General features: G+C 36.7%; 1 protein-coding gene across 9 annotated transcripts; it reads left to right on the top strand.

Moving 5' to 3' along the window:
• Positions 1–72,115: 72,115 nt before the first annotated feature.
• LOC100855173 (probable disease resistance protein At4g27220) lies at positions 72,116–121,760 on the top strand. Of its 9 annotated transcripts, XR_787703.3 has the most exons (9): positions 72,116–75,508; positions 76,694–77,155; positions 78,190–78,633; positions 80,394–80,837; positions 82,619–83,062; positions 84,013–84,532; positions 86,964–87,098; positions 96,276–96,380; positions 121,159–121,760. XR_787703.3 is itself a non-coding variant. In XM_010662948.3 (7 exons), the coding sequence occupies exons 1-6, from the start codon at positions 72,749–72,751 to the stop codon at positions 84,493–84,495; spliced, it is 5,037 nt and encodes a 1,678-aa protein (XP_010661250.1). In that variant the 5' UTR covers positions 72,116–72,748; the 3' UTR covers positions 84,496–84,532; positions 86,964–87,311. The 9 variants fall into 9 exon arrangements, 5 of the variants coding, with proteins under 5 accessions (XP_010661250.1, XP_059599283.1, XP_010661252.1 ...); XR_009467904.1 differs by lacking the exon at positions 96,276–96,380 and having other exon boundaries at positions 121,181–121,760; XR_009467905.1 differs by lacking the exon at positions 96,276–96,380.
• The last annotated feature ends 22,419 nt before the right edge of the window (positions 121,761–144,179 follow it).

The following is a 144,179-nucleotide window of genomic DNA, read 5'->3' as shown; positions in this document are numbered from 1 at the left end:
ATGATCTATAAGTTATTTGCATATTAACCGGATAAAAAGGATGTACAACATTTTAATATTTTCATATTCATAACATGTACATTTGTACAAACCTTATACAACTAGTATAAATGTCTTATATATTTAGTATAAGTAACTTGTACATGTGTGACAAATTTAAAAAATTGTATTTGACATTCATGCATCTATGAAAATAATGTTTCCAATACTATAAAAAAAATAGTCAAAGAAAATGAAAAAAATGCATAAATATATAAACTTATACATGTATTCTATTAATAGTACAAATGTCGTGTACATTGAATACAAGTGTTTATATATATAAGATAAAAATAAAAATTATATTTGATATTTATGCATGCGTGTAAATAATATTTTCAATAATTTAATATAAAAAGTAAATAATGAAAATGAGGAAAAAGGTGTAAATACATGTGTGAATACTAAAAGATGTTATTGTACATAAATTTTCATGAAGTTAGCATCAATTATACATCTTTTAAGGTACACCTAGTCATAAAAAGTTTGTTTTCAAATGGCCTTTTGAAACTTTAATTTCTTTGAAGTATCGGTTTTCGCCCCACTTTTTCCAAAGGATAGGTTTACAGATAGATTTTTAATTTTCCAGACACATATCAATGGGTTTTCAAACAACTTTTTAATTTTTTTCAAAAGCAAATGATCAAAACTATTATCACCCAAACTTTTTTTAAATTGTGAGTTTTCAAACAGCTTTTTTTAAACTTTAATATTTCAAATGTCATGTGGGTAGTGGGCAGCCCCATTTTAGGGCTCTTCTTTATGTAAAAGGGGAAAGGTGTTTGATTACTACTCAAAAAGTGCTATTTCATAGCTTGTAATTAACTCTTATAAACACTTTTGAGTAGTAGTTATCACCTTTTAACCCAATTAACATATTAAGGACCCTTGCAATCAATTCTAATCAAATTGTGTTAAGTTTTGGTGTTTTGATAGCTTTTGATCACCAAAGCAATCAGAGATTGAGGAGAGTTCTTTGGAATCCATGGCAAAGCAATGGAAAGCTCAAAAACATGAAGAACCGAAGCTTTAAAGTCCTTTGCCATAAGCAGATCCAGAATGCAAAGAGTAAAAGATGTCCGGACAGGGCGTTCGGACAGGATGGCGGCGGAACATGGTCTATGGCAGGCTGTCCGAATGACGTAGCAAGACTTGCTCACTTTTAGTCAATGATCCAGACAACATATTCGGATAGGATATGCTATCGTCCGGGTGTGATGTTCACGAGTGTCGTGTGCCTCTCCCTGAGGGAGTTCGGATAGGGGGAGCGCGCCACATGTCCTCTTGGGGAATCCGGATGGAGTTGATCCGGATAGCCTTGCGCGCTCTGTGTCATCCAGGAGAGGGGTCCCTACACCTTGCACACGCGGACGGTCCCCCTTGCGTAGCATAGCTCATTCCACCCGGGGAAGAATTCTATCCGGCCGACTTTTCACCTTCTCCGGATATTTCATATCCGGAATTCCATGCGCCGACATTTCATATCCGGAATTCCGTGCGCCGACATTTTACATCCGGATATCTCACAGTCGGATGGGAGAGGAAGATGTTTCAACTTCTCCGGTCAGACATATCCGGATCCTCTGATAGCGCTTACCCGGAGAGTTTTTCTGTCAGTATACAGTGTCATGGTGTTCTCCTGAAGCTTCCTAGTATTTCTGACCGACATCTTGAGATATTTTCGACCGACATCTTGAGAAATTTTCTACCAACATCGTGAGATATTTTGCTTCAGATATTTGTTGTGTAAATCCCCAAAGTCTCCTTGTAACCCACCTATCATAGGATTCCTTAGTCTTTAAGTAAGAACAAAGGGGTGAATAACCTCTTATATATATAGATCTCGGGAGCTTGTTCTTAGAACGGATCCTTTGTACAGTTTTGGAAGGAAGTAAAATACAGAGCACTTGCTCTGCTTTTCATATATATTTGTTTTCTCGTTAGTTTTCTTTCTAGCCAACCAAACTCTGAGGATTTTTCCTCAGAGGATGAGAGGCTAGGCTCTTTGTCTCTTGGAGTGAAGAAAGCCGGGTAAGTTTTCACATGCATAAATTGGAAGTTTTGTTGTTTTAGTTTTTAATGAAGAGAAAGTGTGACCCGTTAATGGTTTCTATCTTTTTAGTTAACTTAAAACGCCTTTAAATCACCTGGGCCAACACTTGGTAAGGCAAGTGATCTCCATCCATTGAGATACACTTGTTTATCTCTTGCGAGCCTTTGGGAGGTGGTTTAGAGGTAGGATTTTCTAGAATAGCCAACACTTGGTAAGCTTTTGGACTCCAAGGAGACATCCATTAGTTATCTCTTGCGAGCTTTTGACGGGTAATCCAAGGTTAAAGATCACCTTAAATGGCAAATGCTAGGTGAGAGGCACGAGCCATTGCAAGTTGCATCAGTGAGAGGGATTTAGTGTTTGAACCCATTAAAGGGAAGCATCTGTACCACACCGGTTAGAGAATTAACTATATGTTAATTCTCTAATGCGAGGAAAATAAACAAGCAACCAGAACTCTCCTTTTTGTATGAGGAACCTGAGCTTAGTGATCTAAACTCCAAGAAACACTTTTCTTTGTAAGTAAAATCAGTTACTATTTTTGGTTAGTTTAAAACCAAACCTTTTTCATTTAAATATCTTTATGTTTTCTTTTAAAGCTAACCTTGAAATGAAAAGACACCAATTCATCTTTGAATTAATATCAATTGTGAAGTGAAAACCCATCCCAATGAACGACCCTAGAGCCACTATGCTACGCTAGCTAAGGCTATCCTAGTACATGGTGTAATAGGTTATAAATTTTGTTGATTACTCCCTGAGGACCACAATCAAGGGACACCAGTTGGACACGTATCAAATGGCACCACTGTCAGGTACCATTGAGAGGACATGAATCAACTGAGACACCAATTGGGAACGAATCAGTGTTAACCAAAGACCAAATTCCTTCTGTTTATAATTACCATTATAATAATATATAATGATTATTCACCATTTATAGAAAATCAAATAATAACATCATAAAATTAATAAAATATAAATAGCAATGAAAAAATTTAAAATTAGTGAAATGTGAATAAAATGTAGATATATGAATATCTTTAATTTTATTAAATAAAAAAATTAATTTTATAATTTAATTTTATTCTCGTTTTATTAGTTTTATAATTTTATATTAGTGTTTTTTATTTTAAGTTATCATTTGAAAATTTAAAAATAAAAATAAAAATAAAAATACTCCAATCGGGATGGGGTGATTGTAAACATGATATATAGAGGATGTGTTGTGACCATTAGTTACTGGGAGTTGCAAGTAGACTTGGTACTCATGACTATGCAAGACTTTGATGTTATTCTCATGATAGATTGGTTAGCCACATATCATGCTTTTATCAATTATTTTTCAAATTACCAGGTGCCCTTGAGGTTGGAGTTAAGTGTTCAAGGGTCTTAGCACCACTATATTTGATCTCACCGATGTAAGCAGTGATTTGATAAGAGAGGGTTGTTGGGGTTTCCTTGCTCATGTTGTGGATAGTCATGCTATAGAGCCATGACTTGAGGACATACCAGTGGCATGTGAGTTTCTAGAGGCTTTTCTAAAAGACTTGCCTAGTGATTCGACTCATGGTAGCTTAGCTTTAAAGGCGTATCAACAAAATTTATACCTTGAATACTATTACTAAAGTAGCCAAGCTACTATAGCATAGTGGTTCTAGGATCGTTCACTGGGAAGGGTTTTCGCAAACACAAGTGATATTCAAATTAGGAAAATAGGTGATTTTCTTATGAATGTTAGCTTTAAAAGAAGATGTAAATGTTTTTAGAAAGATTTAAACTAATCTAAGCTAACATTAAAGACTAAAATGAAAGGGTGTAAAAACAAGTTTCTCAAAGATAGGATAGCTATCCTCTGGCTCTTATGCAAATTGGAAATCTCAGGATAGGCTCCTCGCGTTGGGGTTGCAACTATGGTGATGCTTGCTTCCCGAACCGGTATGGATTTAGCAAATCAAGTTTTAATCCTTTAAAATGACAAAACAGATGGTAGTCAATTTCATCAATGGTTATTCACCTTAGACTTCCTTTGAATGGCTCGTAAGAGATAACTAATGGTCTAAAGCCAAAAGCTTACCAAATATTGGCAACTCAAAGTCATTCCAGGTGATAAACTCACCTTTCAATGGCCATTGAAATTGGTTCTAACGGATTAATGCAAAACTTGGAATTGAAAACCTCACCTTCCAATATCTCGTAGGAGATAACTAATGGATAGAAATCCAAAAGCTTATCAAGTATTGGCCGTTGGAAGTTGTCAAAAGGAAATAAAAACCAAACTTTGCATTAATGAACCATTAATGAAAAACGACTACCTTACCTTCCGAGTGCGAGAAATTTCCATGGGATTGCATCCAAGTCATCACATAACATCCATACTTTGAGAAACTAAAAGTTTTAGCCAATCATCCTTTGAGGAAAAACCCTCAAAGGCTGTTTGGCTACTAAGAAAATAGAAACGGGAGAGCTCTGTAAATATTCTAAGTCTATATATCAATATATCAATATATCAATCTCCCCCTATTTGTCACAACGGATGCAAGGGGATATAAATAGAGAAGTTTTTCCAACCTTCCTAGTTAAGAAATCTTATGATTGGTGGATTACAAGGAGAAGAATGGAAATTTATACAAAAATATCCAAAAGAAAAAGAGTCGGCAAAAATATCCAATTTTCGCACGTTGTAGTTCCAATTTCGCACTTTGGTTTCAGGTGTGCGAAATTCCCACACTTTGGACTGAGGAATTCGCACCTTGATTTCCATCGTGCGAAATTGTCCCTCAGCTTGATGCAGTTGTCTTCCGGAGGCCATATCTTCCTCATTTCAGCTCCAAATTGTACACGGTTTGAAGCGTTGGATTCTTGACTTCCTGAGATTTTAAATGGTATATAGCATGTATAAAATGGACTTCAGAAAGTGCTCCAAAAGTGCCAAAGAAGACTGCAGCTGCTGTCCTCTGTTTTCCTCTTTGCTTCTTTTTGCTTCTCTTTGCTTCTCTTTGCTTTTCTCCTTTTGTTGGCTTGCTTTGGTGTAGCTAAAAGCTTGCTTTAACTTGTCCAAGTAGCTCCTCCATCATTTGGCATGCTTGAATTGATTCATAAGCTGATAAAAACATGTAAACTTGCCACAAAATGGTTAAAACCAATTACTAAGGACCTTAATGAATTAATTGGGTTAAATGAATATGATTACTACCCAAAGGTGCTTAAAACCATTATAATTAGGTCTACAAAATAGCACTTTTTGGTAGTAATCACCTAGATTACCACCAGCGAGAGAGATGGACTTTGCCATAAACTTGGTGCCAAGAACTACACCAACATCCAAGGTGCCATACCATACCGTATGGCTCCAACAGAGCTTAGGGAGTTGAAGGTCCAATTATAGGAGTTATTGGATATGTGACTCATACGATCAAGTGTGTCACCATGGGGAGCCCATGTCCTCTTTGTACACAAGGACGGTAATACGAGGTTTTGCATAGATTATTGAGATTCTAATAAGGTTACCATTCTTAATCGATGTTCATTACCATGTATTGATGATTTATTCAATCAATTTCAAGAGGCGTGTGTCTTTTTGTTGATAGACTTGTAGCATATGGTTTAATGTTCTAACTGGCTTGTCTTAAAAGATAACTTCTTGATTTATCATATTATACCATAAGTTTAAGAATAATTTTTTACTTATCATATTTTAAGAAATATTTTTAAAAATTGATATTTTTTTTTCAATACCATGAACAATTTTTTAAATTTGCCAATATAATAATATATATAATGACGAAAATAAATAATGAAAAAGTTTAAGGCACCAAATCAAGATCTAGTTGTTAAATTTTTTACCTTGAGGATTGAAATAATGGGATGAAGGCACAAAAGAAAATAGGATTAATTACAAAGTAATAAGGCAAAGGTGCAAAAAAATAGGAACAAAATATAAAGCAATAAATACTTATCATATTATAAAACTTCCTTGCTTATGTCCACTCTGCTTAAGCTCCTAACCAAGTGAGGGTTCCATTAACTTGAAGCTTCAACCAAGTTTCTAATCACTTTTACACTTGTATTCTGACTCCAATGGGTTCTTACACAATCTCTGCAAGTTTCAACTCACTTGAAGGCTTTAACACTCAATTAACAAGAATGAATCTCTCAACTTAGCTCAACAATAACTCAAATACAACTTAAGGCTAGGATGATCACAAAGGTGCACCAAAGGATATACAAATGGGGGTTTAATGCATCAAGAAAAGAATGAGAGCTTTTAAGGTAAGAACAAGTGGGTAGGCAAATAAATGCAAGTATTCTCTTACTCATAAATGAAGTGGAGCTCTCTATTTATAGGTTTCTAACCTCGGGAACCAAGAAAACCAAAAAGCAGCCTCAACCAGTGGAGTTGGGGGTCAACCGGTTCACTAGTCATTAGAGCATTTAATGCTTGGCAGGTGATTGTTACCCTCAACCGGAGGTTGACCAAGAAGGCAAATACCTCGAACTGGAAGGAAAGGCTATTGGAAAAGAGAAAGTGTTTTTTGCTTCTCTCGATCAAACCTCGATCGAGAAAAGGGAATCAATCGACCGATACCCCTAGTCAGTTGAGCCGGTTGGCCAGTGCCTCGACTAGTTCACCATATTTGGCCCGAAAACCTATCTTTTTTTGTTCTTTTCTCTTCTAACACTTAGGCAAGGTCTTTAGGTAAATCAATATGCCAATTTTGAAGAGATTTGCCTAAGGTTCATTTGATAAAACTCGGGTTTTGATGAAACTGTAACTTTAAAGAATAAATCGAGTTTTTCAAAGATGCATGAAATGATATGTAAAACCTAAGTGCACCCATGCATTCATCTTACATATGTTTCCTATGATTAAAGGTCTTTCAAAGGTCTTGATCTTGCATTCATTAGGTCCTTTGATGAATTTTCATATTAACACCTGAAATTCTTTAAAAATCAAACCAATTAGTAACTTAACAATGGTTTGTTATCATCAAAACCTGATTAGGAGAACCCTTAGGCTAACAATCTCTCATTTTTCGATGATGACAAACCTTGGTTATCTAGGAGAAGAAGAATCTCCCCCTCAAACCAATCATGGGTCAACAATCAAAATTTACGAAGTTAAAACCAAGAAAATCAAGGCATGCTAGATAGAATGAATTTGCAATAAGAAACAATATAAGTCATGAAATATATAAGCATATCATATATAAGTCAAATGGACATGAAACAAATAAACATATCATATATAAGTCAAATGTATCACTATCCAATATGTACGATCCAAACATATGATATGACAATGAGATGCATGTAAGTCTCCTATAGACTAAATATCTCCCCCTTTTGGCAACATAAAAAGGAACAAAAGGGGTCTCTACGAAATCAAGGTTAAGGAGGTGGAGGTGGAAACATAGAACGCATGTAAGCCATCATCTCCTCATGCTAACTTTCCAAGCGATCCTCAATCCTCTATTGGAGATGCTCAAACTGTGAAGTGAAGCCAGCCTGATGCTGATCCATTCGATCCTCAATACGTTCAAACCTCTATTGGAGATGCTCAAACTGTGAAGTGAAACTAGCCTGATATTGATCATGCGATCTTCCATGGAATAGAACTGAGTATCACTTACTACAACAAGCTCCTCCATGCGACTACCTAGAGAGCTAATCTAAGCAGATATATTCATCCAAGGAGTATGGTCAGAAACGAGAGGTTCCTGAGGAGGTGGTACTCAGTGTGAAGAGGCTCAGTGAATCCAGGTCTAGAGGAACAATCAATGAATGACGGCTGAGTAGATGGTTCTGTTGTATAAGTCGGCTCAAACATCATCGGCTTAGAGAAGGTAGCCTTAAACTGAACAACCTCTGACTGAAGTGGAAGAATGTCAAGCTCGAGCTCTCTCTACCGATAGCCACTCTAAGGGTCTACTCTTCCCTCCATCTCTCGTATCTCGGCCTCCTTTTCTACTCCGAGATGTGCCTATCCCTATCCTAAGGCCTATGTTGGTGCTCCCTCTGCTTTCTTTACCCAAGAACCATCGGGAACCTTCTCAAATTTCATCCTCGCCATCGATTGATCATCACACATGTCATAAGTACTAGGAACCTCAAAATCTGTCTCTCTACTTAAGTCAATGTTGACATCCTTGAACACTTTGGTGAGGAAACGACCATAAAGGAGTACGCAAGTCATGCTCTTGCAACATGAGATCATGTGTATCATCATCAAGTACCCCAAGTACATCATTCCAAACCGTTGGTTGGTTCTTCCTGAAAAGACGAAATATGGGCTCTTATATGTTTGTCAATCTGGCTATGAAACGATTGATGTACTATAATCTGCTCAGAAAACTCCTAATCTCTTTCTCATGTCCTCGGCACAGGCATGTCGAGTATGGCTCTGATCTTATCTGGGTCAACCTCTAGACCCCGCTCATTGACCATATGCCCCAACAATTTCCTAGAAGTCACTTCAAAGGTGCATTTCTTGGGGTTTAGCCTCAACCTGAATTTTCGAATCCTCTAAAAGAATCTCTCTAGAGCCGTTAGGTGATCCACTCTGCTTCGGGATTTCATAATCATATCATCTACATAAACTTCCACATTCCTATGCATCATGTCATGAAACAAAGTGGTAGCAACTCTCTGATAAGTAACTCCTGCATTCTTCAACCCAAATGGCATAACTCTATAACAGTAGGTACCCCACTCGGTAATGAAGGTTGTCTTCTCCATATCCTCTAAAGCCATCAGAATCTGATTATGCCCGAAAAATCCATCCATGAAGGACAACATCAAATGACCTATAATGCTATCAACTAACAAATCAATGTGTGGGAGAGGAAAATCATCCTTAGGACTAGCTTTATTAAGGTCTCTGAAATCAACACAAACTCTAACTTTGCCATTCTTTTTGGGAACAGGGACGACATTATCCAACCACTCTAGATACTCAACCACTGATATAAATCCAATACTGAGTTGTTTCTAAATTTCTTATTTCACCTGTAGACTCCAACATGGGTGCAATTGCCTCAGTTTCTGCTTAACGGGTCTGATATGTGGCAAGATAGGCAGATGGTGTTGGACTATAGAGGGATCCAGACCCGGCATGTCCTCATAAGACCATGCAAAAACATCCAAGTATGACTTGAGTAAATGAATAAGTATATCCCTCTCGTCTATAGACAGGGGTGGACCAATCTTTAGCTTTCTAGGCTGATCCTCTATACCAAAATCAATAGTCTCAACATCCTCTGTAGCAGGTGAAACTCTCTCATTTATGGAATCTGAGTCATGATCAGAAGAGTCTCTATTTGAATCAGGTTGTGCGATCTCATCATCTATATCAAGTATATGTGGAATGAGGAAGTAGGGTGCAGATATATAAATACTATCACAAGATACAAGCAAATACTCGAAAATCCATAGATATGAAATCATAAACATCGTCAGAGCAGGAAATGAATCCCAATAAAATGTCAAATAAAAGAGGTGGGTCCACAAAGTCGAACACTCCCTTAATAAAGCCAAAAGTGTCCTCAAACTCATCATCACCAACTGTAACATCCTCCATAAGCTCTAGAGTAAGAACTGTCTAGATCTCCTCGACAACCTCGATAGTAGACACCCCAAACAGATCGAACGGTGAAGCAGACTCAGGTTGAATCATCTCAATAATCTAACTCATACTCATCTTATCCATCTCAATCCTATACTCATCACAAGGAACAACTCCATCAGTCACCCTAGTAGGCTCAACGTCTACTCCACAATTAGTAGTCTCCTTTGGAAAACACAGAGATAAGAAGCTGGCTCGATCTGGTAATGAATGAACAATCATCACTAACACTAGTACGCCAAAAGTCTCATCTCCTAACTGTAAATGGTGAAATTGATGCTGAAGGTCATCCACTCCCTTTATATCAGTCACAACGTCAAAATCCCTCATATGAGGATGGGTCTCTAATCCTCTAACAAAATAGTCTGCCAAGCTCATCCTATAAGGATGAATAGGATAATCGAATGGTGTGCAAATTAGACGGGCTCTCACTCTCTCCTGGTGTAGATGCACCATATTCCTATAGTTAGCCTCTGTATGAACAAACCCAAGCCCAAATGGTGTAGCATGATCGATAGTAGCCACAAACTCCATGGGTCCATGCTGACGTCATCCTTACCCCAAACCAGGCATAAAAGACATACCCCTCATCATGTTGAGTACCACCGTACTGCTATCCTGATCAAATGACATAGCTACGAGATCTTTGCAGAAGTCCCCAACCTCGAGAGTTTGCACCTCATCAAATGTAAACCCAATAAAAAATAGGTCATCCTCACTATGATTGATCTGAAGCACCGGCTCGGAGGAGGCAAACATATCTCTAGGAGACTATATTATGATGACCTGTCTGTCATGTATAAACTTCATCTTCTAATGAAGGGAAGATGGAATATAGCCTTGGCCCTATGAATCCAAGGTCGGCTCAGAAGTAGGTTAAAGGATGTGGGAATCTTCAAAACTTGGAATAGTATAGGGAATGTAGCCGGACCAATTAGCAACTCTATCATCAAAGTACCCATGACCTTCCTCTTAGTGCTGTCATATGCTCTGACCGTCTGTGTAAAGGGACCAAAGTCTAAAGGTGCATAACCAAGAGCAATAGTAGTAGACAATAGGCAGACGTTTAAGGCCCAGCCATTGTCCAACAGGACGGATGGAACTTTGTGACCTGAACAACCAACTGTAATATATAGAGGCGTGTATGGTCTGAACCCTTTGGTGACAAGTCATCATCTGAAAACATAATACATGTGGCCCTGTCGGCCGTCATAATATGAATCAACCCCTCTAAGGTAGTGGTGGTCTCCACACGGATCTGGGTTAAAGCCTGAATCAATGAATTTCTATGAGTACTAGAAGATGCTAGCAAACTCCAAATAGATATGCGGGTCTGTGTACTCAGTAACTGCCAAAGTATCTTATCATCCTTTCTCCTAACCTCCTCATGAGAAACTACGCCATCAAATGGCCTAGCTACTAGAGGTGGGGGTTGAGCTACTCTCCCACTATGGTTCACAATCTGTACATCTCTCTCCTCCAAATCATCATCATTTGGTTATAGGGTAAATGGGATGGACGAGCCCTGACGTGCCGTAGCTGACGGTGTAGTAGGAGTCACCTCAAAAGGTACCCAATTTGAAATCAAACTAGACGATGTAAAAGTTTGAGAACCCACTGTGTCAACCTCATAACCATCATCCAAAACAATCGACTCTAGCAATCCATCATCCCAACTCAGCATGTGTATACTGTCATCCTCTACAAAATCTATGTGATGGATACTGCCCGAGGATGGTGGCACTGCATGCCTAGAGTGACCCGGTAGAGGGTTCATGGTTACACTTGGCTGCCCTAAGTTAACCAAACCCTGGTCTATCAAGTCCTATATAGCATGTCTTAGAGCAGAGCAACGATCAGTGTCATGTCTTAAACCTTGATGATAAGCACAGTGAAGGTCCATCTTGAACTGAGGTGGCACGGGTTGGGGTATAAGCCTAGAAGCTAACTGAGTCAACAAACCACCCTCTATGAGCTTTTGGAAAGCTCGACTCAAGGGCATACCTAGCTAAGAGAATTGTCGTATCGACCTCTGTGCACGAGGAATAGCAGTCTATGGGACTCAGGGCCAAGGGTATAAGGTAGGAGGTCTCTTTGAGACCTATGTAGCAAAAACAGGCTCTAGGGTCAGATGTAGGTATGTAGGAGTCATGGGCCTGGGCGATCTATACTAAACATAAAGCTATGGGTAATAGGCTCTTGAAGTCTGCCCAAATGTCTGATAGCGCCTGGGAGATCTCGATCTTTCTAAATTGATAGTACCCACATCTTCAGGTCTCTGTCCTCCTGAGGGCTTCTTCTCCTTTGAGTCAGTAAGGGAAGACTCGGGCCACAATCCTTTAGCAATGCCCTCATCTATATCGTACAGAGCCTATACCAAGGATCCAAAATCTGTGTGGGGAAATCCCATCAAATGTCTGACAAATCTGGGTTGTAAGCTCCTCAAAATCATACTAATCTAGTCTTTCTCCGAAGGACGATCAATAGTCTGGGCGATTTTTTCCCTCCATCAGGAGATAAATGAAGTCACTGACTCCTCTAGTCTCTATCTCAAGGCTTCGAGCTCTCTCCTCAAGACATCAATGACAGTATTAAAAGCAAACTGTCTCAAAAACTCTTGGGTCAAATTATCCCAAGTCCTACGACGTGAAGCATCTAAAGAAGCAAACCAACGTTGTGTTGTACCACTCAAGGACATGGGAAAAAGCATAATAAAGTGGGCCTCATCCAACCATTGGGCTCTCATCATACTACTGTATCACCTCAAATGAATCTTAAGGCAACCCATGCATGTATACCTCTCAATCTCTAGCATCCTAAACTGGGCTGGTAAACTGGCCACTAGTGCCCCATCAAAGTCATTCCAATTGATAGCTCCATCTGAAACCCTCATCTGTTTCATCCTCTGCTCAAGTCTATCCATATGAGCATGTGCATCATCTAATTCCTGAATGGGTGCTACAACAGGAAGTGGTGTAGCATCAGTTTGACTATGTAAAACATACGGTGTAGGGTGTGGAACCGACTAACTGAGTGGAGGGGGTGGTGGTGCCGCAGAGTCATACTGTGCACTATCCTGAGGCAGGGCCTGTAGGGCCTGCTGCCCATCTATTCTCTAGCCGAGGCCGGTTATAGCTTCCTAAATCGAAGTCATGGTTACGGCAAACTGGTCAACAGTGACTACCTGGGAGTCCATATCTCTCTAATCTACTCTCTGGTCTGGTTGATCTGATACTCTGGTCAACCTGCCTCTAACTCTGGTTCAAGAAGGCGAATCTAGACTGGGCACTAAAAATACTCCTATAAACATGGAAACACTAGATGAGACGTTATACAAGGGTAGCTTTGTAGGAACCGACTAAAAGGTAATCAAGCATATAACCCATGTATACTCAAACTGATCCTCGTATCCGATCATACCAAAATGAGACTATGGAGATGGTAACCGAACCCAATTCTAACCAAGGCAGCTTTAAAGGTCCATAGATGCACCCACATGTAGGAATGAAATCCTAATTGGGTCTAGGCTAACCTACAAGGTTGAAGTGGATCTATAAGATAAATCCCTAGTAGAAGCGATTGTACCCTCTGACAATACGTGATTACTACCAAAAAGTGCTATTTTGTAGACCTAATTATAATGGTTTTAAGCACCTTTGAGTAGTAATCATATTCATTTAACCCAATTAATTCATTAAGGTCCTTAGTAATTGGTTTTAACCATTTTGTGGCAAGTTTACATGTTTATATCAGCTTGTGAATCAATTCAAGCATGCCAAATGATAGAGGAGCTACTTGGACAAGTTATGGCAAAGCTTTTGGAAGCTCAAATTCATGAAGAACCAAGCTTTGGAGCTCCATATCCCTTTGCCAAATTCGTTCAAAGTATGCAAGGAAAGAACAATGGAGAAGAGGAAAGCAAAGTAAAGAGAAGCAAGGAGGAAAACAGAGGACAGCATCTGCAGTCTTCTTTGGCACTTTTGGAGTACTTCCCGAAGTCCATTTTTTACATGCTATATACCGTTTCAAAGCTCAGGAAGTCAAAAATCCAACGCTTCAAACTGTGTACGATTTGGAGCTGAAATGAGGAAGATATGGCCTTCGGAAGACAACTGCTCCAGGGGTGTGCGAAATTTTCGCACAACACCTTCCAAATTCGCACACCCCCTTGCATGGTGCGAATTTTCCCCTGTTTCTGCCGACTCCACACGAGATCTTTTCTTTTGGATATTTTTGTATAAATTTCCATTCTTCTCCTTGTAATCCACCACTCATGTAATTTCTTAGCTAGGAAGGTTGGAAAACCTTCTCTATATATATTCCCTTGCATCCATTGTAATAGATATCGATCAATATATAGAATATACAGAGCCTTGCTCTGTTTTTCTCTCTTCTCCTGTTCTTCCCCATTTCTATTTTCTTAGTAGCCAAACAGCCTCTGAGGGCTTTTCCTCAAAGGATGATTGGCTAAAACTTTTAGTTTCTCAAAGTATGAATGTTATGTGATAGCTTGGATGCAATCCCATGGAAATTTCTCGCACCCGGAAGGTAAGGTAGACGTTTTTTCATTAATGGTTCATTAATGCAAAGTTTGGTTTTTATTTCCTTTGGACAACTTCCAACGGCCAATACTTGATAAGCTTTTGGATTTCTATCCATTAGTTATCTCCTACGAGCTATTGGAAGGTGAGGTTTTCAATTCCAAGTTTTGCATTAATCCGTTAGAACCAATTTCAATGGCCATTGAAAGGTGAGTTTATCACTTGGAATGACTTTGAGTTGTCAATATTTGGTAAGCTTTTGGCTTTAGACCATTAGTTATCTCTTACGAGCCATTCAAAGGAAGTCTAAGGTGAATAACCATTGATGAAATTCACTACCATCTGTTTTGCCATTTTAAAGGATTAAAACTTGATTTGCTAAATCCATACCGGTTCGAGAAGCAAGCATCACCATAGTTGCAACCCCAACGCGAGGAGCCTATCCTGAGATTTCCAATTTGCATAAGAGCCAGAGCATAGCTATCCTATCTTTGAGAAACTTGTTTTTACACCCTTTCATTTTAGTCTTTAATGTTAGCTTAGATTAGTTTAAATCTTTCTAAAACATTTACATCTTCTTTTAAAGCTAACATCCATAAGAAAATCACCTATTTTCCTAATTTGAATATCACTTGTGTTTGCGAAAACCCTTCCCAGTGAACGATCCTAGAACCACTATGCTATAGTAGTTTGGCTACTTTAGTAATAGTATTCAAGGTATAAATTTTGTTGATACGCCTTTAAAGCTAAGCTACCATGAGTCGAATCAATACGCAACCCTCTACACTCTCCAAGAAAACGGGGTGCTTCCATGCAAGGTGGTCATCACCTTCACACATGCACTTCCTAGCATTCCCAAGGGGTTTCCTAACGGTGAAGGCTCTCACATCTCTTAACACTCAGGGATAATCTAAAGTGCATAGTGAAGGATATAGGTGCATCCGAAAAAACCAAAGATCTAAAGTGAGATAGTGAACAGAGATAAGCAATCATACAATCATGCAAGGGAGAGGATTGTCATGCAACAAGCAGTCATGCGAAGCAGATAAGCGTCATACAAAAAAATTCCTATCTAGCATATGTGAGAGTGAATCATGTTGAAGTGAACGAAATAGTTAAGTGATCATTCAAGGCAATCAAACATGTTAAGATAGCGAGCCAATCAAGCAAGCAAACTGAATCATCTTGCCTAAAAAAAACAGAGGTACTCTCTAATCGACCAATTAAACGCCACATTTTCCTCAACTAGTGTTCAAGCTTGATTCTCAAAATCCCCAACGGAGTTTTCAATTTGTGGACCAACATTTTTCACATGTGCCCCCACTCGATCTACGAGACTCGCTTTTTATTTGTGAAAAAATTGTTTTTGGAAAAATCGGAGTTGCCACTTATTTTATTTTATTTTAAAGGGAAAATAAAACAAGAAAGAAAACCCTAAAGAAGTGACTCCATAGTTTTTAGAAAACCGTGTCTTTAAAAAACTTGAGTCTAGGTCCGAGGATTAGGTTACTTATTGGGAAGGTACCTCTAAGAGATAGCACCCCTCTAAGCCCTACAAAGGTCTCTATTGACGAAGTTGAGGGAAATGTGGTAATTAACTAGTTGATCATGGATACCTAGGTAGGCTAAGGTGATTTCAAACTAGCATGCCAAACAAGAAAAACCAATCATACTCATAAAGGAAATTTAGGGTGCGTACCTGGACTGCTTCTTAAGCGTTATTACAACACATCAAAATTAGTTTGGAAGTATAACACACAACATTTTTTTTAATAAGGGCAAATCAAACAATCAAACATATATTAAGGCAATCAAGCATACATCTAAGCACCTAAGGATCACATCAAGAATAAATAAAATTCACAACAACATGCATATTCATAAAATTTCAAAACATAAGTGATAGAGAGCGTACCTGGATAGCATGCATAGTTTATATGATTCCTCAAAAAATGCTTGCTTGAAGAACAGTACAATTGGATGAAGATCCTTCTTCCTCTCAATGGTGCGGCTCTTCCGGAAAATCTCTCAAGGGTGCGGCCTCTCCAGATCACCTTTCTCTTTCCTTCACTTGGTGTCGCTTCTCCATATCACCTCTTCTCTTCCTTCACTTCGTGCGATTGTTCTCGAAAAAAATCTCTCAAGGTGTGGCCTCTCCAAATTACCCTTGTTTTTTTTTTTTTTTTTCTTTCAGTCCTCTCTCCCTCTAGAAATCTCCCTCTTCCTCCACTTTTCCGACTGAATCTTCTCTATCCCAAAACTCTCATTTCTTTCTAAATAAAACTCTGAATATCACACCTCAAAATCCGCATAATGCCTTTCAAAACCTCTTTGTATCTTTCCCGAAAGTCAGATTCATTCAGCTCACCATAAAATGTTTTGTCAATTCTCCCCATATCTGCTCCTCCTTGCCCAAAAAATCATATTTTTTCCTTCAATCATGCGGCTACACTTTCCCCATCTTCTTTAAACGTGGACTCACTCTCTGTCTACCTCATGGCCTAAAAAAGCATCTTCCTATCTTTCCATCCCGGGTCTCTCTTTCCTTTCTTTATTATTATTATTATTATTATTTTCAAACGTGGACTAAATATCTCTCAATCACAGCCTCCAAGTTTCCTTTCCTAAAGAATCCAAACTCTCCAATGATAAATCTCTCATGCAAAAACGTGAGCCATGAAGCCATGCAACCATGCATTCATGTCTAAGGTGCCTAAATGGGCTAAGGGTGCCTAAATGGGCCTAGGGTGCCTAAGTGGGCCTAGGATGGTGCCTAATGGGCCTAAAGTGACTAAATGGACCTAGTGTGGTGTCTAATGGGCCTTCCTTTAGTTGCTTGATTTGAAGCCCAAGGAAGAAATTGAGTTCTCCCATCATGCTCATTTCAAACTCGCTATGCATGAACTTAGAAAATTCTTCACAAAGAGAGACATTAGTAGCACCAAAAATGATATCATCAACATCTATTTGAACTAAGAGCATATCATTTTCTTTAGTTTTTATGAAAAGAGTTGTGTCAATTTTTCCCATTTTAAAACCTGTTTTCAAAAGAAATTTACTCAATCTTTCATACCATGCTCTAGGTGCTTGTTTCAAACTATAAAGTGCCTTTTTAGGCTTAAAAACATGGTTAGGAAAATTGAAACTTTGAGAGCCGGGTGGTTGTTCAACATATACTTCTTCATTTATAAAACCATTTAAAAAAGCATTTTTCACATCTATTTGATATAAAACAAAGTCTTTAAAACATGCAAAGGCAAGTAGCATCCTAATGGCTTCCAACCTAGCTACAGGGGCAAAGGTTTCTTCATAATCTATTTTTTCTTCTTGATTAAAACCTTGGGCTACCAATCTTGCTTTATTTCTAACAATTATGCCATTTTCATCCATTTTATTTCCAAAGACCCATCTAGTTCCAATAACACTTTGATTTGAAGGTCTTGGTACTAATTCCCATACTTCACTTTTTTCAAATTGATTTAACTCTTGTTGCATAGCAATCATCCAATTTTCATCATCTAAAGCATCATTTATATTTTTAGGCTCAATTTAAGAGATAAAAGCTAGATTTTTGCAAATATTTCTAAGAGAGAATCTAGTTTTTACCCCACTAGATGGATTACCTATAATTTGATCTTGTGGGTGATTGATGACAAACTTTCATTCTTTAGAAAGGTCTTGGCTTGATTCACCTTGCACTTGTTGAGGAGGGGGTAGTGCCAATGGTGATCCTTCTTTCTTAGGATCCTCTCCATTTTCTTCTTGTTGTATTCTATCTTCAATTTGCAATCTTCCCATGGAGGTCTCCAAACCTAAATCATCATCAAAACTCTCTCTTTCTTGGAGAAATTTGTTAGATTTATAAAAAATAACATGGATAGACTCCTCTACAATCATGGTTCTTTTGTTAAACACCCTAAAAGCTTTACTTAAAGTTGAGTAACCAAGGAAAATTCCAACATCCAATTTTGCATCAAATTTTCAAAGATTGTCTTTGGTGTTTAATATAAAACATTTGCATCCAAAGACTTTGAAATAGCTAATGTTGGGCTTCTTGTTTGTCCAAAGCTCATAGGGAGTTTTCTTAAGAATGGGCCTCAATAATATTCTATTTAAAACATAACAAGAAGTGTTAACCGCTTCATCCCAAAAATATTTTGGTAAGTTATTTTCATTTAGCATGGTTCTTGCCATCTCTTGAAGAGTTTTATTTTTCCTTCCAATTACCCCATTTAATTGAGGAGTTCTAGGAGCTGAAAAATTATGGTCAATTCCATGCTCATTGCAATATTCTTCAAAATCAATATTTTCAAATTCTCTCATATGATCACTTCTTATACTAGTAATTGAAAAACCTTTTTCATTTTGAACCTTATTGCAAAACTTTGACAACTCATAAAAGGCTTCATTCTTTTGACTTAAAAACAAGACCCATGTGTATCTAGAGAAGTCGTCTACAATAACATATGCATAAGACTTTTCTCCAAGACTTGGTATTCTAGAGGGACCAAATAAATCCATATGCAACAACTCAAGTGGCCTAGATGTGGAAATGAAGTTTTTGTTTATGAAAGAGTTTTTTATTTGCTTTCTTACTTGACAAGCTTCACAAACTTCATCTTTTTGAAAATTTATTTTGGGAAAGCCTCTAACAAGTTCATCTTCGTTGAGTTGAGAAATGAGGTCCATGTTAGCATGTCCCAACCTCCTATGCCATAACCAACTTTGATCATGCATGCTTGAAAAGCATCTATCATGGCCATCATATTTTGAAATATTTATAGTGTAAACATTATCACATTTATGGCCCATGAAGATGGTTTTATCATTTTGAATATCTTTGATGATGCAATGAGATACTTCAAAAGTTAATTTAAAACCTTTGTCACGAAGTTGACTAATGCTTTAAAGGTTATGTTTTAAACCATCTATTAATAAAACACTTTCAATGAGAGAGGATGTGTCATTACCAATGTTGCCTTGACCAATGATCCTTCCTTTTGCATTGTCTCCAACGATAACATATCCTCCATTTTTCTTTGTAAGAAAAGCAAATTTGGATTCATCCTTGATCATGTGTCTTGAGCATCCACTATCCAAGAACCACTTATCCTTCTTTGAACCCTACAACATAAAACTCAAGTTGATTTAGGTATCATATCTTTTTGAGTCCTTGAGGGTTAGTGACCTTGGATTTTTCAATCCAAATCTTTTTAACTTTTGCATTTGAATTCTTTTGAGAACCATTCCTTAAAGGACGTGTATTACTAATGTGCCCTTCTCTTCCACAAAAGTTGCCAATAGTGGAAAGATTTGTACTTGTGGATTCCTTTACAAAATAGTTTTTAAAATACTTTGATTTTTTGAAGATTTGAATCCTAGCCCTTGTTTGTCAAAAACGTATTTTTGGCTAGCTAGAATCATTTCAAAAGATTTTTGTCCACAAGAAAATATTGAAAGAAAGGAGGTCAACCATTCATTTTTCTTTATTAGAATCTCATTTTCTTTTTCGAGATGAGTTTTAGAAATTTCGACATTTGAAAATTTTTCTTTTACTTCTCCAAGTTCTTTTTCAAGTTGTTGAACTTTCTTTTTAAGAGAAATATTTTTCAACTAAGTTTTTCAAAATCCTCATACAATTCTTCAAATGCATCATGTATATTTTCATCACTAAGGTTAGAGTTTACCTCATCAAGTTCATCTATTGTCATGAAGCATATGTTTGCCACTCCTTTCTCATTTTCTTCTTCGGAGGATTCTTCACTTTCACTCTAAGTGGTCATCATTGCCTTCTTTTTTTCTCCTCTTGGCTTCACTTTTGTAGAGAGGATAATCATATTTAATGTGTCTCGGTTTCTTGCATTTGAAACACACCAAGTCTCTTTTCTCTTCGCATCTCTCCTTGTCACCATGAGATGAAGATTCCTTTTTAGAAAAGCCTCTTCTAAAAGTGAACCTTATTCTTCTAAACCTTTCATCCCTCATGAATTTGTTGAACTTTCTTATGATGAGGGCTAAATCTTCATATTCTTCACTTTGTTTTTCTTCTTCAACTTCTTCTTCTTCCTTAGTTGTAGCTTTGAGAGTTATGCTCTTCTTCTTTTTGTCTTCATCTTCTTGTTGCTTATTTTCCAAATTGATCTCATATGTCATCAATGACCCTATGAGCTCCTCTAAAGGTAGCTTGATCAAGTCTTTGGCTTCTTGAATTGCGGTGACCTTTTGTATGCCACATTGATGGAAGTGACCTCAAGATCTTCATTATCTTTTTAGATTCATTATAGGTCTTTCCCTAGGCTTTAAGACCATTGACAATGTCGATGAACCTAGTGATCATCTCAACAATAGTCTCATTATCTTTAAAAAAAAAAACAATTCATAGCTATGAACAAGTAAATTGATTTTTTACTATTTCACTTGATTTGTTCCTTCATGAGTTATTTCAAGCAATCTCCAAATTTCTTTAGCCGATTTGCATTGACATATTCTACTATATTCATTTCTATCCATACAACATTGCAAAGCATAAACGACCTTAGCATTTAATTGAAAATTTCTTCTATCACACTCATCCCATTCTTGCTTGGGTTTTGGAACCATGACTCCGTCAACTAGTTTTGAAGGAAAAGTTGGGCCATCTTCAATGACATCTCATATGTCTAAATTGGTTGATTGTAAAAACCAAGTCATTTTAGTTTTCTAATAGAGATAATCGGTTCCTGTAAAAAATGGAGGTTTATTTTTTGCAAAAATTTCAATGTGAAATGAGCTCAAGATTAGCCATTTCTTCTTAGATGATTAAGTCTTAAACAAGAGGTCTAGCTCTGATACCAATTGAGAAAATAAAGGCTAATCTTAAATGAGAAAAACACCCAAGAAGGGGGTGAATTGGGTTTTTTTTTTTTTAGAAAAAAAAATTAAACACAACAAATTTAAGCACAAGAAAAGCAAATATAAAGAGATAGAGTTAGAGAAATCAAACTCAGATTTTATAGTGGTTTAGCACTTCATTACCTATGTCCACTCTCCTCAAGCTCCTAACCAAGTGAGGGTTCCATTACCTTGAAGCTTCTAATCACCTTTACACTTGGATTCCGACTCCAGTGGGCTTTTACACAATCTCTTCAAGTTTCAACTCACTTGAAGGCTTTAACACTCAATTAACAAGAATGAATCTCTCAACCTAGCTCAACAATATCTCAAATACAACTTAAGGCTGGGATGAATCACAAAGGTGCACTAAAGAATATGCAAATGGGGATTTAATGCACCAAGAAAAGAATGAGAGCTTTTAAGGCAAGAACAAGTGGGTAGATGAATAAATGCAGGTGTTCTCTTACTCATAAATGAAGCGAAGCTCTCTATTTATAGGTTTCTAACCTCGGGAGTCAAGAAAACCAAAAAGTAGTCTCAACCGGTCGAGCTAGGGGTTGACCGGTTCACTAGCCATTGGAGCATTTAATGCTTGGTAAATGACCATTACCCTCGACCGGCCCTCAACTTGGAAGAAAAGTCTACTGGAAGAGAGAAAGTGTTTTTTGCTCATCTTGACCGGACCTCGATCGGGAAAAGGGAATTGGCCGATCGACACCCCTAATCGATTGAGCCGGTTGGCCAGTGCCTCAACTGGTTCACCATTTTTTGCCCGAAAACCTATTTTTTTTCTATTCTTTTCTCTTCTAATACTTAGGCAAGGTCTTTAGGTAAATTAACATGCTAATTTTGAAAAAGATTTGCCTAAGGTTCATTTGATAAAACTCGGGTTTTGATGAAACTGTAACTTTAAATAATAAACCGAGTTTTTGAAATATGCATGAAATGATATGTAAAACCTAAGTACACCCATTCATTCATCTTCCATATGTTTCCTATGATTAAAGGTCTTCCAAAGGTCTTGATCTTGCATTCATTAGGTCATTTGATGAATTTTCAAATTAACACCTGAAATTCTTTATAAATCAAACCATTTAGTAACTTAACAATGGTTTGTTATCATCAAAACCTGATTAGGAGAATCCTTGGACTAACAATATATATATATATATATATATATATATATATATATATATATATATATATATATATATGTATATTGTCCTTAATTTTATTGCATTCATATACCTTTTAGCTACCAATTGGCGTGGAGATCACAGGAGCACTTTTTGGCCACTCCAAACTTTTACCGCCTCAAGTGTTAACTGCCACTTGTTGGAGTTGAGAATTTCTTGAGCAATTATCCTCTTCTTGTTGCACGCTTCCTTGTACCTGCCACACAAGGCTAGTCTGGTTTTTCCCTAGGATCACTCTAATGATTAAGTTATCTAGGGTTTTTCTTTTAGAAAATGTCATATTTTTTTCGTGTCCCTATTTTTCTTGCATTCATATAATTTTTAGCTATTGATTGGTATGGAGATCACAAAAGCACCTTTTGGCCACTCCAAATAGTTACCGCCTTAAGTGTTAACTGCCTCCACTCCTCGTGGATTGTTCTCTCACATTTTATTCCCCATTTTACCTGTTGGGCTATTTAAGCTAGCTGAGCCATTAGGCTAGTTAGGCTTTTAATCTTGGCCCAAACCAACCCGACTTAGCGGATGGTTTTTGGGTAGGCCCAGGCCACAACTATTATGTTAGTTTATTTTTCATTAATTTAATTATTATTATTATTATTATTAGGCTAGTTGGGCTTTTAATCCTGGCCCAAACCGACCCGACTTAGCGGATGGTTTTTGGGTAGGCCCAAGCCACAACTATTATGTTAGTTTTTATTTATTTATTTAAATTATGAGTGATAATATGGCTTACTAGGATATTTCAAATTATAAATAATAACAATCAGATTTTAGTTAATTACTTATATTATTTATTTGAGATTTTAGTGATTATTATATCAATTCCTTTGCTTCACTTTTAGAGAATTATTATTATTATTATTATTTTTATTTTTATTTAATCTTGATAAGACTTAATATTACTTAATTGTTCAAATTAAGAAATATATTGTAGACCCTCAATTTTGTCCCTCGACACTGGCATTTATCCTTCGGGTGTCACATCCACCCATCGTTCGCATATGGCACCACTAGGGCCCCTTTTGGGCTTAGTCGGTGTCCGAGCCTCGTGTGGGTTTGTCTGTGGTCCATTGTGGTGCATATGTGGTTCATTTTGGAGGGTCACCATGGCCATTTTCCTAGTCGTTCACATCACGCTATAGGAAGGAAGTGGGGTCATCCCGATGTCTTAGCTTAGTTGGAGTTTATAAGGGCATGTTGAGGTTCGGAGCACTCGGGCTTGTTTTGAACGTATCTCCCTCATCCAAACTCGGAATCAAGAACCGTTTCTTTTTATGGATTCCTTATTCTTCCAGGAACATTCTGTAAAATTTTCAAAATTTTTTGCATCCGGTCGGCTGGTTGGCAGCACGTTCAGCCGGTTCATCGAGTCAGCCGGTGTAGAACACTGATTTTTGGTAATTTTTTTTATCATATCTCCCTCTTCCGAACTTGGAATCATGCACCTTTTTTTTTAAGTGGATTCCTTACTCTACTAGGAACATTCTGTCAAATTTTCAGAATTTTTTTCCATTGGTTCGACCAGTTGGCATCCGGTTCAGCCGGTTCAGCCGGTTCATTGAGTCAGCTGAGGTAAAACACTAATTCTAGTAATTTTGAGGCCCAAATCCTACATGGCTCAGGCCCGTAAGCTCTAGATCAGTTTTGGGTAATGTTGTGGGTCCATTTTGGGCCTTGGTTTGGGTTCCTTGCAGCCCACCACGAATCCATATGGATTCTTGGTGGTGAAGCAAGCTGAAAACTGAAGGAGTGAGCTGGCCTTGTAAGTTTAAGAGAAGTAATGAGGGGTGTGGTTCCCATGTTGATGAAGGGGATTTTGGTGCTGAAGGGGAAGGAATCCAGGAGGCTCAAATGCTAAGAGGGGTATGAGTATAAAAGGTGAGAGGATAGGAGAGCAAAGGAGGAGGGGACATTTTGGAGAGGGGAAATTTTGCTGGTGAGAAAAACAAAAGGTCAGTAGCATCTTCTAAGTTGAGAGCGTGGGGGAAAGCTTCAGCACTGTGGTTTTTTGAAGAGGAGAGTGACAGCATCTCAGTTTTGGAAGTCTTCATCTGTATACACAGATCATATTTGGTGGAGATTCTGAGGTAAGCATGCTGAATTTTCTTTACTTACAGTTTATCTTCCTCGTCTTCATATGCTTTTTCTCCTTCCTCATCATCTTTTCTTCCCTTTGATATGAAGATTGTATTGCTTGGGTGTGGATCATAAAGGCCACACATGATTGTTGTTGTTTGCTTCCTTAATCACTTAGGAACTTTCTGACCGAATTTGGGATTTTTTACCAACCGGCTGAACCTGTTTGGAACCGGTTCAGCACCATAGCTGGCAGCCTCTGTCAGCCATGAGGAACACTTGCCTTTCTTTGTCTGGTTCTCACTCATCCGGGCTCGGAATTGAGAACCGTTTCTTTTTTTTGCTTCCTTAATCACTTAGGAATTTTCTGACTGAATTTGGGATTTTTTACCAACCGGCTGAACTGGCTTGGAACCGGTTCAGCACCATAGCTGGCAGCCTCTATCAGCCATGAGGAACACTTGCCTTTCTTTGTCTGGTTCTCACTCATCCGGGCTTGGAATTGAGAACCGTTTCTTTTGTTTGCTTCCTTAATCACTTAGAAACTTTCTGACCAAATTTGGGATTTTTTACCAACCGGATGAACCAGCTTGGAACCGGTTCAACCGGTTCAGCACCATAGCTGGCAGCCTCTGTCAGCCATGAGGAACACTTGCCTTTCTTTGTCTGGTTCTCACTCATCCGGGCTCGAAATTGAGAACCGTTTCTTTTTTTTTTTGCTTCCTTAATCACTTAGGAATTTTCTGATCGAATTTGGAATTTTTTACCAACCGACTGAACTGGCTTGGAACCGGTTCAGCACCATAGCTGGCAGCCTCTATCAGCCATGAGGAACACTTGCCTTTCTTTGTCTGGTGCTCACTCATCCAGGATCGGAATTGAGAACCGTTTCTTTTGTTTGCTTTCTTAATCACTTAGGAATTTTATGACCGAATTTGGGATTTTTTACCAACTGGCTGAACCGGTTTGGAACCGGTTCAACCAGTTCAGCACCATAGCTGGCAGCCTCTGTCAGCCATGAGGAACACCTGCCTTTCTTTGTCTGGTTCTCACTCATCTGGGCTCGGGATTGAGTGTCGTTTCTTTTGTTTGAATCCTCACTCATTTAGGAGTTTTCTAGAAAAATTTGGGAGTTCTTCTCAATAGGTTGTACCAGTTGAGAACTAGTTCAACCTGTTCTGCTGGAGGACTTTAGGTAGCCCTCGATTTTAGCATTTTTGGAGCCCTTATCCATGGGGGGCTCAAACCCATTTGCTATAGGGTACTTGTGAGCCATCTTGAAGGTTTAAGTCAGTGTTTGATTTCAGTTAGTATGGGCAATTTTGAAGTTATGGGTGGTGTGGTCTAGATGAGTCTAGTTCGATTTGTATGACATTTGGTGAGTCCCTTACCTCATTTCAACCAACTATCTTCCTTTTTGGCACAAGCTTTGATGATTGATTTTGAATACATGTTGCGTGACTAACTCACCCTCTGCTGCAGCACTTGGCTAGGGACCACAGGTACGCATCGTTGGCTTTGGTTGTTGAATTCATATGCATGCATGGTGCTTAATCTTGAATGTTTGTTATGTGTTTATATGTGTTTGGCTGACCTTTTATGCAGCGTTTGGCTAGGGACCACAGGTACGCACCCATTGTTTTGTTTGGTTGAATTCATATGCATTCCAAATACCAATTAGGATTGTGTGATTCATGACATCTATTTAGCCTAGGGTTTCATTTGACCTTTGACCCATATGCTCCCACATACCCAATTCATTAGTAGAGACCGAGTTTCGGGCCTAGAAGGGTGCTACCTCGCATGAGGTACCTTCCCAACAGGTAACCTGATCCCCGGACCCAGAATCTAGTTTTCGCAGACCGTTTTTTCCATACTAGGGTCATTAGGGGTTTTTGTTCTTACTTAATTTTCCCCATTTTAAAAAACAAAAATAAAAAGTAAGTGGTGACTCCAAACAACACCGTTCCTCACTGGGGGCAGGTTTTTCAAAATTGGAAGACACCAACTTTTTCATTTCTTTCTTTTCTTTTAAAAGCGAGTCGCATCGGTCCGGTGGATCGGGTGAGGGTCCACAAATTGGCGACTCCACTGGGGATCGAACCCAGAATCTCTGGTTTCATAAGAGGATCAAGCTTGAACTTGAGTTGGGTATATCGGAGCACATGGTTCATTGATAAGTAGACTCTTAGGCTACATAGATGACTGATGATCACGTAGTTGGCTGGTATTTGGATTGCACCTATGATGTGTTGTTGCTTGTGTGTTCACCTGTTGGATTCTAGCATGCTTGCTCATTGTTGTTTGGTATCTAGCTATGACATTTGGGATTAGACTTAGATGATTAGATTGTGTGTAGATGTGTGGTAGGCTATCTCTTTGTGCATGACTATTTGCTGTATGACTGCTCATTCCCTTGCATGACTGCTTGCTGCTTGTGTTTGTGGGGCACATGTGTATCCCCTTACTTCCGAATCACTAGTCTTGGTCAACTATTCCTCATGGATTGCTTGTGTTTCTTGGGAGTCATTCCCAATTGTTCGCCTTCGACCAAGCTAGGGGTTTGGAATAGGGTCTAGCATAAAGGCTATATCGATGTTTGGGAGCACTATGGAAAAGATGGATATCTGAGCAATGAAGACCTGTATAGCCCTGAGCTGGATTTCATGGATACATGCGTGGCCAGCATGTCACTTTGATTGTTGATTGATTGTTAGTTAGGACCTTAGGTTGCGTATCCTTGTGGGTACAGTCATCTAGTCTTTTAGGACTTGCCTTTTCTCTTTTTTTTTTTTTACTTTTGAGCCATATTACCCCTGAGGTATCACCATGTCAGAATCTCGTTCCTGCCTGTGGAACTGTATATCAGTTTAGCTATTGACATCACATGTCAGTTCATTCTCTCGGAAGATTTTAGTTATACGTTCCTAGTTTGATTTCAGGATTGATAGTCACGGGGACTGACGTACCCCTTTCCTTTTATAGGATTATTGATTGAGATCGACCTGGGTTCCCGAGCTTGGATCCGGATTGGAGATAGACTGGTTAGAGGATCGGATTCACCCAGCCAGTTAGAGTAGATACCAGATCATAGAGATATAGACCCTCAGTACGCTACCGTTGACTAGTTGGCTGAGATTACCGATACCATGGCGTCACTTAGGGACACTATCTTAGGATTGGGTCAGAGGATTGATGGGCACCAGGCCCAACCATTGCCGATTCCGGGGAGCACCCTGCATGACTCTACCACACCACCACCACCACCACCATCTGGGCCATCTGAACCTACTATACAGTAGGACTACATAGTTCCACTACCACCACCACCACCACCACTGGTTCAGTCAGCTCCCCAGGCTAGAGCATTTGTGTTGCATGGTCAGACTGAGACTACGCCGCATTTTGTTGTGGCACCGACACAGATTGTTGATGATACCCAGGCTCGTATTGATAGGATTGAGCAGAGAATGAGATCACTACATGTTTCTGATGGGATTATGGGTTGGGATGGATATGATGATATGCCAGTAGCAGCTTTGCCTGTTGAGTTCCGCATGCCGGACATTGAGAGATACATGGGGATAGGGTGCCCCCGTATTCACTTGTAGTTATACAACACTGTTATGCGCGGGCATAGACTGGATGAGGCATAAATGATTATGTTATTCCCTCTGTCATTGAGTGGTGCTGCTCAACGTTGGTTTGCCTCATTGGACCCTTCGAGACGTAGGACATGGGCTGATTTGGGACAGGAGTTTATTAGACAGTATTCTTTCAATACTATAGTGGATATATCCCGGAGGGAGTTAGAGGCCCTTAGGCAGGGGCCGGATGAGACAGTCACTTCATTCATCTTCTGTTGGAGGGAGAAGATAGCACATATTATTGATAGACCTTCAGAGCACGATCAGATCAGTATGATTATGCGCAGCCTTCAACCCCGCTTTGCTAGGCATCTCATGGGCTTCCCTCAGACAGACTTTGGCTCATTAGTGCAAGCCCTCTATGCATTGAGGATGGTATATCTAGAGGTTTATGGGCAGATTCTTCCCCTTCAGACTCAAAGGGGAAGAAGTAGGGATCAAGCCCCAGGCCTGATTCGTGCCCAATTGGTGTCTCAGCTGATTTGTGTCCAGCTGGTGCTCCTTGATTGAGGGAGTAATCAACAAAATTTATAACCTATAACACCATATACTAGGGTAGCAAAGAAAAAGCTACTATAGTATAGTGGCTCTAGGATCGTCCACTGGGAAAGATTAACAAGCTCTCAATGATACCAATTCCAAGTGAATTGGTTTTGTTTCATTTCATGGTTAGCTTAAGAAGTAAAACACAAACTTTGATTGGTAAAGGTTTAGACTTAAACTAACTAACATAACAGAAGTTTGGAATAATTTAGGAAGAAAAGCATTCCCTGGAGAGTTAGGTTCACTGGGGTGGTTCTTCATGCAAAAGACATAGCTCCGGTCAGATGGTTCATTTCCTCGTGTTAGAGATTCAACATATAGTCAATTCTCTAACCGGTGTTGTACAGAGACTCCTTCAATTAGATTTCACTTTAATTCTCTCACTGATGCAACTTGCAATGGTTTAAGTCTCTCACTAAGCCTTAACCATTCAAGGTGATCTTTAACCTTGGATTACCCGTCAAAAGCTCGTAAGAGATAACTAATGGATGTCTCCTTGGAGTCCAAAAGCTTACCAAGTGTTGGCTATTCTAGAAAATCCTACCTTGAAGTCACCTCCCAGAGGCTCGCAAGGGGTAAACTAGTGCATTTCCATGGTTGGAAATCACTTGCCTTACCAAGTGTTGGCCCAGGTGACTCTAAGGTGTTTTAAGTTAACTAAAAACATAGAAATCACTAAAGGATTTCACTTCCTCTTCATTAATAGCTAAAACCACAAAGCTTTGCATTCTTGCACTTGGAACCTTCCCCGGCAACCTTAGCTCCAAGGAATTAGAGGTTTAGTTACTCATTCTCTGGGGAAAACTCCTCAGAGAATTCATAACTTAGAAATAAAATAAAAATACAAAGTGAGAAGGTAAGGCAGTAGAAAGAAAATAAACTTTACTTGCTTACCAAAACTTTTACAAAAGGATCTCCTCTTCGAGAACAGGCTCCCGAGAGGTATATATATGAACATAATATAAAACTAATTATTACATAGATATTTAGTCTTTTTACTAACTTAAAAGCTAAGGAATCTTGTAATTGGTGGTTTACAAGGAGTATTTTGGGATTTAGACAACAAAAATCTAATGGAAAATATCTCCCAATGTCGGTAGCAAATATCGGGAGGCTTCAGGAACCATTTCGCAAGAGAAAATGGTGTCTGCGAGATTTCGCAGACACTCAAGAGGGCTGCGAAATAATTTCGCAACACCAAGCTAAACTCGCAGGGCTGCGAAGTTGGCTTCCACCTTGAGGTTCCAAGCTTCCTTCTCGCGGCATAAATCGGGCATCGTCAGAAGGAGAAACATTACACTGTTCAAAAAGGCTGCGAAATCACTTCGCAACAAAAGGGTGATTTCGCAACACTTTGCAAAATGCTTCCTTCAGCTCGGAGTGATTGGCTTGTAATGGCTGCAACTTCTTCGTTTCAACTCCGAATTGCACACCGTTTGAAGCATTGGATTTTTGACTTCCTGAGATTTGAAATGGTATATAGCATGCATCATTTGGACTTCACAAAGTGCTCCAAAAGTGGCTGCTACGACTGTCATCAAGAATATGCTTTATGGCAGATTCTCTTTACTTTTTCTCCTTGCAATCCGGATTTACTCTTGGAAAATGACTTCTAAGCTTTGCCCAAGATTCCTCATAGCTCTCCTCAGTCTTGACTTGCTTTGGTGATCAAAATACTAACAAAAACACCAAAACTTACACAAAGTGATCAAAATTGCTTTCAAGGGTCCTTAACATGCCAATTGAGTTAAAAGGCCAAAACTACTACTCAAAAGTGTTTAAAAGGATTAATTATAGGCTATCAAATAGCACTTTTTGAGTAGTAATCAAGGTCCTCAGATGTTGGTACTATTGGCATGACAGGACACCGGTCTTCACGTCGTCCTTTGTTTCAAAGTCAGTTTTTAGGCACTCCTTATCAGATGATACAGCATGGTCAATACAGACCAGTTGCTCCCATTAGGCCAGTAGGGCCTACTTATCTACATCCGCCACCACAGCCGGTATATGCTACACAGGCACCCCAGAGGCCGCCTATGCAGTTCCATCATCAGTATAGAGCACCGCCTCCACCAAGGCCAGTTAGAAAATTCACACAGCTTGGGATGCCACTGAGCCGAGCTTTTTAGAGATTGGTTGAGAGGGGACTGATTGCCCCACTACCGCCTAGACCACCACTACAGCCTACCCCCCCAGGATTCAGGACAGATCTTCACTGTGCCTACCATCAGAGAGCAGGCTATGATACAGACAGTTGTTCAGCACTGAGACATGCCATTCAGGATTTGATTGATCAGGGCTTGGTTGATTTGGGGCGCCCGGGTGTAGCCACAGACCCGCTACCTACTCATGACACTAGAGCGGTACCTCCACCCCCGGAAGGGGTACATTTGATTGAGTTTGCAGGGGATGAGATATTTATGATGGGTTGGGATGGAGAGGCTCCTCAGCCGATCAGTCTATATGAGGAGTCAGATTTTGTTGGATATATACCTAGACAGCAGATCCCCAGGCCATTCAATTTGACCTCGGACAAGATTTATGGGCCGCCTCCAGTATCACTAGTATACTTACAGCATGTGCCACCTATGACACCCTTCATTCTGTTCCCAGAGGAATATAGGCCCCCTCATAGAGATGTTCAGATAGTTACATGGAGTGGAAGGGTAGCACAACCTCCACCCGTTGACAGGCCATTTGCTGGTATAGCTGCTAGAGAGGAGGTTCAGAGAGAAGATGATGAGATATTACGCCAGTTACGCACTACTCAGGCTCGCATATCCATTTGGAGCCTTTTGGCCTCATCTAGTACACACAGAGATGCATTAGTCAGAGCCCTTGGCTAGATTAGGGTTGACACTGCTACTACCCCAGAGGGGCTTATTCACATGTTGACAGCTAATAGAGCTACATGTATAATGTTTTCTGATGATGACTTGCCACCAGAGGGATCAAATCATGTTCGACCCTTATTCATTGATGTTGCTTGTTTAGGCCGTTGGGTGTCGTCTGTTCTATTGGACAATGGCTCTGCCCTGAACGTCTGTCCATTGGTTACTGCCATTGCGCTTGGGTTTTCACCAGATGATTTTGGGCCTTCTACACAGACTGTTAGAGCTTATGATGGGACTCCGAGGACAATTATGGGTACACTCAGTACACATGTCATGATTAGGCCAGTTAGTTACTCCATAGTATTTCAGGTTTTGAGGATTCAGTCATCCTTTAACCTGCTTCTTGGCCGCCCGTGGATTCATGAGGCCGGTGCTATACCATCTTCCCTTCATCAGAAGGTGAAGTTCATACACGAGGGGCGCATTATCACGATATAGTCTGATAGAGATATTATCACTTCGTCTGAGCCAGTATTACATATCAGCCATAGTGAGAATGACTTACATTTGACCGGGTTTACGTTCGATGAGGTTCTGGTTGTCAGCTTAGAGGATGGCAGCAGAGATATGGTACTTATGTCATTTGACCAGCACAGCAGCACTTTGGTGCTCAACATGATGAGAGGCATGTCTTATTTGCCTGGTATGGGATTGGGTCGCTGCCAGCAGGGGCCCCACGAGTTTACTTTCACTGTTGATCACGACACGCCCTACGGATTAGGTTACATCCCCATAGAGGCTGATGCACGTTATATGTCACAGCTGCGCAGGGATAGGGTGAGGGCTCGCATGTCTGGCATTCCATTTGATTATCCCCTCCGCCCATACACTTTCCAGTTGGCCGACTACTTCATTAGGGGTTCAGAGCATACACCTCGCACAGAGGGGACTGTTCATATTCCAAAGACAGTTGAGATTTAGGACATCCAGCAGGCCCTGGGTCAGATTCATTTGGACACCAGGACTACTGAGGCACCTGGTGCCATGATAGTCACACCCCCATCACCGGACCGAGCTAGTATGTTCTCTATGTGTTTCCCCGAGGAGGTCCCTGACTATGACCTACCTATGGATTTGGGATATGGCACTGACGAGATGGACATGATCGGCATAGGCCGTATCTTCGATGCAGCGCCACATGGGCCCCATACTGTTTTCGACATGTTCAGAGTTTTTGTACTCAAGACTGATGAGGATGACTCTATTCCTGATGCCTACATTGATGATATGGATTTTATAGGCATTGGTCATATCCTTGATGCAGCCCCACGCGGGTCCCTTTCTACTTTTGACATATCTGGAGTTTCCGTACTTGATGATGAGTCAATCCTTGATGTCGTTACTTCTGATTTTGCTTCTGTTGAGGGAGCGTCCGACTCTGTGGACCCACCTCTTTCTTTTGACACTATGTCCAGGTTTGTCACCCGCTTTGATGATATTTCTGATGGTAATAATGATATGAGTATTTTCGAGTACTTGAATGTGTCACAACATTTTCCTTTGATTGCACCACCAGCACCCACGACACATATATATGATGTTGATGATGTGGGAGATACAGATGACCCACTGGGTGGTCAGTCAGAGTGTGATTCTGATACAGAGGATAGGAAAGTCACACCCATTTCTAGTAGCACAGAGTTGATAGATTTTGGGGCACCAGATCAGCTCAGGGAGATTAGGATTGGCTCTTCTCTATCTCCTGATGAGAGGAGTAGATTGATTAACCTGCTTAGATCATACTTGGATGTATTTGCATGGTCATATGAGGACATGCCGGACCTTGACCCCACCATAGTGCAGCATCACCTGCCCATTTTACCACATGCTAGGCCCGTTAAGCAGAAATTGAGGAGACTACACCCTCGATGGAGTTTGCAAGTTAAGGAAGAAATTCAGAAGCAACTTAGTGTTGGCTTCTTGTCAGTGGTTAAGTATCCTGAGTGGCTGGCTAATGTCGTCCCTGTTCCCAAAAAGGACGGCAAGGTTAGAGTTTGTGTTGACTTTCGAGATCTGAATAAGGCCAGCCCTAAGGATGATTTTCCCCTTCCACACATTGATATGCTGGTTGATAGCACTACAGGGCATCCGATGTTATCCTTCATGGATGGTTTTTCTAGGTATAATCAGATTTTGATGGCTCCAGAGGATATGGTGAAGACTTCTTTCATTACTGAGTGGGGTACTTACTGCTACCGAGTTATGCCATTTGGGTTGAAGAATGCGGGAGCCACTTATCAGAGAGCTGCTACTACTCTGTTCCATGATATGATGCATAGAGATGTCGAGGTCTATGTGGATGACATGATAGTAAAGTCCCGAGACAGGGCAGATCACTTAGCAGCCTTACAAAGGTTTTTTGAGAGGATCAGACAGTTCAGGCTAAGATTGAATCCCAAGAAGTGCACCTTTGGGGTGACTTCTGGAAAATTGCTGGGACACATTGTTAGTGAGCGAGGTATAGAGGTTGATCCAGAGAAAATCAGAGCCATACTTGACATGCCTACCCCGAGGACTGAGAAAGAGATAAGGGGATTCCTAGGTAGATTGCAATACATCAGTCGTTTCATTGCTAGACTGACAGACATTTGTGAGCCTATCTTCTGCCTTCTGAGGAAGAATCAGCCTACAGTTTGGAATGATGATTGTCAGCGCGCTTTTGAGAGGATTAAGGAGTGTCTCCTTTCTCCTCCAGTTTTAGTGCCTCCCACACCGGGGTGTCCTTTGCTTCTGTACTTATCAGTTTCAGACATGGCCTTAGGATACATGTTAGCTCAGCTTGATGATTTGAGGAAGGAGCGAGCCATCTATTATTTGAGTAAAAGGATGCTTGAGTATGAGTGCAAGTACATTATGATTGAGCGCCTTTGCTTAGCAGTGGTTTGGGCCACTAGGAGACTTAGACATTACATGACAGAGTATTTTGTGCTCTTGGTCTCACGATTGGACTCGTTGAGGTATCTATTTGACAGGCCTGTTCTGACCGGTAGGCTCATGAGATAGCTGGTATTGTTGACAGAGTTTGATATTCATTATGTCACGCAGAAGTCAGTAAAGGGAAGCATTGTTGCAGATCATCTAGCTTCTTTGCCGATATCCGATGACCGATCAGTTGATGATGATTTCCCTGATGAGCAGATTGTTTCAATGACTAGTATTACGGGGTGGCGGTTGTACTTTGATGGTGCCGCCAATCAGTCGGGTTTGGCATTGGTATCTTATTGATATCATCACAGGGTGATCATATCCCCAGATCAGTTCGATTAGCATTTTCTGATCATCACCGGTTGACGAATAATATTGTAGAGTATGAGGCTTGCATTACAGGTTTGGAGACTGCACTTGATCTTGGCATTAGACAATTGGAGATCCACGGGGATTCCAACTTGGTTATAAAGCAGACTCAAGGTATCTGGAGGACACGGGATGAGAAGCTGAAACCCTACCATGCTTACTTGGACTTGTTGATTGATAGATTCGATGTGTTAAGGTATATACATTTGCCCAGGACGGAGAATCAGTTTGCATATGCATTAGCCACCTTGGCTTCTCTGATTGTGATTCCTGCGGGGGTGAATGTTAAGCCATTGTTAATTGAGACTAGGTCTGCACCAACTTACTGTTGTCTAATTGGAGAGATAGAGGATCAGATTGAGTTGCCATGGTATCATGATATTTATCAGTTTCAATCATGCGGCGCTTACCCAGAGTTAGCCTCGGCTAAGGATAGGAGAGCATTGAGACAGTTGGCCACCAGATTTGTTGTTTGCGGGGATGCGCTGTATAGGAGATCACCTGATGGCTTGTTATTATTATGTTTAGACCGTGCATCTGCAGATCGAGTGATAAGAGAGGTTCATGCAGGGGTTTGTGGCCCACACATGGGAAGTCATATGCTAGCACGTAAGATCATGAGGACTGGCTACTTTTGGTTGACCATGGAGACAGATTGTTGCCAGTTTGTATAGAGATGTTAGGAGTGTCAGATGCATGGAGACTTGATACACGTGCCACCTTCTGAGTTGCATGCACTTGCATCCCCTTGGCCATTTTCAGTATGGGGTATTGATATTATTGGGAAGATCTCGCCCAAGTCTTCCAGTGGGCATGAGTACATTTTGGTTGCCATTGACTATTTCACCAAGTGGGTGGAAGCTGCTTCTTATGCTAGGTTGACAGCGGCCAGAGTGGCCAAGTTCATCAGATCGCATATTATCTGCCGATACGAGGTCCCTCATGAGCTGATCTCAGACAGAGGGGTGCATTTCAAGGGCGAGGTGGACACGTTGATTCAAGAGTATGGCATTCAGCATCACAGACCGTCTGCATACAGGCCGCAGACTAATGGAGCAGTTGAGGACGCAAATAAGAATATCAAGAGGATTTTGAGAAAGATGGTCGAGACCTCTCGGGATTGGTCAGAGAAGCTCCCTTTCGCATTGTGGGCTTATCGTACATCTTTTCGTACCTCTATTGGAGCTACCCCGTATTCTTTGGTGTATGGTATGGAGGCAGTGCTACCTGTTGAGATTAAGATGAGATCTTTGAGAGTAGCACTAGAGCAGCATATATCCGAGGCCGAGTGGGCCCAGTCTCGTTATGATCAGCTTAGCCTGTTGGATGAGAAGAGATTGAGGGCGGCAGATCATGTTTAGGCCTATCAGATGAAGATGACCCGTGCATTCAGAAAGAGGGTCAAGCCTAGGAAATTCCAGAGAGGTGACCTAGTCTTGAAAGTCCTCAGGGGATTGATTAACGACCCTAGAGGTAAGTTTAGACCGAGTTGGAGCGGGCCTTATGTCATCCGAGATCTGACTCGAGAGGGAGCTGGTTGGTTGACAGACCTAAACGGAAATCAGTTCATAGAGCCAGTTAATGTGGATCAGCTGAAGAAGTTTTATGCGTGAGATCATGGTCAGAGGATGGGTGGTCGTCACTTTGAGTAGTCATATTCCCTATTGCACACCCATACATTGATATATACTATTGCTAGCCCTTTGAGCCTCACGTGGTTTATTATGACATTTTCTTTCATTCAGCCTTGCATACCTTTTTTGACCTGGTTTGGGGGCCTACCCTTGTGTGCTTTGTATTTATTGATTGGATCTATGAGCATTGTGGGCATGGTGTCATTCTTTGTTTGTTCTTTCTTGCATCATTGCCTGTTTCTTTTCGTCTCCATTTTGCATCTTCACACCGTCTACCTGTTAGTCCAGTTTCTATCATCTCTATTCACTTCGCTTCTGTTTTCCCTTGTGTGATGATGATGCGCTCTCGTCCCAGAGCTACCAGTCAGGTTTGTCACACCCTTCGTTCCGCCTGTAGGCTTTGATCCAAGATTCTTAGGTTGAAGGGGTCGGTCAAGATTGGAGGTTTGGGGTTCTTTTTGTTGGATTGTGATAGTATGGAATTCGGCCCCAAAAAAAAAAAAAAGGAAAAAGGAAAAAATAAAATAAAATAAAAATGAAAAAAAGGAAAAATTGTGCTTGTTTGGTATTCGTTGATATACTTGGGATCATCAGAGGTGGTTTTGGGTTTGAGAGATTTCTTTTTCTTTTAAGAGTCGGATGAGAGCATTGTACGATCCTTCTCACCATGGATTTGGGTGACACATTGGGAGTGAGGTTTGGGTTTCCTTGGCACTAGGCCCTTGGATCATTGTCTACATCACCATTCCCATCATATAGTGACTTGCTTTGATTTGGCGTTCTTAGGATGAGTTATTCGTCGTTGTCACATATTGTTATATTTGTATCCCAGTTGGTTTCTCCATTTTCTTCTACACCCATTCATCATTCATCTTGTCCCTTTTCGTCTGCTTCTATCCTCGTCGATCGTCGTTTCACTTCATGAACAATGAGTTCTTTGGTGTGTATCACCTATTGTTTGTTTTTTATTTGGATGCAGGGTTGAGTCACCTTGCTCACATGGTCCTGCGATATTTGACATTGCGCACACAAGGGTTTGGCATTATCTATTAGGAGATTTGGGCATTTGTTTCCCATCGTTTCATTCACCTTTTACCCCTGGCCTACATTACGGTCCGAGTCGTAAGACCACCCTGAGGCCATGAGATCTCGTGTTTGCTTCGATGCGGTTCATTCGGACAGGCTTCGTCTACTGATTGAGTATGGGATGTTGACAGGTCTCCATTACTTCGGGGGATATCGAGGGTCACATATTGTCTTTCCATTCAGTTTACTTGCCTCAGGTCCATGATCAGAGATAGATGATACAGAGAGTTGGGATCGTTGAGGGCACCTTTGCCTAATGTTTTGACACATTTATACTAGGGCATGCTCCCATCCTTGCATGCTGGCTTTGGCTCTTTATACATGTACGCAGGCATTCTGTTTCGCCTAACAATGTTATGGACATCAAAGTTTGAGTAAGACCCGCATTCAGCTCAGTTTTTTCATATAGCAGAGTGCTTCTGGGGTCTGACCCGAGATCAGATTCACGGTATTCATTGACCCAGTAGGGGTGCATACCCCATCCATTGTCTTGTTCGTTAGTTCAAATGCATGGGTCTTCAGCAATGTATTCCAGAGTTTTCATTAAGATATTTGAGTTTCAGATGTACACACTGGGGCATATCCCCTATCAGTTTTTGTGGATATTGGATGTTGTGGATTAGAGTGAAGGGTTTTTTTTCCTTAGAAATGGATGATTGTGATATTTTCAGCTCTCTGGCTTTAACCATATGTGCGGTTATGGGATTCTGACATGATATTGATATCTTAGACTGGGGCATAACTCCTTCCTTTCACCCTTGGTCACATTTGTGAGTTTGTCCTATAGGGGCATACCCCCTTCTTTCCATTTGTTAGTGGTGATTGTGATTTCTCGCTTGTCATTTATCGGCATTTTCTGGTGTTACACCGAGGCATACCCCTTTCTTTTGTCATGATGAAGGTGTTTGATTCTGGCTTCTTCGAGTCATTTGTTGGCAGTCCCTGGACGTCATACTGGGGCATACCCCTTTGTTATCATGGTTAGTATATCAACAGTTGCATCTTGAGTCCCCCTATTTTACTCTGAGTTTTGTTTTAAGGCATCCTCTGTCTGTTTAGGTGTTTTGAGCCTTAGTAATGGCATCCCTACCCCCTTTTAGTTCGGTGGTTCCTCGGCATCATGCTCGAGTTCGATCGCCTGGATTCCACCATTTTCCGGTACTCACCCGGACCCTTCTCCGGTACTTGCCCGGAGCTTTTCCGGTACTCGCCCCGGACCCTTCTCCGGTACTTGCTCGGAACCTTCTCCGGTACTCGCCTGGAACCTTCTCTGGTACTCGCCCGGAGCTTTTTCGGTACTTGCCCGAACCTTTCTCCGGTACTTGCCCGAATTTTACCTGTTTTCGGTACTTGCCCGAATTTTACCCGTTTTCGGTACTTGCCCGAATTTTACCCGTTTTCGGTACTCGCCCGAATTTTACCCTTCTCCGGTACTCGCCCGGAGCTTTTTCGGTACTTGCCCGAACCCTTCTCCGGTACTTGCCCGGAACCTTCTCCGGTACTCGCCCGGACCCTTCTCCGGTACTCGCCCGGACCCTTCTCCGGTACTCGCCCGAATTTTACCCGTTTTCGGTACTCGCCCGGATTCCACCATTTGTCGGTACTTGCCCTAACCCTTTTCCGGTACTCACCCGGATTCCACCATTTTTCAGTACTTGCCCGAACCCTTCTCCAGTAATTGCCCGGATCAAATCCCTAATCTTTCCTGGCATCATGATCGGGTCTCCTTTTATCTTTCTCCGGCATCGTGCCTAGATCCCATAGTCCATTCGGTCAGCATGACTTATTTCCCTTAGCCTTCTTTATTGTTGGGTGGGGACAAAATTGTTGGTCATTTGGGTTCTTCACTAGAGTTCATTTCACTCTTGCATTACATGCACTTCGCACTCACAATTCACTCGTTCATTCACTCTACTGAAGAGGGTCATATTTGTAGACCCTCAATTTTGTCCCTCGACACTGGCATTTATCCTTCGGGTGTCACATCTACCCATCGTTCGCATATGGCACCACTAGGGCCCCTTTTGGGCTTAGTCGGTGTCCGAGCCTCATGTGGGTTTGTTTGTGGTCCATTGTGGTGCATATGTGGTTCATTTTGGAGGGTCACCATGGCCATTTTCCTAGTCATTCATATCATGCTATAGGAAGGAAGTGGGGTCATCCCGATGTCTTAGCTTAGTTGGAGTTTATAGGGGCATGTTGAGGTTCGGAGCACTCAGGCTTGTTTTGATCGTATATCCCTTATCCAAACTCAGAATCAAGAACCGTTTCTTTTTATGGATTCCTTATTCTTCCAGGAACATTCTGTAAAATTTTCAAAATTTTTTGCATCCGGTCGACTGGTTGGCAGCCAGTTCAGCCGGTTCATCGAGTTAGCCGGTGTAGAACACTGATTTTTGGTAATTGTTTTGATCATATCTCCCTCTTCCGAACTTGGAATCATGCACCGTTTTTTTTAATGGATTCCTTGCTCTACTAGGAACATTCTTTAAAATTTTCAGAATTTTTTTCCATCAGTTCGACCAGTTGGTATCCAGTTCAGCCGGTTCAGCCGGTTCCTTGAGTTAGCTGAGGTAAAACACTAATTCTAGTAATTTTGAGGCCCAAATCCTACATGGCTCAGGCCCGTAAGCTCCAGATCAGTTTTGGGCAATGTTGTGGGTCCATTTTGGGCCTTGGTTTGGGTTCCTTGCAGCCCACCACGAATCCATATGGATTCTTGGTGGTGAAGCAAGCTGAAAACTGAAGGAGTGAGCTGGCCTTGTAAGTTTAAGAGAAGTAATGAGGGGTGTGGTTCCCATGCTGATGAAGGGGATTTTGGTGCTGAAGGGGAAGGAATCCAGGAGGCTCAAATGCTAAGAGGGGTATGAGTATAAAAGGTGAGAGGATAGGAGAGCAAAGGAGGAGGAGACATTTTGGAGAGGGGAAATTTTGCTGGTGAGAAAAACAAAAGGTCAGTAGCATCTTCTAAGTTGAGAGCGTGGGGGAAAGCTTCAGCACTGTGGTTTTTTGAAGAGGAGAGTGACATCATCTCAGTTTTAGAAGTCATCATCTGCATACACAGATCATATTTGGTGGAGATTCTGAGGTAAGCATGCTGAATTTTCTTTACTTACACTTTATCTTCCTTGTCTTCATATGCTTTTTCTCCTTCCTCATCATCTTTTCTTCCCTTTGATATGAAGATTGTATTGCTTGGGTGTGGATAATAAAGGCCACACATGATTGTTGTTGTTTTCTTCCTTAATCACTTAGGAACTTTCTGACCAAATTTGGGATTTTTTACCAACCGACTGAACCGGCTTGGAACCGGTTCAACCGGTTCAGCACCATAGCTGGCAGCCTCTATCAGCCATAAGGAACACTTGCCTTTCTTTGTCTGGTTCTCACTCATCCGGGCTCGGAATTGAGAACCGTTTGTTTTTTTTTGCTTCCTTAATCACTTAGGAATTTTTGGACCGAATTTGGGATTTTTTACCAACCGGTTGAACTGGTTTGGAACCGGTTCAACCGGTTCAGCACCATAGCTGGCAGCCTCTGTCAGCCATGAGGAACACTTGCCTTTCTTTGTCTGGTTCTCACTCATCCGGGCTAGGAATTGAGAACCGTTTCTTTTGTTTGCTTCCTTAATCACATAGAAACTTTCTGACAAAATTTGGGATTTTTTACCAACAGGCTGAACCGGCTTGGAACCAGTTCAACTGGTTCAGCACCATAGCTGGCAGCCTCTGTCAGCCATGAGGAACACTTGCCTTTCTTTGTCTGGTTCTCACTCATCCGGGCTCGGAATTGAGAACCGTTTCTTTTTTTTTGCTTCCTTAATCACTTACGAACTTTCTGACCGAATTTGGGATTTTTTACCAACCGGTTGAATCGGCTTGGAACCGGTTCAACCGGTTCAGCACCATAGCTGGCAGCCTCTGTCAGCCATGAGGAACACTTGCCTTTCTTTGTCTAGTTCTCACTCACCCGGGATCGGAATTGAGAACCGTTTCTTTTTTTTGCTTTCTTAATCACTTAGGAATTTTATGACCGAATTTGGGATTTTTTACCAACCGGTTCAGCACCATAGCTGGCAGCCTCTGTCAGCCATGAGGAACACTTGCCTTTCTTTGTCTGGTTCTCACTCATCCGGGCTCGGAATTGAGAACCGTTTCTTTTGTTTTCTTCCTTAATCACTTAGAAACTTTTTGACTGAATTTTGGATTTTTTACCAACCAGCTGAACCAGTTTGGAACCGGTTCAACCGGTTCAGCACCATAGCTGGCAACCTCTGTCAGCCATGAGGAACACTTGCCTTTCTTTGTCTGGTTCTCACTCATCCGGGCTCGGAATTGAGAACCGTTTCTTTTGTTTGCTTCCTTAATCACTTAGGAACTTTCTTACCAAATTTGGGATTTTTTATCAACCGGATGTACTGGTTGGGAACCGGTTCAGCACCATAGCTGGCAGCCTCTGTCAGCCATGAGGAACACCTGCCTTTCTTTGTCTGGTTCTCACTCATCCGGGCTCGGGATTGAGTGTCATTTCTTTGGTTTGAATCCTCACTCATTTAGGAGTTTTCTAGAAAAATTTGGGAATTCTTCTCAATAGGTTGTACCAGTTGAGAACTAGTTCAACCTGTTCTACTGGAGGACTTTAGGTAGCCCTCGATTTTAGCATTTTTCGAGCCCTTATCCATGGGGGGCTCAAACCCATTTGTTATAGGGCACTTGTGAGCCATCTTGAAGGTTTAAGTCAGTGTTTGATTTCAGTTAGTATGAGCAATTTTGAAGTTATGGGTGGTGTGGTCTAGATGAGTCTAGTTCGATTTGTATGACATTTGGGAAGTCTCTTACCTCATTTCAACCAGCTATCTTCCTTTTTGGCACAAGCTTTGATGCTTGATTTTGAATACATGTTGCGTGACTGACTCACCCTCTCCTGCAGCGCTTGGCTAGGGACCACAGGTACTCATCGTTGGCTTTGGTTGTTGAATTCATATGCATGCATGGTGCTTAATCTTGAATGTTTGTTATGTGTTTATATGTGTTTGGCTGACCTTTTGTGCAGCGCTTGGCTAAGGACCACAGGTACGCACCCATTGTTTTGTTTGGTTGAATTCATATGCATGCCAAATACCAATTAGGATTGTGTGATTCATGACATCTATTTAGCCTAGGATTTCATTTGACCTTTGACCCATATGCTCCCACATACCCAATTCATTAGTAGAGACCGAGTTTCGGGCCTAGAGAGGTGCTACCTCGCATGAGGTACCTTCCCAACGGGTAACCTGATCCTCAGACCTAGAATCTAGTTTTCATAGACCGTTTTTTCCATACTGGGGTCATTAGGGGTTTTTGTTCTTACTTAATTTTCCCCATTTTAAAAAACAAAAATAAAAAGTAAGTGGAGACTCCAAACAACACCGTTCCTCACCGGGGGCGGGTTTTTCAAAATTGGAAGACACCAACTTTTTCATTTCTTTCTTTTCTTTTAAAAGCGAGTCGCGTCGGTCCGGTGGATCGGGTGAGGGTCCACATATATCTTTAATTTAAATTATGAGTGATAATATGGCTTACTAGGATATTTCAAATGATAAATAATAACAATCAAATTTTAGTTAATTACTTATATTATTTATTTGAGATTTTAGTGATTATTATATCAATTCCTTTGCTTCACTTTTAGAGATGATATCTAAGGTAAATGCACATTAACTGAACAAGAAAGATACAAGATATATTATTTTCAATTTCTTAAAATATTTTCTTGATTTTGTTTTTTATACATCATATTAAACCGCAAGAAAACAATGTTCGACATAAATATGTCAAATTCATTTTCTTTATATTTGCATGCATATAAATTGTGTAAGACATGTGCAAACTTGTATATCAAGAATTTATTACATGTTGTTCTTCATTTTCTTTTTCTTTTTTGCATGCCAAATTATTAGAAAATTTATTTATGCACATGTATAAATGTTAATTTTTTTTTTTTTGGATTTTTCACACAAACAACATAGTTATACTAAATGTACAACACATTTTTACATTTTTACAAATATTCATAAAAACACATAAATATATTTACAATAATATGTTTGTACAAACCTTGTACAATTAGTACAAATGCCTTATACATTTAATACAAGCACCTTGTACATGTGTGATAATTTAATTAAAAAAATTATATTTGACATTCACGTTTATGTGTAAACAATGTTCCTAGTAGTATAAAAAATAGTAAAAAAACCATAAATATATTCATAATAGACAAACTTATACATGTCTTGTACAGTTAATACAAATGAAGTGTATATGTAGTATAGATACCTTGTATATATATGAAAATATCAAAAATAAAAATAAAAATTATATTTGACATTTATAGATGTATGTAAAAAAATATTTCCAATAATTTAATATAAAAAAGAAATAAAACGTGTAAATACATAAAAATATGAGGAAGAACAAGAGATACCTAATAGAGCGAGAGGGCTCATTAGGATATGGATACAAGGAGGCTTTGTAGTATTCTTTTATAGTAGAATAATTCCCTCTCATCCATAAATAGAAGCATGATTGGTTGATTTGTGTATTTTGATTTCGTTTTTCTTATTCTTTTATTCTATTATTATTCTTTTTCATGATTTGCATAATAGTTGTACATAACAAATTATTAGATACATATGCATAAATGTCAAATATAATTTTTTTTTTTTGGCATTTTCATAGATATACAACATAGTTATACTAAATGTATAACACATTTTCAAAATTTACGAACATTCATAAAAACATGTAAATATATTTATAATAAGTACATTTGTACAAACTTTTTGCAATTAATATGAATGTCTTATATATTTAATACAAGTACCTTGTACATGTGTGATAATTTTAAAAAATAAAATTGCATGTGACATTCATGTATATTTGTCAATGATGTTTCTAATGGTATGAAAAATAGTAAAAAAAATGCGTAAATATATTCATAATAGACAAACTTATACATGTCTTCTACAATTAGTACAAATATCATATATATTTAGTACATGTACCTTGTATATATATGAAAATATAAAAAATAAAAATAAAAATTATATTTGATTTTTATAGATGCATGTAAACAATATTTCCAATAATTTAATATAAAAATAAATAAAATGTGTAAATGTACATAAAAGATGTTTTTGTTCATAAATTTTCAAGAACTTCACATCAATTATACATCTTTAGGAGTGTTTGCCTAATCATCGAATGTGAACACCAATACCCATAATTGTCCAATTTCAAAAAGTTGGTTTTCAAACAGCTTTTTAAAAACCTTATCTTCTTTATGGCGTCGAGTTTCACCCTCTTTTCCCAAAGCATAGGTTTACAAATAGATTTTTAATTTTTCAAATAGTTTTTTAACTTTTCCAAAAGCAAATGATCAAAAGCATTATCAACCCACTTCTTTTAAAATGTGGGTTTTTTAACAACTTTTTTCAAATGTCATGTGGGCGGCCCCATTTCAAGGCTCCTCCCAATTAAAAAGAGAAAGGTGTTAACCAAAGACAAAATTCTTTTTGTTTATAATTACCATTATAATAATATGTAATGATTATTCACTATTTACATAAATCAAATATAACATCATAAAATTAATAAATATAAAGAAAAATGATAAAATATAAAATTGGTGAAATGTGAATAAAATAAATACTAGTAGCCTAAAGTTAATGATATTTTTATGTCATTATTGGTTTTTATTTACTCTACTTTTTACTATAAATAAATAAATTCTAAGAAAAAAAAAGTAACTGTGGACCCCGTATTTCGGCTCATGCGCTTCCACTCAACGGCGAGCTTGCTTTTTATTTTGAAAATGATTTTATTTATTAAGAAAATGACTTTGATCCGTCACTTATTTTTGTTTTATTTTTAAAGGGTAAACAAAATAAGAAAGAAAACTCTAAGTATGACATCCTTATTTTGGAAAAGGTGGTCTGTGAAAAACCGGATCGAGTTTGGAGGTCAAGTTACTTATCAGGAAGGTATAGTAAAGACCATAGCACCCCTCTAAGTTCCTAAAAACGGGTATCTATTAATAAAATGAAGCAATCATGGCAATTGGTAAGGAAATTAATGGATACCCAAAACGATCATGCACATGTGAGAATCAAAACACTCAATAAAGAATGGCCAGAGTGAGAGCGGGTGTGCACCTAATCAGCAAACGGCAACGCGCTATCATGAAATAGGGTTAGTGCATAAATAATTGACATAAAACATAGCTCATATGCCATTAAATCGAGTACGAAATCATCACATATCACAATTCAATCAAATTGATTTTCAAAGGAAACATCCAATAATATTGGGCCCCCACCAAAGCCCAATTTATTTTTGAGTGAATCAATCTTGTAAATTCCATCACTAATAATTACAAAAATAAATTCACACTTATTTTAAAATATTTTAAAAATCAAAGAAAATTCAAAAATGGCTTGCCAGAAAGAAAATGGTGGCCAAATTTCATAGAAAATGGGATTTTTAGGACCTAAAAAAAATCTAAGGATGAAAAATTTGAAAAGCAAAAATTGTTTGAAGGATTTGGAAATTGGAAAATTATTTAAGAAAACAATAATTTTAAAAAATTATTTGAAAACTAGGAATGTGAGAAATCATTTAAGAAAACAGAACAAGGATGAAGAATTTGGAGATTTGACATTATCTAAAAAACAAAAACAATTGGAGGAATTATTAATAAAATGATGTTCAGGAAAATTATTTTGAAAATCATGGGACGAGGAAGTGGGCGATGACACGTGGCCTCAAATTCATTGCCACTTCCACTATACCCACCATAATCACCAAGCCTACTGTCAATACCTCCAAGTGCCCGGTAGGAATCAGGCCCATAGCCACCACTGCCCAGACCACTATAAGGATCGCTGTCGTATCCACTAAAATCATCATTGTACATTTGCGTCCTAGAATCACCACCAAATGAAAAGGTGCGACCTAGCTTTGAGGAGGATTTCTTTGGTTCTGCCTTCTTGATCTCAACTTGAGTACCCTCCATATCAATCATATTTTCGTTTGTCAGTAGATCATCAACAACCTGTTCATTGTCAAATACAATGAACCCAAATCCTTGGGAGCGTTTGGTCACATGGTCATGTATAATCTCGTGTTCTACCACCTTTCCATGCTTGAGGAGAACCAAACATGCTCTAGCAAGATATTTTCTTAAACTTGTACTGAGATTCGCACATTATAGATGATACAAGTGAATTAGGAGTGAGAATCTTCTTCTCTGGCCAGGTTGCAGATCCCTTGGGCAAAGACTAAGATCAATTGTTCTTTGCTTGAGAATACACCAGTACGTGGCATAGAAGCTTTCAAGTGTCTTCATGCATTTCTGTACGTGCTAAAAAAAATGTCATGCGTGCCATGCAGATAATACAACTTTAGCCAACTGCAATGCTTCAGGAAGAGGGTCTTTCACCAGAGCTCGCAACTCCAAAGAACTGGGTTTAAGCGCTTCTTGCACTTTATCAACCTTGTGAGTTGGTAGGCGATCATATTTTCTACCTGATGTTGAGGCTTCCGTGTCTTCAGTGTAATTAATCTTAACTCCTCTTCCTGTAGTGCATACCATGTCTAACCACACGCTTATGTTTGGGCAATATACTAACCTTCTGTGTTTCTTCATCCTTATCAGGGACGATCAAGCCTGCAGCCACATTGAATGAACACATAGCAGCTTGATTACATGTTGAACCATTGTCTGACTCGGCAATCCTTCCATCAACTTGATTGTTCAAGAAGTCCACTCCAAAAAGGAAGATCCATGATGACCCAAGCTTCGACTACCTAGGTCCGAACCCACCTCTAAGCATCATTTCAAGTATATTTTATTTTTATCTCCACTTTATTCACTAGATACGCTGAGGACGAGCTTCTGGACCCTCATCAGATATGAGAGTTTGTTCTTTGAAATCAATAAAAAGGTACGTTATGGGGATACAACCACGGGATAGCATGTGGGTCATATAAGTGGGAAATGGACAGTGGGTATGAAGGGTGGTTTAAGCTAAGAGGGGCGAATTACGGCGTGGGCATGAGGGTATAGAGAAAGAAGGCATTTTAATGGTGTGGTTAGATGGGTATGCATGGGGGTATGAGATACGGGTATGGAGGTTAACATGGCCATGCAAAGGTGAAGGGAATGAGTTTGAAGGGCATTTGAAGAAAAAATGGGTATGTGGTGTGGTGTAGAGAGAGAAAATGTGGTGATAGGTATGTGAAGACTTAGAGAGAGAAGTGGGTTTATGTGGGGTGGCTCGACGAGTATATGCATGGGGGGCATGAGATTTAGGTATGGAAAGGTAGTGGGCATGAAGATAGGAGTATAAAAACAAGTGGTGTTAAAAAAGAAATGTGACATGCATGGGGTGGGATGAATGGTGCATGGCATTGGATATGTCGGGGTGGTAACGGTGTGGGTATTAGTGGTGGATGATGGGTATGGTATTGGAGATGAACGAAAAATGGTGTGTATGGAAGAGAAGAAATGGGTATCAAGATGTGGAGGCGTGGTGGTGGAAACTGTGCAAGGCGAATTATGGGTAGCGGATATGGAGAGTGATGTGGTGATTAGTGAGGTGTTTGCATGGGAATGGAGGTAAAGGCTATGAAGCATAAACACGGGCAGTGAGAAAATGGGCGACTATGTGGAATGGGTATGGGGATGTAGAGAATGGGTATGAAAGCAATGGGTTTCATGGGGGAGTGGTTAACGAGAACGTGGGTATGGGAATTGAAGCATGATTATCGTATGCATGGGTAAGAAATGGGTGTGACGGGCATGAATGGTGGAAACAAGGTGAAATAGAATGGGTTCGGTGGGCCTTGAAAAATGAAGGTATGAATGGGGATGGGTGTGTTGATGGAGCCAATCATTAACAGTGAGTATCAGATGGCTCTAGAGAGGTATTTCCACACGTTACCACCTTAGGAACTTCAACAGATTAGACACCTTTGGCAATTTTGAGCTCAGCATATGGATAAGGGGTAATGAAACCAGTGACAGTTGTCCTTCCTCAGTGAACATCCCAAAAGAATGTATCACTTCCAACCCTCATCCTGTGAGTTGATGAGACCTACTTTAAACCCTCAACACTCCATCTGATTGACTTAGTAACATTGATCAGACCTTCATCTGCCATAGCTTCAACATGATTTTAATCATCAACCATAGCAAATGAGGCATTTTCCATCCACGAAATTACAGCAAGCAAGTCAAATACGCTCTTTTGGTCCTCCTTACTAACATGAATAATACCCAAAACTTCCACCATAAACTATCAACCTAGTAAGTAGTCGGACCAACTGTGATACTCAATTCTTCAAACGCACCAAAAGTAGAGGAATAAATATCGAAAAATCCTATACCCAAAATGACAAACTCCTCTTTCGTTCAACTTGAAATGATTCCTCTTCGAAGACTCTGGCACCGCTTTCCCTTAGGAACATTCCAATCCAAACGACCGACCCAAACAAGATATCCAACACTCCAGAAGATTGTCAGAAATAGAGGATAAAGTGAAGAAAAAAACAGAGTGCATACAAGAGAAGATAACTCCATTAAACACAGCTTCACTTCATGGAAATCAGAGAGCTAAAAAAAACTGGTGGGACAGTTTGAGTGGTTTCAACATATAAACAGACAACGTAATCATCATGTAACTCATACGGGAAGAAACAGAGATCAAGCAAACAGAGATGAAAAGCAAGCTTAACGTCTTAGACAGTTAAAAGTAAACATCCCAAACATTAGAAATGAGTGAAGTATGACTGTAAAAGTGAAGAACCTAAAGTGAGAGATGATCAAACTTGAATGACTCCTTTGGAGCAAAGTCACTTGGTTCCTAGTGAGCTGCAAACTCCCTCCTCTTTAAAATATCTCTCAAAAACCTTCACTCAAGACATCTCCTAGCCTTCCCTCTGTTTTTCTTCTCAAACTAACCCAGAAAAACCGATCTGCTTTCTCCTCCAGCCCAAAAAAAAAAAAAAAAAACTCTCCTCGAAATCCCCATACTCTCCTCCCCTGTTTATGTCTTCTCTCGCAAGCCACTATCCACTCCCCTGTTCACCTCTCGGCAAGTCCCCATCTTCAACCACCACCATGGGCGAGCTGCTGATGTTCACCACAGGTCCATGCATCTGGTTCCCGGCAGAAAGGGGTCCTCCACTCCTTTAAGGTGTGGCCAGCTCTTCCCAAGTGTGAGAGCAAAAAAAACCTCCAAATGCTATAAAGGCAATAAATAAAACTAATAGCATTTGGTTTTTAAAAGGGGTCTATAGTAACCTTCAAAATTTCTACTTGCAGATAAAAATAATCATATGCATTTTAGGGATAAAACAAGAAGAAGATAAAGATGGATTAATGAGCATATAATATCAATTATCTAAACTTAAATAACATGAGACAGTCACGTTATCTACTCAATTTGAGGAAATAAAAATTATATTGGATAATGTATAAACGAAAAATAATAAAACTAAAGTATGATATGATGAGAACTCTAGTACAACAAAAGGTTTGTTGAAGAAAATGAAGAAAAAGAAAAAAAAAACAAATTTTTTTTAAAAAAATAAAGAAATAAAACTTCACATTTTTTATAGGTTGTAATTAGATGAAGAAAAATATTTATATTAATAGCTTTTTTTTTCTAATTTTATTAAAGGTAAAAAAAATTGAATCATTCTTAGATGGCTTCAAAACAAATAAATAAATGACTATTTTGACTACTTTATATCCATTATCCAAAATAAATTAGCAAAAAGAGAAAAAAAAAATCAAAATATAGAAGGTCTTTTTAAGTTTCATTTGATTTTCAAAATATGACGGTTGTATTTTTTTTGTTTCTTTTTCTTTCGATCTAATTTTATTTTATGCTTTGTCATATTAACATGTTTACCTTCTATCTCTCATATTCTATTCACATATGTTTGGCAATTGGGAATGTATATGTATATATTATTAACCAAAGGGCTTGTAATAAATTATTACACAAACTACACTCCTTGGCTTGGAGTCCTTAAATGTTTATGGTCTACAAAATAGGCTTAGATATAAGGATGACAATGAACCAAGTATCCACTTTGAGAAGGGTTTGGGATAAAAATAAACAGGTTTGAGATAGGTTTGCGAAGTTTTTAAAATCCCAAAATAGGTGTGGGTGGGTTCTGGTAATGACTTTGTCTTGCCCTGGCTTGCCCTAATTATATATAATTTTAAATAAAAAATTATTTTAATTATTTTTTCATTTTTTAACTTTTTAAACATAAATAAAATATTAGTTTTCATAAAAGTAATTATAAATATTTATAATTTTTTTTTATAAATTATATTCAATTTTTTTTTATAAAAAATTAAAATTTTAAAAATGAAAAATTGAAAATTGTTGAAAATTTTTACACAGGGCAAGATGAGTTAGGTATGAGAATTTCCCATACTTCCCTCACCCCACCTTGTCTCGTTTATTTATTTATTTCTTTCTTTTTTTGTGGGAATGAGAATATATATAAATAAACGGGATGGGGGTGACCTATCCTAAAATCGTCCCATTACCATCCCTACTTGAAAGATGAACTTGATAATACAATTCAATAGTGATCTTTTGGGTGAAAAATGTTGGAGTCTAGCCTTCTTTGAGTTTCTAAAATTTTACATGTTATATAATAATTTAAATATTAAACTTTTGTTTTGATGTTACATGTAGTTTTCAAAAAGTATTGAGAAAAATATTTTTTTTTTTTGTAAAAATAAAAAATTTAGTGTTGAGTGTTAATTAGCTCATGGAGGGTTGTTATTTTATTAAAATTAAAGTCAAGTGCTCTTTCACAATAAGGATTGATTTGGAAGGAAAAATAAGGAGGGAAGTATTCTGAATTGTAGCATGTGCTTTAATATTCTAACTGTTTTGTCTTATAAATTTTCCCTTCAAATCTCTTCTTTGTTTTTGAGAAAATTTTGAATTATTTTTGTTTGTCTGCCACAAACATATCAGTATTTATGATTTACATATTGATTATGAAATTTCTTATTATAAGAAATCTCATGTATTTCCCTTATTTTATTTTATTTCAACTGCATTCCCTTTTCTTATTTTTTAAGTACATTAACTTTGTGATATGTTTGCCATTTGAGTACCACTATCTAGTGTTCAGTGTTGCAAAAAAAGGACACTACTCCTTCACTTTATCTATTTATCTTCTTGCAGTGTTTGGACTTTTTGGCATCATACAAAATATATGTTCATTTCTACATATATTTTGTTTTAATTCTTAATCTTAAATTTTTTTTTGTCATATTTATTCACACTAATGAAAATATATTTTACAATCATAACTCCACATCCATAACTCATTTTTTTATTGTTAAAATTTTTTAGTCATCTCCTGTATCATCTACAATAATTTTTAAATATGGAGGTTTAGCAAATAAAATTATTATTTAAGATCAATAAAAATGAATATTAATTAAAATTAATAAAGGTAAATATGTTAATTTGATTATGTAAAATAAATTTTAAGTTAACTTTGTCAAACAATCTTAATACATAAAGTGAAAACTAACCGTTGAGTTTTAAGTTAACAACTTAAAAATAATTTAATTTAAAATCAACTTAATATGTTAAGTAATAAGTTTTAAATTTTACCAAACACTCAAATGCCTGTCTTACAAGATTTTCAAAAACAATTCTTAAAAAATATTTTTTGAATTTTTTGATACTTTCTAAAAGTTTTGGAATGTTCTCAACTTATGTTTTTGTATTTTTAAATATTTTTTAAAAAATAATTTTTATCTATAGTACAGTATTTTTAATCATTTTCTATATTTGTATAATTATTTTTAAAAACAATTATAAAAAAATTAAATATATTATCATAAAATAAACTATTTTTAGAACATTGTTCTCTATCAAAATCTATCAAATGTAATTTTGAGTTTGGAAAATAATGTTTCTTAGACTAAGCAAACTATTTTAAAATATAGTTCCCAAAATACGCTTCAAGCTTCTCAAATGGTAGTGAGTTGATGGACACTAGAGCGATTTGTAAGGCTTATAATAAGCTTTTGCTAATGCAAAAGTAGTCCTCAGTCTCACAAATAGCCTCTACCACCATCTAAGCTACGAAACCAAACTAGAATAAGGGCTGAAAAATTGTTGAGAGTGTCTGTGGACCCGCATTTTTCACGTGCGTCCCCACTCGATCGGCAAGACTTGCTTTTTTATTTGTGAAAAATTAATTTTAGAAAAGTTGGAGTCGCCGCCTATTTTATTTTTATTTTAAAGGGAAAATAAAACAAGAAAGAAAAACCCTAAAAAGTGACTCCATGGTTTTGGAAAAAAACATGTCTTTGGGAAACCTGAATCTAAGTCCGGGAATTAGGTTACTTATTGGGAAGGTACCTCTAGGAGGTAGCACCCCTCTAAGCCCTAAAAAGGTCTCTACTGACTAAGTTGAGGGAAATATAGCGATTAAACGATTAATCATGGATATCTAAGTAGGCTAGGTGATTTCGAAAAATAGCATGCTTAATAGGAAAACCAATCACAATCTTGAAGAAGATTTAGGGTACGTACCTGGACTGCTTCTTAAGCGCTATCACAAGACATCAAAGATTAGTTTGAAGATGTGATACAACATTTGTTTTATCTAAGCAAATCAAGCATGTATCTGAACATCTAAGAATCACATCATGTATGGATCTAATCACCAATAGCATACGTGCCCACATAATTCTCGAAAATAAGTGAGGAAGAGCATACCTGGGTAGCAAGCTAGTACTCCTTTATGGGAAACAAAATTAGCCAAATAACATATCCAAAATAATCTCATATATACCACAAAATGAAGCACAATCAATCGAATATCAAACAAAAAATATTTGAGGAAATATCATGAATGTCGGGCCCCCCTCCAAAGCCCTAATTAATTTTGCATGAGTTGATTCTATAAATTCCATTATTTGGAATCATGAATTTTGTTCATGCTTGTGAAAAATCAAGAAAATCAAGAAAATGGTTGAAAGTCAAAGAAAATAGTGAAAGTGCATGCCGAGAGGAAAAATGGTAGCAAAGGATTATTAAAGATGGATTTTTCAATGCTGAGAATATTTAGTTGAAAAATGATTCACAAATTCAATTAAAAAAACAATAAATTCCTAATCAAAGAAGCAAATAGAGGAGAAGGTTGAACGTCGATCGGATATTCCGGATGCGAGATATCCGGAGAAGGTGAAACGTTGGCCAGACATTCCGGATGTCAGATATCCAGAGAAGGTGGAACGTTGGCTGGACAGAATTCCGGATGTGAGATATCCGGAGAAGGTGGAACGTCGACTGGACAGAATTCCAGATGTGAGATATCTGGAGAAGGTGGAATGTCGGCGGACAGAATTCTAGATGTGAGATATCTGGAGAAGGTGGAATGTCGACGGGACAGAATTCCGGATGTGAGATATCCGGAGAAGGTGCAATGTTGGCCGGACAGAATTCCGGATGTGAGATATCCGAAGAAGGTGGAATGTTGGCCAGACATAATTCCGGATGTGAGATATCCAGAGAAGGTGGAATGTCGGCCGGACATAATTCCGGATGTGAGATATCCGGAGAAGGTAGAACGTTGGCTTGACAGAATTCCAGATGTGAGATATCCAGAGAAGGTGGAATGTCGGCGGGACAGAATTCCGGATGTGAGATATCCGGAGAAGGTGGAATGTTGGCCGGACAGAATTTCGGATGTGAGATATCCAGAGAAGGTGGAATGTCGGCCGGAAAGAATTCCGAATGTGAGATATCCGAAGAAGGTAGAACGTGGGCTGGACATAATTCCAGATGTGAGATATCCGGAGAAGGTGGAATGTCGGCGGGACAGAATTCCGGATGTGAGATATCCGGAGAAGGTGGAATGTCGGCGGGACAGAATTCCGGATGTGAGATATCCGGAGAAGGTGGAATGCTGGCCGGACAGAATTCCGGATGTGAGATATCCGGAGAAGGTAGAACATTGGCCGGACAGAATTCTTCCCATTCCAAGAGTTTCAGAAATTGCTGCCTAACGGAGACAGGGTACCCCAAAAAAAAGAAACTAGAAAAAGAAAAGAAAAGAAGAAACGAACACAAAGAGAAAGAGCTCTAGAAAACAGAGTAGAGATAAGAAAAAAAATAAAAATAAAAAAAGAATAACCAAACCAAGCCAACATTCCATTGCTTTGTCAATGGGCTTGGAATGGTGAGAGAGGTACGAGCAGATTCCAGCAAACAAGTATAGCCATAGTTCTCATTTAATGCATAGGAAATTAAAAAAATAGAACTTTTCACCCCTAAATCAAAATTAGAGAACTCCAAAGAGACAAATCAACAACATCTATAGAAGCAATCAAGTACTAATGTAGACAAACATATGACCTCCGTCATTCTACCCCCTAGCATCCAAACGAGACTCAAAATCCAACGAAAATTCATACATCAAAAGGATAATCGGAATCAAGAAGGGGTCTACAGTAAACATACCTGGAAACACTTCCTTTCGGTGAGAAAATCTCCACTAGTTTTTGTATTCTCAGATTTTTCCCATTGGTCTTTTCTGTGCTTCCTTCCTCTTCCCTTGACAACCTCTCTCTCTGCCCTTGACCATCAAAGAATCCTCCAAAAAATTCATTTTTTCTTCCTCTCTCACGTATATATATCAACCTTCCCCCAAAGAACCCCCCAAATCTGCTCGAGGAAAATCCGTTTTTTCTCTTTCCTTTTTATGCAATGCATGCCTTCCTTTTTACGACCGATTCCCCCATGGAAATAATATATGTGCTATCCTTCTAAAAAAAAACAAAATCTCCTCTTTTTCAAAATTTTGTTGGTTCTCCTTCCAAATAGGTGGCGACCTATTTCCTCATGCCCAAAAAGCCAAGAAATATGATTTAGAAAACTTGTAATAAGATAAAATAAAATAAAATAAAAATAATAAAGAAATCTATATAAGCCACACAAGTCATGTAGGCCATGCAATCATGCAAGTCATATAAAAAGTGGGTTTTAAAAAAAAAAGTGCTAAAGTGGACCTAAGTGAACTAAGCCCAATGAAGTGTCTAAGTGGGCCTAAGGCGTTTAGGAAAGTGTCTAATTCTAAATTAGAGTTGCCGAGGTCATAATAAGGGGTTGGGCAATCCCTCAATCAGAGTCTTCGAGGTGGTTCAAGAAAAGGTAAGTAATGTGAGTAGATATGGGCCACCAAGGAGCTACTGTAAAGTATCGAATAAGTATCTAATAAGACATGTGCTAGGAGGACAAAATTGAGGTCTACAAATATGCCCCTCTTCGGTATGGATCACGAGCGTAGAGAATGTGAGTAGAAATATGAGTAATGAGCCAAATGAAGTGAACTATACTGAAGAACTAAAGAAGGACCAGAGATTTTGTCTTAGCACATGACGAGAGTAAGATCAGAACATGGGGCTACAACGACAAGGAAGGGACAACTCTACGTGGGGGAATGATAGTGAAGAGAGAAAGGTATGTAACGAGTAGCACAAAGATGGAAAAAGATGAAAATGATGACTCGAAGTCATGGATGAGATGAATAACTCTAGGTCATGGACAAGATGAACGACTCTGGGTCAAAAATAGGACAAACAACTCTGGGTCGGAAATTGGATGAACGACTTTGGGTCGTAAATAGGATAAATGACTCTGGGTCATGAGCTCAGGGCTATAAATGCTAAGAATGACTCTGGGTCATAGATGAAGTGAATGACTCCGGGTCACGGGCTCAGGGCTCTAAATGGAAAGAATGACTCTGGGTCATAAATAAGATAAATGACTTTGGGTCATGAGCTCAAGGCTCTAAATGGTAGCCGATCAGGATGTTTTCCAGCTCATGGTGTCGGGTCGAGGCCACTTGCAAGTGGCTAGAATGATAAAACAAAATGTCTTAGGGATGTGAAGGACGCAAATGACTCTGGGTCGTAAGCTCAGGGCTCGGGATGCTATGAATGACTCTGGGTCATGATGCGATGAGTAACTCAGGGTTATGATGAACAGCTCAAGGCTATGGGTGGAATGAATGACTCTAGGTCATGATGCAATAAGCAACTTGGAGTTACGATGAATAGCTCAGGGCTATGGATGACATAAATGACTCTGGGTCATGATGCAACGAGTAACTCGGGGTTACAATGAATAGCTCAGGGCTATGAGCTCCGGGCTCTATGACTGATTTACTAAAAGGAGAATGCGATACGCAAACTCCCTGTCAAAACACTCATGGGCGACCAAATGATGAAGGCTCAGCTCAGGGCTGGAAAGACTCCGGGTCTATAGGAAATGATAACTCAGGGCTACCAGGCTTAGGACCTAAGGGAAGAAAGAGAGCTCAGGGCTATAAGACTCAGGGTCTAGAAAGAATGGATAACTCAGGGCTATGAGGCTCACGGCCTAAAAGGAACAGATAAATCAAGGCCATAAGACTCAGGGTCTAAAAGGAGTGGATAACTCAGGGCTATGAGGCTCAAGGCCTAGAAGGAACAGATAAAGAAGACCAACTCGAAAGGGGATAGGAAGTAAATGGGCTCAAATTCGTATACTTAAAATGCCAAGGTTCGGACTACTGAACTCAAGAAGGGAAATATGCCCCAGTATCCAGGGTGCTCACACTGCTGAAACAACCAATAAATCAATCATCCGCTGAAATCAATGGGTCAGAAACCGATGCATCACGAAAAACCTTTGAAAATTCAAAACTGAAAGAACTCTCTGTGTCTGAAAAGTTGCTCTGTTGACAAATCTCAAAAATTAAATCTCAAAGTGCATATATCATGGCTCATCTAAAAGCAAATCTCAAAGTGCACAAAATACCGCTCGTCTGGATAACCCAATCTGCAAGGTAATAATGACAAAAGCAATCTATCTCATGAACATCTGGCTAAAGGATCCAATCATGCTCCTCTGGTGAAAGCCAATATGATCCATCTCTATTTCGATAAATCCATGTAGGGAGGTCCTGATATAATCAATCGCCGAAAGCTCCAAATTAATCTCAATCTAAAACCGAGCTGGCCACTGTCTCGATCTTAAGGATACTCAAAGAAAATGGGGAAATATGCCCCAATATAAGATCCGATATCAAAATCATGAGGTAGACAAACGACACTAATGATCCATCCTCACACCATTGCCCAAACAAATCTCGCAAAGGAGAGGGGAATATGCCCCAGTATGATATCTGATGTCGAAGTCGTGAGATAAACAACCAACAACGATCATCCATCTATATACCGCTGCCCGAACATAATCTCATCATGGAGAGGGGAATATGCCCCAGTATGGATAACTGATGTACAATAGAGAATCAGTCAAAATCAATCAAACAACTCTATGACCATGGATATGAATAGTCATATCATCCAACAACAACTAGAAAACCTCAGATAAAAGGGGAAATATGCCCTAGTGTGGATATCTAACGCACAAAAAGGATGAATCCAACATCATCAATCAACTGTCTCCAACTCAACAATAATCTGCTAAGAAATCAGAATGAAGTATCAGCCAATACCCTAGGGAAGACTCTCTAAATCTGATCTCAAATGAATAATCAAAATGATGAGGAATATAATAATCTCGAGAGTAGAAGCACGTCTCTGATGAATCCCTAACTAAATCTGATGGGAATCTAGTGACCTCCAAATGGGGGAATATACCCCAGTGTACAAGATCTATACACTGCACTGAAAACTGCCTCCAACTAAAAAATGATCCACTAGTCGATCTCAAAAATACTCCGCAGATGGAACCTAGAATCCTGAAAACTGTCAATGAGCTCAATAATGCTTCACTGGAGCTGATATCAACATACTCTACTAGGGATCTCGGATCGATGAAAATACCCAGGTTCAAAGAAAGTGCTCCACTAGGGTCTCATCTCAACCGAATGAAAGGGGAATATGCCCTAGTATGCATATCTGATGTCAACAAAAGGATGAATCCGATATCATCAATGAACTGTCTCCAAACTCAAGAATCCATCAAGCATCAATATGTCAAGCAAGAGAAAGACCAAATTCTTCCAAAAGTATTTTCCATAAAAGAGAACCTGATAACGACTATACTTCAACCAGTCTACAAAAGCCTGTCCAAGTGAAGACTATCAAAGATAACGCCTGATCTCATGGCCTCAGGGTGGTCTTAAGACACGAGACGTAACGTAGGCCAGGGTGATAGGGTGAAAGAAATGAAGGGAAACTAGGCTCAAATACCCAATGATCAAACCCATACCCTCGTGTATAAGATGTAATGCATAGAAAAAATCTCATGAGCCATGGACCTAAAGGTAACCGAAGGAAATGTCAATGGCGAAATGAGAAAAAGGATGGGTGGTCAAACCATCAATGAAACATGTGAATAATGTGAAGAAGGTATCGAATTAGAAATGTCTATCAATATGTAGGGAATAGATAAAAGGTGGAATGAATATCCGGAAAGAGGTAATGGGATACAAAATAAGGCAATGAGAAAGTAGAATAGATGATGATTGACCCATGTCACCAATGATAGAATGATGGATAAAACAATGATCCGGAGACCCTAGTAAAAAGATTACTCATCTCTCATACCTAATACATATCAACCATGATCCGATAAGCATAGGATACCATAGAACTCTCACATGAACCCTCAACACTCCAAATGCATAACAAGAGTGGCTCAAGGAGTGAAAACTCGTATAAAAATCTCACAAGAACCCACAATGACAAATATACCCAGTAAATAAACCTCAAAAGGTGATATAAATGCCCAATGGAGCAAGACACCATACACAAACATGTCATTGCGCTTTTTCTCTCTCTTTTTTTCTTTTTCTTTTTTTTGATTTTTTTTTATTTTTTATTTTTATTTTTTGGATGCGCATGCTCTGATCATCAATAAATTGAACTCCAATGGGAAAGATACAAGGAATGAACACACTCTCTCAGACCACTAATGAATACATGAACCCCAACCCATGAGACAACCTCTCAAACTAAAATCTCCGAATCAATGCTAAATGAGGGGATGGATGGAGTGATATGACTGCCCTCTTTTGCACCAAGATGTGAAGAATCATCAACCCAAGAAATAGAAGAGATAAGATGAAGCAAATAATGATAAACACAAGAGAGACAATGAAAATGTGATGATAGTAAAATAGAACAAACGGGGTAATTAGGAGATGATGACGAGAATGAGAAGATAGGCCTATAAGTCTAAAGCTCATGAGACTTTCATAGCAAAGCATGCATATACACCAAAGGGTCCCAACCCGGGTGTAGAAATGGTAATCAAGGCTATAAGAAAAAAATAAGGCTATAACATACCCCGTGAGGCTCAATGGGCTAGCAATGGTTTAATATATCAATAAAGGTGATAAGGTGTAAGGCTAACCGAAAGGATGGCCACCCATCCTATGACCATAATCTCAAACATAATACTTCTTCAGCTGATCCACATTGGTAGGCTTTGAAAACTAGTTTCCATCTAAATCAGTCAACCATGCAGCCCCTTCTGGAGTCAACTCTCGAATAACATAAGGCCTACTCCAACTAGGTCTGAACTTTCCTCTAGGGTCTCCAATCAAACCTCTGAGAATCCTCAAAACTAAATCCCCTTTTTGTAATGGTCTAGGCTTAACCCGTTTCCTGAAGGCACGAGTCATCTTCCTTTGATAGGCCTGAATATGATCAGTTGCTCTCAGTCTCTTCTCATCTAAAAGGTTAAGCTGGTCAAACCGAGCCTGAGCCCACTCTGTCTCAGAAATCTGTTGCTCAAGGGCTACTCTCAGAGAACCCATCTCTGTCTCAACCGACAAAACAACCTCCATACCATATACTAAAGAGTAAGGTGTAGCTCCTGTAGAGGTGCGGAAAGAGGTACGGTATGCCCACAATGCGAAAGGAAGTTTCTCTGACCAATCTCGAGAAGTTTCAACCATCTTCCTCAAAATCCTCTTAATATTCTTATTCGCAGCCTCTACTGCCCCGTTGGTCTGTGGCCTATATGTTGAAGATCTATGATGTCGAATGTCATACTTCTGCAACAAAGTATCTACCTCAGCTTGGAAGTGCACCCCTCTATCTGAAATCAACTCATGGGGAACCCCATAACGGCAAATGATGTGTGACCTGATGAAACTGGCAACCCTGGCAGATGTCAACCTCGCATATGATGCGGCTTCCACCCACTTGGTGAAATAATCTATGGCAACTAGGATGAACTCATGACCACTGGAAGATTTTGGTGAAACCTTCCCAATAATATCAATACCTCATACGGAAAATGGCCATGGCGATGTCAAAGCGTGTAACTCTGATGGCGGTGCATGAATAAGATCACCATGAATCTGACACTTTGGGCATTTCTGAACAAACTGACAACAATCTGTCTCCATAGTCAACCAAAAATAACCCGTCCTCATAATATTACAGGCTAGCATGTGTCCTCCCATATGCGGACCACAAACTCCTGCATGAACCTCTCTCATCACTCGATCTGCAGAGGCTCGATCTAAACATAATAGAAGCATACCATCAACTGATCTTCTGTACAAGGTATATCCACAAATCACAAATCTAGTGGCTAAATTCCTCAGTGCTCTCCGGTCTTTGGAAGTGGCTACCTTAGGGTATGTGCCAGATCTAAGAAACTGATAAATGTCATGATACCAAGGAAGATCATCCTGGACCTCTATTTCTCCAATCAAACAGCAGTAGGCGGGTGCAGACCTCAACTCAATCAGCAATGGACGTATAACTACATCAATTGGAATGTCCACAGAAGAAGTTAGGGTAGCTAAGGTGTAGGCAAACCGGTTCTACGCTCTAGGTAGATGAACATATCTCAAGTCATCAAATCTCGCAACCAGCAACTCCAAATAGGCGTGATATGGCTTAAGCTTCACATCCCTAGTCTTCCAATCCCCCTGAATCTGTCTAAGTACCAGATTGGAATCATCAAATACCTCCATCTGTCTAATGTCAAGCTCTAATGCGGTCTCTAAACCAAGGATACAAGCCTCATACTCAACTATGTTATTCGTGGCAGGATGTCGATCAGAAAATGCCAAACGAACGGACCTCGGAATATGATCACCCTGAGGGGAAACCAACAGAACACCTATCCCATACCCTAACTGATTGGCTGCACCATCAAAGTACATGCACCATCCTGATAAGCTGGTCATAGCAACAAACTCCTCATCTGAAAAATCATCATCAACTAGTCTATCCTCATATGTCGGTAGTGAGGCTAGGTGATCGGCGATAATACTTTCCTTAATAGACTTCTAAGAAACATACTGGATATCAAACTCTATCAAAAGTACGAGCCATCTCATCAGTCTACCAGTCAATGCAGGTATATCAAATAAGTATCTCAATGGGTCTAGGCGGGATATCAAATGCACTGAGTACTCTGTCATGTAATGCCTCAATCTCTCTCCTCGAAACATCAATGACAGTGTTAAATGCAAACTGTCTCAAAAACTCCTGGGCCAAGTCATCCCAAATCCTACGGCGTGATACATCTAATGAATCGAACCAACGTTGTGTCGTACCACTCAGAGACATAAGGAAAAGCATAACCATCTAGGCCTCATCCAGTCTGTGGGCCCTTATAACTGTACTATAGAGCCTCAAATGGATGCGAGGACAGCCTATGCCTGTGTATCTCTCAATCTCGGGCATCCTGAACTTGGCCGACAAACTAGCCACTGGTGCTCCATCAAAATCCTCCCAAGTAACAACTCCGTCTGAAGCCCTCATCTGTCTCAACTTCTACTCAAGTCTATCCATACGTGTGTGTGGGTCCTCTGAAGTCGGGATAGGCGATGTGACAGGAGGCGGGGCAACCTCGATCTGACTATGCAGAGTGAAAGGTACAGTCTGTGGTACTGACTGACTAGGCAGAGATGGTGGCGGTACTATGGTATCGAACTGGGCACTCTCCTGAACTGGGACCTGTTGGGTTTGCTGTCCATCTATTCTCTGACCAAGGTTAGCTATAGCCTCCTGGATAGAAGCCATGGCTGTGGAAAACTGGTCAACGGTAACTATCTGTGAGTCCATATCCCTCTGATCTGATCTTTGATCTGACTGGTCTGATACTCTGGTTAATCTACCTCTAACTCTAATCCACAAGGGCAAATCCAGATCGGTCAAAGTAAACGCTTCTGGACAAATATGGAAACACTGGATAAGGTACGGTACGAATGTGACTCTGTAGGAATCAAGTGCGTAGAAGTAAAACCTAAATGTACTCAATCTGATACCCATCTCTGATCACACCAAAAAGAGACTACGGAAGGGATAACCAATCGCAATCGTGACCAAGGCAGCTCTGAAGGTCCACAGATGCACCCATGTGTAGGAATGAAGTCTTAATCGGGTCTAGGTTAACTTACAAGGTTGAGGTGGCTCTATAGGTTGGAATGGGTGGTTTAAAGGATCCTTAGCAGAAGCGATCGTACCCTCCAGCGGTACGCAACCCTCTGCACGCCTCTAAGGGGACGGGGTGCTTCCATGCAAGGTGGTCATCACCTCCACACATGCACTTCCTCGCGTTCCCAAGGGGTTTCTTAATGGTGAAGGCTCTCCCATCTCTCAACACTCAAGGATAATCTAAAGTGCACAATGAAGGATGTGGGTGCATCCAAAAAACCTAAGATCTAAAGTGAGATAGTGAACAAAGACAAGCAATCATACAAACATGCAAGAGAAAGGGTTGTCATGCAACAAGCAATCATGCGAAGCAGATAAATATCAAACAATCAAAGTCCTACCTAGCATATGTGAGAGTGAATCATGCTAAAGTGAGCAAACAGTTAAGTGATCGTTCAAGGCAAACGCAACAAACAGTCATGCTAAGCAGATAAATATCAAACAAACAAAAGTCCTATCTAACATATGTGAGAGTGAATCATGTTAAAGTGAGCAAAACAATCAAGTGATTATCCAAGGCAATCAAACATGTTAAGATAGAAAACCAAACAAGCAAGCAAATCAAATCACCTTTCCTAAAAAAAGGGGTACCCACTAATCGACCAATTAAACGCCACATTTTCTTCAACTAGTGTTCAAGCTTGATCCTCAAAATCCCCAGTGGAGTCGCCAATTTGTGGTCCCGCATTTTTCACGTGCGTCCCCACTTGATCGGCAAAACTCGCTTTTTTATTTGTGAAAAATTAATTTTAGAAAAGTTGGAGTCGCCACCTATTTTATTTTTATTTTAAAGGGAAAGTAAAACAAGAAAGAAAAACCCTAAAAAGTGACTCCATAGTTTTGGAAAAAAGCATGTCTTTGGGAAACCTGAGTCTAAGTCCGGGGATCAGGTTACTTATTGGAAAGGTACCTCTAGGAGGTAGCACCCCTCTAAGCCCTAAAAAGGTCTCTACTGACTAAGTTGAGGGAAATATAGCGATTAAACGATTAATCATGGATATCTAAGTAGGCTAGGTGATTTTGAAAAAAAGCATGCTTAATAGGAAAACCAATCACAATCTTGAAGAAGATTTAGGGTACGTACTTGGACTGCTTCTTAAGCGCTATCACAAGACATCAAAGATTAGTTTGAAGATGTGATACAACATTTGTTTTATCTAAGCAAATCAAGCATGTATCTGAACATCTAAGAATCACATCATGTATGGATCTAATCACCAATAGCATACGTGCCCACATAATTCTCGAAAATAAGTGAGGAAGAGCATACCTGGGTAGCAAGCTAGTACTCCTTTATGGGAAACAAAATTAGCCAAATAACATATCCAAAATAATCTCATATATACCACAAAATGAAGCACAATCAATCGAATATCAAACAAAAAATATTTGAGGAAATATCATGAATGTCGGGCCCCCCTCCAAAGCCCTAATTAATTTTGCATGAGTTGATTCTATAAATTCCATTATTTGGAATCATGAATTTTGTTCATGCTTGTGAAAAATCAAGAAAATCAAGAAAATGGTTGAAAGTCAAAGAAAATAGTGGAAGTGCATGCCAAGAGGAAAAATGGCAGCAAAGGATTATTAAAGATGGATTTTTCAATGCTGAGAATATTTAGTTGAAAAATGATTCAAAAATTCAATTAAAAAAACAATAAATTCCCAATCAAAGAAGCAAATAGAGGAGAAGGTTGAACGTCGGTCGGATATTCCGGATGCGAGATATCCGGAGAAGGTGGAACGTTGGTCGGACATTCCGAATGTGAGATATCCGGAGAAGGTGGAACGTTGGTTGGACAGAATTCCAGATGTGAGATATCCGGAGAAGGTGGAACGTCGACTGGATAGAATTCCGGATGTGAGATATCCGGAGAAGGTGGAATGTTGGCCGGACAGAATTCTGGATGTGAGATATCCGGAGAAGGTGGAACGTTGGTCAGACAGAATTCCGGATGTGAGATATCCAGAGAAGGTGGAATGTCAGCCGGACAGAATTCCGGATGTGAGATATCCGGAGAAGGTAGAACGTTGGCCGGACATAATTCCAGATGTGAGATATCCGGAGAAGGTGCAATGTCGGCGGGACAAAATTCCGGATGTGAGATATCCGGAGAAGGTGGAATGTCAGCGGAGAGAATTCCGGATGTGAGATATCCAGAGAAGGTGGAATGTCGGCAGGACAGAATTCCGGATGTGAGATATCCGGAGAAGGTGGAATGTCGGTCGGACAGAATTCCGGATGTGAGATATCCGGAGAAGGTAGAACGTTGGCCGGACAGAATTCTTCCCATTCCAAGAGTTCCAGAAATTACTGCCTAACGGAAACAGGGTACCCAAAAAAAAAAGAAACTAGAAAAAGAAAAGAAAAGAAGAAACGAACACAAAGAGAAAGAGCTCTAGAAAACAGAGTAGAGATAAGAAAAAAAAAAAGAATAACCAAACCAAGCCAACATTCCATTGCTTTGTCAATGGGCTTGGAATGGTGAGAGAGGTACGAGCATATTCCAGCAAACAAGTATAGCCATAGTTCTCATGTAATGCATAGGAAATTAAAAAAATAGAACTTTTCACCCCTAAATCAAAATTAGAGAACTCCAAAGAGACAAATCAACAACATCTATAGAAGCAATCAAGTACTAATGTAGACAAACATATGACCTCCGTCATTCTACCCCCTAGCATCCAAACGAGACTCAGAATCCAACAAAAATTCATACATCAAAAGGATAATCGGAATCAAGAAGGGGTCTACAGTAAACATACCTGGAAACACTTCCTTTCGGTGAGAAAATCTCCACTGGTTTTTGTATTCTCAGATTTTTCCCACTGGTCTTTTCCATGCTTCCTTCCTCTTCCCTTGACAACCTCTCTCTCTGCCCTTGACCATCAAAGAATCCTCCAAAAAATTCATTTTTTCTTCCTCTCTCATGTATATATATCAGTCTTCCCCCAAAGAACTCCCCAAATCTGCTCGAGGAAAATCCCTTTTTTCTCTTTCCTTTTTTATGTAATGCATGCCTTCCTTTTTACGACCGATTCCCCCATGGAAATAATATATGTGCTATCCTTCTAAAAAAAAACAAAATCTCCTCTTTTTCAAAATTTTGTTGGTTCTCCTTCCAAATAGGTGGCGGCCCGTTTCCTCATGCCCAAAAAGCCAAGAAATATGATTTAGAAAACTTGTAATAAGATAAAATAAAATAAAATAAAAATAATAAAGAAATCTATATAAGCCATACAAGTCATGTAGGCCATGCAATCATGCAAGTCATATAAAAAGTGGGTTTAAAAAAAAAAAGTGCTAAAGTGGACCTAAGTAAACTAAGCCCAATGAAGTGTCTAAGTGGGCCTAAGGCGTTTAGGAAAGTGTCTAAGTCTAAATTAGAGTTGTCAAGGTCATAATAAGGGGTTGGGCAATCCCTCAATCAGAGTCTCCGAGGTGGTTCAAGAAAAGGTAAGTAATGTGAGTAGATATGGGCCACCAAGGAGTTACTGTAAAGTATCGAATAAGTATCTAATAAGACATGTGCTATGAGGAAAAAATTGAGGGTCTACAGTGTCACGCCCCAAAATCCACTCCAATGGCATAATGGTTATTTCACACCCCAAACCCAAAGGCTCAAAGTGGAAACAACACAAATATTTGTATTGTAACTAGAAATTTACCAATTACCAAATTCATGTTCAAAGTAGTAGGACAAAATTCTAAAATTTCCAAGTATCAACTTAAAAAAAAAACCAACACATCAATCAGAATGTTATTGTCCAAATAACTCCAAATTCAAATAATTTAAACGGGAATTAAATTTTAACATCTAAACAATGTCCAAAAATAAAGTTTGAACCAAAATCCTAACAAAGAAAAATTCCCAAGCCTAGCCATCACTCCTCGCCCGAACTGAAAGTACCTGAAAAATTAACAACAAAAGGGCATGATCTTAAAGCTCAATAAAGAACATCAATACAATTTCATGAATCAAACATTTTCAGTCGTGCTTGCAAATAGGAGATATAACATATATTTATTTTCATAAAAAGTTTTGAGTTCAAAATACTAATACATTCAAACTTTTCAACAAAACTTTCTCATATCCATTTCAAAACAATTTCTCATAAAAACCAAATCAAATACATTCAAAATATATTTACTTTGGTTATCAAATAACAAATGGTGCCCAATTAAGTGGGACTTCATAAATGAGTGGTTAGTTTCAAATTTGTTCTAGTTAAGGTGAACAAAGCCAAATGTCAACAATTATAACCCGTTGACTAGGGTCATAAAGTCAACTATTATAACCCGTTGACTAGGGCCATATAATATCAACTATTTAACCCGTTGATTAGAGTCATACAAATGTCAACAATTATAGCCCGTTGACTAGGGCCATAATGTCAACTATTATAATCCGTTGACTAAGGCCATATAATCTAGAGTCAAACACTTTATTTCATTAATTCAAACTTACAAAACAAAATATCATATCTCCTCAATTTTTCTCTTTTCATAAACAAAGAAAATTCTCAAATATGCTTTCCATACAAAACACATATTTGATCCATGCGAAAAGATAAAAATAATATTTTTACACATTTCAAAATACAACATAAAAAAAAAATTATTTTCTTTTATAAAAATCTGCATTAATTTCCCTTACCTTGAAAAAGCACTCAAAATCTTGAAGTATTTAATTCTGAAGAATTTCCTCATCACCTAACATAATATCATACACAATATTGATTATTGATTATTTATCTAAACATATAAATTTGAAAATCCTAAAAATAATTTATTTAGTATTAGGGATCCTAATTAATTTCTCATGTTAATATTATTACTACCCAATATTATTTTTCAACTTACTAAACAATAATAAATTAATTTAGTGAGTTTCCCTTACCTTGAAAAAGCACTCAAAATCTTAAAGTATTTAACTCTGAAGAATTTCCTCCTCACCTAACATAATATCATACACAATATTGATTATTGATTATTGATTATTTATCCAAACATATAAATTTGAAAATCCTAAAAATATTTTATTTAGTATTAGGATCCTAATTAATTTCTTATGTTAATATTATTACTACCCAATATTATTTTTCAACTTACTAAACAATAATAAATTAATTTAGTGAGTTTTCAAATTATTATAAAATTCATTTTCTTTCTTAATCTTACCCTCACTATTTATTTCTTTATATACTTAACTTAAATTAAAACCTATATAGGAAACTATTATTATTATTAATATTTCCTTTGTTAGCTTAAAACTAAATATTATAATTTTTATTAATTTTCAAATTCAATATATAACCAATCCATTACCCTCCTATCTTCATTATACGCACAAAGCCCTAAGAATAAAACAATAAGCCTCATGTTTCTTCTCATTATTTATTATTATAAAAATATATTTACATATACAATCTTTTCCAATGCCTAAGTCACATGCGTACTCCAATTTATTTTTTTTCAAATGTAAAGCCTACACAAACAATTTATTTATTTATTTTCTAAATCTAAAATTTCTTTTCTTCCATTGATTTTTCATTGATCTCGTTTTCTATTTAATAGAAAATTTCTAAATTTTCCTATTTTCATCACAAATTAATTCACATTCATAAATTTCCAGTCTTTTGATCTAAAAATTAATTTAACAAACCCTAATCTAGATTGAGATCTTCCAAAGAATATCTAAAGTTTTTAAAACTAATTAACGAATATAAAATATTAATTTAAGGATTAAAATCTTACCTGAAAAATTGATCTTCAAACCCTAAACCTACAAATCTTCAGCCTTATGCTCTCTGATCTTTTTTATCTCTGTGTAAAAGGGTTTTCTGAATAGAGAAGATAAGAAAAATCTAATTTATATATAGGGATTTTAAATACGAAAAGACATTTTTACCCTTATTAAATTACTTTAACTAATTATTAATTTCTAAATTTCGATTTTACCCCTAAATTGGGTTTGGGGGATTACCGAGAGGGAGAGAGAAAGTGAGAGAATGAAGGAACACAATTCCAACCCCATCTCCAAAATACTAAAATAATTTAATTATTATGCTTACAATTATTAAAAAGAATTTCTATTGTCAATTAAAATTAAATAATAAAAAATTCTCATTCCAATTGTATGCATATTCAATTAAGACTTTTGTCGTCTTCAAGAATGGATAGGTGGCTGCATTATTGATTCTTATCAACAATTCTTTTCAAGGAATTTGGACCCATTATTCAAGTGGTCCCCATTTATGCTTCACTTTACCTGGACCACTTGCATCTACAGCTAATGATGTGAATGATGGTCCAGGTAAAGCGGTCCAGCTAATGATGTGAATAATGGAGAATCGACTCATTACCAAACTCACATGGGAATGAGATCGTTTCATAATTCTCTTGTTTATGATTTTAAGCATAGATTGCGGTGTCTGAAAAGCACTTGCAGCTAAAGAAGAAGAAGGCATGCAAAAACGAAAAGCGAAAAAGGAATAAATAAGCACTTTGGGTATATGTGTATATATATAAATTAATCCTTTTTCATCTTTTCCTCTTTCTTTTTCGCTTTCATTTTTTATAACGGTTGCAAGAATCCTAAGACAAAGATTGGATGCGGAAAATATGGTTATTTTTCCCCCCTAGAACAAGAATTTTAGAAAATACACACGTAAATCCATACCAATTTTTGTATAGAACTTTGACTATCTCATCTAAAAATCAATTGAAAATCAATGAAAATAGGCCAAACCTTTTATAGATATTTGATGTTCAAATTATTTTGAGAGCCATCATTTATGCTTCACTTTATTTTAAGTCCCATTATTCACATCATTAGCTGTAAAGTGAAGCATCCATGGGGACCACTTGAATAAGCGGTCCAAATTCCTTGAAAAGAATTGTTGATAAGAATCAATAAAGCAACTAGTTCTCCATTCTTGAATACCACAAAAGTCTTGATTGAATATGCATACAATTGGAATGAGAATTTTTTATTATTTAATTTTAATTGACAAGTAGAAATTCTTTTTAATAACTGTAAACATAATAATTAAATTACTTTAGTTTTTACTTTACGTATTAATATTGCTCCACAAAGTTAAAATTTATTTTATATAATCAAATTGAGGTATTTACCTTTATTAATTTTAATTAATATTTATTTTTATTAATTTAAATAATAATTTTATTTGTTAAACCTCCATATTTAAAAATGATTGTAGATGATACATGAGATGACTAAAATACTCAGTATCTAATTCCCTTCCTGCTCTCTTCCTCTTTTTCCCCTCAAGACCTCAACTTATACTCTGCTTCTTTTCCATTTGCTTCCAAGAAGTAAAATCCATGATCCAAAGCTTTCTCAATCTCTTCCCTCTGTAATCCTTTTTCTCAATTTTTTTTTTTATCAACTATTTCTCATTCTTCACCTGTAATCACTCTCTTTTAATTTCCATAAAAAAAAAGTAATTATTATTTTTATAAAATTTATAAAAATTAAAATTTATAAATTTTACAAAAATTTTTTTTTTTAAATTAAAACATATTTTTATTAAAAATGAATATTTTTAAGCCCAAAAGACGTAGAAGGTGAGATTTTATAAATCAATAATTATTTCATTCCTTTAATGAAATAATCCTTTTTCAAGTTGTTGGTTTACAAACCCTTTTTTGGAACTTTCTTTTTCTTTAATAGGTTGTTTTCACTCTTACATTTTTCACGATTGTTTATGAAACTTCCAATTTTCAACCCGAAGTGTGAATCTTCAAGGGGTTTTTTAATTTTTAAAGGGATAATTCCATTTATATTACTGAAATTTAATAAAACTACACTTAATCAATGTTGAATCCAAGTTTCATCCCTTAGCACCATTATTAAATTATTATTTTTATAAAATTTATTTTTCAAAAATGATTTATGAAATAAGTATATTTTATAATTTTCTAAAAAACATAATTCTTTTTTTAAAAAAAATTAAATTTTATAAATAAAATATATCTATAACGGTGTTATATGATGAAATGATAAATTTGAAACTAATGATATACTAAACCTAGAGGTGTGAAAAAAATTAACTATTTTTTAAAAGTAAATGATTAAAAGTATTTTAAAGGTTAATTTCATTAATATTATAGAAATTTGATGAAAATACACTTAATTATTGTTGTTTTCAAATTTCTCGAAGATTATTATTTTTATAAAATTTTCAATTGTTTTTAATGTGTGGGTTTTCAAATAGGTTTTTTTTTTTGATTAATTTCTAATTTTTCTCATTTCATGTGAGGGCCTTATTTCATTGCTGCCTCCAAGGTGTTAACCCAAGACTGAATTCTCTTTATTTATTTCAATAATACATAACTTTATTCACTATTTACATAAAATCAAATATCAAAATCATAAAATTATAAAAATAATAAAATATAAATAAAAATGTATGACTTTCTTTTTTAATGGACCCTTCTAATTATAAAATTTTATAATGTGAACTAATATTCATGCTCATTTTTTATTTTTTATTTTTTATTTTCTTTTACTATAAATAAAAGGGTTTAAAATTTCATAATATGATGGTACATAATAATGAGATTAAATCCCAATAAATGATAAATAAAAATAATTTAGTTGGCACAATAGGTGATTCATAATCCAACATCCATGGAAACAAAGGATTTTAATATTTTCACAACCTTTTAAATAAAAATATTAAAAAATAATAATTATTAATTTGAGATTTATAATGAATAATTTTTTTTTCAAATAAATAAATAATTTTAATAGAGTGATATTATAATATTCCATAAAGTTTTTGAGATTATAAATATAGTGAAGTCTTCTTAATTATAGGTACATATTAATTATTTTTGAAAAAAACAATTTTGGTATAAATTTTAAAATTTAAAGTTATATCTGAAAAATATAACATCAAAATATGATGCTTAAATTGAATGCAATTTTTTATTTGAGTTATCATGAGATACCGTAAATTTAGAAATGGAAGTTTTAATTGTTATATTTTTTAAAAATTCTGTGAATATAATAATAGTATGATGATGGTGAGTAATGGAGGTTAGGTGGCGAAAGTCCATAAAGCAAGAACTCAGAAGATTCCATGCGTGCCATCACTTGTTTTCCTATTATTAATAAAACACCCTTTCCTTCTAACCAAACTATTTTCACATTCAGGAATCTGCAATTCTGCTGTTCTGCTATTCTGAAGTTGGCTTGCTGCTCTCCTTTCTCCTTTCACCAAAACAACCGTTTCCTCGTCGATTTATCACCCAATACTCACTGCTGTTTCCCATTTTTTCATTTTCCTTCTCTCCGTCTCTCCCTCTTGCCAGAAAGCCTTTTACTTATTTCGTTTTGGGGATCACTGAATTCCAAAATCCAAAGCTTTCTCAATCTCTTCACTCTGTAACCCTTTTCTCTTTTTTATCAACTATTTCTTCTTCTTTACCAGTAATCACTCTCCTTTTCCACTTTCCTGATTTCTGTCTCTCCTCTCCTCTCCTCTCCTCTCTTCCTGAAAGAAAAAAAAACAATCCAGCTCTCTTCCACAAACTCTGCTCTTTTTATACCTCAAGCCTTCCATTTCTTCTGTCACAACAGTTTCAATCAAATATCAATCTCGTGTATTGTCTTTCTCCTGCTGTGGTTGCTCTATTAATTCTTTATCTGCCTTTGCTCAATTCCCATCTATTTCTAGAAAAAAGAAGTTGGAAATGGTTGACATTGTTATTTCCGTTGCAGCAAAAGTTGCAGAGTACCTGGTTGGTCCAATTATACGTCCACTGGGTTATGTGGTTAACTACCGTCACAACATTACGGATCTCAACCAAAAAATTCAGAGTCTCCATCTTGAAAGGGAGAGGCTGCAGATACCTGTGGATGATGCTAATAGGCAAAGGGATGAAATCTTTTCTGATGTTCAGGAGTGGCTGACGTATGCAGAAGGGATCATCCAAAAGAGAGATGATTTCAATGAAGATGAAAGGAAAGCAAGCAAGAGCTGTTTCTATTTAAAGTCCCGCTACCAGCTAAGCAAGCAAGCAAAGAAGCAGGCTGCGGAGATTGTTGATAAAATCCAAGAAGCTCATAACTTTGGTGGCAGAGTATCGCATCGCGCTCCTCCTCCTCCTCCTCCATTCATCAGCTCTGCATCTTTCAAAGATTATGAGGCTTTCCAGTCAAGAGAGTCTACTTTTAACCAAATTATGGAGGCCTTGAGAAACGAAGATATGCGCATGCTCGGTGTCTGGGGAATGGGCGGCGTGGGCAAAACCACTCTTGTCAAACAAGTAGCTCAACAAGCGGAGGAAGACAAGCTCTTTCACAAGGTGGTCCTGGTGTTACACATATCCCAAACTCCCAACATCACAGAAATTCAAGAAAAAATTGCAAGAATGTTGGGTTTGAAATTTGAGGCGGGGGAGGATAGAGCAGGTCGCCTGATGCAAAGGTTGAAGAGAGAGAAGAAAATCCTGGTGATCTTAGATGATATCTGGGAGAAACTTGGGTTGGGAAAAATAGGAATTCCTTATGGAGATGATCACAAGGGGTGCAAAGTGCTGCTGACTTCCCGGGAGCGTCAGGTTTTATCTAAAGATATGTATACTCAAAAGGAGTTCCATCTTCAACATTTAAGTGAAGATGAAGCCTGGAATTTATTCAAGAAGACAGCAGGTGAATCCGTGGAGAAGCCTGAACTGCGTCCCATAGCAGTTGATGTAGCTAAAAAATGTGACGGTCTACCAGTTGCAATTGTCACCATTGCAAATGCATTAAGAGGTGAGATGGTGGGTGTATGGGAGAATGCGTTGGAAGAACTGAGAAGGTCTGCACCAACAAACATCAGAGGAGTAACTAAAGGCGTCTACTCATGTCTGGAGCTGAGCTACAACCATTTGGAAGGTGATGAAGTAAAGTCATTGTTTTTACTTTGCGCTTTGCTGGGGGATGGTGATATTTCCATGGATCGCTTGCTACAATTTGCTATGTGTTTGAATTTGTTTGAAAGAACATATTCATGGGAGAAAGCAATAAATAAACTAATTACATTGGTGGAAAACCTCAAAGTCTCAAGCTTGTTGCTTGACCATGAAGGAGATGGTGATAGCTCTTCGAGCTTGCTTTTTGATCAAGCTTTTGTCAGAATGCATGATGTTGTTCGTGATGTTGCCAGATCAATTGCATCCAAAGATCCTCATCGATTTGTGGTGAGAGAAGCTGTTGGATCACAAGAAGCTGCTGAATTACGAGAATGGCAGAAGACGGATGAGTGCAGAAATTGCACTCGCATCTCTTTGATATGCAGAAATATGGATGAGCTTCCACAGGGCTTGGTATGTCCGCAACTTGAATTCTTTTTATTGAATTCAAGTAATGATGATCCTTATTTGAAAATTCCAGATGCCTTTTTCCAAGACACCAAACAACTCAGAATTTTAGATTTGTCTAAAGTGTCTCTTACACCATCTCCTTCATCACTTGGTTTTCTTTCAAATCTTCAAACATTGCGTCTAAATCAATGCCAGATCCAAGACATAACAGTAATTGGAGAACTGAAGAAACTACAAGTCCTTAGTTTGGCAGAGTCCAACATTGAACAGCTGCCAAATGAAGTGGCGCAATTGAGTGATCTAAGGATGTTGGATTTGCGGTATTGCGATAGCCTTGAAGTAATTCCACGAAATGTTATATCAAGTCTATCCCAATTAGAGTATTTGAGTATGAAAGGAAGTTTTCGTATTGAATGGGAGGCGGAAGGATTTAATAGGGGAGAAAGAATTAATGCTTGCCTTTCTGAGCTGAAACACCTGTCTAGTTTGAGGACTTTGGAGTTACAACTATCAAATCTCAGTTTGTTTCCAGAAGATGGCGTGCCCTTCGAAAACCTCAACTTGACCAGATATTCAATAGTAATAAGCCCTTACCGGATACGAAATGATGAGTATAAAGCCTCCTCAAGAAGGTTGGTGTTTCAAGGGGTTACAAGTCTTTATATGGTGAAGTGCTTCTCCAAGCTGTTGAAGAGAAGTCAAGTTCTAGACTTGGGGGAATTGGATGATACTAAGCATGTGGTTTATGAGTTAGACAAGGAAGGTTTCGTTGAACTCAAGTATCTCACTCTCTCTGGATGTCCTACCGTTCAATACATCCTTCATTCCAGTACTTCAGTGGAATGGGTTCCACCACCTAATACCTTCTGTATGTTGGAGGAACTGATCCTTGATGGCCTAGATAACTTGGAGGCAGTATGCCATGGCCCAATTCCGATGGGGTCTTTTGGTAACTTAAGAATTCTAAGACTAGAGAGTTGTGAGAGGTTGAAATATGTTTTCTCTCTTCCCACACAACATGGAAGGGAATCAGCTTTTCCTCAACTGCAACATTTGGAGTTGAGTGATCTCCCAGAGCTCATTAGCTTCTACTCCACAAGATGCAGTGGTACCCAGGAGTCAATGACATTTTTCAGTCAACAGGTATCTTACTACTCGATATCTAATTTCTGCCATTACTAGTATTTATTTACACTACTTTTACACTAAATAAATATATTCTAAAAAATAAAAACCAGAATTAAAAAGTAAACTTTAAAACCAAAATTATATAAAATTTTAGTAAAATGTACTTGTACTTGTCTTCCTTCCTTTCTTATATTTTCTTATTTATCATACATTTATTATCTTTATTTTATTTTTCTGAATAAATTTTAAGGCCTAATCTTCACTTTTCTTTTTTCATGAATTTATTATGTTAATTTTTTTAATAATTTGAAGGCTTAATTCATTCTTTTTTATTATATGATTTTTTGCTTAACTATTTTTAACATAAATATTTTTGTTAATTTTCTTTCAATATTAAACTCTCTTTATTTTCATGAAAGGAATAATTGATACTAATATCGTTTAAAGAAACTTATAAATTTATTTTTGTATTCTAAACCAATAGCAAGGGAGAAGAATCGATTTTGGAATGAATGAAATACTAATTATAAGAGTTATAAAGTTTTAAAATATGAAATACTTTGTTTATAGCCCAAAAATAACTATCACCAAACAAAATGTAGAAGAAGAAAAAGAAAAACAAAATATAGATATTAATAAAATGACGAGGTTGGAGTTATTGGAAACCAATATTTTATTTTATATTTTTAATTACATAATTTGTGATAGTAAATCAATATTTTGGTAAATATTAGATAAAATATAGTTAATTTGTTTTTATGTTCTAATATTATTAATATGACCATTTATCAAATCACATCAATAAAACCTTTTAAAAATGATAATTAATTAATCAAAAAAATTTAGGATAAAATAATCATATACATATTACTCCAACATATAAATGCTCTACTTGTTTTAAGTTAGTAAAATTGTATTGGAGAATGAATAAATGAAAAATACTAAAACCAAAGTATTATATAATGAGAAGTCTATTAGTTTTAGACAATTAATAAAAATAAACTTTCCTTCTAAATGAGTTTCAAGCTGCTTGTAGTGAGGTCTAGTTTAGTTTCATATAATGTAGAAAATACGCAGATAAAATTATGAATTTATTTTGTGCTTTTTCATATTGACATATTCACCTCCACCTCTCTTGTTCTATTTATACGTGTCTAGTTATTGAGAATGTATTAATCAAATGGATGATCAATTGCATAGGCTGCATTCCCTGCCTTGGAGTCCTTGCGTGTACGTCGTCTAGATAATCTGAAAGCATTGTGGCACAACCAACTTCCAACAAATTCCTTTTCCAAACTAAAGGGCTTGGAATTAATTGGCTGTGATGAATTGCTGAATGTTTTTCCCCTTTCCGTGGCGAAAGTCCTTGTGCAACTTGAGGACCTAAAGATATCCTTTTGTGAAGTACTAGAGGCAATTGTTGCTAATGAGAATGAAGATGAAGCAACATCTTTATTCTTATTCCCTAGACTAACCTCTCTCACACTCAATGCTTTACCCCAACTCCAAAGATTTTGCTTCGGAAGGTTTACTTCAAGATGGCCACTTTTAAAAGAATTGGAAGTGTGGGATTGTGATAAAGTGGAGATACTATTTCAAGAAATAGATTTGAAAAGTGAACTTGACAACAAAATTCAACAATCACTCTTCTTGGTTGAAAAGGTACATGTCGAGCTTTTAATTTAAATTTTTCTAGCCTTTGTTGAGCATTTAAAAATTTCACCTGTTACATGATAGTACCAATTATCAAACTTTTGCCTTAAAAAAATCCATCCACCTTTTGCGTTTCTTTATTCTTATCTTATTTAAATTTCATTTTTTTCTTAAATCTATATTCTCTATAAAATCTAAACAAGAGTTTCAAAAAAGAACATACCTCAATAAATAAAGTTAAAAGTAAAATGAAATAAAGTTAAAACTATAAACTAACACTCTACAAAATCATCTTAGAAAAACTATTAAATAAGCTTTTTTTTCATTTTTTTTATTTTTTTAAAATTTATTTTCGTTTTATATATTTGAAGGAAGAAAGTTGCCAAATAAATTATAATTAAATTATTAATTCAACCCATTAATATAATGTCTTATATTAGATAATTAAAAAATTTATAGATGGAATCTAAGATGAATCCATGCATCATAGTGTAAATTAGTTTACCATAAAATCCAATTCAAAGTTGTAAAAATTCGAAACTAGATAGTTTAGTGTCCATTTGGATACACTTCAAAAAAAAAAAATCAGAAATTTGTTTATAAAAGTAAAATTTCTTATATAAAATGTATAGATTTACCTTATTTCCTTAAAAATAATTTTTTAAAAATTTAAAATCCGAGGTAGTAAAATTTTTAGTATTCATAATTTTTTTAAACATTTTTTTAAAAGTATTACTTACATAATGTAACCCTCTAAGAGTTCTTGTATCTTATATAAAAGTTAAAAAAATAAATAAAATAAAATAAAAATAAAAATAAAAATAAAAACCTCTTATTACCTCATTTGGAAAGCAAAATTTGGAGGTTTTTTTTTTTTTTTAAGTTTCATTGGATCTTCAAAATCTGGAGGCTTTTTCTTTTCTTTTCTTTTCTCTTTCTTGATCTTCTTCATTCTAGTTTAAATTTTGTGCTTTGTATATGTATCTAATTATTAGGAATGTATATGTACATATTATTAACTAAAGGGATCATCAATTGCACAGGTTGCACTCCCAAACTTGGAGTCCTTGTTTGTAGGCACACTGGATAATATAAGAGCATTGCGGCCTGACCAACTTCCAGCAAATTCATTTTCCAAATTAAGGAAATTGGAAGTAATTCTATGCAACAAATTGCTAAATCTTTTTCCGCTTTCTGTGGCGAGTGCTCTTGTGCAACTTGAGGACCTATGGATATCCTGGAGTGGAGTGGAGGCAATTGTTGCCAATGAAAATGAAGATGAAGCAGCACCTTTACTCTTATTCCCTAACCTTACCTCTCTCACACTCCGTTATTTACACCAACTCAAAAGATTTTGCTCTGGAAGGTTTAGTTCAAGCTGGTCACTTCTTAAAAAATTAGAAGTGGACAATTGTGATAAAGTGGAGATACTCTTTCAACAAATAGGTTTGGAATGTGAACTTGAGCCACTCTTCTGGGTAGAACAGGTGCGAGTTTACCCTTCCTTGAATTTTCTAAATTTTATATGTTACATTATAGATCTTAATCTTTTTAGCTAATGTTACAATGTTTTAATCGTAAACTTTAATATCATAGGAATTTAAAGCGATTTTAAATAAACTTATATTTTGTTGCTAAATTAATCATACTACATAAACTGATGTGAACATGGAGAATAATATACAATTAATTACAAGTAGTAGATTTTTTGGAGGTGCAACAAACATAGCGATTGTGTACAAGAATACTAGAAACTAAAACCAATTATTTATAAAATTATCCTACTTGACTTATGACAAAAATAAATTACTTTGGATTTTTTTAATATAATCATTTTTAATTAATATTAATTAGACTTAAATACTTCATGTGATGCCTTAAGAACGAGTTTATTTAATTGAGCATACAAAATCGCATTAATTTATAGTGGTGTTCATTTAGAATTTAACAAAAAAAAAATGTTGATGTTTTATTTGAATTAATATGCAATATTCCCTAGACTAACCTCTCTCATACTCAATACTTTACACCAACTCCAAAGATTTTGCTTCAGAAGGTTTACTTCAAGATGGGCACTTTTAAAAAAATTGATAGTGCTCAATTGTGAAGTGGAGATACTATTTCAAGAAGTAGGTTTGAAATGTGAACTTGACAACAAAATTCGACAATCACTCTTTTTGGTCGAAAAGGTACATGTCAAGCTTTTAATTTAAATTTCACTAGCCTTTGTTGAGTATTTAAAAATTTCACCCGTTACATGATAGTGCCAATTATCAAACTTTTGCCTTAAAAAAAATCATCCACCTTTTGCGTTTCTTTATTCTTATCTTATTTAAATTTCATTTTCTTTCTTAAAATTTATATTCTCTATAAAATCTAAACAAGAGATTCAAAAAAGAACATACCTCAATAAATAAAGTTAAAAGTAAAATGAAATAAAGTTAAAACTATAAACTAGCAGTACTCTACAAAATCATCTTAGAGAAACTATAAAAAAAGCTTTTTTTATTTTTTAAAATTTATTTGCATTTTATATATTTGAAGGAAGAAAGTTGCCAAATAAATTAAAATTACATTATTAATTCAACCCATTAATATAATGTCTTATATTAGATAATTAAAAAAATTTATAGATGGAATCTAAGATGAATCCATGCATTATATTGTAAATTAGTTTACCATAAAATCCAATTCAAAGTTGTAAATATTAAAAACTAGATAGTTTAGTGTCCATTTGGATACACTTTAAAAAAAAAAAAACAGAAATTTGTATATAAAGGTAGAACATCTTATACAAAAAGTATAGATTTACCTTATTTCTTTAAAAATAATTTTTCAAAAATTTTTTTAGATATCACAATTTTTTTTAAGTATTACTTGTATCTTATATAAAAGTTCAAAAAAAAAAATCCGTTTTCCATAGCTAGTTAAAATACGTTTTCCATAGAAGTTAATCAAATTTGAAACAGAGGCAAAGAAAAAAGAAAAAAAAAAATCCTCTTATTACCTCATTTCGAAAGGAAAATTTGGAGGTTTTTTTTTTTTTTTTTTTTTAAGTTTCATTGGATCTTCAAAATCTAGAGGCTTTTTCTTTTCTCTTTCTTGATTTTCTTCAATCTAGTTTAAATTTTGTGCTTTGTTATACTGATATATTTTCCTTTAACCTCTTATTTTCTATTTACATGTATCTAATTATTAGGAATGTATATGTATATATTATTAACCAAAGGGATCATCAATTGCACAGGTTGCATTCCCAAGCTTGGAGTCCTTGTTTGTATGCAACCTACATAATATAAGAGCATTGTGGCCTGACCAACTTCCAGCAAATTCATTTTCCAAATTAAGGAAATTGCGAGTAAGTAAATGCAACAAATTGCTAAATCTTTTTCCGCTTTCTATGGCAAGTGCTCTTATGCAACTTGAGGACCTACATATATCGGGGGGTGAAGTGGAGGCAATTGTTACCAATGAAAATGAAGATGAAGCAGCACCTTTATTTTTATTCCCTAACCTTACCTCTCTCACACTCCGTGATTTACACCAACTCAAAAGATTTTGCTCTGGAAGGTTTAGTTCAAGCTGGCCACTTTTGAAAAAATTGGAAGTGCTTGATTGTGATAAAGTGGAGATACTCTTTCAACAAATAAGTTTGGAATGTGAACTTGAGCCACTCTTCTGGGTAGAACAGGTGCGAGTTTACCCTTCCTTGAATTTTCTAAATTTTATATGTTACATTATAGATCTTAATCTTTTTAGCTAATGTTACATTGTTTTAATCTTAAACATTAATATCATAGGAATTTAAAGCGATTTTAAGTAAACTTATATTTTGTTGCTAAATTAATCATACTAGATAAACTGATGTGAATATGGAGAATAATATACAATTAATTACAAGTAGTAGATTTTTTGGAGGTGCAACAAACATAGCGATTGTGTACAAGAATACTAGAAACTAAAACCAATTATTTATAAAATTATCCTACTTGACTTATGATAAAAATAAATTACTTTGGATTTTTTTAATATAATCATTTTTAATTAATATTAATTAGACTTAAATACTTCATGTGATGCCTTAAGAACAAGTTTATTTAATTGAGCATACAAAATTGCATTAATTTATAGTGGTGTTCATTTAGAATTTAACAAAAAAAAAATGTTGATGTTTTATTTGAATTAATATGCAATATTCCCTAGACTAACCTCTCTCATACTCAATACTTTACACCAACTCCAAAGATTTTGCTTCAGAAGGTTTACTTCAAGATGGGCACTTTTAAAAAAATTGATAGTGCTCAATTGTGGTAAAATGGAGATACTATTTCAAGAAATAGGTTTGATAGGTGAACTTGACAACAAAATTCAATAATCGCTCTTTTTGGTCAAAAAGGTACATGTCATGCTTTTAATTTAAGTTTCACTAGCCTTTATTGAGTATTTAAAAATTTCACCTCTTACATGATAGTGTCAATTATCAAACTTTTGCCTTAAAAAAATTCATCCACCTTTTGCGTTTCTTTATTCTTATCTTATTTAAATTTCATTTTTTTCTTAAAATTTATATTCTCCATAAAATCTAAACAAGAGTTTCAAAAAAGAACATACCTCAATAAATAAAGTTAAAAGTAAAATGAAATAAAGTTAAAACTATAAACTAACAGTACTCTACAAAATCATCTTAGAAAAACTATAAAAAAAAGCTTTTTTTATTTTTTATTTTTTTCATTTTTTTATTTTTTAAAATTTGTTTTCATTTTATATATTTGAAGGAAGAAAGTTGCCAAATAAATTATAATTACATTATTAATTCAATCCATTAATATAATGTCTTATATTAGATAATTAAAAAAATTTATAGATGGAATCTAAGATTAATCCATGCATTATATTGTAAATTAGTTTACCATAAAATCCAATTCAAAGTTGTAAAAATTAAAAACTAGATAGTTTAGTGTCCATTTGGGTACACTTTAAACAAAAAAAAAAAAAATCAGAAATTTGTATATAAAGGTAGAACATCTTATACAAAAAGTATAGATTTACCTTATTTCTTTAAAAATAATTTTTCAAAAATTTTTTTAGATATCACAATTTTTTTAAAGTATTACTTGTATCTTATATAAAAGTTTAAAAAAAAAAAATCCGTTTTCCATAGAAGTTAATCAAATTTGAAAGAGAGGCAAAGAAAAAAGAAAAAAAAATCCTCTTATTACCTCATTTCGAAAGGAAAATTTGGAGGTTTTTTTTTTTTTTTTTTTAAGTTTCATTGGATTTTCAGAATCTAGAGGCTTTTGCTTTTCTTTTCTTTTCTTTTCTCTTTCTTGATCTTCTTCAATCTAGTTTAAATTTTGTGCTTTGTTATACTGATATATTCTCCTTTAACCTCTTATTTTCTATTTACATGTGTCTAATTATTAGGAATGTATATGTATATATTATTAACCAAAGGGATCATCAATTGCACAGGTTGCACTCCCAGGCTTGGAGTCCTTGTATACAGACGGACTAGATAATATAAGAGCATTGTGTCTTGACCAACTTCCAGCAAATTCATTTTCCAAATTAAGGAAACTACAAGTAAGGGGATGCAACAAATTGCTAAACCTTTTTCCGGTTTCTGTGGCGAGTGCTCTTGTGCAACTTGAGGACCTATATATATCGGCGAGTGGAGTGGAGGCAATTGTTGCCAATGAAAATGAAGATGAAGCCTCACCTTTACTCTTATTCCCTAACCTTACCTCTCTCACACTCTTCAGTTTACACCAACTGAAAAGATTTTGCTCTGGAAGGTTTAGTTCAAGCTGGCCACTTCTGAAAGAATTGGAAGTGGTCGATTGTGATAAAGTGGAGATACTCTTTCAACAAATAAATTTGGAATGTGAACTTGAGCCACTCTTTTGGGTAGAACAGGTGCGAGTTTACCCTTCCTTGAATTTTCTAAATTTTATATGTTACATTATAGATCTTAATTTTTTTAGCTAATGTTACATTGTTTTAATCTTAAACTTTAATATCATAGGAATTTAAAGCGATTTCAAGTAAACTTATATTTTGTTGCTAAATTAATCATACTACATAAACTGATGTGAATATGGAGAATAATATACAATTAATTACAAGTAATAGATTTTTTGGAGGTGCAACAAACATAGCGATTGTGTACAAGAATACTAGAAACTAGAACCAAATATTTATAAAATTATCCTATTTGACTTATGATAAAAATAAATTACTTTGGATTTTTTTTAATATAATAATTTTTAATTAATATTAATTAGACTTAAACACTTCTTGTGATGCCTTAAGAACGAGTTTATTTAATTGAATTTCATACAAAATTGCATTAATTTATAGTGGTGTTTATTTAGAATTTAATAAAAAAAAAATGTTGATGTTTTATTTGAATTAATGTGCAATATTGATCCAATCTGTTTTTAGCCACATTGCATCAAAACTTGTCAAAGTGTACCTTGATTATTTAGACACAGTAATTCATTATGCCTTATATGGAAAACAACAACAACAACAATTATAATAATAATAACAATAATAGTGTTTACTTATTTTCTCCTAATAGCTCTTTGATCAAGAAGGAAATATAATTATTAAATATATAAATGTTAGGTTTGTAGATGAAATGAACTTGATTTATAGTTTTTTCTATTTACTATGGTATTATAGCCTTATTTTTCAAGTGGTCGTGAGTTTGAACTTGAAGGCTTGTTTATTTTTATCATTTATTGAGCTATTTGCAAGCTCAAAGAGGATTGTTGTATATGTGTGTATATATAACTTATTTATTTATTAAAAAAAATCACATAAATGAAATGTCATTCCTCTTATGTAACTTGGTTTGCCAGGAAGCATTTCCTAATTTGGAAGAACTAACATTGAGCTTAAAGGGCACTGTGGAGATATGGCGAGGCCAATTTTCAAGGGTGTCTTTTTCGAAGTTAAGCGTTTTGACAATAAAGGAGTATCATGGTATTTCAGTTGTGATTCCCTCGAATATGGTTCAAATACTACATAATCTGGAAAAACTAGAGGTGAGAATGTGTGATTCAGTGAATGAGGTTATCCAAGTAGAAATAGTGGGAAATGATGGACATGAACTAATAGATAATGAGATTGAGTTCACCAGATTAAAGAGTTTGACATTTTATCATTTGCCAAATCTGAAAAGCTTTTGCTCATCAACAAGATATGTCTTCAAATTCCCATCCTTGGAAACAATGAAGGTGGGAGAATGTCATGGGATGGAATTTTTTTGCAAGGGAGTCTTAAATGCACCAAGGCTAAAAAGTGTACAAGATGAATTTTTTCGAAGAATATTGGCAAGATGACCTGAATACCACCATACGTAAGAAGTTCATGGAACAGGTATGAATGGAGTAATTCCCCTAACTAATTCTTTTTACTCCTAATATCATCGTTTCCTTGGCTATTCTATAAATATAGTAAATACTACTTTAATCTTATTTGTCTTAAAGGTTATTTGGGGTTATTCTACTTAAAATGTCTTTATCTTTAACATTTTTTTTAATAACATTTCCCTCATAAACATTTTTAAAAAGAATCACTTCATGTTTGGATATAAACTAAAAAAAAATGTTTTCATAGTATTGTTTTATATAACAGCAAAATGATTTTTTTTTTATGAAGTTATTGTCTAGGAATCATCACTTCATATTTTTTACCACTTTTAAAATTTTGTCAAACACCTAATTTTTATAAGAAATGTTTTCAAGCATTAAGAAGTATTATTAACACCTTTCAAAATCACTCCCAACAAAATTCTTAATTTATTTTGTATGAAGAAAAGACTCAAAACAAGCCTATAGAATTTTCATTTTATTCAAGTCTAAAAGAACATGTTTAATTTCTTAATATAAGCAAACTGTCTTGATATTGTTTGTTGCCTTGGTGACATCATCACTCTTTCATATTTTGATTTCTTAACATGTTTAAGAAGTCATGAGGCTTTCTTGTGACTTGAGAAGTAAAAAGTGTCTACCAAAAAGTTCATAGATATATATATACACACACACACATTAGTTAATTCAGGTGCAAAACTACAAAGAGAAACAAGCATTATAGTTGAAGCTAGAGGTTAGGATATCAAGTTAGAATAGTTAGATAAAAAAATTTGATACTTAAGGTTTCATTTAGATACACTTTCTTTATTTATTTGTTTTTCAAGAAAAAGATAATAGCACATTCTATATAAAATATAGGAACTCTTATACAAAAAGTATGAACTTACTTTATGTTCTTTAAAATTTTAAAATTTGAGAAAGCAAAATTTTTTTAATACCTCAATTTTTTAGAAACTATTATCCTTTCAAGGTAATTCTTTAAAAATTGTTACATCTTATATGGGAGATACTATTATTTTTTAAACAACACATTGATTATTTAAGAAATATTGGAAGGTTCAAGTTATTGTGTTTTGGCAAAAAATTTTGAAGGTCCAAGTTGGTGCAACAACTATAAAGTACTTGTCAAAAAGTTTATGTATGTATGTTTAACCAAATCCAAAGGTAGAGAGCAAGGAGTCCAGTATTGTGATTAAAAAACTAATTTAGAATAGACATAAGAGCTAATCTTGTATTTAACTTGGTTAAATAATCAAGTTAGAATAATTTGAGCAAGAAATGTGATAAGTTCATTGAATAACCACATTAGCTTTGATAAAAAGATGTCTTACAAGTTAGAATTGTTCTAGAATTGGGGTTTGAGCCCTACTTTAGCAAGCTAGAAAATTCAACAAAATCTTTTTTAACTTTTATTTGCTAAGCTAGAGTTTGGGGGAGAGGCCTAAGTTATCATCACATGTTTGAAGATATATGATTCTTGAATTTTCAAAATTGTTTGAGATTTAATATATATTTGAACTACTATGAGATATTGAATGGGGATATTTACCTATTATGGACAATGTTCTCATTTTCTTTTGGTTTGTAGATTAAGAAGTCTAATTGAATAAAAAATAAATAATAAAAAATCTTGCTAAAACCTAAAGAGTGAAGGATATTGTGTTGGGTTTAGTAAAGTATCAATTTAGCTAGTCCCAAATAGCAAAAATAAAAAGAAAAAAGGAAATCTGTCCTATTTCCATTTCAATCTAAAAAATTATTTTTTGATAGTGCAAACATCATTTAAGGGAAGAAGGTAATGTAAGAATTCTCAATTGTGTAGTCTTTTATCATCTTTGATTTTGTCAACAAAAACATAGAGCATTTAGAAAAAAATAATTTAAATGGTCATGTAATGACCTCATCCCATCCTAAGCTTAGAGATTAACTCTAATATCTTTTGTGACAATTTGTTCTTGTTATGTAAATATTATCCACTTTGGTCCTAATGAGCTCTCACACCATTAAAAATCATCTATCTAGTTAAGAGAAATCCACCATAAAGTTATAGAAACTTTTTCTATCTAATATAGGATATTACTAGTCATGACAATATTTTTCCTTTTTTTAAAAGTTAAAGGTAGACAATTATTTGAAGTTCTACACCAAGATTCTACATAGAGGGTCTCATTTTTATATAGAAGAACTAGTTAATACTTAAGGCAATTTATAATCTTTATCAATATTGTTACCTAAATGTAACCTAAGAATATGCATTAAATAAATAATATCACTTTCAAAGAACACAAGGATAATATGAAGCATTAGTTTGATCTAGCATTCTATGATTCACCCTCCAATCCAAATTAATTTTCGTCCTAATTATGTTAACCTTCATCATTGTAATTTTCATCTTTCCTACCTAATATGAGTCTCTTTGTTGGCAAAATGCTTAGGGTTATAAAGAGGAAGATTCTGAAAAATTGGATTCTATCAATTCAGATTTTAGGGATGAGGATTTTGAAGAAGACTAATTTCATTTTTCGAATGCAAAACAAGGAAGAGGTGTTTGGTTTTTCTACATAGTCTATGTGAGTGAAACACCGCCTTCAATTGCTTTTTTTTTTTCCTTTTGTGCATGTATATTATTACATCTTTGAAGGGCCTTTGTTCTTAATGTCCTTTTTTAGGTATGTTGGACTTTTTATTTTGAGGAGATGCATAGATTAACATTTGTGGTAGAGAAATTTCTGCTAATGATGTTTCCTTTATTTAAATCGACTTTGGAAGGATTTTTATCTCTAGATGTCTTGATTTTTTTTTTTAATAAATAAGTTAGATATCTTTAGTATGTTTTGTTCTAAAGATTGAACACTATAAGTTGCTACAAGTCAACTGACTATGATCTAAAATGTGTGTTAATTTAGGAATTTGTGCACCTTCTACTTTATTAATATTATTCTTACTTATGTGAGATGATATTATATAATGAATGTTTTGTTGAGGATCATGTATATCCATCCAAATTCATAAAATTTTCTAAGCAATTTCTTATACATTCTAGTTATTTTACCAAATACTTCAATGGTGATATCTTGTACCACAAACACTTATATGGGATCCAAATATATGGGTATTCAAAACCATCATTTAATATGTTTCATTAGCCCCTCATATAAATATAAATTGGTCTGATATCCCATATCAGTCCTCTAAACTATGTTGTCATATTTTATAGTCATACGAGCATATTATACCTAGAGTAGACTATCCCTACATGAGATGGAATAGATCATTATAAATAGTATTAAATTCGATCCCACACATTTATGTGAGAATCCTAACTATACATATATAATTAATCCGATGAGAACCAATTTTTATACAAGGGGAAGTGGGTGGTCAGATCATTACAATTGGTTAAGGGTTTATTTGGTTTTGATCTTGCTAGTAGCCAAAATATCTTAGTAAAAAAAAATTTTGACCAAATATTTTTTATAATGAAGCATTTTTAATTAACTTCTCTCCAAATTACTCTCGAGCGAGCTCTTAGTATGTAACGCTTTTAATAGTATTGCTCTCATTAGAAATATTTTTATGAATAACCACTTAGTGTTTTGATGTAAACTAAATATTACCAAAAATGGATTTTTGGAAGAATTGGTCACCTATGAAGTAATTGTTCAGAAGTGATTTTTTGAATTTTTAATGTGATTTTCAAATATGCTTCCAAATATTAGGAGATGCTTTTAATAAGGGTAACGAAAATACCCATCAAGGTGGATCTTCGCAAGATCTATCCCTACTTAGGTAGGGATCAGTAATCAAGGTCGAGGGGGAAGGAAGGGAACCCTATTCTCTACTTCAAACCCATCTTCCCCTTCATAATTATTATAATTATTATTATTATTATTATTATTATCTACTTCAAACTCATCATCCCCTCCTTAATTATATTTATTATTATTATTATTATTATTATTATTATTATAGGCCAAGGAGTATCCGTTCTTAGACTGACTTACAAGCTGAATTCCTTAAGAAATTTTTTCCCACTCATAGAACAAATGGCTTGAAAAGGCAAATTTCAAACTTCTCAGCTAAAGAGAATGAGAAATTCTATGAGTGTTGGGAAAGATACATGGAAGCTATAAATGCTTGTCCTCACCATGGCTTTGATACTTGGCTACTGGTGAGTTATTTCTATGATGGTATGTCCTCTTCAATGAAGCAACTCCTCGAGACAATGTGTGGAGGAAATTTCATGAGCAAAAATCCAGAGGAAGGTATGGATTTCTTGAGCTATGTGGCTGAAGTTTCAAGGGGATGGGATGAACCAACCAAAGGAGAAGTGGGAAAGATGAAGTCTCAGCTGAATGCTTTTAATGCAAAGGCTGGGATGTATACTTTGAAAGAAGATGATGATATGAAAGCAAAGTTGGCAGCTATGACAAGAAGATTGGAGGAGCTGGAGCTGAAAAGAATACATGAAGTGCAAGTTGTTGCCGAAGCACCAGTGCAAGTGAAGCTGTGTCCTATATGTCAATCATATGAACATTTGGTGGAGGAATGCCCTGCAATTTCAACTGAAAGGGAAATGTTTAGAGATTAAGCAAATGTTGTTGGACAATTCAAGCCCAATAACAATGCGCCTTATGGAAATACCTACAACTCAAGTTGGAGGAATCATCCAAATTTCTCATGGAAAGCCAGAGCAACTCAGTACCAACAGCCGGATCCACCATCTCAGCAATCTTCAAGTCTTAAACAAGAAATGGCTAATCTCAGCAAGGTAGTGGGAGATTTTGTTGGAAAGCAAGAAGCCACCAATGCTCAACCGAATCAAAAAATTGACAGAGTAGAGAGTATGTTGAATAAAAGGATGGATGGAATGCAAAATGATATGAACCAAAAGTTTGATAACATCCAATATTCAATTTCAAGGCTTACAAATTTGAATACACTGCAAGAAAAGGGAAGATTTCCTTCTCAACCCCACCAAAACCCCAAAGGTGTCCATGAAGTGGAAAGCCAAGAAGGAGAGTCATCACAGGTGAAAGATGTCAAAGCCTTGATCACTCTAAGGAGTGGTAAAAAAATTGAGCAGCCAACACCCAAGCCACATGTTGAGAAAGAAGAAGAGATAAAGAAAGGGAAGGAAATGGAAGATAAAGAGAGTGAGATCAGTGAAGAAAAGAAGGACTCTGATTCAACAATGAAAGCAATTCCAGAGAAGGAGCTTCTCAAGGAAGAAATGCTGAAGAAATCAACTTCTCCGCCTTTTCCTCAAGCATTACATGGGAAAAAGGGGATTAGAAATGCAGCTGAAATCCTTGAAGTATTGAGGCAAGTGAAAGTTAATATTCCACTACTGGATATGATTAAACAAGTTCCAACGTATGCAAAATTCCTAAAGGACTTATGTACTATCAAAAGAGGGTTGACTGTAAACAAGAAAGCCTTCTTGATTGAGCAAGTAAGTGCAATCTTACAATGTAAGTCTCCTTTGAAGTACAAAGACCCGGGAAGTCCTACCATTTCAGTCATGATTGGAGGAAAGGTAGTGGAGAAAGCCTTGTTAGACTTGGGAGCAAGTGTGAATTTGCTTCCATATTCCGTCTACAAGCAATTGGGACTTGGAGAGTTGAAGCCAACAGCAATCACTCTATCTCTGGCAGATAGATCAGTGAAAATTCCAAGAGGGGTAATTGAGGATGTATTGGTTCAAGTGGATAATTTCTACTATCCAGTAGATTTTATTGTTCTTGATACAGATCCTACTGTAAAGGAAGCTAATTTAGTTCCTATCATCCTGGGAAAGTCATTTATTGCTACCTCAAATGTAATCATCAACTGCAGGAATGGGCTGATGCAACTCACTTTTGGCAACATGACACTGGATCTCAATATTTTCTATATGTCTAAAAAGAAAATCACTCCGGAAGAAGAAGAGGGTCCAGAAGAGCTATGTATTATTGACACTCTGGTGGAGGAGCACTGTAATCAAAATATGCAAGACAAGTTGAATGAAAGTCTTGTGGATTTTGAAGAAGGTTTGTCTGAATCTCCTACTGTGCTTGCTACTCTACAAAGTTGGAGAAAGATAGAAGAAATTCTACCTTTATTCAATAAAGAAGAGGAGGCATCTGCTAAAAAAGAAATTCCAAAACTCAATCTGAAGCCTTTACCTGTGGAGCTGAAATATGCATATCTTGAAGAAAATAATCAATGTCCTGTTGTGATATCTTCATCTCTGACCAGTCATCAAGAGAATTGTTTAATGGAAGTTCTCAAGAGGTGTAAGAAGGCAATAGGATGGCAAATATTTGACTTGAAAGGCATTAGTCCTTTAGTTTGTACTCATCATATATATATGGAGGAGGAAGCAAAGCCAATTCGTCAATTTCAAAGAAGGTTGAATCCTCATCTACAAGAGGTGGTGCGAGCTGAAGTGTTGAAGCTACTTCAAGCAGGAATCATCTACCCTATATCTGATAGCCCTTGGGTGAGTCCTACTCAAGTGGTACCAAAGAAGTCAGAGATCACAGTGGTTCAGAATGAAAAAGGGGAAGAAATTACTACACGCCTCACTTCAGGTTGGAGGGTGTGTATTGATTATAGAAAGTTGAATGTTGTAACCAGGAAAGATCATTTTCCATTGCCATTTATTGACCAAGTGCTGGAGAGAGTCTCTGGACATCCATTCTATTGTTTCTTGGATGGGTATTCAGGGTATTTTCAGATTGAAATTGATTTGGCAGATCAGGAAAAGACCACTTTTACATGTCCATTTGGAACATATGCTTATAGGAGAATTCCTTTTGGTTTATGCAATGCACCTACTACATTTCAAAGATGTATGTTGAGTATTTTCAGTGATATGGTGGAGCGAATTATGGAGGTTTTCATGGATGACATCACCGTATATGGAGGTACATTTGAGGAATGCTTAGTTAATTTGGAAGCAGTTCTTCACAGATGCATTGAAAAAGACCTGGTGCTCAACTGGGAGAAATGCCATTTTATGGTACGTCAAGGAATTGTCCTTGGCCATATCGTCTCTGAAAAAGGCATTGAAGTTGATAAAGCAAAGGTGGAGCTCATTGTCAAATTACCATCTCCAACAACTGTGAAAGGAGTAAGGCAGTTCCTTGGCCATGCAGGGTTCTATAGGCGGTTTATAAAAGGTTTTTCAAGTCTTTCAAAACCTCTTTGTGAGCTGTTAGCTAAGGATGCTAAGTTTATATGGGATGAAAGGTGTCAAAATAGTTTTGATCAACTGAAGAAATTTTTAACAACAACTCCAATAGTGAGAGCCCCTAACTGGCAATTACCTTTTGAACTGATGTGTGATGCCAGTGACTTTGCTATAAGAGCTGTGCTTGGCCAAAGGGAAGATGGGAAGCCCTATGTGATCTACTATGCAAGCAAAACACTGAATGAAGCTCAAAGGAACTACACAACTACAGAGAAAGAATTGTTAGCTGTGGTATTTGCTTTGGACAAATTTCGTGCTTATTTAGTGGGGTCTTTCATCATTGTCTTTACTGACCATTCAACCTTGAAGTATTTTTGACAAAGCAAGATGCAAAAGCAAGGTTGATTAGATGGATTCTTTTGTTACAAGAATTCGATCTTCAAATCAAAGATAAGAAAGGAGTGGAGAATATGGTAGCTGACCACCTTTCAAGGTTAGTTATACCACATAATTCCCATCCCTTGCCTATTAATGATGATTTTCCTGAAGAATCACTCATGTTCCTAGTGAAAACTCCTTGGTATGCTCATATTGCTAATTATTTAGTAACTGGTGAAATTCCAAGTGAGTGGAATGCACAGGACAGGAAGCACTTCTTTGCCAAAATTCATGCTTATTATTGGGAAGAGCCCTTTCTTTTTAAGTATTGTGCAGATCAGATAATAAGGAAGTGTGTCCCTGAAGATGAGCAGCAAGGGATTCTATCTCATTGTCATGAGAATGCATGTGGAGGCCACTTTGCCTCTCAGAAAACAGCCATGAAGGTATTGCAATCAGGGTTTACTTGGCCATCTCTTTTCAAAGATGCCCACATCATGTGTAGGAGTTGTGATAGATGCCAAAGGCTTGGAAAGCTAACAAAAAGAAATCAAATGCCTATGAACCCCATTCTAATAGTTGAGTTATTTGATGTATGGGGCATTGACTTCATGAGACCTTTCCAAATGTCTTTTGGTAATTCTTACATCTTGGTGGGGGTGGATTATGTTTCTAAATGGGTTGAGGCAATCCCCTGTAAACAAAATGATCACAGGGTGGTTCTCAAGTTTCTTAAAGAGAACATTTTCTCGAGATTTGGGGTACCCAAAGCCATAATCAGTGATGGAGGTGCTCATTTTTGCAACAAACCTTTTGAAGCTCTGTTATCCAAGTATGGAGTGAAGCATAAGGTGGCTACACCTTATCATCCTCAGACTTCCGGGCAAGTTGAGCTAGCTAACAGGGAAATAAAGAATATATTGATGAAAGTGGTGAATTCCAGCAGAAAAGATTGGTCTATTAGGCTTCATGATTCATTGTGGGCATATAGAACAGCTTATAAGACTATTCTTGGGATGTCTCCTTATCGTCTTGTCTATGGCAAAGCATGCCATCTCCCTGTGGAAGTTGAATACAAAGCTTGGTGGGCAATAAAGAAGCTGAATATGGACTTGATTAGAGCATGAGAAAAGAGATATCTAGACCTTAATGAGATGGAGGAATTAAGAAATAATGCTTATATCAATTCCAAAGTCGCAAAACAGAGGATGAAGAAGTGGCATGACCAACTCATCTCCAACAAGGAATTTCAGGAAGGGCAAAGAGTTTTACTGTATGACACAAGACTCCATAGCTTTCCTGGGAAGCTCAAGTCAAGGTGGATAGGCCCGTTCATAATTCACCGAGTATATTCCAATGGAGTGGTGGAATTATTGAATTCCAATGGCAAGGACAACTTTAGAGTCAATGGATATCGTCTCAAGCCATTCATGGAGCCATTTAAACCAGAAAAAGAGGAAATCAACCTCCTTGAACCTCAAAAAGCCTAAGCAAAGAAGGGTTTGCTGGACGTGGTTATACCACAGTCCAAAATTTTTGTAAAATTTGTAAATTTTCATGTTTTTTCCATACATTTGATCTTAGTTTTTTTATCTTAAATCATGTTTTTAGGTGTGTTTTAAATCTTTTTGAATGATCTCAGGTAGAAGAAATTTCAAGGAAATTGAAAGAAAAAAATCGGATCAAATCGGAGCAAAAACAGAGTGAAAACAGAGCAAAAACAGAGCTCTGCGAGATTTCGCAGGCTGAAGAAAACTTCTGCGAAATGAGCATTTTGTTGCCAAACCATTCCGCAACACTTTGGAAGTCTCTGCGAGAATTTTCACAATTGCGAAAGCGAGTTTGGCACACGAGTGCCACTTCGCAGCACAGGAGCATCTGTTTCGCAGCTGCGAAACGCATTGCGAAGAGGAAAGGCCTGATTTCGCAACAAAAGTCCCATTCCGCAAGGTATTTCGCAATTGCGAAAGTGATTTTGGCACACGTGTGCCACTTTGCAAAACAGTAACATTAATTTCACAGCTGCGAAACGCATTGCGAAGTGGCTGCAAAAATTGGCATTTTGCTGCGAAATTGGCGTTTTGTTGCGAAACTCAAACTGACCCTTAGTCTTCCGTTATTACTATATATACTGGTCATTTGAGATGCGAAAAGGGTTTCAAAATCAGAGCGCGCCATTCTCGCAGGCTGTTCATCTCCTTCCTTGAGACTCACCATGCAAGCCTCCGGTCATCTTCTTCGATTAGCAGCTCCGGCCAAATTTCGGCAACCCGAAATGGCGCAAACCAGAGGGGCTAAGTATTCATCTCCTTCAAACCGCAAGAGAAGCCTGCGAAAGGAGCCAGTTCTGGATCCCGTTCCTGAGCCTTCGCAGCCGAAAGCAATTCCTCCTCCGGTGAAGCCAGTGCCACCAAAACCGCCGATGAGGCGTTACCTTACCAGGTCAGGGGGTCGGCCACTGCAAAAGAGACCCAGGGTAGAGAGCTCAGAACCCATCGATTTGACTGAGCAATCGCCAATTCCATCACTGGTTCCAACTCCAGTGCCGTCTCCAGTTCCCTCGCCGAGTCCCTTGCCAGTTTCATCTCCGGTGCCATCTCCGGCGCCGCAAACAAAGCCGCAGGAGCCTCAGCCACCACTTCCCAAGCCCCAAATTCCAGCTGAAATAGCTCCAGAAGAAGTAATCAGGAGGCCAATGCTAACTCAGCCCCCAATTGAGGGAAATTTGGATTGTAGAGCTCGGCCATTCCATTCCGAGCTATTCTTCGACATAGCAGCATTCAGAGTGAGGCCAGAGCTTACACAATCGTTCAACCTGCTGAGAAGGTACCACATGGAGCACCTGCTGACTCCGAGAGACTTTTTCTACCCCAGGATAGCCATGGATTTCTATCAATCCATGACAACCAACCAGGTCAGGGATCCAACTTTGATTCATTTCACTATTGATGGGAGGCATGGCATATTGGAGCACGCCATATTGCTGAAGCCTTGCAAATTCCCTATGAGCCAACCCAATTCGATAATTTTAGAGCTTGGACCAATCCTACTAAGCTGGAGATGGTGCGCACCCTTTCCAGAGGAGCTGCCAATCGATCACATTTGTTGAGGGGGGAGCTTCCTCCAATTATGTTTTTGATTGATGCATTTTTGCGTCATAATCTCTACCCACTGCAGCATTGGACTCAAAGAAGAGGAGTCCTCTTAGAAGCCCTGTACAAGATGTCTGAAGGATTTTTCTTTGGGCCTCATCATCTGATTTTGGCAGCCCTTCTCTATTTCGAAGAGAAGGTACACAAAAAGAAGCTTCAGAGAGCTAATTGCATTCCCCTCCTCTTTCCAAGGCTGCTATGCCAAATTCTGGAGCACTTAGGATATCCTTCTAAGCCTCAGTTGGAGAGAAAGCGCATTTGTCGTGATCTATTTACTCTCAACAAATGGAACAACATGACAGCTTACAAAGTTGATCAGCCTGAGCAGCCTCAGCCTGCTGCAAGGAGAGCATCCCCACGACACATACCTGAGGGTATAATAGTTGCTGCTCCTGCCATTCCTAGAGCTCTACCAGCTGCACCAGCTTCATCTCAGCCATCCACTTCAGCTGAACTGAGGATGGCCATTCCTATATCTGAATATAGAGAGTTGTGCCGTTCATTGGACACTCTCACAGCTTCTCAGAGCAGTCTTGCTCAAGAGATTGCAGCCATTAGAGCATGCCAAGAGCAGATGTTGGCCACTCAGGCCAAACACACTGCCATCTTAAGGCAGCTCCAGCATCATTTCAATTTGCCGCCAGCTGTAGAGCCCTCCACTTCTACTCCAGCAGAGCCACACTCTCATCCCTCAGAGTCTCATCCTCCAGAGCCCCAAGCCCCAGCTGAAGCACTTATTGAAGAGGCAGACCCATCTGCCTAGCCCCAGCACCACCCACTCATCAGACATTATATATATCTACTGCTTATGTTTTTTTATGTATTTCGTTTTTTTTTAGTTTGAAAGAAATCCCATTATTTTGGTACTATATTTGGGATTGCTTGTTTTACTTTTCTTTTGCATTGTACTCGAATGAATTTAAAGTAATACAAGTATTGACAGTTAGCATTAACTTATTCTTATTTCCTTTTCTCACATATTCTATTCTTTTTGAAACATGTGGTTTCTCCAATCAATATGCGAATTTGATATCACTCAGGAGGTACCACTTCCTCCCTCTAATTACAGTCACTCATATCACATTGAGGACAATGCTCATTTCGGTTGGGGGGAAATGAGGAAGGAAGTATGCTAAATTTTTTTGGTAATGCAATTATTTTGGTAAATTAGTTGTAATTTTTACTTTTTACTCTTTTTACTCTATTCTCCATGAATTTTGAGGAAAAATTTTCAAATTAAACCAGGAGAAATTGAACTGTTGTTTTTCACTTGACTTAGAGTATGGATTATGCTCACTTAAGTGGTTCAATTGTTGAAGCTTCTATTGAAATTGAATTTAGTTCTTCCACTTTAAGCTATTCACACACTGTGCACATTAGATTCCGATTATAAGATGAAAAGCTATTTCCCTCTTGACTTAGGATAATTTTGGGACTTGGTATATTTGACCTCATTTAATAAAATTGAAACACCCTGCAAAAGGCCAATGAGCCTTTGAAATAAAGAAAGTTGTTTGCTTGCCTTGAAACCCGAGCAAGGTCTGAGGGGTATATGGTGAAAATCTTTAAAGCCTGGTGCCCTAAGCCTTAATTGGTTGGGAGTCACCGACCTGAATGCTCGTTATAAGGGTGAATAGGTAGAGCTAGCATATGGTAAATGCTCGGGTATTAGAAATTCATTCTTAAAAGTCCGGGGAAAAATCCGAGGAGTTAGTGGTTGAAAGATCCTTAAAGCTTGGTGCCCTAAACCTTAATTGGTTGGGAGTCATCGATGGACCCCCATTACATGGACATGTCAGAAAGAGTACCCCATAAAGCCTTTGTAAAAAAATAAAAAAAAAAGAAAGTGTGTTCTTTCTTTATTGATTTTGGTCAGTTTGCTAAGTGTTGAAAAGAGATAGGTTGGGGGGAAAGATTAGTTTAGCATATTATTCTCGGAACCTAAGGAACCAATACACATAGATTTTTGTGGAAGATTAAAGTTTGGTTCTTTGAAAGTGGAAATGATTTTAAAACTTCAGTTTGCATAATGCATTCCCTTGATTGACAGTGTTTAGCATAGTTTGTTATAACTCTTGTTGAAATTTGGGTTTGTATTTCTTTAATGCTTCATGAGAGAATTAGATCATCATGCCACTTGAGAATTATTTTTTTATTAGCATGATGTTGTAAATTTTAGTATAGGTTGCTTTTTATTTTCATTTTTCTCTCCTTTATTGCTAAGGGACTAGCAATATGTCGGTTGGGGGGAGTGATTACTACTCAAAAAGTGCTATTTGATAGCTTATAATTAATTCTTTTAAACACTTTTGAGTAATAGTTTAGGCCTTTTAACTCAATTAGCATGTTAAGGACCCTTAAAAGGGATTTTAATCACTTTGTGTAAGTTTTGGTGTTTTTGTTAGTAATTTGATCACCAAAGCAAGTCAAGATTGAGGAGAGTTATGAGGAATCTTGGGCAAAGCTTAGAAGTCATTTGCCAAGAGTAAATCCGGATTGCAAGGAGAAAAAGTAAAGAGAATCTGCCATGAAGCATATTCTTGATGGCAGTCGTAGCAGCCACTTTTGGAGCACTTTCTGAAGTCCAATTGATGCATGCTATATACCATTTCAAAGCTCAGGAAGTCAAAAATCCAATCCTTCAAACGGTGTGCAATTCGGAGTTGAAATGAAGAAGTTGCAGCCATTGCAAGCCAATCACTCCGAGCTGAAGGAAGCATTTTGCAAAGTGCTGCGAAATCACCCTTTTGTTGTGAAGTGATTCCGCAGCCTTTTTGTATAGTAGGGTGTATTTCCTTCTAAAGTTGCCCGACATATACCGCGAGAGGGAAGCTGGGAACCTCAAGGTGGAAGCCAACTTTGCAGCCCTGCGAAGATAGCATGTTGTTGCGAAATGATTTCGCAGCCCTCTTGAGTGTCTGCGAAATCTCGCAGACACCATTTTCTCTTGCGAAATGGTTCCTGGAGCATCCCGATATTTGCTACCGACATTGGGAGATATTTTCCATTAGATTTTTGTTGTCTAAATCCCAAAATACTCCTTGTAAGCCACCAATTACAAGTTTCCTTAGCTTTTAAGTTAGTAAAAATAGAAAATATCTATGTAATAATTATTTTTATATTATGTTCATATAAATACCTCTCGGGAGCCTGTTCTCAGAGAGGAGATCCTTTTGTAAAGTTTTGAGTAAGCAAGTAAAGTTCAGTTCTTTGTATTGCCTTACCTTATCACATTGTATTTTTTTATTTCTTTCTAAGTTATGAATTCTCTGAGGAGTTTTCCCCAAAGAATGAGTAACTAAACCTCTAATTCCTTGGAGCTAAGGTTGCCGGGGAAGGTTCCAAGTGCAAGAATGCAAAGCTTTGTGGTTTTAGCTAGTAATGAAGAGGAAGTGAAATCCTTTAGTGATTTCTATGTTTTTAGTTAACTTAAAACACCTTAGAGTCACCTGGGCCAACACTTGGTAAGGCAAGTGATTTCCTACCATGGAAATGCACTAGTTTACCCCTTGCGAGCCTCTGGGAGGTGACTTTAAGGTAGGATTTTCTGGAATTGCCAACACTTGGTAAGCTTTTGGACTCCAAAGAGACATCCATTAGTTATCTCTTGCGAGCTTGAGAAGGGAAGTCCAAGGTTAAAGCTCACCTTGAATGGTTAAGGCTTAGTGAGAGGCTTAAACCATTGCAAGTTGCATCAGTGAGAGAATTAAAGTGAAATCTAATTGAAGGATGTATCTGTACAAGACCGGTTAGAGAATTGACTATATGTTGAATCTCTAACGCGAGGAAATGAACCATCTGACCGGAGCTATGTCTTTTGCATGAGGAACCACCCCAGTGAACCTAACTCTCCAAGGAATGTTTCTCTCCCTAAGTTATTCCTATTACTTATTGTGTTAGTTAGTTTAAGTCTAAATCTTTACCAATCAAAGTTTGTGTTTTATTTCTTAAGCTAACCTTGAAATGAAACAAGACCAATTCACTTTGAATTGGTATCATTGATAGCTTGCTAATCCTTCCCAGTGAACGATCCTAGAGCCACTATACTATAGTAGCTTTTTCTTTGCTACCCTAGTATATGGTGTTATAGGTTATAAATTTTGTTGATTACTCCCTCAATCAAGGAGCACCAGCTGGACACGATTCAGCTGAGACACCAACTGGGCATGAATCAATGACCACAAATTGTTCTTATCATCCACACCCCCTAGCTGTTCATAGCATCTAAAGGCCTAAGTCGACAAGATCCCAAGTCATTCTAATAATCCAAAACCCTAAGCTTTTCATAGCATCTAGAGCCTTATGCTAACGACGAGAGTAACTCATGTCATCCAGACTCGTGGGCTATTCATAGCATATAGAGCCCTAAGCTCACAACCAAGATACGTTCATCTCAACCATAGCCTTGAGCTATTCATAGCATCTAGAACCCTGAGATAATGACCCCAAGTCTTTCATGTCAACCATAACATTGAGCTATTCATAACATCTAAAGCCTTAAGCTCATGACCCCAAGTTGATCATATCATACATAGCCCTGAGCTATTCATAGTGTCTTGAACCCTAATCTCATGACCCAGTATCATTCATGTCAACCATAACTATGACCTATTCATAGCTTCTAGAGTCCTCAACTCATGACTTAGAGTCGTTCATGTCATCCACAGCCCTGAGATGTTCCTAACATCTAGAGCCTTGAGCTCACAACTTAGAGTTGTTGATGTAAAGCATAACCCTGAACTGTTCATCGCATCTAGAGTTCTGATCAAATGGGATCCCAAGTCATTCATATCATCCATAATGTTGAGCTATTAATAGCCTGTTGAGCCCTGAGCTCACTACTTGGAGTAGCTCATGTCGTCCATAGACCTAAGTTACTCATAGCATCTAGAGCCTTGAGCTAACATGCAAGAGTCGTTCATGTCAACCATAGTCAGCAGTTATTCATAGTACCTAAAGCCCTGAGCTCACCACACAAAGTTGATCATGTCATGCACATCCTTAAGTCGTTCATAGAATCTAGAACCCTCATCTCATGACCTAGAGTCATTCATGTCAACCACAACCATGAGTTGTTCATGGCATCTAGAATGCTTAGTGCACAACCTGAAGTCATGCATGTCAATCACTGTTGTGTTTTGTTCATGAAATCTAAGACCTTGAGCTCATGACCTAGAGTCATTCATGTCATCCAAAACCCTAAGCTTTTCATGCCATCTAAAGCCGTAAGCTCACGACCCGAAATCGTTCATGTCATCTGTAACCTTAAGCTTTTCATTACATCTAGAGCCCTAGGTTAACAACCCAAATTCATTTATCACATCCACAATTGTTAGCTATTGATAGCATCTAGAGCCCTAAGATCATAACCTAGAGTCATTCATGTCATTCACAGCCCTATGTTGTTTAGAACATCTAAAGCCCTTATCTTATGACCCGAAGTCGTTCATGTCATCCATAGCCCTAAGCTTTTCATAGTATCTAGAGTTGTAAGTTGATGACCCAAAGTTGCTCTTGTCGACTACTACCTTAAGTTGTTCATTGTATCAAAAGCCCTAAGCTCATGACCCGGAGTCATTCATTTCATCCACAGCCCTGAGCTTTTAATAGCATCTAGAGCCCTAAGCTCACGACTTTGACTCGATCATGTCAACTACACTCCTAAGCCATTCATAGCATTTAAAGCCCTGAGCTCACAACCCGAAGTCATTCATGTCATCAACACCCTTATCATTTTCACCGCATATAAAGCCCTAAGATCATGACTCGTAGACATTCATGTCAACCTTAGCATTGAGTTGTTTACAGCATCTATAGCCCTGAGCTCAAGACTTAGAGTCATTCATGTCAACCACAACCTTGAGTTGTTCATAGAATTTAGAGCTTGAGTCGTTTATAGCATCTAGAGCCTTGAGCTCACAACTTGAAGTTGTCAATGTCATCCACAATCCTGAGTTGTTCCTTGTATGTAGAGCCATAGGATCGCGACCAAGAATCGTTCATACCAACTACGCCCCTGACCTGTTCATAGCATCTAGTGACCTAAGCACATGGGATCCTGAGTCGTTCACATAATCCACAACCTTGAGTTATTCACAACATCCAGACCATTGAGCTAACGATTGAGAGTAGCTCATGTCATTTGAAGTCTTGAGTTGTTTATACCATCGAGAGTTGTGAGCTTACAACCTAGAATTGTTCCTTTCAACAGCACCCCTAGGCAAGTTGTAGCATCTAGATCTCTAAGCTTAGGACCCATAGTCATTCAGGTCAATCACAACCTAAAGATGTTCATAGCATCTAGAGCCCTAAGCTCATGATCTGAAATTGTTCATCTCATCCACAGCCATGAGTTGTTCATAGCATCTAGAGTCCTCAGCTCATGACCTAGAGTCGTTCAATTCAATCACAACCCTAAGTTGTTCATAGCACATAAAGCCCTCAATTGATGACCTAGAGTCATTCATGTCATCCACAACCCTGAGCTTTTCATAGGATTTAGAGCCCTATGGTCATGACCTGAAGTCATTCATGTCATACACAATCTTGAGTTGTTCTTAGGTTTTAGAGCCATGAGCTCATGATTGGAAGTCATTTATGACAACCATAACCTTAAGCTACACGTAGGATCTAGAGCTCTGAGCTCACGACCCAGAGTCATTCATGTCATCCACGATCTTGAGTTGTTCAATGTATCTAGAGGCTTAAGCTCATGACATGAAGTCGTTCATGTCATCCACAATCCTTATGTGTGGATAACATCTAGAGCCATGAGTTCATGGGATTTGGAGTTGTTCATTCATCCACAATGATGAGTTGTTGATAACATCCATCGCCCTGAGCTTACGACCTAGAGTAGCTCATATCATCCACAACCCTAAGTTGTTCATAGCATCTAGGGCCTTGATTCTATGACCTAGAGTCGTTCATGTCAACCATAACCTTGATTTGTTCATAAATTCTAGAACCTTGAGCTAAAGACCTGGAATCGTTCATGTCATCGACAACCCTAAGCTTTTAATAGCATCTAGAGCCCTAAGATCATAACATCAAGTCAATCATGTAAACCACACCCCTGAGCTCACAACTCAAAGTCACTCGTGTCATCCATAGCCCTGGCATTTTCATAACATATAAAGCCTTAAGCTCACGACCCGAAGACATTCATGTCAACCATAGCACTAAGTTGTTCATACATCTATAATCGTGAACTCATGACTAATTCGTCCCCAATTGGTGATCTTTTGGATTCAGTCCTCAAATGGGCGTTATCAATAAAATTTATAAACATAATTCACCATACACTAGGGTAGCATAGTTAGCATAGTATAGTGGTTCTAGGATCATCCATAGGGATGAGTTTTCATATCACACATGATATTAGTTAAAGTACTGAAATGGTGCTTTTTCATTTATGAGTTAGTTTTAAAAGAAAAAATAATCTTTGGTTCAAAAAGGTTGGTTTTAAGTTAACAAAAAATAGTAACTGAGATTGATTACAAAGAAAAGGTTTCTTGGAGTTTTAGGTCACTAGGTTCAAGTTCCTTAGACAAAAGGGGGAGATTCTAGATCTTTTCCTCGTGTTGGGGATAATAACATAAAGAATGGTTATCACTTAAACCGGTGTGTATTTAGCAATCAAGCTTTGATCCCACTGGTCCATGAAAGACTGCAGTTGCTTCCCATTAATGGTTTCAAACACTAAAGATCTCTCACTATGAATAATCTTTCAATGGCTCGTAAAAGATAACTAATCACCTCTCACTGTGAAAAGCTTAGCAAATATTGGCCATTCAAGGTGATCCTAACCTTGGATTACACTTCAAAGGCTCGCAAGAGATAACTAATGGATCTCTAGGATGTTCGAAAAGCTTACCAAGTGATGGCCCAGGTGATTTTAAGGAATTTTAAGTTAAATTAAAAAATAAAAAACCATTAACGGGTCACAACTTTCCTCACTTAAAACAAGGAAAACTCCCACTTTTGTATCCAAATCCCTTACCTAGCTTTCTTCAGTCTAAGAAATGAAAAATCTATCCACTCATCTTATAAGAAAACATCCTCAAAGGTTGTTTGGCTAGAAATAAAATTTAAAAAAAAAATGAATAGGTAAGGCAGAGCAAAGCTCTGTGTATTTCTTACTAAAAGAATGTACAAGTGTTCTCAGGAATTTCTTCCAAGATTATGAGATATTACAAAAAGAGATATTTTAAGTCATATATAGAGAGATATTTTTAACCCCTCATTTAGATATCCTAAATATCTAAAAATATCTTTAGCTGATTACAAGGAGAAAATAGGTAATTAAACAATATCTTGAGATAAAAATCTAACGGAGTCGGTGCAAAAATATCTGAAAATTACACAAGAGGAAATTCGCAAGGCTTGTGAAATTTCACACAGGATGCAAAATTCATTCTTCACATCCTTGCTCTCTGTCCTGCAGGTTGTACTCTTTTTGGGCATTTCGCATGCTTTGCGAATATTTCGCATGCTTTGCGAATATTTCGCATGCTTTGCGAATATTTCGCATGCTTTGCGAATATTTCGCATGCTTTGCGAATATTTCGCATAGCCATGTGAAATTGCTGGATGTTAGATTTCTTCTCGGATTCTCTTCCTTGCATACTTGATTTATTTGGCAAAGGCTACGAGGCTCTCCAAAACTTGGATTCTTCATGTGTTTGAGCTTTAACTTGCCTTGCCATGGACTATACAAAATTCTCCCTCATTCTTGGCTCGTTTTAATGATCAAAAAGCTATCAAAAACACAAAAACTTGCCAAAAAATGATTAGTAACACTGGCAAGGGTCCTTAATGTGCCAATTGAGTTAAAATGTAATAAATACTACTTTATTACTACTCAAAAAGTGGTATTTTATAGTTTGTAATTAACTCTTTTAAACACTTTTAAGTAGTAGTTATTACCTTTTAACTCAATTGACATGTTAAGGACCCTTGCAACCGTTTCTAATCAAATTATGTTAAGTTTTAGTGTTTTTGATAGATTTTTGATCACCAATGCAATCCAAGATTGAGGGAGAGCTCTGTATAATCCATGGCAAAGCAAATGGAAGCTCATTTACATGAAGAATCCAAGCTTTGGAGCTTTGTAGTCCTTTGCTAAAGCCAAATCAAGAATCCAAGGAGGAAAAACAAAGAGAGGAATCTAACATGAAGAAATTCAAGAGGAGAGCAGCTGCAGGACACATTTCGAGCACTTCTTGGAGTCCATTTTATACATACTATATATCGTTTCAAATCTTGGGAAGTCAGAAGTCCAACGCTTTAAATAGTGTGCAAATCGAAGCTAAAATGAAGAAGTTATGGCCATTGGAAGACGACTACACCATGTTGAAAGACAATTTTGCGAGCTGCGAAATCACAAATTCAACTTGCGAAATGGACACTTTCAACTTGAGAAATTTTCACAAGTCATGTTTCAACTTGTGAAATCCACCTGTGTACTCCCAGATATTTGTGACCGACTCTTTTAGATTTTTTTCTTCAGATATTTGTTTTTTAAATCCCTATTTTCTCCTTGTAATCCACCAATCATAGGATTTCTTTGTTAGGAAGTAAGAAGGAAGGGTGAATAACCTTTCTATATAATCTATTGTAACTTTTCTTTTAAAAAGATATCTCGGGAATTTTTCTTAGAGACCAGCTTTTGTATAGTTTTGAAGAAAGTAATACACAGAGCTTTGCTTTGCCTTACCTACTCATTTTGATTGTATTTTTCTCACTAGCCAAACAAACTCTGAGGATGTTTTCCCAGAGGATGAGTGGCTAGGCTTTTTTTTTCTTGGAGTGAAGGAAGCTGGGTAAGGTTCTGAATGCAAAAATTGAAAGTTTTGTTGTTTCAGTTTTTAATGAAGAGAAAGTGTGACTCGTTAATGGTTTTTATCTTTTTAGTTAACTTAAAATGCCTTAAATCATTTGGGCTAACACTTGGTAAGGCAAGTGGACTCTATCCATTGAGTTACACTAGTTTATCTCTTACGAGCCTTTGGGAGGTGGTTTAAAGGTAGGATTTTCTAGAATAGCCAACACTTGGTAAGCTTTTGGACTCTAAGGAGACATCCATTAGTTATCTCTTGCAAGCTTTTGATGGGTAATCCAAGGTTAAGGATCACTTTGAATGGCCAATACTAGGTGAGAGGTATGAACCATTGCAAGATGATTCAGTGACAGGGAATTAGTGCTTGAATCCATTAAGGGGAAGCGTCTGTACTACACCGGTTCGAGAAATAATTATATGTTAAATCCCTAATGCGAGGAAAATATTCAAGTGACCTTAACCCTCTTTTTGTAAAAGGAACCTGAGCCCAGTGATCTAAAAACTCCAAAAAACATTTTTCTTTATAAGTAATTTCTGTTACTTTATTATTGGTTTCACTTAAAAACCAACCTTTTCAAACATCTTTATGTTTTCTTTTAGAGCTAACCTTGAAAAGAAAAAGCACCAATTCAGCTTTGGACTAATATCAATTGTAATTTGAAAACCCATGCTAGTGAACGATCCTAGAGCCACTATGCTATGCCAGCTAAGGCTATCATAGTACATGGTGAAATAGGTTTATAAATTTTGTTGATTACTCCCGTCTGAGGACTAAAATCAAGGTACACCAGTTGATTGAACACCAATCAATAGGACACACACCAGTTAGGCATGAATCAAATGGCGTTGTTTCCAGGGATGGTGCCAACTTTACAGTCATATTACCTTTTCAAAGTACTTTTGATCTTCATCACAAGTTTGGTGATTTTTCTTTCATTTTACTAACTCTTTTTAATTGTTTCTTTTACTTGTTCATATTTTAGCCTATCTTTTAATTTAGTTTTAATTAATCTTAGTCTTTTTATAGTTTTGTTTTCTTTTGTTTCTTTGTTTTTGTTACAGTTGTTACTAGTTGTGTATGCCATATTGGATATGAGACAATGGAGGAAGACTTGTGAAAATTGAAACACCTCACAAAACATAGTTGGAATTGTGCTTGAACATCATGGAAGCTACACCTGAAGATCAACATAGTCACCATGGTCACCAGGACAATCCCAATGCATTCAAATCAATGAGGGACCACATGCATCCACCTCGTATGAGTGCACCATCATGTATAGTGCCTCCTACAGAGCAGCTAGTAATCAGACCGCATATTGTGCCACTTCTACCTACTTTCCATGGGATGGAAAGTGAGAATCCCTACGCCCATATCAAGGAATTTGAAGATGTTTGTAATACATTCCAAGAGAAAGGAGCTTCAATCAACTTGATGAGGCTAAAGCTATTTCCTTTTACTTTAAAGGATAAGGCCAAGATTTGGTTTAATTCTTTAAGGCCAAGGAGTATCCGAACTTAGACTGATTTGCAAGCTGAATTTCTCAAGAAATTTTTCCCTACTCATAGGACAAATGGCTTGAAAAGGCAAATTTCAAACTTCTCAGCTAAAGAGAATGTGAAATTCTATGAGTGTTAGGAGAGATACATGGAAGCTATCAATGCTTGTCCTCACCATGGTTTTGATAAATGGCTGTTGGTGAGTTACTTTTATGACGGTATGTCTTCCTCAATGAAGCAACTCCTCGAGACTATGTGTGGAGGAGATTTCATGAGCAAGAATCAAGAGGAAGCCATTGATTTCTTGAATTATGTTGCTGAAGTCTCAAGAGGATGGGATGAACTGAACAAAGGAGAAGTGGGGAAGACAAAGTCTCAACCAAATGCCTTTAATGCTAAGGCTAGGATGTATACCTTGAATGAAGATATTGACATAAAAGCAAAAGTTGCAGCTATGATAAGAAGATTGGAGGAGCTAGAACTAAAAAAGATACGTGAAGTGCAAGCCGTTGTTGAAACACCAGTGCAAATTATGCCTTCTTCTATTTGTCAATCTTATGAGCACTTGGTGGAGGAGTGTCCTACAATTCCAGCTATTAGAGAAATGTTTGGAGATCAAGCGAATGTTATTGGACAATTCAAGCCCAACAACAATGCTTCATATGGAAATACCTACAATTCAAATTGGAGGAACCATCCAAATTTCTCCTGGAAGCCAAGAACACTTCAGTACACACAACCAAGCCAAGCATCTCAGCAAGCTTCAAATCTCGAGCAAGCAATAGTGAATCTAAGTAAGGTCGTGGGAGATTTTTTTGGAGATCAAAAATCCATCAATGCTCAACTCAGTCAAAGAATTAACAGTGTAGAGAATACATTAAATAAAAGGATGGATGGAATGCAAAATGATTTATCTCAAAAGATAGATAATCTCCAATATTCAATCTCAAGGCTCACTAACCTCAACACAGTACAAGAGAAGGGGAGGTTTCCTTCTCAACTTCACCAAAACCCCAAAGGTATCCATGAAGTGGAGGCTCATGAAGGAGAATCTTCACAGGTGAGAGACGTCAAAGCCTTGATCACTCTAAGGAGTGGTAAAGAGGTTGAGCTGCCAACACCCAAGCCACATGTTGAAAAAGAGGAAGAAAAAGAAGAGACAGAAAAGATGAGAAAATCAAAGGAAATAAGAAAGGTAGCAGTGAAAGGAAAGAGGACCATGATTCAACAGTGAATGAAAATCCGGAGAAAATAGTTATCAAGGGAGATGTGATGAAGAAACACATACCTTCACCTTTTCCTTAAGCTTTGCATAGGAAAAAGGGAATCAGAAATGCATCAAAAATTCTTGAAGTATTGAGACAGGTGAAGGTCAACATCCCATTGCTAGATATGATTAAACAAATGCCAACTTATGCAAAATTCTTGAAGAACTTGTGTACTATCAAAAGAGGGTTGAATGTGAATAAGAAAGCCTTCTTGACTGAGCAAGTAAGCGCCATCATACAGTGCAAGTCTCCATTGAAGTAAAAAGATCTAGGTTTCCCTACCATCTCAGTGATGATTGGAGGAACTATAGTGGAGAAAGCTTTGTTAGACTTAGGAGCAAGTGTGAATTTGCTACCATACTCTGTCTACAAGCAATTGAGACTTGGTGAATTAAAGCCAACATCAATCACTCTATCTCTAGCAGATAGATCAGTGAAAATTCCAAGAGGGATAATTGAAGATGTCTTAGTTCAAGTTGAAAATTTCTACTATCCAGTGGATTTTTTTGTTCTTGACATAGACCAATTGTCAAGGAAACTAATTATGTTCCTATCATACTTGGAAGACCATTCCTAGCTACATCAAACGCAATCATAAATTGTAGGAATGGACTCATGCAACTCACATTTGGCAACATGACATTGGAGCTCAATATCTTCTATATGTCCAAAAAGTCAATCAATCAGGAAGAAGAGAAAGGTCCAGAAGAGGTGTGCATCATTGACACTTTAGTGGAGGAGCATTGTAATCAGAAAATGCAAGAGAAGTTGAATGAAAGTCTTGGGGATCTTGATGAAGGGTTGCCTAAACCCTCAGATTTGTTTGCTACTCTACCAGCTTGGAGGAGGATAGAAGAAATTCTACATTTATTCAATAAAGAGGAGGTACAAGAACCTATTAAAGAGGAGTCCCCAAAGCTTAATCTAAAGCCCCTGCCCATGGAGTTGAAGTATACATACCTAGAAGAGAATAAGAAGTGCCCTGTTGTTATATCTTCATCTCTTACTACTCCTCAGGAGGTGTGTTTAGTTGAAGTTCTCAGGAGATGTAAGAAAGCAATAGATGGCAAATATCTGACTTGAAAGGCATCAATCCTTTAGTCTGTACACATCATATATACATGAAAGAAGAAGCTAAGTCAATTCGTCAACCTTAAAGAAGATTGAATCCCCATATGCAAGAGGTGGTGCGAGCTGAGGTTCTTAAGCTACTTCAAGCCTGTATCATCTACCCCATATCAAATAGCCCATGGGTGAGTCCTAGTCAAGTAGTACCAAAGAAATCAGGGATCACAGTGGTGCAAAATGAAAAGGGAGAAGAAGTTTCTACACGCCTCACTTCAGGTTGGAGTGTGTGTATTGATTATAGAAAATTGAATGTTGTGACAAGGAACGATAATTTTCCATTGCCTTTTATTGATCAAGTGTTGGAGAGAGTCTCAGGTCATCCTTTCTATTGTTTCTTGGACGGCTACTCTAGGTATTTTCAAATAGAAATCGATGTTGAAGACTAAGAGAAGACCACTTTCACATGTCCATTTGGAACATATGCCTACAGAAGAATGCCTTTTGGTTTATGCAATGCACCTACAACATTCCAAAGATGTATGTTAAGCATTTTTAGTGATATGGTGGAGTGTATTATGGAGATTTTTATGGATGATATCACCATATATGGAAGTACATTTGAGGAATGCTTAGTTAACTTGGAAGCGGTTCTGAACTGATGCATTGAAAAGGATTTAGTGCTTAACTGGGAGAAATGCCATTTTATGGTACAGCAAGGAATTGTCCTTAGCCACATCATCTCCAAGAAAGGCATTGAAGTTGATAAAGCAAAGGTGGAACTTATTATCAAATTGCCACCCCCAACAACTGTAAAAGGAGTAAGGCAATTCCTTGGCCATGCTGGGTTCTACAGGAGGTTTATTAAAGATTTCTCTAAACTTTCAAAACCTCTTTGTGAACTATTGGGTAAGGATGCTAAATTTTTATGGGATAAGAGATGTCAAAAGAGTTTTGAGCAACTGAAGCAGTTATTGACAACCGCTCCAATAGTGAAGGCTCCTAACTGGCAACTACCTTTTGAAGTGATGTGTGATGCCAGTGACTTTGCTATAAGAGTTGTTCTTGGTCAAAGAGAGGATGGAAAGCCCTATGTGATTTACTATGCAAGCAAAACATTGAATGAAGCACAAAAAAACTACACAACCACAGAGAAAGAATTGTTAGCTGTAGTTTTTGCCTTAGACAAATTTCGTGCTTATCTAGTAGGGTCTTTCATTGTGGTTTTCAGTGACCATTCAGCCTTGAAGTACTTATTGGCAAAGCAAGATGCAAAAGCAAGGTTGATTAGATGGATTCTCTTACTGCAAGAGTTCAATCTCCAAATCAAAGATAAGAAAGGAGTGGAGGATGTGGTAGTTGACCATCTTTCAAGGTTGGCTATAGCACATAATTCCCATGTTTTACCTATTAATGATGATTTTATGGAGGAGTCACTCATGCTGTTAGAAGATGTTCCTTGGTATGCTCATATTGCTAACTATCTAATTACTGGTGAAGTTCCAAGTGAGTGGAAAACACAAGATAGGAAGCACTTCTTTGCAAAAATTCATGCCTACTACTGGGAAAAACCTTTTCTTTTCAAATATTGTGCAGATCAAATAATAAAGAAGTGTGTCCCTGAACAAGAGCAACAGGGAATCCTCAGTCATTGCCATGAAAGTGCATGTGGAGGCCACTTTGCCTCTTAGAAAATAGCCATGAAGGTGTTGCAATCAGGTTTCAGTTGGCTATCACTTTTCAAAGATGCCCACACCATGTGTAGGAGCTGTGATAGATGCCAAAGGCTTGGAAAGCTGACACGTAGAAATCAAATGCCCCATATGTGCATGATCGATTTGAGTATCCATTGATTTTCCTATTGATTGCCATGTCAGCTTCATTTTATTAGTAGAGACCTGATTTTAGGGACTTAGAGGGGTGCTATGGTTTTTATCGTACCTACCCAATAAGTAACCGACCCCCGAGCCCGATCCGGTTTTTCACAGACCACCTTTTCCAAAATAAGGAGTCGCACTTAGGGTTTTCTTTCTTATTTTTTTACCCTTTTAAAAATAAAACAAAAATAAGTGGCGACTCCAAGTCATTTTCCTAATAAATGAAATCATTTTTCAAAATAAAAATCGAGCTTGCCATCGAGTGGGAAATGCATGAGACAAAATACGGGGTCCATAAAATGGCGACTCCAATGGGGATCGTTTAGAGAGTCAAGCTTGAACTTAAAGTGAAGCAAATGTGGCGTTTGGTGAGTCTATCAGTGGGTACTCATCTCTTGATTGCACATTGAGAGTTCCCGAGTTTTCACTTGGGACATTGACATGTTGATCATGTTGGTTGATTATTTCGATTAGGGATTCTGATATAGCTAGTTTCTTCATGCTTCATTGATATATTTGTTTGAGATATTTGACATGTTGGTTATGATGATTGATTCGTCTTGATAGAGGATTCTGAGATAGCTATTTTCTCTGTGCTTCATTGCCATATTCGTTTGAGATATTGACATGCTGATTGTATTGATCGCCTATCTTATTTCGCTTAGCATAGTGATTTTGATATTTTCCATGATTGTTTTGATCGCCTTGCATGTATGGATTCATTGTTATACATCGTTTGATTTGACATGTCGATTCTCTGGAATATATATTCTCTTGATCATCTTTGAGCATGGTATTCTTATTACTATTCATCCTTATTGTCACGGCTTGTATGTATACATGAGTGATATGTCCTGTACTCTGTTTGACCGCATGTCGCATGACTACCTTTCTTCTGCTTGATTGCATGTCGCTTGTCCATGTGGGCCGCACTTCTATCCCCTTACCTCAAACTCTCTTGGTTTCGGTCATTCCTTTCATCCTGGTTCTCAATATTACAAGTGTGAGACCTTCAATGTGCTTGCTCTTTGACCGAGCCAAATATTAGGAGTAAGGTCTAGTGACGGGCTATATCGATGCACGGGAGCATTCTAGAGGAGAGCGACACTTTGATGTCGATTAGAGTTTGATCATTGAAGACTTGTATAGCCCAAAGCTAGGTTTCATGGATATTTGTGTGGCTAGTGTGTTTCCTTTCCTGTTTTAGCTCCTTAGGGTTATCGGATGCGCCCACACCGTCACTACGCACTCTAGCTGACCATTGAGAGTTGAGAGTTTTGAGAGGTTTCACCATAGGAAACCCCCTGGGATGTCGAGGTAGTGCATGTGTGGAGGTGATAACCACCTTGCATGGAAGCACCCCATCTCTTCGGAGACGTGCAGAGGGTTGCGTACCGTCGGAGGGTATGATCGCTTCTACTAAGGGATCTTTTAAAGTCCACCCTTATCCTTTTAGAGCCACCTTGACCTCGTAGGTCGAGCCGTAGATCCTTCAATTAACACTCCCTCCCTACATGTGGGTGCATCTAAGGGCTTTTAGAGCCTCTTTGATCATAGTAGGGGTTCAGTATTCCTTCTTTTAGTCTCTAGTGAGAGTGCACCGAGATCAGTACGAATTTGGGTACGGTCAGACGGTCCGTCTTTGGTTTTGATGCCTTGCTCATTCCAATTCAGACTAGCATTTTTTCCATGTTTTCCCTGTGCCTACCATATCTCGTGTTTCATGCTCTTCACGATTGGTTCTTCATTCTCAGTGTGGATTTACCATCTTGGGTTAGAGTACAAAGGAGCTTAGTTCAGTTTTCCGAGAGGTCAAGCATAGATCAGCAGACTGTTACAGTTGGCTAGTTCACAGACGCCATGGAATTTATTTAGGTATCTTATGTTTCATGCTCTTCAGGATTGGTTTTTCATTCTCAGTGTGGATTTGTCATCTTGGGTCAGAGTAGAGTGGATATTAGTTCTCTTTTCTGAGAGATCAGACATGGATCAACGGGTTGTCACAGTTGATCAGTTCACGGCCGTCATGGCTTCTATTTAGGAGGCCTTGGCCAGTCTCAGGCAGGAGATAAACAGTCAGCAGAGTAGACAGTCCTTGAGGATACTCATTCATGTATGGATCGTATTGAGTAGCGTATTAGGCAGTTGAGAGTATCTGACAGTTCATCGACTTGGGATGATCTTGATAGTATACCAGTAGCCAGTCTACAAGCCAAGTTCAGGATGCCTGACATTGAGGGGTACACGGGCGTTGGTTGTCCATGTATTCATCTTCGACTCTACAGTACTGTGATGAGGGTCCATGGGTTAGACGAGTCACAGATGATCACCATGTTTCTTTTATCTTTGAGTGGCACAACCCAACATTAGTTCGCATCTTTGGAGTCCTCGCGACGCAGGACATGGGATGACCTAGCTTAGGAGTTTCTGTGATAGTTTTCATTTAGTATTATCGTAGATGTGTCGATGAGAGAGCTTGAGGGTTTCAGACAGAGATCAGATGAGTCCATTTCTTCCTTCATCTCCCGCTGATGGGGCAAGATAGCAAAGATTGTTGATTGACCATTATAGAGAGGTGACTTAGTCTTGAGGTTCATCAGAGGATTGATTAGAGATCCTAGAGGGAAGTTCGGACCCAACTAGAGCGGACTTTGTTTCATCAGGGAGTTGACCTCAAAGGGCGCTGCATGGTTGATGGATCTAGATGGAAACCGATTCTCAGAGTCGACCAATGTGGATCAGCTAAAGAGGAACTATGTTTGAGACCATGGTCGCAGGATGGGTGGCCATCATTTCGGTTAGCCATATACACTTTCACCATTTTGATACATAGATCGTTGCTAGCCCATTGAGCCTCACATGTGCATTATAACCTTTCTTTCTTATCACCTTGCACATATTTCTACACCGGGATAGGGGCCCTTTAGTGTATGCATGCATTGTTTGGGAGTCTCATGAGTCTTGGACCTACAGGTGCATCTTTCTCTCATCATTTTTTTCCTACCATCACATTACTGCATTCCATCATATCTTAGTGGTTGTCCTTCATCTTTTCTTCTTTGTTCTATCTACTGCTTGTTTTGTTTCATATCCTCTCCATCCTGAGTGGTGATCCTCCTCAGTTCATTACATGGAGGATAGTCACATCATTTCCACTATTTATTCTATGGACACTGGTTCAGAGATTCTTAGTTTGAGAAGGTCATCTTGTTAGAGAGATTTTTTGTTACCTTAGTTTTGAGAGTGTGTCTATCCATCGTTGATATCATCTTTGGGGCTTATTTTGTTCATGTTCAGGGTGTGTACATTTGTATATATGTAAAAAAAAAAAAAAAAAAATTGAATGAAAAAAAATTGAAAAGAAAAAAAAAAAGAATGAAAAAATTGAAAAAAAAAAAAACGCAAGTGTGTATTATTTTTTATCATTGAGTGTGTATATTGATGTTCGAGGGTCACTTGATTGAGTATGTTTGTTGATGGGAGTTCGTATGTGAGGTTCTTGAGGCCCTCCATGCTTTGTATTCATTTTTATTGTATGTTTCGAGAGTGAGATGAGTGACCTTCTCCTAGGAGCTCTAGGTCATTGTCCCTTCCATCATTACGTTCATTGTTGATGTGACTTCACTTCATGTCTGATTTGAGTTGATCACTACTCCTATTTGTGTTATTTGTTCCATCATCACCCTCGTTTTCACTTCTGATTCATCATTTTCACTTCACGTCTTATTCTTTTCTTACGGCAACCCATCTCGGGTTTGATACTCTCTTCGCATCATCATTACACATATCACTATCAGTTCATTTTGCTTCATTTATCTCCTTATCGACATCATATTCACGTTAGGCATCCTCAGGTCCATGGCTCACAAGATTCACTATACATGTTGCATTTCATATATGAGGGCATGGTTTTTTTTATCATTGGGTATTTGAGCCTAGTTTTCCTTCATTTCTATCACCCTATCACCTTGGCCTACGTTACGTCCCGTGTCTTAAGACTACCCTGAGGCCATGGGATCAGATGTCGTCTTCGACAGCCTCTACTTGGACAGGTGTCTGAGATTTGGTTGATATTTAGATATCGTCATGCTTCTTCTTCTGAGAGTCGTCTCTTCGATGTTTAGATCCGATTCAGCTGTGTTTGGATTACCGAGATCATGCCCTTGACGATGGATGATTTGATGTCACCTGATTTTTCTAATTTATCACATATTCGATGTCATACTAGGGCATATTCCGTTTCAGGCGAGATCTATAGATCTTCAGGGAGTTGCATGCTTATCCCCACTTGCGAGATGTACGTTGAGATGATTGATTGGTTCGCTATTTTATGATGATCCCTCAGTGGAGCCTCTGTGGAGCCATTCAGTCAGGCCCACATTTCTCGGCATTTGGTTGCCGCCATGCTTCTTATCCTAGGAGACATTCCCTAGTTGTTTGGACTTGATTTGGATCACGGAGGTCACATGTTCGATGATAGATGATTCCATGTCACCTGGTTTCTGACCTATCGTACATTCGACGCCATACTGGGGAATATTTCCGACCTGGACGAGATTTATAGATCTTCACGGAGTTACATGATCACTCCCACTTACGGGATGCACACCAAGATGAGGACGTGTTCGTTATCTTATCATGATCTCCCAGGAGAGCCTCTCTTGAGTGATTCAATCAGGCGCACACTTTTGACATTTAGATGTCCTCATGCTTCTTCTTTTGAGATACGCCTTTTGATATGTGGGTTGGATTCAACTATGGATTTGGATTATTGGGATCACACATTTGATGACAGATTATTTGATGTTGTCCGATTTTTGGCTTATTCCACATCTGATTCCATACTGGGGCATATTTCCGACCTGGACGAGATTTATAGATCTTCATGGAGCTACATGATCACTCCCACTTGCGGGATGCACACCGAGACGAGGATGTGTTCGTTATTTTATCATGGTCCCTCGGTGGAGCCTCTCTTGAGCCATCCAGTCATACCCGTATTTTTTAGCATTTGTATGTAATCATGCTCCTTACTCTGAGAGACATTTCCTTGATGTTTGGGTTCGATTTGGATTACGGAGATCGCACATTTGACGATTGATGGTTTCATGTCACTCGATTTTCGACTTACCATACATATGATGCCATACTAGGGCATATTTCCATTTCGATTGAGATTTACAGATCTTCATGGAGTTACATGCTCATCCCCACTTACGAGATACACATTGAGATGATGACGCTCCAATAGAGTCTCTCTGGAGCTATCCAGTTAGGTCTGCACCTTTCGGTACTTATATGTCATCATGCTTCCTCCCAGGATACGCCTCTTTGATTTGTGGGTCTGATTCAGTTACAGACATAGATGACGTGGATCGCGCATTCGATGACGGATGATTTGAGCTCATTTGATTTTTTGACCTATCACATTTGGATGCCACACCGGAGCGTGTTTCCTATTTTGATCGAGATTTGTAGATCTCCCACTGATTTGCATGATCACCATCGGTTTTGAGATACACATCGGATTGATGATTCGATTTCATTATTTTCTGATATAGTCGTGATTCTTGGACAGAGTTATCTCAAACGCGTGGATTCCCTCTTCACCCTTTCAGCGAAGCACATGTTAGATCCTTTGTACGTCCCCATGGAGTTACTCTTGAGTTATCAGGACAGATCGGGTACATACGATGCCATACTGGGGCATATTTCCCTCATTTAGTCGGGGAGGCGATCGTTCTCTCACAGATCCTTTACAATTTCCATCCCTCAGCCGGGATATATTGTATTTGCCTTACTGATCGCTATTCCTGTGATGTTCGTCGAGATGAGCTTCCAGTAGAGCACAATGATCGTGTTTTGATCGCCCCATCAGCCGGGACTATTCAGTGGATTGTTATGTTGAGATCGTGGTGTGTCTCTTACCAGACTACTCCCTGAGACTATCGGATTATCCGTTCGGGATGACGATAGATTCTTCTGGCAGAGCATCTTTCGGGACTCATAGAGTCTCTTTCGGACCCTTCCAGTGGATTGAGGGTTGTGATAGCGTGCTACACTAGGGCACATTTCCCCCTCATCGTTTCCTTGCAGTTTGGCGTTTAGAGCCGTCGTTTCATTTCGGTGTTCAGAGCCACTTCTCCAGTTTTGGCGTTCAGAGCCACCGTCGTTTCTTAGTTTCGGTGTTCAGAGCCAATGTTAGTTCTTCCATTCAGCATTCAGAGTCGTAGTCCACCATCATTTGGCATTCAGAGCCATCTATCCAGTTTTGGCGTTCGGAGCCATTATCCCTTTCCAGCTTGGAGTTCAGAGCCACCATGTCTTCTCGTTTACGATGTTCAGAGTCGTCTTTCTCAGCATGACATTCCTAGTGCAAAGTTTAATCGGGTATGCAGAGCTTTTGTTTCAAATTGGCATTCATCGATGTTTCTTTTGGTTTGGATTTCAGAGTCGTCGTTTCATTTCGGCATTCAGAGGTATCGTTGTTTTTTGGCGTTCAGAGTCGTTGATCATTTCTCAGCTCGACGTTCAGAGCCACTATGTCTTCTCATCTATTACGCTCGGAGTCATCTTCCTTAGCTTGACGCTCATAGTTATCAGTTTTGGTTTGGCGTTAAGAGTCGTGTTTTGTTTTTGTTTGGCGTTTAGATCCACATCTTCGTTCGACGTTCGGAGTCACGTTTTTCAGTATCGACGTTCAGAGCCATCATTGTCACTTCTTCATTTGGCGTTCAGAGCCACCATCGTTTCTCAGTTTAGGCATTCAGAGTTGCATTCTCAGTTTTTCGGCGTTCAGAGCCACCATCATTTTTCAGTTTCGGCGTTCAGAGCCATCATCGTGTTTTCAGTTTGATGTTCAGAGTCATCATCATCACTTTTTAGTTAGATTTTAGAGTCACTATCTCAGTTTCGGGGTTCAAAGCCATCATCGGTCATCAGTTTGACGTTCAGAGTCATATCCTCGGTTTCGGTGTTCAAAGCCGTCACCACTCCCCAGATTGACACTTAGAGTCGTATTTTTCAATTTTGACTTTCAGAGCCATCACTGTCGCATTCTCGGTTTCGGCGATCAGAGCCATCATTACTTCCTAGTTTGACATTCAGAGTTGCGTTCCCGGTTTCGGCATTCAGAGCCATCATCACATCTTCGTTCGGCGTCCAGAGCCATCGTTATCACTTCTCAGTATCGGTGTTTAGAGGCATCCTCATCGTATTTTCGATTTCGGCGTTTGGAGCCATCCTCATCACATTTTCAGTTTTGGCGTTCAGAGCCATCATTGTCGCATTCCTCGGTTTCGGTATTTAGAGCCATCATCATCACTTCCTAGTTTGACGTTTGATTACTACTCAAAAAGTACTATTTCATAGCTTGTAATTAACTCTTTTAAACACTTTTGAGTAGTAGTTATCACCTTTTAACCCAATTAACATATTAAGGACCCTTGCAATCAATTCTAATCAAATTGTGTTAAGTTTTGGTGTTTTGATAGCTTTTTTATCACCAAAGCAATCTGAGATTGAGAGAGTTCTTTGGAATCCATAAGCAAATCCAGAATACAAGGAGTATGGGATCCTGCTCATTCCACCCGGACGGGAATCATAGCTCATTCCACCCGGGTAGGAATTCCATCCGGCTGCCGCCACTTTCCACCTGGATGTATCACATCCGGAATTCAGGAGCCGGATAGGAGAGGAGGGCGTTTCAACTTCTCCGGATATACATATCCGGATCCTCTAATAACGCTCACCCAGAGAGTTTCGCAGCCAATTTTGCACAGTGCCGCGATGTTCTCCTAAAGCTTCCCGATATTTGCGACCGACATCTTTAGATATTTTGTTTTAGATATTTGATGTCTAAATACCCAAAGTCTCCTTGTAACCCACCTATCATAGGATTCCTTAGTCTTTAAGTAAGTACAAAGGATAAATAACCCCTTATATATAGTTTGCAATCTTCTTTGAACGATGGGATCTCGGGAGCTTGTTCTCAGAGACGCATCCTTTGTACAGTTTTTGGAAGGAAGTAAAATACAAAGCACTTGCTCTGATTTTGTTTTCTCGTTATTTTCTTTCTAGCTAATCAAACTCTAAGGATTTTTCCTCAAAGGATGAGAGGCTAGGCTCTTTGTCTCTTGGAGTGAAGAAAGCCGGGTAAATTTCCACATGCATAAATTGGAAGTTTTGTTGTTTTAGTTTTTAATGAAGAGAAAGTGTGACCCGTTAATGGTTTTTATCTTTTTAGTTAACCTAAAACGCCTTTAAATCACCTGGGCCAACACTTGATAAGGCAAGTGATCTCCATCCATAGAGATGCACTAGTTTATCTCTTGCGAGCCTTTGGGAGGTGGTTTGAAGGTAGGATTTTCTAGAATAGCCAACACTTGGTAAGTTTTTGGACTCCACAGAGACATCCATTAGTTATCTCTTACGAGCTTTTGACGGGTAATCCAAGGTTAAAGATCACCTTGAATGGCAAGTGCTAGGTGAGAGGTATGAGCCATTGCAAGGTGTATCAGTGAGAGGGATTTAGTGTTTGAACCCATTAATGGGAAGCATCTGTACCACACCGGTTCGGGAAATAACTATATGTTAAATCCCCAATGCGAGGAAAATAAACAAGTGATCGGAACTCTCCTTTTTGTATGAGGAATCTGAACCCAGTGATCTAAACTCCAAGAGACACTTTTCTTTATAAGTAAAATCAGTTACTATTTTTGGTTAGTTTAAAACCAAACCTTTTTCCGCTAAAGATTATGTTTTCTTTTAAAGCTAACCTTGAAATGAAAAGACACCAATTCAGCTTTGAATTAATATCAATTGTGAAGTGAAAACCCATCCCAGTGAACGATCCTAAAGCCACTATGCTATAGTAGATTTGTCTTTGCTACCCTAGTTCATGGTGTAATAGGTTATAAATTTTGTTGATTACTCCCTCAATCAAGGAGCACCAGCTAGACATGAATCAGCTGATACACCGACTGGACACGAATCAAATGGTGTCGTTGCCGGGGATGGTGCCACTTTACAGTGATATGACCTTTTCAGAGTACTTGTGATCTTCATCACAAGTTTGGTGAATTTTCTTTTCCTTTTACTAACTCTTTTTATTTTATTTTTCTTTGTTCATGTTTTAGTATATCTTTTATTTAGTTTTTAGTTAATCTTAATAATTTTCTTTAGAATTTTATTTTCTTTTGTTTTCTCTGTTTTTAATTCACAAATTGCTAGTTGTGCATGCCATATTGAATACGAGATAGCAGAGGAAGCCATGAACTTCATGAGTTATGTGGCTGAAGTTTCAAGAGGATGGGATGAACCAAATGCTAGAAATATGGGCAGAATGACGTCTCAACCTAAAGCTAAGGGTGAAATGTATATTTTGAATGACGGCATGGACATGAAGGCAAAGATTGCAGCTATGGAAAGGAGATTGGAAGAGCTAGAAATGAACCAGATGCAAGAAGTGCAAGCCATCTCTCAGACACCATTGCAAGCTATGCCTTGTGCCATTTATCTATCTTATGAGCACTTGGTGAAGGAGTGTCCTACCATTCCAGTGGCGAGAGAAATGTTTGGTGATTGCAACACCTATAATTCCAATTGGAGGAAACATCCAAATTTCTCTTGGAAACCACAGCCACCTCAGTACCAGCAACCTGCTCAAGCACCACAGCAAGCCTCAAACCTTGAACAAGCTATTATGAATCTTAACAAGGTCATGGGAGACTTTGTTGAAGCTAAAAAATCCATCAATGCTCATCTCAGTCAAAAAATTGACAGTGTAGAGAGTTCATTGAACAAAAAGATGGATGAAGTACAAAATGATCTATCTCAGAAGATAGATAATCTCCAAGATTCAATCTCAAGGTTTGCCAACCTCAACACAATGCAAGAGAAAGAAAACTTTCCTTCTCAACCTCATCAAAATCAAAAGGGTATCCATGAAATAGAGGCTAAGGAGAGTGATAAAGAGGTTGATCTGCCCGCATGCAAGCTAGAGCATGAGGTAGAGAGTGAAACAGAGAAAGAAAAGAGGGAGGAAATCAAAGGAAAGAGAAAGAGGAAAAGTACAAAGAAAGATAACTGTATAAATGAAAAATCACAGAGGATAGTCATCAAGGAAGAATTGATGAAGAAACGCATACCTCCACTTTTCCTCCAAGCTTTGTATGGGAAAATCATACAAAGCAAATCTCAAGTGAGTGATGCAAACTTCATATGGGATCCGGGCAAGCTGAATCCGGATCAAATTTTTTGATGGACTTAGTCTTTTTAAAGACTAGCTAGTCCATACCTTTTTGTTTTATTTATTAGTTGTTTGAATTTTGATTTAAATGCTTTAATTTTAATTTGTTTTGATGTAATATAGGTTTTTGGATGATCAAAATCAGGAGAAATTGCAAAGAAATTGAAGGAAGGTCGTCGTTTGGAGCAATAAAAAGTGTAAAAACAGGGGAAACATAGTGGTCTGCAAGGAGAGCTTCAGCACCATCTTGGCCACTCAGACTCAGCACACTACCATTCTGAGGCAACTTCAGCACCATCTGGGTCTTCCATCAGCTACTGAGCACCTCACCCCTACCACTACAGTGCCCCACTCAGAGGCCACAGAGCCTCATGCCCCTCCTGAGCCGGCTACTGAAGATACAGAGACATCTACTTGAGCCATCAGCTTACCAGCATCATCCCCCCCATTTCTGATCATTTACATACTTTACTTTATGTATTTCTTTTATAATTCCATATTTTGATGTCTTATATTCTAGGATTGGATGTATTACTGATGATGCATCATATATAGACATCATTTTTGTTTAAACTTGGCATATTTCTATTTCCTCTACTCACTAACTCTGTTGTTTTTTTTGAAACGTGTGGTTTCTCCTACATGACTCAGACTCCATGTCACTCAGGAGGTACCACTTCCTCCCTATTTTTCAATCACTTTTGTCACATTGAGGACAATGTTCAGCTTGGTTGGGGGGAGAGTTGAGGAAGGAAGTTTTTGTTATTAATGCTAAGTTATTTTGGTAATTTAGTTGCTTTTTGCTTAATTTTTAAAAAAATTTAAAAGTTTTTATTCTACTCTCCATGGTTATTAAGGAAAAATTTTCAAAATGAAAAGGGAGAAATTGAATTTTTTGTCTTTTTAATTGACTTAGATTTTGTATTATGTTTATTAAAGTTGATGAATTGTTGAAGTTTCTATTGAATTCAAGCTTATGTCTTCCACTTTAAGCTATTCACACACTGTGCACAATAGGTTCTGATTATAAGATGAAAAACTATTTCCCTCTTGACTTAGGAAAATTTTAAACTTGGTACCTTTGACCTCATTTAATAGTGTTGGGACACCTTATAAAAGCCAATGAGTCTTTGAAAAAAGAAAGAAAAAAGAAAGAAAAAATGTTTGCTTGCCTTGAAACCCGAGCAAGGTTCGAAGGGTATATGGTGAAAATCTTTAAAACCTGGTGCCCTAAGCCTTCATTGGTTGGGAATCACCGACCTCAATGCTCGTTACAAGGGTGGATAGGTGGAGTCTAACATACTGTAGGTGCTTGGGTATTTTAAATTCATTCTCAAAAGTCCGGGGTAAAATCCAAGGAGTTAGTGGTTGAAAGATCCTTAAAACTTGATGCCCTAAACCTTAATTGGTTGGGAGTCATCGATGGACCCCCGTTACATGGACAATTTAGAAAAGAATACCTTTAAACTTTGTACTCCTACAAGAAAAAAAATGTGAAAAAAGAGGTGCGTTCTTAGCCTATTAGAGGTTGACCAGTTTGCTAAGTTTTGAAAAAGAACTAGGTTGGGGGGAGAGATTAGTTCAACATACTATATTCAGAAGCTAATAAATAACACTTAGATTTTTGTGGAAGAGTAAGATTTGGTCCTTTGGAAGTGGAAATGATTTTAAAGCTTAAATTTTCATAATGCCTTCTCTTTAAGAATTGTGATTAGATAAGTTATTTGATAACTCTTGTTGAAGTTTGAGTTTTATTTCTTTAATGTTCCATGTGAGAGTTAGATCATCATGCCGCTTGGAAATTGTTTTTTGATCAGTATGATGTTGTAAATTATAGTACTGTTTATTTTTATTTTTCTCTCCTTCATTGCTAAAGGACTAGCAATATGTCAGTTGGGGGGAGTGATTACTACTCAAAAAGTACTATTTCATAGCTTTTAATTAACTCTTTTAAACACTTTTGAGTAGTAGTTATCACCTTTTAACCCAATTAACATATTAAGGACCCTTGCAATCAATTCTAATCAAATTGTTTTAAGTTTTGGTGTTTTGATAGCTTTTTGATCACCAAAGCAATCCAAGATTGAGGAGAGTTCTTTGGAATCCATAAGCAAATCCAGAATACAAGGAGTATGGGATCCTGCTCATTCCACCCGGACGGGAATCATAGCTCATTCCACCCGGGTAGGAATTCCATCCGGCTGCCACCACTTTCCACCCGGATGTATCACATCCGGAATTCAGGAGCCGGATGGGAGAGGAGGGCATTTCAACTTCTCCGGATATACATATCTGGATCCTCTAATAACGCTCACCCAGATCCGGCTGCCACCGCCATTCCATCCGGCTGCCGCCACTTTCCACCCGGATGTATCACATCCGGAATTCAGGAGCCGGATGGGAGAGGAGGGAGTTTCAACTTCTTCGGATATACATATCCGGATCCTCTAATAACTCTCACCCGGAGAGTTTCGCAGCCAATTTTGCACAGTGTTGCGATGTTCTCCTGAAGCTTCCCGATATTTGCGACCAACATCTTTAGATATTTTTCTTTAGATATTTTGCTTTAGATATTTGATGTCTAAATACCCAAAGTCTCCTTGTAACCCACCTATCATAGGATTCCTTAGTCTTTAAGTAAGTACAAAGGGTAAATAACCCCTTATATATAGTTTGTAATCTTCTTTGAAAGATGGGATCTCGGGAGCTTGTTCCCAGAGACGCATCCTTTGTACAGGTTTGGGAAGGAAGTAAAATACAGAGCACTTGCTCTGCTTTTGTTTTCTCGTTATTTTCTTTCTAGCTAATCAAATTCTAAGGATTTTTCCTCAGAGGATGAGAGGCTAGGCTCTTTGTCTCTTGGAGTGAAGAAAGCCGGGTAAATTTCCACATGCATAAATTGGAAGTTTTGTTGTTTTAGTTTTTAATGAAGAGAAAGTGTGACCCGTTAATGGTTTTTATCTTTTTAGTTAACTTAAAACGCCTTTAAATCACCTGGGCCAACACTTGATAAGGCAAGTGATCTCCATCCATAGAGATGCACTAGTTTATCTCTTGCGAGCCTTTAGGAGGTGGTTTGAAGGTAGGATTTTCTAGAATAGCCAACACTTGGTAAGCTTTTGGACTCCACGGAGACATCCATTAGTTATCTCTTGCGAGCTTTTGACGGGTAATCCAAGGTTAAAGATCACCTTGACTGGCAAGTGCTAGGTGAGAGGTATGAGCCATTGCAAGGTGCATCAATGAGAGGGATTTAGTGTTTGAACCCATTAATGGGAAGCATCTGTACCACACCGGTTCGGGAAATAACTATATGTCAAATCCCCAATGCGAGGAAAATAAACAAGTGACCGGAACTCTCCTTTTTGTATGAGGAATCTGAACCCAGTGATCTAAACTCCAAGAGACACTTTTCTTTATAAGTAAAATCAGTTACTATTTTTGGTTAGTTTAAAACCAAACCTTTTTCCGCTAAAGATTATGTTTTCTTTTAAAGCTAACCTTGAAATGAAAAGGCACCAATTCAACTTTGAATTAATATCAATTGTGAAGTGAAAACCCATCCCAGTGAACGATCCTAGAGCCACTATGCTATAGTAGCTTTGTCTTTGCTACCCTAGTTCATGGTGTAATAGGTTATAAATTTTGTTGATTACTCCCTCAATCAAGGAGCACCAACTGGACATGAATCAGCTGATACACCGACTGGGCACGAATCAACGTTTAGAGTTGCACTCCTCAGTTTCGACGTTCAGAGCCATCATCATCACATCAACGTTCGGCGTTCGGAGCCATCATTATCACTTCTCAATGTCAGTGTTCAAAGCCATCCTCGTCACATTTTCAGTTTCGACGTTCCGAGCCATCACCACTTCTTAGTTCGGCTTTCCGAGCCATCGTTATCACTTCTCAGTGTCGGTGTTCAAAGCCATCATTTCGTTCGGCGTTCAGAGACATCACTTCTCAGTATCGACGTTCAGAGTCATTGTTTATCTTTATTTCGGCGTTCAGAGCCATGTTTTGCTTCGTTTGGCATTCAGAGCTATATTTTTGTTCAGCATTCGGATCCACTTTTTTCATTCGATGTTCAGAGCCACTACATATCGTTCGTTTCGACGTTCAGAGCCACATCTTCATTTTGTGTTCAGGACCATTTATCTGTTTATTATTATTATTATTATTATTATTATTATTTAGTGTTTCGAGTCGAGGTTTTAGTTTGACACTCAGAGTCCTCATGTCTATCTTTCATTCGATTCATCACCATTTTCCTCTTTTCTGGCGTTCAGAGCCATTGGGCACACTCCTCCGGGCCTTTTGAGCCATTTCTTTTCTTTAATTTTAATGTTCAGAGCCACTGTTATATTTGACGTTTGCCGCCACTACCACATTTTTTCTTTAGTTTGGCGTTCAGAGCCGTTTTTCATACCCATTCGTTCATTTTGAGTCATCATCTTTCTTAGTTTTGGCATTCAGAACCATTGTTCTATTTGACGTTCAGTGCCACCGTCATTCTCTAATTTGGCGTTCAAAGCCATTATACACATTCATTCAAAGACCTTGAGTCATCATCTTTCCATGTTTTGACGTTCAGAGTCATTTCTCCTCGACTGTATCATTCAGGGTCACAACCCTTGGCATTCGTATTCGCTGACATTATACGTCTTGCCTTCATAACTTTGCATCTATCCTCATTTTCCTCACCGCGTCACCCTGTGCTTATCACTTATTCGTCATTGCTCTTCCATAATTCTCTTTTCATTGCTCCTAACACAGTCCTTTGAGTTTATGACACATACTTCGGTCATGTTGTTGGGCACCCTACGCTTGGCACTTTCATGTAGTTCTCTTAGGGCAGTCTTCTCGAGACACATTCTTTATGGTACTCTAGAGTGGTTCAACCGTTACTCATCTTTGATATGGTTTTTTCGAGTCACTTATGGAGACGTCTTAGAGAGAGTCTGGATCCTTTAGTATGGCTTCAGAGTCATTTTGAGACATCATTTTCTTTTAGGATTAGAGCCTTTATGTTCGTCTATTGACTTGAGTAAGTCCGTGTTTCACTGGTGTCCCTGTGGAGGTCTCTTTGTTTCTTCGGTAGAGTTCACTTTGTTCCACTCACTATTCACACTTTCTTTTCACTTTAGTCTTCATATTCCTTACACTTGTGAACTCTACCGAAAAGGGGCATATTTGTAGACCCCATTTAAAAAACAATTGCTTTTAGTTTTTTTATTGTTTTTATAGCATTTTTTTTTCTTTCCTTTTTTCTTTCTTCTTTTCTTTTCTTACCCACCCGGAGAAGATGGCAGTGTTTGGGATGAGTGAGGGGCCAACTTCCATGAATTTTCATGCATAGGACGCGTGGCCGCGGACGTGACCACCTCACCATGGTGGTGGTTGAAATTGGAAATGATGGTCTGGTCTGGGGGGAAGCAGGCAGCTCGGCGGGGATTAAGGGATTTTTTTTCAGCAGATTACGGGGTAGAGGACATCTACAGGGGGTGGTATTGGGCAGCCAGTGAAAGGGGAGGATCAGAGGAACACTTCAGGTATGGTTTCTTCACACCTTTCTTATTCTCTCTTCCCCGTCGTCACAGGTCTTGATCATTTCGTCTTGTTCCTTGAATGTTACTATTTTATTTTATTGCGTAGTGAACTGTGCGGAATCTGAGTTTTCATGCTTACTTTGTTTTGGTTCTTTCCCGGTTACTTGGATTCCTTTGATGAATAACTGTTGTGTCGTTTTGCTCTTTTGGGCTCGGTATCTTATCAATCGTATTATTACTCTCGGTTTCCTCCACCTGTTCTGGATCCTCTTATTAGCACAAGATGCAAGATCTAGTTCAATGGCTTGATTGCTTTCCCGTGGTTATGCTCTGTTTTTGTTCGTATTTTCTTTCTTTCTTTCTCTGTTCATGGGGGTTGTAGGGTAAGGATTTCAAATCCCTCGGGTTTAAGGGAAAAGTGAAAGAGGAGCAAATAGTTCTCGTCTTTGAGGGGCATGAAAAGAAAGTTGAAGGTTTTGATATTAGAATGTAGTGCCAGCGAAAGCTTTGATGTCAACAATGTTAGTTCAAGAACACAAAGATAAAACAATCACACATACGGTACACGAGGTTTTAACGTGGTTCGGCCAACCATGCCTACGTCCACGGATGAGAGAGAATAATTCCACTATACAATAAAGAATATTACAGAGGATAGAACCAGATACAACTATTGGGTTCCCGAAACATCCCATGTTTCCCCACTCCTTGTATCCATACCTTACTACGAGTCATCTCGCTCCACCAGGTACCTCCCGTTCTTCCTCACATCTCTATCCACCTCGTATAGTCTCTATAGGTCCATCTCCATCTCATGACTTTTTCCCCTCATGACCTAGAATATTTATAGAGATATTTCCAACAACCTTCCTTATTCTATAAGGAAGTCTAATATTACAATAATATATCAACCTAAAAATATTCTATATAATATTCTTTACAAAAAAAGGAATCTATACTAATTAGGAATTTGGGACACTTCCTAACAATCTCCACCTTGGACCAAATTACATGAAGTTAATCTTCAATCTCTCCATGACACAAACCTTTTTGTATCATATCACCACGAAAGAGCAATCGACTCCACCTTCAGTGAAAATTCCTTTTGTTTTCATCTTGTGTGCTTTGTGATCTTTTACTCTTCCAGAAATCTTCAACCCAAGCTCTGATACCAGTTGTTGTGCCAACGAAAGCTTTGATGTCAACAATGTTAGTTCAAGAACACAAAGATAAAACAATCACACATACGATACACGAGGTTTTAACGTGGTTCGGCCAACCATGCCTACGTCCACGGATGAGAGAGAATAATTCCACTATACAATAAAGAATATTACAGAGGATAGAACCAGATACAACTATTGGGTTCCCAAAACATCCCATGTTTCCCCACTCCTTGTATCCATACCTTACTACGAGTCATCTCGCTCCACCAGGTACCTCCCGTTCTTCCTCACATCTCTATCCACCTCGTATAGTCTCTATAGGTTCATCTCCATCTCATGACTTTTTCCCCTCATGACCTAGAATATTTATAGAGATATTTCCAACAACCTTCCTTATTCTATAAGGAAGTCTAATATTACAATAATATATCAACCTAAAAATATTCTATATAATATTCTTTACAAAAAAAGGAATCTATACTAATTAGGAATTTGGGACACTTCCTAACAATCTCCACCTTGGACCAAATTACATGAAGTTAATCTTCAATCTCTCCATGACACAAACCTTTTTGTATCATATCACCACGAAAGAGCAATCGACTCCACCTTCAGTGAAAATTCCTTTTGTTTTCATCTTGTGTGCTTTGTGATCTTTTACTCTTCCAGAAATCTTCAACCCAAGCTCTGATACCAGTTGTTGTGCCAACGAAAGCTTTGATGTCAACAATGTTAGTTCAAGAACACAAAGATAAAACAATCACACATACGGTACACGAGGTTTTAACGTGGTTCGGCCAACCATGCCTACGTCCACGGATGAGAGAGAATAATTCCACTATACAATAAAGAATATTACAGAGGATAGAACCAGATACAACTATTGGGTTCCCGAAACATCCCATGTTTCCCCACTCCTTGTATCCATACCTTACTACGAGCCCTCTCGCTCCACCAGGTACCTCCCGTTCTTCCTCACATCTCTATCCACCTCGTATAGTCTCTATAGGCCCATCTCCATCTCATAACTTTTTTCCCTCATGACCTAGAATATTTATAGAGATATTTCCAACAACCTTCCTTATTCTATAAGGAAGTCTAATATTACAATAATATATCAACCTAGAAATATTCTATATAATATTCTTTACAAAAAAAGGAATCTATACTAATTAGGAATTTGGGACACTTCCTAACATAGAACACATCAGCATGTCCCAAGAGGTTTCATCCTACGAGAAGTGTCTTACAGATATGAATGAAATGAGCTCTACCATTCAATCTATAAATGGGACAGCAAATAGATTCCTATGAACGTTTTAAGGTCAAATTTATGGAAGGGGTTAAGGGATAAAAGGAACTTTACAATAAGGTTTTAGAGTCGAAAGGGAGCACAAGGGTATTTTGTCGATGCAGGCCGCTGAATGGTGAAGAAATTGCAGCTGGAGCTTCAATGGTGGTTGATTTTGAATCTGCTGAGGATGGTGAGCTTACAGTAAAATCAAATGGGGCACCCAAGCTTCAAGTTTGATGCTGCCTTTGGTCCCCTGACAAACCAAGCGGATGTTTTTGAAGACAACGCATCATTTGCTGCCTCAGTTCTAGATGGGTACAATATCTGTGTATTTGTTTATAGGCAGAAGAGATGAGAGTGGAGTAGAAACGATCATGTGCGTGAGGCAGAGGGTAGAAATGGATAAAAGGGGCATGGAAGTTGGGCTACAGCAATGCATGAAATTGATTGATAAAAGAAAAAAAGAAATAGGTTTTGTTGACACGTGAAGAAACTGGTACTTTAAATTCTTTCCATTTTCTTTAAAAAAATCTCCTTGTTTGTTTTATATATTCTCAAATGATCCTTTAAAAATCCCCTAAAATTTTAAAGTTCTAATTTATTTACTTATTCATGTTTTTTTTTCTAAAATAAAAAAAAAATATATATATATTATTATTATTACCATTTTCGAAAAAAATCTTCTAAAACCCGATTCTAAACTAAGTTTGCCAAACTCTAATTCTCGAAACTCAATTCCTTAAATTTAATTCTTCAAAGTTCAAACTTCAAAGTAATTTTTTTTTTTTTTTTTAAGGTTCTAATTTTAACTTTAATTCTCCAAGATCTGAATTTTTAAATTTAATTTTATGAAAATCCCACAATTCCAAATTTAATTGTTATTCTTGTTATTATTATTATTATTATTATTCCGTACTTATCTATTTATTTCTTTTAAAAATTCCAATTATTAAAATTCAATTCTTCAAAAATCTGACTTCCTAAATTAATTTTCAATCTCAAATATTCGACTATTCACTTTCATCCGTTTAAATATTATTATTATTATTATTATTATTATTATTATTATTATTATTATTATTATTATTATTATTATTATTATTATTATTATTATTATTATTATTATTATTATTATTATTATTATTATTCCGTATTTATTTATTTAATTCTTTAAAAAAAACCCCAATCATTAAAATTCAATTCTTAAAAAAAACCCTGACTTCCTAAATTAATTTTCAATCTCAAATATTGACTATTCACTTTCATCCGTTTAGATATTATTCTAGTTATTATTATTATTATTCCGTATTTACTTATTTATTACCTTTAAAAATTCCAATCATTAAAATTCAATTCTTCGAAAACCCAACTTCCTAATTTAATTTTCAATCTCAAATATTCGACTATTCACTTTCATCCGTTTAAATATTATTCTTGTTATCATTATTATTATTTCATATTTATTTATTTATTTTCTTTTAAAAATCTCGTTCCTTAAAGCCCAATTCTTCAAAAATCTAATGTCCTAATTAAATTTTCAATCTCAAAATTTCCACTATTCAGATTTCATTCGTTTAAATATTATGTTTGTTGATGATTATTATTATTTCTTATGTATTTTTCTATCCTCTTTTAAAAATCTCATTCCTTAAAGCCCAATTCTTCAAAAATCTAATGTCCTAATTAAATTTTCAATCTCAAAATTTCCACTATTCAATTTCATTGTTTAAATATTATGTTTGTTAATTATCATTATTATTTCTCATGTATTTATTTATCCTCTTTTAAAAATCTCATTCCTTAAAGCCCAATTCTTCAAAAATCTAATGTCCTAATTAAATTTTCAATCTCAAAATTTCCACTATTCAATTTCATTTGTTTAAATATTATGTTTGTTAATTATCATTATTATTTCTCATGTATTTATTTATCCTCTTTTAAAAATCTCATTCCTTAAAGCCCAATTCTTCAAAAATCTAATGTCCTAATTAAATTTTCAATCTCAAAATTTCCACTATTCAATTTCATTTGTTTAAATATCATGTTTGTTAATTATTATTATTATTCCTCATGTGTTTATTTATCCTCCTTCAAAAATCTCATTCCTTAAAGCCCAATTCTTCAAAAATCCAATGTCCTAATTAAATTTTCAATCCCAAAAGTTCTACTATTCATCTTTATTCGCCTAAATATTATTCTCGTTAATTAGTATTATTATCCCATATTTATCTATTTATTTCAATAATTAAAGTCCAGTTCTTCAAAAACCCAACATCCAAATTTAATTTCCAATATCAAAAACTCCACTGTTCACATTCAGCTGTTTAATGGTTATTTTCGTTATTAATGTTATCCCATCCATTTATTTAGTCACTTGTTCATATATTAAAGATCTCATCCCTAAATAATCTCTTAAATTTTCAAATCTCTAAGTTTAATCTCCAATCTCTAAAATTCTATCTTTCGCAGCTTTCCTAATCTTTATTATTTCGTCATCGTCATTATTCCATTCATTTACTTATTCACTCATCCACCTATCCACTTATTTAAAATCCCCCCTCTAAATAATTCTTCAAATTTCCAAATCTCTAAATTCAACTCCCAATTTCCAAAATTCCCATCTTTGTAATCATTTATCCATACTTTCGCTATTCTGTTTATTCACTGGTTCATTTATTTAAAATTTCATCCCTAAATAATTCTTTAAATTTCCGATCCCTAAGTTCAATTTCCAATTTCCGAAATTCTAACTTTCACTATTATTTATCCAGTCATTATTATTATTTCATTCATTTATTTATTCACTTATTCATTTATTTAAAATTCCGTCTTTAAATAATTCTTCAAAATTCCGATTTCCAAATTTAGTTATCTGAAACTCCAATTTTTCAATTTTCGAACTTAATTATCAGTTTCCAATATCTTGATTCTCGCATTTCTTCCGTTACTTATTTATTATTATCATTTTATCCATTTATTTCTAAAAAATCTGTCTCCGAATGATCCCTAAGATTTCCAATTTTTATAATTCGATTTTCATAGTTTCTACTTCTCAAATGATTTTCAATTCTGGTTTCCTTCAAAATTTAATTTCCGAGGTCCCAATTTTCGTAACTTAATCCCGAACTCTCAAATAATTTTCAAGGTTCCAATCTCTTTCAAATTTAACTTCTAAAAAAAACTCATTCTTACATTTAATTTCTAAAAATCCTATTTTCAAATAACCTCTAAAACTCCAATTTTCGAATAATCTCCAAGACTCCAATTTTCAAATAAACTTCAAAAATCCAGTTTTCCCTCTAACAGTTTTAATTTCTGTTTGGCGATGTATGTGATAGGTTTTGTGCTTTTTTTTATTGTACACTGACCCCATTTTTTATGATAGCGCATTGCTCATTCGTGGCCCAAGTACGCATCCACTCTCTTTCTGGTCATTCTCTATGCATGTTTTGATTCCCATATGTGCATGATCGATTTGAGTATCCATTGATTTTCCTATTGATTGTCATGTCAGCTTCATTTTATTAGTAGAGACCCGACTTTAGGGACTTAGAGGGGTGCTATGGTTTGTACCGTACCTTCCCAATAAGTAACCTGACCCCCGAGCCCGATTCGGTTTTTCACAGACCACCTTTTCCAAAATAAGGAGTCACACTTAGGGTTTTCTTTCTTATTTTGTTACCCTTTTAAAAATAAAACAAAAATAAGTGACGACTCCAAGTCATTTTCCTAATAAATGAAATCATTTTTCAAAATAAAAATCGAGCTTGCCATCGAGTGGGAAATGCATGAGCCAAAATGCGGGGTCTACAATGTGGCTTTATTGATTCTAGACTTCTACTATTGTATTAAATTCTTGTAGTTGAAGATGCATTTACTACTTCAATGTCGTCATTGCTGACATCAATGTTCTATTGCATTTTAAAGATTTTAATAACTTTCATCGTCAAGGTTTTCCCAAAATGATGCATCATCGCTTGAGGCAAAAAAATGGTTCTAGTAACTCTACACTGAGTTCGGTTATAAAATCTTGTTCTTCAAGAGTAATGAAAGGTTTTGGAACAATAATGTGTTATAAAGGTTTGTTTCTCCATATAAACATGGTTTTTGTTTCTCCAATGAGATGAAATAATTTATTTTGGGTTGGTCCAAGATCATAAGTTTGAAAGGCTCTAAAGAGAGTAAAAAATTCTGAAAATTCATTTGAGCGGGTCATTTCTCATTCTAGTTCTTGTTGAGGGATGAGTGGTTTTTTATTGTGTTTTATATAAATATGGTGATAGGCTAGCACTATTGATCCATTGGTTTGAAATAAAGGTGGAATAGTTTCAAAAGAAATGTTGATTTGTTTTTCGATTTTGAAAAGATAGTTTAAAATATCTTTTAATTTTTCTGGAAAATTTTCAAGGATTTGAGATACATGGTTTATGAAAACATTTTAGAAAAATCTCTAATCCATAAACTAGGATACTAGATCAAAAATTTCTTTATTTACAATAGACATATTCACATAAGCTAAATATATAACAAAGAAAAATCCAGGGTCGTGATATGCCATATACCCTGTTTTTATCCCGACATTTTTGGTTCTAAAATGTTTGTACAAAATTTCTTGATTTTCTTAGATTTTGAGGTTTTGAAATTTTTGGGTTTCTAAAGCAATAAGTTGATTCTGAAGGTTTTGTAAATGTTGGGCTAAAGCTGACACGGTTTTTCCATAAGCATATTCTAGATTTTGGTTTGGAAAACTCTATGGTTTTAGAGACCAAAAATTATCTACAATAACCTTATGCACTTCAAAAAGGTTTTAAGAATATAAAGAGTTAAACCTTAAATTTGGATTAAACACTTCGTTCAAAAATATGGTTCCAAATTGAAAGGTTCTAACTTTAGTGGGTTTTCTTTGAACCATGTTCCTCTAGAATAAAATCAATCATTAGCATTATCAAGATTATTAATAATTATTTGTCTACTTAACCAATCTACTAATATATTATCTTTTCCTTTAATATGTTTAAAATTAAGTTTGAAACCAATTAAAGAGTTTTGAAACTTTATCCATCTTTTGGTGGACAGTTTTGAAGAATTTTTATTTTCAAAGAATTTTTTAATATTCTCACAATTGGTTCTTAAAGTAAATTGTTCTTGGTTTAAAAATCATTGAAATTTTTTTAAGACTAAGATTATTTCTTCAATTTCTAAGTCTGTAGAACTAAGGTTCTTTTAATAATCATTAAAAGTTCCACTACAGTATCTACAAAGTTTTTCTTCTCCAATGTTAATGACTACTAAAAGTATACCTCCCCATCATGTTTGGCTAGCATCGGTTTGAATTATTTTGTATTTACTTTCTAAGGGTAAATTTAAAGTTGGGAGATGTTTTACAAGTTCCTTTATTTTATGTACAAGTTTAATATCTTCGTAGTTAAAATATCTCTATCCTGTATTTTTTGTTTTACTATAAAGGGGTCCAACTAATCTACTAAGGTTTTTAATATACGGTCTAGCATAAATTAATAATCCTAAAAAACTTTGAAGGGTTTTTAAGTCTTCGAATTTATCTAAAAAATTATTTATTTATTGTACTATATGATTTTGCAGTTTTATTTGTCCATCATTCAATTCTAATCCTAAAAATTCTATTTGGGTTTTAAATAATTTCAGTTTCTTTTTACTTACTATTAATCCATGACTAATTAGTTTTTCAAAAATAAATTCTAAATGCTTTATATGTTCCTGAAAAATATACGAAAAAACAAGAATATCATCAATATATACAAAAACAAAAGAATATTTACCAAAAATATTATCCATCATTCGTTGAAATATCTAAGGAACATTTTTTTAGTCCAAATGGCATTACATTCCATTCATATAATTCACAGGGACATGAAAATGTTGTCCATGATTTGTTATCTTCTTCTAATCTAATTTGCCAAAATCCACTTTTACAATCTAGTTGAGAAAATTATTTACATCCTTGAATAGAATTAATTAAAGAATCTTTATTTGGAATTTTATGGTCATCATCATATGTATTATCATTTAATCTTTTATAATTAATAATCATCCTAGTTTTTCCTATTTTTTCCTCATTATGGTTTCTTATTAAAAAGGCTGAAGATCTATTGGAACTAAAGCTTGGTTTAATGAGGTTATTTTTCAATAGCTCTTCTATTTGAATTTTGAATTCCTTTGTATCTATAAGGTTTCATGCTATATTTTACATTTTTATTGTTAAATATGGGTTTTTAATTGGTATTTTACAAGTTGTTTTATTTTTATTCCAATATATTTGTGGGTCTTCTCCTATAATTCCTATTTTTTCTACTTCTAATTCAAGGTTTTTTAACTTATTTGGATTCCTTAATTATTCTAAATAATCATTAATTATACTATCTTTTTGTGCTTCTATCTTGTTAATTTGATGAGAGGTTACATTATGATTTTTATTTGATGCATTTTCTATGTTTGTATAAACAATTGTTGTAGTTTTATGATGAAAACTGACTTGGTTATTTTGTATTGTTATCCCTCCTTGTAAAGAATGTACAAAATTTAAACCTAAAATGAAATAATATAAACTTATAGTAAGTACAAGATAAGTTTGAGGTAACACTAAGGTTATGTTGTTAATTATGATTGGTACATTTGAAATATACGTGGTTAACATTAGCTTTTGTTGTTTATATTGGACTAATTCTATTGATTGAACTAGTGTTTACTAGTCTTCTTGAGATACTAAAGTTTCAAATAAAAGGTTTTTACTGACTCCATTATCTAACATTGCATCTACTTTTAATTCTATGGTTTTAATTTAATTGTTGTTGGGAAAATGATAGATTTAACTTTATTTGTCATATTTACTTGTTCTATTGTTTGTATAGTTGTTTTTACAAGACTTATTAGTTCTTTTATTTCTTAAGAGTTTGAATTGTTTTCCTCTTCTTCCAAAAATTTTCCTTTAATTATTATTTGTAAGTCTTTCCACATATTATAAGGTTTTATTTTACTTTCTAAAGGTTGTACAAGTTTTTCTAAATTTAAAAAATTTTTCTTAGGTTGATTTTCCTCTTTTTCAATGATCATACAAATTTCTTCTCTTTCAGTTTCACTATCATCTATACTATATACACTTGAATTTTTACTTTCAAAATCTAATTCACTAATGAGTTATTCTTCTTCACTATCTAATTGATACTCATTTATTAGGTTAATTTTTGCTTGGGTTTTTCTACTTCGTTCATTTGATGGTTTTTAAATTTTAGGATATTCAGGTCTTATATGGTTTTCCTAACCACACAAATAACATTTACACTATCTTTTTCTTTCCTTAGTTCTTTTTCTTTTTATCTAAAACTTTCCAAGTTTTTTATATCTTGTTTGATAAAGTCATTTTTCAGAAAAGGTTTTTGACTTTCTTCTTAAAAATTTATTGTAGTTCTTAGCTTTTTGAACTTATATTCTCTACATCCTATGTCTAGATTTTCTCCTATATATAATTTTCTACAAAGTTGTTGATTTATATCTTGTTTCTTTGTTTGGCTTCTTTCTCCTATACTTACACATTCTCTTTCTAATCAATTTTTAACAAATTCTATTGTAGCACCTATATAAGGAGAGTTTTTATATTCAAAGGTTGAAAATTCATTCCATAATTTAAATCCCATAGGTCCTTGTATTTTTAATATATATTTATTTAAATATTCAAGGGTTCTATGAAATATAGCAAGGATTGCATATTTCCTAAATTTTTGTTCATATTCTTTTATATAAGAAAGGTTACATAATTTCAATTGTTCTAACTTATGGAGATATATTGCAGGTTCCTTTATATCTTCTTAAATTTTTCCTAAAAAATATAGTTTTATTAAATTTATAAATACAGATATGCTAAAATTATTTCTAACTTCTTGAAAATAACTATTTTTTTCTTGTTCCATGTTCCTAAAGAAATGTAATACAGTTCCTCTAAGGGTGCTTTTACAAAATTCATAAATTTCTTGTTGATTTTCAAAGAATACTACCACATCGGCTAAATTTAAGAATTGTTCCTAATTTTCTATGGTTCTCTTAAGGTCTTGTGTACTATTTATATCTAATATTATTCTATATTATTCCATATTCATATATTGGTTGTAAAGAACTAGAAGGTTCTGTTTTGGTTTTCCATTGAGGTCTTTTTGACTTACTGTACATCTCACTATATCTTACTATTTCAATTTTTACATTTACAAATTCCTTTTCTACATTTATTGTATTTACTAACTCATTTGAGACTATTTTTAAATTTTATTTAGCTTTTGGTTGAATAGTAAATTGATTTATTGTTTCTATATCTATAAGTTTTTTTATCAAATTGGTTTTATAAAGTTCAATTATTTGTTTGTCTGTATAGGTTTTACACATTATGTCAATAAAAGTTTTCTTGATCTACCTGTTATTCTAGTGACGTTGGGTTACTAAATTCTTCTAACATTATATTAACTAGTTCTAAATTTTTGTATAGGTTTTCTACTATTTCGATGTTTAATAAAATATCTTCTTGTATAATATTTACAGATTTTATCTCACTATCTGACTCAACCTCTACATTTATGATTTTATAGTTTCCAAATGTTATATTTGCACTTCCATCTTGGATAAGAAAATGAGTTACCCACAAGCAAGTGAAATATAATTGAAACTTTAATTTATAAATTGTTCTTAGGTTTAGTATAATAATAATTTAAACTTGATGTACTAGAAATCTCTTTTCAAGTTTCCTATTGAAAGATTCAATTGTAATTATGTTTATATTATGCAACAATTACTATATTTATTATTTATTCTCAATAGTCTGCAACTTGTCTCAAAACCCCCTTCCCCCTCAAAAAAAAAAAAAAAAAAAGGGCCTACCTTATAAAATTAAGGTTTAGAAAATAATGAAAAGAAATTTGTAACTTTCCCCTTCTAAAAAATATGAATTTAATTGTTAATTTCAAAAATAAAAAATAATTTCATTTCAATGTTATTGAAAAAAAATATTTAATACTAACCCTCAAGGATTTAATTTTAAAAAAAAATTTAAATAATTTTTAAAATATATATATATAATATTTTATAAAGCCTACTTAAAACTCCTACTTTTTTTTTCCTTTTTTATTTTAGCTTCATCATTTTTTTTCTTCATACATATATTATCTTAATTTATTTTTCATTCTTTTTGTGTATGTAAAAATTTTCATTTCATTATAATTTTTCTAATAAAATTAAATTTTTGTCAATTTTTAATTTTTTATTTAAAATTTAATTAAACATTTTTTTTAATATGTGTTATATTTTTAGTAAAAAAATATCATCATTTTTAATTAATTTTATAGTTTTTTTTTTAAATCCAAAATTTATTAGAGAAATTATTAAAGTCTTTACTTTTTGTGATTTTTTAACTGCAAAAACTACTAAATTATTGAAAATTTCCCTACTCAAATTTCGTGCTAATTTTTAATTCTTTTGAAATATTCTTTGGAATTTTTTAGTAAAATTTTAAAAAATATATATATTATTTGATTTTTTTAGTACATATTGAACCATAGCCCCTCCTAACCATTGTTCCTAGCTCTGTCATAAAATTAATGAAAGGTTGCATACTTATCTAAGCCCATAGCAGTTGAAAGTATAAAGTAGTTAAATGAGGTACAAATAGAATTAATGTTCAAAGCATCATGCTTGAAATATCTGCTTGGTATGCCTCAAATGAAATTTTCAGCCTATATACTTTTACAAAAATGTAACAAGAAGGAAGATGAAATGTGGTTTTTGGTTTGGGGTGAAGGCTTAAGATTTGACTAGGTTGAGTTTAAGACATACAAACAAGAGCTTGCTATAAAATATTAATTATACATCATAAAAACAAGTTGTAAAAGGTTATAAAATTAAATAAAATATATTATTAATCAATGATTCTTTTTTGCCTTCATGTCTCTCATCTTCACTTTCACTTTTTCTTGAGTTAAATTATTTACCTCTTATGCCCAATTGGGTGCAATTGTCTTTCTAATAATTTGGGGTTTGCCAGGTTCCTTTGTTTTTTAGTCTTGGAGTCATATTTATTAAAGGATGATTTGATTAAAAGGGATGAGATAACCTTAAATTTGTAAAAATAATCCCTCTCATATTTTATCGTACTTATTTTGACTCATTCTTAACATGAGTTCACTCACGGTTTTCTATTCAAGTATGAACTAATTATATTCATTCATCATCTTTATTATTAGATAAATTTATTTCACTATTAACTTTTGTTAGCCCAAGGGGTCTCCTAAATGAGTTTTGATGATAACAAATCATGTTTTTCACTATTGAGTTTAAAATTAAGATGAGTTTTAAGTATTATTTGCAAAATTCAATTGGAAAATCAAGTTGTTCATCAAAGGATCAAATGTGTGTAAGATCAAGTGAGCATGAAGACCTTTTAAGCTTAGGAACATTATGTAAGGCAAATACTTGGGTGCACTTAGGTCTTTAAATCTATTCATGCATCATTTAATCATACTTATTTTGAACTCTAAAGATTATATTTTCTTAATTCAAGTTCTAATCCAAAACCTTAGGCAGAAACCTCTCAAACTTGTTTTATAAAAGTATTTAACGATGTTGCCTAAGTATTAAAAAGGTTTGAATTTAAAAAAGAAGGGCATTTGAGCGAAAAAGCTTCAACCGATCAAGGGTATGCTCAATTGGTTTCAAAAGTTGTTCAAGAAAGATATGAAGAAGAATAATGTAGTGACGTCAATATCAAAACATAAGGATAAAAATCTTTCGTTTTTGCCTGGTTAAGATTGGCAAGCAGCAGATGATATATTCTTGGAATAAATGTGTGAAGTAGCAGATGGAAGAGCAAGAGAAGGTTCCTCTATTCTCCAAGCTTCAAGCACGATGCTCAACAGCAGCCTGTTTTTTTTACCATTTAACCAAGTCCTCTTGAATTCCATTTCATGACAACACCTGGAAGTAGAAGGAACACAAATAAGGTGCAACAGCACAGTTCACACTTCCCCTCTGTCCCATCCCTCCTCCCTCCTCCCTCCTCCCTCCTCGTGAGCTGTCAGGGTCGTAATTCCACAAAAAGTTAAATCGGATCCATCAGTTATCAGGACTATGTAACAAAGGTCCTGTGTTGTGCCCCATTCAACTAAGAAACAGACAGATTGTCTTTCCTTCTTTATTTAAAAAAAAAAGATATAGAGCACACCTAGATGTAGCAAATAGTACCAAGGAGCTGTTGCAACATGTGGATGGTGGCATTCTTCTCACCAACACTGGTGGCCTCCTTATCAAAGCCATAGGCAATGGCAGTTGCAATGAGTTCATTGATGATACACATTCCATCGATGTCGGTAATGATGTCTTTCCGAAATATGGAATTTCAACAAACGAACACCATGCTGCTCCGTTTTGGGTGCAGCGCATGCAAAGGTTCTCAAGTTGGTGTAGGGATGTGTCTCCATTATCAGTAAGAAAATGAGTTTAGTGGGTGTTGGGAGATGAAGACTTAGAGAGAGAAAGGGGATTGGTGGTGCAGTTAGGGAAGTGGTGATGGGCACGGTTGGGGGAATGGTTTTTGTGGGTATTGAGAGGTGGAAAGATACATCGGGTAATGGGTATGTTGGGTGTTTTTTGCAAAAAAGAAGTCTCGTGCCATGCGTGATGGAGGTGAAAAATGGGTATGGTGGAATAGAGGATGGAGGGTAATGAGAATGTGGGTATGGTCCTCATGCTCACTGACGTGTTCAAGGGCGTAATTTCCAACTGCTTTTGAACCAGTTTCAGTGGGAATATCCACAAGAGGAGGATTCTCGACTTTTTCAACCGCAATGCCTTCTTTAGGGATCCCTTCATTGTGTCTCAACAGTCGTAACTTGGTCCAAATGCGGATAATGCCATGACCAGTTCAAAGAACCAAACCCATCAGTCCAACCCAAACTGCACCACGCTTAAGAACCATTCCATTAAGGACAGAAGAAAACGTGAAAGGAACTTTTACTAAAACAGAGTATAGAGAAAGAAAAAAAAAGCCCTATTTATTTGTTCCATCCACGGGCTTGTAAGCGAGTTGAGGGACCATAAGTTCATACAAAAACAGGGGTGTGAATTTTGAGATATCCCACAATGAAACCAAAAACGGAGTCAAACTACTTTCACCAAAACCAAGAAAAGAGATGATAAAACAATAACAACAAATCCATAGATATTCTAGAGATCCATGAAAGCTAAACGTGTAACCTGATATCCATACTCAAAACAAACAATAATATCCAAAAATAAGATGGTGAAGATAATGAACAGAAACAATGGTAAAATAAAACCTAATAATATATGGAAAGATTTACAAATAATAATCAAAGGAAAATTTTCAAAAGAAGAAGAAGATAGTAGTTCAAAAACTAAGGACACAGAAGAACCAAAAAGTCCTGAAAAAGAACCAATGAATCCTGAAAAAATAACCATACAAACAATAGAACAAGTAAATATGGCAAATAAAGTTAAATCTATTATTTTTCCAACAACAATTAAATTAAAAACCATAGAATTAAAGGTAGACGCAATGTTAGATACTGGAGCCAGTAAAAACCTTTTATTTGAAACCTTAGTACCTCAAGAAGATCAGCAAACATTAGTTCAACCAGTAGAATTAATCCAATACAATCAACAAAAACTAATACTAACCAAGTATATTTCAAACGTACCAATCATAATTAATAACATAACCTTAGTATTACCCCAAACTTATCTTGTACCTACTATAAGTTTATATCCTTTTATTTTAGGTTTAAATTTTGTACATTCTTTACAAGGAGGGATAACAATACAAAATAACCAAGTTAGTTTTCATCCTAAAACCACAACAATTGTTTATACAAACATGGAAAATGTATTAAATAAAAATCATAATGTAACATCTCATCAAATTAGCAAAGTGGAGGCACAAAAGGATAGCATAATTAATGACTACTCAGAACAATTAAGAAATGCAAATAGACTAAAAACCCTTATATTAGAAGCAGAAAAAATAGGAATTATAGGAGAAGACCCACAAAAACATTGGAATAAAAATAAGACAACCTGTAAAATACCAATTAAAAACCCAGATTTAACAATAAAAACAGCAGATATAGCATGTAATCTTATAGATACAAAGGAATTCAAAATTCAAATAGAAGAATTGTTACAGAATAACCTCATAAAACCAAGTTTCAGTCCCCATAGATCCTCAGCCTTTTTAGTTAGGAACCATAATGAAGAAAAACGAGGAAAAGCTAGGATGGTTATTAATTATAAAAGATTAAATGATAATACATATGATGATGCCTATAAAATTCCGAACAAAGATTCTTTAATTAATTCTATTCAAGGATGTAAATATTTTTCTCAGTTAGACTGTAAAAGTGGATTTTGGCAAATCAGATTAGAAGAGGATAGTAAACCATGGACAGCGTTTTCATGTCCTTGTGGATTATATGAATGGAATGTAATGCCATTTGGACTAAAAAATGCTCCTCAGATATTCCAACGAATGATGGATAATATTTTTGGAAAATATTCTTTTGTTCTTGTATATATTGATGATATTCTTGTTTTTTCATATACTCTTCAAGAACACATAAAGCATTTAGAATTGATTTTTGAAAAATTAATTAGTCATGGATTAATAGTAAGTAAAAAGAAATTGAAATTATTTAAGACTCAAATAGAATTTTTAGGATTAGAACTAGAGGATGGACAAATAAAATTACAAGAACATATAGTACAAAAAATAAATAATTTTCCAGACAAACTCGAAGACTTAAAAACCCTTCAAAGTTTTTTAGGATTATTAAACTATGCTAGGCCATATATTAAAAACCTTAGTAGATTAGCTGGACCCCTTTATAGTAAAACAAAAAATACAGGGCAGAGATATTTTAACCAAGAAGATATTAAACTTATACAGAAAATAAAAGAACTTGTGAAACATCTCCCAACCTTACATTTACCCTTAGAAAATGAATATAAAATAGTCCAAACTGATGCTAGTCAAACAGGATGGGGAGGTATACTTTTAGCAGTAACTAATATAGGAGAAGAAAAACTTTGTAGATATTGTAGTGGAACTTTTAATGATTATCAAAAGAACCTTAACTCTACAGACTTAGAAATTGAAGCAATAATATTAGTCTTAGAAAAATTTCAATTATTTTTGAACCAAGAACAATTTACTTTAAGAACCGATTGTGAGAATATTAAAAAATTCTTTGAAAACAAAAATTCTTCAAAACTGTCCACCAAAAGATGGATAAAATTTCAAAACTCTTTAATTGGTTTCAAACCTAAATTTGAACATATTAAAGGAAAAGATAATATATTAGCAGACTGGTTAAGTAGACAAATAATTAATAATGTCATAATACTAATGATTGATTTCATGATTACAGGAACATGGCTCAAAGAAAACCCACGAAAGCTAGAACCTTTCAATACGGAACCATATGTCTAAACGAAGTATTGAATCCAAACCTAAGGTTTAACTCTTTATTTTCTCAAAACCTTTTTGAAGAACATAAGGTTATTGTAGATAATTTTTGGTCTTTAAAACCACAAAGTTTTCCGAACCAAAATTTAGAATACGCTTATGGAAAAACAGTGTCAGCTTTAGCCCAACATTTACAAAACCTTCAAAACCAACTGATTGCTTTAGAAACTCAAAAATTCCAAAACCTCAAAATCCGAGAAAATCAAGAAAAACTGATAGAAGATTTGAAAACCAGTACAGTGTCAACCAATCAAACCAGCTGTTCAAACAGTCAACCTGAAGTAATTAGTTTAATTAAGAAATCAGCTCTTCTGACTGAGCAATATGAAAGGCTCGTTGTTAAAAATATAATTGGAGTTGATAACTACTCTTTTGTCAAAACCTTTTTTCTACAAAACCAATACAACAAAGTGTTTAAAAATCAAGAACTTTTGTATAAACATTTTAGAACTAAAAATGACGAGATAAAAACAGGGTATATGGCATATCACGACCCTGAATTTTTCTTTGTTATATATTTAGCTTATGTAAATATGTCTGTTGTAAATAAAGAAAATTTTGATTTAGTACCGCAACTTATGGAT

Source organism: Vitis vinifera, chromosome 15 (assembly GCF_030704535.1).
Source record: "Vitis vinifera cultivar Pinot Noir 40024 chromosome 15, ASM3070453v1".
Classification (NCBI taxonomy): Eukaryota; Viridiplantae; Streptophyta; class Magnoliopsida; order Vitales; family Vitaceae; genus Vitis; species Vitis vinifera.
This window is presented reverse-complemented; position numbering and strand designations above follow the sequence as displayed.

Bases quoted from the DNA above. Each gene is read 5' to 3' on its own strand.
- LOC100855173 (XM_010662948.3), top strand. From the start codon at position 72,749: ATGGTTGACATTGTTATTTCCGTTGCAGCAAAAGTTGCAGAGTACCTG. The intron at 75,509-76,693 runs GTATCTTACTAC...TCAATTGCATAG, and splicing joins TGACATTTTTCAGTCAACAG to GCTGCATTCCCTGCCTTGGA. The intron at 77,156-78,189 runs GTACATGTCGAG...TCAATTGCACAG, and splicing joins CACTCTTCTTGGTTGAAAAG to GTTGCACTCCCAAACTTGGA.